Source organism: Thunnus thynnus, chromosome 21, assembly GCF_963924715.1.
Source record: "Thunnus thynnus chromosome 21, fThuThy2.1, whole genome shotgun sequence".
NCBI lineage: Eukaryota > Metazoa > Chordata > Actinopteri > Scombriformes > Scombridae > Thunnus > Thunnus thynnus.
Genome location: NC_089537.1, coordinates 26,311,541 through 26,414,703, shown reverse-complemented (window position 1 = coordinate 26,414,703; position 103,163 = coordinate 26,311,541). Strand labels below are relative to the sequence as shown.

At 38.4% G+C, this 103,163-nt stretch overlaps 2 protein-coding genes across 4 annotated transcripts; both read right to left on the bottom strand.

Moving 5' to 3' along the window:
* Positions 1 to 3,757: 3,757 nt before the first annotated feature.
* palmdb (palmdelphin b) lies at positions 3,758 to 24,365 on the bottom strand. Its single transcript, XM_067578907.1, has 5 exons — positions 24,182 to 24,365; positions 23,966 to 24,090; positions 4,274 to 6,539; positions 4,105 to 4,196; positions 3,758 to 3,862 (listed from the first exon to the last, which is right to left on the bottom strand). Exons 1-5 carry the CDS (start codon positions 24,363 to 24,365, stop codon positions 3,758 to 3,760), a joined length of 2,772 nt encoding a protein of 923 aa, XP_067435008.1.
* Positions 24,366 to 27,531: 3,166 nt separating this feature from the next.
* Positions 27,532 to 60,979, bottom strand: LOC137173270 (palmdelphin-like). 3 transcript variants are annotated; one of them, XM_067578004.1, is made up of 8 exons: positions 60,816 to 60,979; positions 44,798 to 44,848; positions 40,956 to 41,036; positions 39,508 to 39,638; positions 34,287 to 34,401; positions 32,590 to 32,614; positions 30,979 to 31,089; positions 27,532 to 30,044 (listed from the first exon to the last, which is right to left on the bottom strand). In XM_067578004.1, exons 2-8 carry the CDS (start codon positions 44,840 to 44,842, stop codon positions 28,789 to 28,791), a joined length of 1,764 nt encoding a protein of 587 aa, XP_067434105.1. In that variant the 5' UTR covers positions 44,843 to 44,848; positions 60,816 to 60,979; the 3' UTR covers positions 27,532 to 28,788. The 3 variants fall into 3 exon arrangements, with proteins under 3 accessions (XP_067434105.1, XP_067434106.1, XP_067434107.1); XM_067578005.1 differs by lacking the exon at positions 60,816 to 60,979 and adding an exon at positions 48,717 to 48,837; XM_067578006.1 differs by lacking the exons at positions 44,798 to 44,848; positions 60,816 to 60,979 and adding an exon at positions 43,654 to 43,908.
* Positions 60,980 to 103,163: the final 42,184 nt, after the last annotated feature.

Here is a 103,163-nt window from a genome sequence, read left to right as displayed (position 1 = left end):
AACGGTTTTGGAAAACACAGACAGATGATGTTGTCATGCTGATGACTGCTGATAGAGGTGCCTGGTTAGAAAACGTTCTGAAAATGCTTCTGTGTGTCGCTCTGGAGTGCAGGTCAAACAACCTGTTTGGTCATTTAATTTGGAGGACTTGTTGGATGTATGTGTGTGCATGTGAAGTATGCGTTGTGCAAAAACTCTACTGACACTCCTATTACATTAATATGTGTTTTTGTGTCGTTCATGTTGTTTATAGGCATATGTTTTTATGTAACTTAATAATGCTTGCTGCAAAGTGTAATTTATTGTTAGTTTAAGGGCTCTGCTACTGATGCACTTTACTTTGTATCCTAAATGTGTTCTTTCATTTAATAGTTCTATCATCTAACATCATCATCATATATAACACTTTTTCTTCACCTCCCTTTAAAAATGTAAGGCAGCACCTGAGCTACATTTTACTTTTATCTAACATTTTTACATAAGTAATCCCTTTACCAAAAGAAATAAAACTAGCCAACATTCTTCATATACATCTTTTATTGTTGCACTTATCTCTTTAGTACTTGCATGAGTAATACAAAGTGAAAAGTCCCTGCATATTTAGTCATAAAGAGCTCAATAAGCCCAAAACGCCATGGCAAGGTCATTTCACAGGATGTTTAAACATCAGCAAGCAATTCTTGAGATTTGTAAGCTATACTTTAACAATGAAGCATACAAACATGAAATGTAAAACAATGCTGTTTAAGATCAGCCGAATCTAACATCAAGAAAGTACCAAGCTCTTTATAAGCTGCTTTTCAGAGTAGCTGGAATTATCAAGGCTGTAAATAAACATTTCTTCTTTACCAAAATCAGCATACACCAGTGTTTATACTTAAGAAAATTCCCTTTGGAAATTACTTGTATGGGGGCATGAAACTCATAATAAGGGGAAACACAAAGAAAATTGTTCCAAAATGAATACTGGGCTACAAATGCCACGTTACATAAAAATGGAAATAATTGCTGAATTTTGGAAAACAAAGTCAGAATTTGAACATTTACAAGAAGTATATCAGATTTTCAAATATGTATTATACTGTAGCTTCACTCTATATAGTGTAACTGAACTGCCATTCATAATGCTATTGTATAGAGAATTAAATATATCAATTTGTAAAAACTATTTCATCATTTGGAGTTTCCACAGCACTGATGTGAGAATTCAGACAATGTAAGTCCACATTCCCCATAGTCTCATTGGTCCACTAGTTTTGAGCACTGTGACAGCATTGTTCACAAATACCTTTACTTGGTATGGATTGTCCTACGGTCATAGAAAATAATTTGGAGCTAGTTCAGGCAGACAACTCAAATGTTTCTATGTATCAGTCAGGGAGAGATAAAACAGAGAAAAGAAATCAGTGTTTATCTTTATTCTCAATAAAATCTTGACATTCATCATACGAGTTGCCTGACGGACTTTTTTTTTTTTTTTTACAGTAATGAGGTATGAGTATAATTTATTTTTTTTATAATGTGCTGATTAATGCCCATCCAGCTCACCCTGAAATATCATTTGCAGCAAAAAAGCATAGTACGAAAATACAATTAATATACACTGAGCAATGTAGCATTTGCTTCATAAAGACATACAGTAACATCAAAATATGTTTTCAAATCTGATTTACATTTATAATGTCAAGAAAGGTTTAGCAAAGAGTTGACTCAACAATACATTTGTCTAACATTCAGGCATCAGCAAAAAACCTGTCTCACAAATACTTTCAGTTTACTGTCAGAATACTGTCGGCTTTTATGTAAAGGATAAGTTTGGATTTCATACAACAGCCACATGCCATATCTATTTTGAAAGAGTTATTGGTCATTGTAATCATTCCTCCTGTCTGTACTGTTTGTGAAGTGATCCTCTTAAGAACTGTAAAGGACAAAATCTACAGTCATTATTCTGTGCGAAAATGCAGTCTAAAGTTCAGCCAAACACAAATAGTGAACGGGATATTTTCACCGACTTTTTTGGTGCAAAATTCCTGCTTTATATTTCCCAGTCTGTTCCTTGGTAAGCCAGAGTCGAGAGATACTTCTGTAGTGTGCAGTTGCAGATAGATTTGTTGCTGGTGTTGTTCCAAAGTCGGTTACCTAAGGCTTGATTAATCAATCATTATTTTTATATTAGCAAAGGATCAAATGACTATGAATAATATGAAAGGTGTCACTCATAGTTATAAACCCACAGACAGGCCTGCCAAGTTTTGACTACTGCTTGGAGTGAAATTTGTTCCGGTCCGGAGGGGTCTTATCTGAAAGTCTATTTATCATTGTGTATTGGGCTCAGAGCGCCTGAGCACCTGAACACCGGAGCACTCGCTGCTGCTGCTGCTGCTCTGCTAAATGCGCCGCTCACACTATGCTTGTGGTCTAGGCACAGGGTAAAAATCACAAATTTTACATTGGAGGAAAAAAAAGATGAAAAGGCATGTGTGGTGAGAAAAAAGCAATTTTACTTATTTTGGGATTCTCAGTGTGAGTGTGTGAACTGGTTGATATGCATGAGTCTCATGGTCAAAGTGTGAGACTTGGCAGCTCTGCACACAGAGAACTTGCAGGGAACTTCTGCACAAGACCAGGACACACTGTAAAATCTTAGTTCATCATAAAATTAATTAGACTGCCTAGGTTGAAGATACCCACTTAATTTGTCAATCTCAGACTACGAAAGCCACATATTAGCTTCCGCTGAACTTCTTGATCCCTACTTCTTACAGTGTAGTCATTCTATGAAGGAATCATTTCACAGCCAGTATAGAGAGAAGAATGATATGTTCCAATAACACTTTCAACATACAGTATGCATGGCTAGTAAATATGGTAATAAAATAGACCTGAAAAAATCAAAACCTATCCTTTGATACTAACCTTGTACCCTACTTAAGGCCCAATCAGAAATAAAGAGACTCTATAAAATCTTTTTATTCTACTGGCAGTTTTTTGTTTTTATTTTGTTTTCTGTGCTTCAGGATTGGACCTTTTTAAAATGTTATATGCATATGAAAAGCATAATCCATAATTATACATGCAGTTATTAAAGATTATTGCATGACAAATTAGCTGATAACTTGAGTTTGCCACAGTGGAGTGCGTTATTTTTTTATAACTGCACTGATCAGGATGGATTATCTCATTTAAGCCATGGTGACTTGCCACAGATCCAAATTCCAAATTGTTAGTTCATTATTTGGTGGAATATGCTTTTTAAATGGAAAGAGTGTGTTGGCACTGTATTACTTTGCTACTCCAACGAGTAGAAGAAGCTGTAGCCAGAGCTGAAACCAGCAGCCTTCCAGCTATCGATGTTGATTTAAAACGCTGATGTGGACATGTGAGAGCTGTGTGGGAAAATAATACCACCCTCCCACCAGAATCAAGTGTTATCCATCTGCATGGTATAATAATGTGAGTATTTCAGTGGGGTTACAAACATTCTCATTGTCTTGCTATTTTTGCCCAAAGCATCACAGAAGCAGAGAGTTTAGATTATGTCACAACATGAAACAAACAATTGCAACATTGCATCTAACTTGAATGGTATAACACTCACAATCAATGCCTTTTTATGGCATACTGTTGACTTGTTCCTTTTCAGTCATTTTTTGTAAACTCGCCCGCTTCCCAGCGCAGAGCCATGGCACTCTTGCGTCTTCCTCCAGTGTAGACCTCTGGAAACTGAAAAAGACAGCTGATTGTTTACCTGCTTTCAAAGCACTTCCTCCACCGCCTTCTCCTCCTCCTCCTCCTCCTCCTCCTCCTCCTCCACCTCCACCTCCACCTCCACATCCACCTCCTCTCTCAGGTTATTAGACTGAGGGTGGAATGAGCAAATCTCTTTAGCATGGTAAGCTCAGAGTTATCAAGCTACATTGTGCCACAATGCCTCATTTTTTGTATATTAAGACAAGATACACACAACTGAAAGATACCAATTTAAATGATAAATACTTATTATGGAAATATTTTTCATAAAGTATCATGCAAAACATACCGCAGTTCTTTAGACTGAAATAAGAAAGTGAAGTTCGAAAAGAAAAATGAGCTAGAACGTACTCTGTGATCGCAGGACAAAGCAGAACGATCCATCCTGTAGGCTGTCTTCATTGGTGATGATGGAGAGGACTTGCACTTCACTGGTACATCAACTAATAACAAAGACAAATATGTCAATAATGTATTCTGTGGTCAGTATTTTATATACTGACTATATACAAAGATATACCTGAATTGTCAAATGCTAAAGTGTCCATGTGGTTTGACAACATCCTGTCAGTGTTGAACCTGTCTTTGCCGTACAGGTTTGCCCTCTCTTTCCTCAGCTCCTCTTCCCTCTGCTTCACCATCTTAATCTCCTCATCCACCAGTGATATTTGGCTTCTTGAACGCAGCTTGAAAAAGGGGTTGTTCAGGAACATTTTCTCCTGGGGCTGATCACAGGCTTTGTTGAGAGAGAACTCAGAGGCACTGCGAATAATCAGATTGGATGTCTCTAGGATGATGAGGTTGGAGCTGCTCTCCTCAGAACGCCACTCGTCGGACCGAGCTGCCATGTTGTCTTTGCCATGTCTGGGGCTGGAGGTGAAATCATTGCTAGGGTCGAGAATGATAACATTGTTTGCTGACACTTCATGTTTCAGTGGTTCCTTTGTGGGTGAGGAGGTGATGATGAATGATGGCGTCAGTGGAGTGCTGATGGATCTGGGGATACTTCGTGATGGAGCACAATCAGTGGACTTGCCCATCCTGGAGAGACCTCTCTCTTTCTTTAAGTTCTCCTCTCTCTCCATTGATATGCGAATCTCCCGTTCAACTGGTGTTTCTGGGTCATCATAAGGGGACCTGTAACTGGAATCATCCAGGCCAGAATCTTCTGAACAAGGGCTGAATTGTGTGTGAGCATAATCTCCAACCAGATTCAAGCTCTCCAGTTCATGTGCTTTCTTGTTTGTTCTTTCAATGTTGCGGACCGGCGTGTACATGAAGCTGTGGCTGCCATGGAAGCTAGGCTGCTTGGTTGTAGGTAAGATAATCTTGTTTTTGGTTTGCTCCTCCATTTCCCGCCACTGTTTACGAGCCAGCTGGAAGTCCACATGCTCTGTGCTAACATTCTCACTCTTTGTCTCCTGTATTACACAGAAGTCTTTAGGTAGCTTTTTGTTTGGATCTGAGATGAGGTGCTGGGAATGCTGTTGGTGGGTGGTGTCATTATGATTGGCATCTTTCCCATTTTCACTCTCATCTTCCGAGATTTTGGACAAGCCTTGAAGGCCTAAAAGGTTATATTTAACATCCTGTGGTGGGGTGGAGAAAGAAACTATATCATCAGGCTGTTCCAGCACTTCTTCAACTTGTGGAATCTCAAGTTGGACCTCTTCGTAGTGATTGTTGTCTTGTTCCTCAAAGTCTGTCACCTCAACTTTCTGGACAAAGAGCTCCTGGGCACTCAACTGAAGACTGTCAAGATATGAGTCATCATCTTCTCTATTTATAGAAGAGGAAAATATTGTTCTCCATTTTTCGTCTGTCTCACTATCTGACGAAGCTGCTGCAATCTCAACTCTCAGGCATTCGTCCATTTCATCAGGGTCAAGGTCATGGTGGGATTCATTGGACACATCTGACATAGCCTCTTCTCTAATGCACTGTTCTAATATTGACTCCTCTGTAATAGGTGGTTCAGGGACCTCTGGGTCTTCCTCTGTGTCTATTGCCAGATTTTGATAGCCAACATCTTCGGGACTGGGCTCATTATCCTCAGCCTCAGGCTCTAGCTCCGGGTATATCTCTAGCTCAGGGTCTTGCTCTGGCTCAGGGAATTGCTCTGGCTCAGGGTACTGCTCCAGTTCAGGGTACTGCTCTAGTTCAGGGTCTTGTTCTTGCTCAGGGTACTGCTCTAGTTTAGGGTCTTGTTCTGGCTCAGGGTATTGCTCTAGTTCAGGGTCATGTTCTGGCACAGGGTACTGCTCTGGTTCTGGCTCAGGGTCTTGTTCTTGCTCAGGGTCTTGTTCTGGCGTGTCCTGTTTCTTATGATGAGCCTCATTTTCATAAACACTGTCAGCACTGGAGAGTGTGTCAGACACAGATGAGTTGATTGACTCATTTCTGTTTAGCTCTTCATGCCCTGGCTCTAATATCAAAGCTTCCTTTTGATCCTGACAAGGCATCTCAGTGAAAACACTGGTCTCAGAGCAGTCAGGTTTGTCAGTCTCAGTTGTGTTGGTTGGCAGGTCAGTTAATAATGTGCCAAGCTTTCCCTTTTCCCCCAGGGAATCTGATGAATCTGTCTCAAAACAACCTTGTTCATCATATGCACTGAAAACCTTCCCCTGCTCAGGTGAATCAGCCACAGCGACCTCCACTTCACAGTCCATCGCCAGCTCTGATTGTTCAGTTTCCATGGTGACAGTGAAGGAGTTGTGATTCTCAGTTGTGGTGCAACCTTCGTTCAGTTCTTTTCCATCTGCCTCTCTCTCCAAGGAGGTAGCTCTCTGAGAAGAGAGAAAAAGGAAAATTCATAAAAGACATTTTTGTGGGAGGAAGAAGGGGAACTGTTAGTGTGTGCCTTTGCTAAATGCATAGCTGAGTTGGTCACTTTTGTGCATAGGAATCAGTATAAGCTTTATCACAGTATCCTTACTTCAACCTGCATTATTTGCAGGCTCCTTAACCTTGCCTTCCTCAGATGTCTCCCACTGTTTACATTGTCTTTTTATTTCCCTTATGACAAATCCATATTTTGTTTGTGTGACACCCCTCTAAATAAACAGCAAAGACATAATCATGTTAACAGATAGAAGCAGATGAAGTGCACTCAGCCACTGAAAGACAAGCCAAGCCTATTATTTCTAAGTGTGCAATATTGCACTCTATATAACACAGCACATTAGAGGAATCAATACATTATAGCTTGATTATATGTACATTTAATGCAAAAAGAATATAGCAGAAACATACAAATAAGACCCTGAATTGTCAGATTGTTTTGGGGTTTTTTTGTTAGCAGAGAACTTGTCACAATGCTAATCATCCTTGCTATTTCATAATCAACACTGCAGACAAGAACACTGGACTGGTTCAATAACACTCCAGGATGTTATTGTGAACGTAATCACACCAATGTGACTTTGGCAAATCTTCCTAAGCAACCCTTGAAGTGCAAGAAGCACTTTGAAGTTGTCCATGGGCAACACTTAAATACTCTGTGCCAGGCGGAGAAACACTTCAGATGTATCTGTGGAAGGATGGGGTGAGTGTGTGTGTGTGTGTGTGTGTGGGGGGGGGGGGGGGGGGGGTTGGTCTCTATGTTGTTTGTGCTTGCCGTTGCTGTGCTGAGTGAATGTTTCCCCAAGTGGGTTATATGCAGAAAGAGAGGACGCACATCAAAAGCTGAATTAGATGGCATTATATCTGTTCTTATATAAGATTGCAGGAGTGGGTCTGCCTCCCACATGCTGTCGGAGTGTCCCTGCAGATGATTAGCTGAGTCCCACGATCCACACACACACACAGATATATAAATTACTATTACTACTCATCATAAAAACCATCATCGACTACATACCTTGAAGTTTAATTTTCACCCAGCAGAACATGCTACTAATGCATCACTAATATGTTATAGCTCTAACATGACAGCATCACAGTTGCACCACAGTTACAGTGACACCTCTTGCAAAAGTCATTGTCTTCATTCCACAGTGACTCCTGGAGGAGGTACTGTACATCAACATACCAACAGATACTAACTAATGTAAGAAAATAAAAAGAAACTCAAATAAATTAAGTGGTTAGTGACCCATGCCCAGTAATTGAAATCAAACTCTGGACAAATCCAACACAATAAACAAGAAAATGGTAAGGAAATAATATTATTGAATAAATAAATATGATTAATATCTAAAAGTATCCATTATTTTAACAAACTTAGCAAGATTGGAACTCTTTGATGTTTTTGGTATTAAATTATTTTCCAAATTTAACAGTATGTAAAACGGGTTTTCTAAGGTCATGAAAAGTGTTTTTTTTGGAGATACATGGTTTTCACAGGACACTGACAAAATAATCCACATATATACAGGCAAATTCAAATGAACAATATTTATGCCCTAACTGATAAGCTCTCTCCACCATAACTCAATGATTATTTATGCAATCAACAAAGACATTGTAAAGACTGAAATGGTATTTTGACAGCAATCAGTCAGAAGCTCCACAAAGGCTGCTGAACAGTACCTTCATTCAAGCTAAATGCTGTGATTGCAGCATGAAATCTGGTCTATCTTGTAGGGTCAAGTAGTGAAAACACTTTAAGAACGGTGGAAGGAGCTGTATCTCTAACATAAAGCACTACATGGATAGTAAGTGATATGCGTTTCTTGATTTGCAGTATGTGTATGTGTACATTGGACATGGTCTTTGTTTTCATCAGCACATACTGTGATTTAGTATTTTGGTAGCTGCTTGCATCAGCATTCCAAAACCGTTCTTAGTTGAAACAGTTATATAACAAACTTCTCCTCATTCATGCCTTTACTTTTGAGAACAGCAGATGTGTTTGGTACTGTGGAACACATACACAAGCTTGCAGATTATGATGAGTTTACAACAGCTCAATTAAACATGACAGCTTTATCTAAAAATGTTCTCCTAATTATCTGCTGGGAGCCAAAGTAGATCTGTGAGGAGATAGTTGACTTGGTTCAGGAGGAGATGTGTTGACTGTTTAACCAAAACCACCAATGTTACTTAACACTAAGTTAAATGCTCTAGTAGTCTAAACCCAATCAAATGCAAGGCGTGAACCATGGTCTCAGTGAAAGGTCTGTGCTTTGTAAACCCAACCATCCACTCTGACCTCTGACCTACAACATGCACTATAAGAATGACTGGACTGAAAATAATGTTGCCAGTCGATATAATCCAGACAGGAATTATGTTCAACTCAACAATGCACCTTGGGCTGGTTATACAGTTATAAGTTATACAGCTACCAGTGCCTGATGGAGTTCAAGGCAGTTTGAGGCAGCCTTTAGTTGCCTAAAGGTTAGAGAAGTGAGCTTGTGAATGGAGGGTCGCCAGTTCATTCTCCGGGACCGGCAGGATAAATCTGGGTCAGGAAAGTGAAGAAGAAGCGCTTGCCCCTCCCTCATTACCACCACTGAGGTGCTCTTGAGCAAGACCTTAACTCCAGCAGAGGTTACTCCAGTGGCCAGCAGATCAGACTGTGGTTGCACTGGGCACCCTCAAGGTATGAATGTGTGAATCTGATCAGGGCTGTCCTAAAAAAGAGAGCATTGCTCTCAGTGAAATTCCCCTGAATGAATAAAAGTTTAAAAAAAAAATGCTACCAGTGCCTAATGAAACTTTGGCGAAAGTTCAAGAAGGAAGATCTCCTCCCTCGTACCACCTTTATTTCACTATGGGTTAATGTCTGTTTCCCCCTGTTCTATTTCTCTCCATCACTTCCACTTTCCCACGCTGTCAGAATCCCTTCATTCACGATTCTGACATCATCATACCTGACCAATGATATTTCTGCCTGCGTTCTTCAAACCAATCAGTCCCCAGATGTCATTCTTTAAATATTGCTGTAATTCTGCCATTCTGTCTTTCAGACATACAGAGGGATCCTGTCCTATTTCCTATACTCATTTGGGCCTTCGCTTTATGAAGATTCTTCACATTAATGGAGTCTAACCGCCAAAACTCTTTCTATTGCTAACATCAATAAATACTGTTATACACTCCAATTGATCTCTCCTTTTTGAACTGAGAGAGAGCACCTGTGAGCCATTAAACATATACACTACTGGAGTTATGACTATATAGACCCTGTTACATCTATAAGAGGCAAACAAATGGAGCAAAGCTGCGGAGTGAAACTAACAGAGCTTGTCATCATTAGGGCTGACCAGGCTCACCTTGGATCAGCCCTTATTTATGCTGCTATAGGCCTAGACTGCTGGGGGACTTCCCATGATGCACTGAGCTCCTCCTCCTCCTCCTCTCCATCTGTATGCATTCATGTAACATCAATGCATGTCACTAACTTTGCTTCTTCCTTGGAGTTTTTTGTGCTTTCTCATCTCACAGGAAACCCTGGGTTCCGAGCCGAGCCTTCGCGGTCCTTCACAGTCCTGTTGGCATCCTTTCCTGGCTGTTGCTGTTGCTGCTGTTGTTGTTATTGTTATGATTGTTGTTATTCTGTGCCCCCCCTCCCCCTTTCCCTCTTTCTTTCTCTCTCTCAACCCAACCGGTCAAAGCAGATGGCCGCCCACCAAGAGCCGGGTTCTGCTTGAGGTTTTAAAGAGTATGGTCTTGACCTGCTCTATGTGAAAAGTACTCTGAGATGACTTTTGTTGTGATTTGACGCTATCTAAATAAAAATTGATTGATTGATTGACTGATCACTGATGTTTTTTTTTTGTTTTTGTGATCTCAACGTTAACAATATATTAACTTCCTTAAGTGATACAACATATAGTTTACAGTATGCAAAGTTAGATATTCTCTTGGATGAAATACTGGTGTTGTTTATCTTTTCAATGTTTATTTTCATATAGGGGCAAATGCAAAGCATAGACCACACACAGCTTAGCTGCTATGCAGCACCCATCAGTAGATGGGCCTTTATACTGTACATATACACACAACTCAATAGGAATACACATACAGAACAAAACAAAACAGAATTTGCTATTTAATCCTACCAGTATACAAAGTATGCAGGAAACTGTTAACAATGGCGCTTATATTGCTGGCCCTTGTTTACCTGTACACATTGTTAAAATGGAGTATATAAGTGCTCTAATGCAGAGGGAATTGGGAGCTCTGGTGATTTGCACCCTTGGTACTGCATTGAAGCAGTGATGCAAATTGTATGACAGTTTCTTTGTGATTTACTGTTGGGTCAACTAAATGATGACTGTGAAATTCTGAGGTAGATACTTAATATTCTTTGATCAACACAAACATTGGATTGGGTATTGATATTTTGTGCCACTCCATGGAGGACGTGGCTGAATCCACATCACCCTGCAGCTGAGGTCATGTGCTGCTGCCTGCCAAGTGTCAGCCAGCAGCTCCCTAGGCCTGTCGGCTCTTTTCACTCCAAAGCTGGGAGTATTTAACAGGATACCCGTAGCTGCTGACTCCAAACATCAAATACTGCCAGCACCCATCCACTCTCCACCAAGTTTCTAATCCTTTTGCTTTCCTCTTTCTCCACATCTCTCTTTGGAACAGTCACAGTAGGCACATTCCTTTCATCAAGCCTGCTTCTGCATAATGTGACCAAGCAGAGTCTAACCAGAGACTGGCAGCAGTATTTGAGCTGCAGTGGCTGTTGTGACAATTTGAATTGCCCACAAATCAATATAATCATCTTAGTGTGTGAATTACTCCATCGGGATGAAACAGTACAGAATGTACTGCTGTCTGTGACTTGGCAGCTTTACAGCAGCATTCAGCAAGATCAGAATGTTGAAAACACCATTCCTACCAGTTTTACACCGTGTGTCTGCAACATCTCATTCTGTATTAAGATTACCATAGATTCATTTTATTTGCCCTCACATCTTTCTGAAGTCAGTAAAGTCAACTGTGGGGAATCTCCACTGTTACAATATATAGAGCAAATGCATAGAATGTTCATATTCCGACCTAATCTCCAGGAAATTTCATTTATGTACAACCAAATGCAACGTTTTGTCAGCTATGTTTGGAAGAAGACGTTTTAGCTGCCTGGATTATATTAACTGGCAACACACAGGAGGTGTCTTTTTCAGTTGTCCGATTCACGCACCTCTGAAAGACACGCTTCTATTTTGATCATTACAGCTGTCTACACAGACCATGTATGAGCTCAGTTTTCACTTGCGCAATACAGAAGTGTATTGCGTATCTTCACGTTTCAAGTCTATTTTCTTCCATTTTATGCGTGCATCTATAGTGATTGTGTGTTGATCTACCTCAATACTGTGCCTGAACACATCCCATGTAGACACAGATTGGACTGTGGCAGCCATTTTGCAACATGTGCAGACATTGTGTAACATTGTTTTTCCACACATGTGTTGCAGAGAGATGGTCAGGGAGGATGGTGGGCTCGCAATGCCCAACTGTTGTTCACATCCTGCATCCTGTGTCTTCTTAGGTTTAGGATAACACTTTGGTTAAAGGGGACATATTATGCTTTTTTGATTTTCTGTTATTTATATCCCGTTATGATGTTGGATGTTAAACATGGTCAAAGTTACAAAACTTGAGCTGAACTTATGTAGAAATGCTCCCTGCAAGTAAAAAGCCAGCGCTTCAACCTGCTCTGTATGATTCGTTTGCAAGGTTTTTTCAATCTATCTTTTTTTTTCTACCTTATTGAGGAGTGGGGCTCACTGGGAGCCCACTCTGCTCTGATTAAAGAGACAGGAGCATAAAGAGACAGAATCTAAAACTGACTGTTTCAGACAGAGGCTGAACTGAGGGGCTGCATAAAGGGCCAGTATGAGTTAAATAGGAAGTTTTAAACTGTAAATCATGCAAACATATTCTAGTAGAGCCCCAGATTAAAAATATAGACCTGGAAATATGCAGAATATGTCATCTTTAAAGTTAGGGAGATAGTGGTCTTGGTGAAATATTTAAAAAGTCAGTTACTCACAAAATCAGACGTACTGACATCCCAACTATCACCATCTATTATCACCATTTAAATCTCTTGCAGCTTATCTCACCATGAAAAAAAGAATTCCTTTTTATCCAAATAAAATGTTGATATTTAGCCTCACGCTGCCCAGATTTCAATCCACCATGTGTAGAATGATTGTAAATATAAAACATTCTTAAAATTACTTTGATGGCAAACATACTTTTGTTGTTACACATATCCACTTGAGGATTTAGTCAGTGAATACTCTGACGACAGCATGTCTCTGAACTCCCAGACCTCATAAAGAAATAATAAAACTAGGTATCATGGATATAAAATTAAACCTTACTCAGGATTTTGATTACCATTTGCTCACCTAAAATGTATTGAGAAACTGATTTTGGATAATAAAAAAACAACAAAACATGACATTTACTCTGTAAAAATTGTCAGCTTTCTCCCAGTTTCAAAGTTGTAATCAAAGCCCAGTGACAACCCGGTACGCAGTGTACTTGTCCAGTTTGATGACTATAAATAATAAAATAAAACTATTGTCAGCCTTTTTCATCCACAACTGGCCAGTCACACTCTCAGGTCTGCCAGTGGAAGTTTTTAATAACACACACACACACACACACACACACCTACAAGGACACGTGCATGCGACAGACTGAACGCCATGGTAACCATCAACAGGCCTGACACTTAGTGCACTGCTCAGCTGTTGCCTCCTCCACCTCCCCCTCACCACCTCATCAGCAGACTGTTAACTGTGATGGGAAGCAATGCTGCATTCAAGTCGCGTGGGGAAAATGATAAATACATTTGCCATTAAAAAGAAGAATGAGCTTTCAGAGGCTGTTCATTGTTGAGTTTGAATGTTGGTCATGTGTTAACCTTACTTGAATGACCACATTTTGGATCTTTCTCCCAGTTAGCCATTCATTAAGTTTGGATGCTAACAAATCTTATCAAACATTTTATCTCCCCTCATGTGTTTTTATTAGCAAAGAGCAATAGAAGCTTATAGATATCTGATCAGTGTCACACTTGTGAATCAGGAGCTTCAGTATTGGAGTCAGTAGCTGGAGAAGTACAACAGGCTACAACTGAATGTGTTGGATACATTTAATGAACATTATATTATACCGCTTATTTCATTTTCAGGTTGTAGCTACAGGTTGTGAACATAAATTAGGCTGCCAAAAAACTGTAATATTTCTGCCAACAAAAGCTGATTAGACGTCTTTCTGTTGTGGTCAATCCAACCGGTCAAGGCAGATGGCCGCCCACCTACAGCCGGGTTCTGCTTGAGGTTTCTTCCTGTTAAAGGGAAGTTTTTCCTTATGGCTATTGCCAAATGCTGCTCATGGGGGAATTGTTGGGTCTTTGTAAATTAAAGAGTACGGTTTAGACCTGCTCTATGTCAAAAGTGCCCTGAGATAAATGTAGAGATTTGGTGCTACATAAATAACACTGAATTGAGTTGAATAGTTATTTTAGACTTTAGTTACTTGCAAATGTTGAAAGGTAAGCATAATAAGAATAAATAAGCGGATTCAATACTGGATTTGAATTGGCTAAAATGATTTTGAACTCCCTACCACATATAATTGAAAATTAATTTTTATGTATAAATATAAAAAGAAAGGCACTGCAGCCCATACTTTTTGCAAGCAGATGTGACTCTATTGTGTTGAATAAAAGATCACATCAATGAATGCTGGAGGCAGAAAAACATGTCCTCTTTCTTATTGCCACACACCACTATTTTTTCGACTGTTGGCTTATGGTTATGGCAAGTCTGTAATGAACTGTATGTGGCATCAGCATTTAGCTAATAATGGAATATTTGCACTAACAAGCTAGTCACCATTACAGCCAAAAGTCACCTGGGATTTGTTGACAGCCAGGACAGTGTGCACTCCTGACAACTCTTTTACAGAGAGTCAAGTCAGTCTGTGAGGGCTCTGTTACTCAAGTAAGGAAATTTCATTCAAAGCAATTATTAATAATGCAATGAGTATGAAATGCATGAGTGAAAATCCAGCCCTACAACATAACCTTATTTCTCCTTACCAGTATGTCATGGGTTCCCTCTGTTTGGCTAAACAGGGGTGGCATTATTGATATATGATATCAAAACAATATTGGTTCTCCTCAGCCTTGAGCTAACACCCTTTCCCACAAGCCCAAGACTTTTACAGGTGAAGGGGAAACCTGCTTGACACACTGAGGGCAGTGGAGTTGATGACTCCAGGGAGGAGATTGGTGGAGACGTTTCTGTAGACAGCAGAGAAAAAAGTTGAACAGTTTAAGTGATGACTTTGTAACTGAGAGGTGGTGGATATTATGCATATGGAGGAAACTGTTATGATGACTTATAACACACACACTGCCTGCCTAAGGCGTGGCCAGCAGGCTCCATGGTGCCCCAAATGCAGGGCCATGTTGGAATAAAGTTACTTTGATGTTCATGAAATTCAGTGGGATCATTGCTATCACCATTCTGGACATAATATATATTTTTCAATTTTTTTCTCTGGACAGGAAGGCAGCCATTTTGGACTTCATGTGTCAATTTTCATTTTATGAACATGTTTGAGGCCTTTAGGATGCGCAAAAACTCACGAAAATTTGCACCTATGTTCAAACTTTTTTTTTAAACTAATAAACTAACAGATCATGAAGGGCTGTGATTCAAATATGAATGTCTGCTGTTGATACTCATGTCTCTCACTTTTTCAAAGAAGCTGATGAAAGAAACCTACAATAGAATAAGATATTGCACCGAGTTGCAGAAGCTGATGGAACAAAGGCTAGTGACAGCAGGACTTTTTAATACTGCATACAGGTAAGCAAGCAGTTTCCTCCAGTTTCCTCTCTTTCTGCTAAGCTAGGCTAACATCCTGGACCTACAGTATGTCTGTAGTGACACAGAGATGGTTATTAATGATATGTTGCATTTCTGATCATACCGACAAGACTTAACTATGTTCCTTTCATTTGTAGTTATCTCTTTTGCTGTAAAATATGAACTCAAATGCCCGAGTACCAAGTTGATCAACAGCAACGTCAATCTACAGCTTCAGATGAGTACAAGTTGATAAGACAGAATGCAGAATGATGCAACAACAAATCCATCAGTATCATGTTCTCCTTTTATCCTTGTTATTGTTGTTAATGATTTATATCTGCAGTAAGGCTTGACTGTTTTTGTATACTGACAGCAGAGCCATGATTTTTATACTTAAACTGCACCAACTGAACCAAGCCAGAGAAATGTTTTATACTTCTAGAACAAGATCCCCATCTCCCTCAAAAATTAATAAAACATGGAAAAGCTACTGTGGTACATTTCATCCAAATCCCTACAGCCACATCCTCAACATTGACTGAACAGTCTGTGTAAAACCAATACACATTGCAGTGTTGAGTCATGGACTATTTAAGTTTAACGTTCAATCATTAGAACATAATGTTTCATGTGAGTGAATGTCCATGTGTGGTATTGTTTATTAGCCATTTATCATCTTTTTTCAGATTGTTTGACTTCATGCTTTTGTTGTGGGTTTGTGAAAAAAAAGTAGTTTGCTTTGAATGCGTCATAGTGAGCATTCTCTACAGACTGCAGGCTACAGCTTCTTTTCTTCAGAATATAAATGCATTCAAATCCATATCAGTATTCTGATAGCACCGTACAATCTGGAATTACAGCTTCACACATGAATTGGACATGTCTGTGTGCATCTTAGTAATACACTCTGACTTGTTATAGCACCAAACAGCACCCCAATTCATAGATTTTCTCCAAAACTCAACAAATTTTATGCAATAGTTAAAGTTTTAAAATCTTCTGAATCCACTTATTAGATAACCATGGTTCCACATTCATGGTGCAATGACAAGATTTTTTGTATATCCACTAATCTCTTAGTGCCATTTTTCCTAGTCTGTACATCTGCAGTTTAAAAAAGCTTTTTGGTAATGTTTAGCTAGAAATTTGTGATTTTCAAGGATATGTCTGGTGATATTCTATGTTTTTTTTACATCAACAAATCTCATGTGCAGAGCCAAACCAACAATAAACTGATCTGCTAACAAGTATTGTGTGTGTATCATCTGTGCCATAGAGATCCATTGTACAAACACAGCATGAGCAACTGTTGCACTGGATGACATGTTCCTTCATTGACATGAACACACATACTGTAGTTTATTTTGACTCATTCCCACACACAGAATCCTGCTGCCAGAAATAATCACTAGAACACCAAATGTGTATTAATCCACCGCTGAAAGTAGTCCCCAACAAATGCACTATTTCCTCCTGTTGGAGTAACTTTTTTTTTTTTTTGAAAAACTACAGTGATCAGCTGTCTTAGGAAATAACTGAGCTTTTCTTTCTTTCTTTTTTTTTTTTTTTTTTTAAATTAAACTATATATTTGTGAGCCATTTTTAACAATTTGTATCAGGGTAGGGACTAACACATTGTTGGTGTTGGTCTTTTCATGGGATTTGGTGACAATTAGAAAAATAAAGAATAATCACACTCTTAAAAAAATCTTAAAATGATTGAATTTTCCTTTTTAAAACTGTGGATACCCAGTTTTTACTGTTTGTATAAATTGTGTAGTTACCTAAAATTGCATAAGGTTGTAGAATGCAGGTCTCATAAAGAACCTTTAGTAGGTCAATAATGGAGTTAGAACAGCATCAGAAATTAACCAGTGCATTCCCCAGCACATACAGTAACAGATCCATTAAGACAAATCTATCCATTGCACTGCTACCCAGCATGCCATAAAGCAAAACTATACCTACTGTCGACATATAGTAGATCATCCAAACAGAAATCATATTCAGCAACCAGCTTCCAACAGAACAGGTAGAAACACAAACACTGCTACAGTTTAGGGTCCATCTGGAGACACTGGTTGATGCTGGTGTGGAAACTGAGTGAAACCAAACTTTATTGGCCTCGTGTATGTGGAGCTGCGTTAATCCGACAACACACGCAGTATTGAGTATTGACTGAACTGTCATTAATATAAGGCTGAGAGTGGAGATGAGGTTCCCTGAGGCTGTGTCCCTAATGACAGTCACACTCGCTGTGTGTCAGTCCCAGTCAAAAGTGTGAGCCCTGTCTGTGTAGTAGAAGCCGTAACTAAGCCAAAGAATTCACCAATTCACAAACCAATGGCGCTGCTGCTGTTTCAAACTGAATTAGCAAACCAGTTGTTTACATAAAATAAGTGTTTATATAAAAGTAGAAAATACAATAAGTAGGAAACATGATGCCACCTGTCTTACGGTGTTTGTTTTTATTTTATCTAATTAATGAGAAAACATTTACAGTGAACATATACATGTCTCTGCAAATTCTTTACTGACAATGTATGTCATTAGTTTTACTTTAGGCAATTAAAACATGATTAACAATTTTATGGCAATGTTTAAACAACTCAAATAACTTGGTTTAGGTAAGCAGGGTAGGGAAAGATGATGGTCTCCATTAAATGTTGGAAAAGTCAACAGTGACTTGAAGCATGAGACAGTATGTGTTGACTTATTCAATATTGAATCAGAACCACCATCTTTGCCAACCTTAACCAAGTGCTTAAGTAACTTAAATCTAAATGATAAGCAGTCTCTGGTGTTGTGAGCTTTGTGTACTCGCCATCCTCCTCAACTTCCACCTTGTGATCTGTGCAGTATCAAGCTGGGCAGACACTGCACATGTTAATCGTTTACTTTACTTAATCACCTTTCTGTGTGGCCAAAACAACTTTCACACTCATACTATATGGTTTGATTGACTGGTCAAGATGTAGACTCATACTGAGCACAAACTGGGCTTTGTCCATTGTCAGTTTCAGTAAAGCTTTGTTCAAACAGGATGTCTGTGTCCTCCAAAATGCTGAAAAGAGGAAGATGGAAGTTGGAGGGAAAAATCTTGTGAACACATCAACTTGTGTCCTTGGAGGCTCTTTGGTTGTACCTAAAGGCAAAAGTAAAAACGGACAATCCCCTTACGAAATGGAAGAAAGTATAAGAAAGACAGAATGATACCATTGAACAAATTGAAAGGACTGTTTAAGTTTTAAAAGACACCGGATTCTTACATTTTTTATAATTGAAATCTATTCACAAGACATTTTCCTCCCAAGGTATTGAGGTGGAATCTGAAATCTGTCTGGACAATAAACTGAGAGGAACGGCCACTGACAGAGGTATGATCTCAGCACTTTATAAATTGTTATGTAATGCCTGTTCAGATTGTACTATAACTACTAAAGCTCAGAGGGAGAGACATGAGGGTACAATTTACCAAAGAGCAATGGAATGCAATCATAAAAGGTACAACAGGTATTTCTAATTATGTTAGTTACAAAATTATACAAATGAGGATCCTGCATAGAGCATATATTACTACTCATAGGCCCTCTATTAAGTGTGCTGGGGGTCATTTTGGAAATGATTGCTCTGTTAATAAGATTTGAAGACTTATAGTAGCTTTGATATCTGCCGTGTGGGCGTTGATTGATAGCTGTGATTGACAGTTGGCTCACCTGCTTTTAATGTTACTTGATTACTATACCTGCCTTATTAGCACAATTTTGCTAAAGTAGCTAACATTAGCCCATGTGTGCAGCACTTGGTGTTCCCAGTGAGCTAGCACCTGCCATTTGGCCTCCTGGAGAGAAAGTGCCCATTTTATAAGTTATAAAGTTGTGAAAAAGGTTTGCATCTTTTTCCCCCACAAGCTACAATATAACAACAATATGATGCACTTAAGAAATACAACGACTTTTCCTCCCTTCAGTTACAAGCAGCCAGTGAGGTGCATTCAGTGTTAGCTAGGATAATCTGAGGTTCTGGCGTCAAATTGATCTGTATCAACTAGAGTCAGCAGTGTGTTATAAATGTCAGACATTAAAGTAATGCCTAATGTACGATTAAATGTACAATAAGCATACATATTTCCTTGCTTTGTATTTTACGTGTTATGTTTGCTCAACAGGTGAATATGTGTATAAGGACAGTGAATGCAGCTCTATTTATATGAATGTTGAATGATAACTGTTTACTAAATGTCATTATATATTCAGTCAAATAGTTAAGTTCAAGCACTTTTTTCAGTATTTTTTCGGTATTTTTTGGAGGGAAGGAGGGAGGGGATGAAGGCATGTTAATTTATCTTTACCTTAAATCAATAAAAAAATAAACCAGTGTGTAATACACCTTATTTGCTTTTTAGAACTGTGGCTTAAATGCATGATGTCTTCCAAGTCTCAGTGTTATGATATGATATGTGAATTGTAGCAGTGTTAGAACCAACCTCAGTCATGGGTTTTGTTTTTAATACATATATTTTAATATCTCTTTAACAATGTATATTGATACACCAGTATATCAATCGTTGAATCAATCATTGAACAGTCAGATCATTGATCATTCAAACAATTAATCAGGCATCAATCTTTTCCTCAAAATCTCCAAATGAACATCAAATAACTATCAATCAGGTGTAAATTCAAAAGTTGGTTGCAGTGAACAATTATGGGTTAAAATCAGGCATTATATGTACGGTGTCTGCCCAGTGTAAGAATACTTTTCCTCCATAATATATTTTACAACATGCAGGAGACGGGGTCAACTCTGACTGTGCTGAATTTCCAAAAATCAACAATACGATGGGAGAAATTTATATGGTAGCATTGACTACCAACAGTAGCAAATAAATCTGTAAATTATGATATTTTGGTTTATAGAAGGAAAATGTAACATGTTGAAGAGACAGTAAATGTACTGTAGGGCCAGTACTTACACACCAATAAAAGGATGATCTGTGTAAGGATGTCACCAAAATCAAATAAAACAAGAACCTTGCTGAGTAGAGAGCAGGAGAGACATTTAGTGCTAAAATGTCACATTGAAGCTGTGAGGTTGGACACATGCCGGTGTTATCAGGAGGTTTTTATCCTCCAATCTCAAGGCCTTGTATCTTTGTGAAATAGTAATTGGTTTCAGTCCTGGAGAAAAAAGACTTGAAAAGAAGTGCCTGTGTGATGAGCGGTATGGACTTTATATAACAGCAGTAGAAGCTTGAAATGTGCAACATGTTGCATTACATGTGAGAAATATTTCAGTCCTTTCTCTATGATATAGTGGACAAATACAAAGACTGTCCAATTTGTAATCATCTTCAGGAAGAAGCAACATTCATTTCTGCTCTGAATGTATTCCTTCAGGATGAAAGTGAGCCCAAACAAAGGTGGCAAATTGTATTTCACCATTAAAATAATGTATTCACTGAGTGTTTTTACCCTCCATTATAACTGCCTGATTTCTTCTGAATATATTTCAACCTGTCAACACTAAGTGAAAAGATGAGGGCTTTCAGGGCTTTCTTTGTCCTCAAAGCAGCAGAAAGTGAGAAAGAAACATTCTTTCATTAAAACACGCTCTCCCACCCACACTCACACATACTCTCACACACACAGACATAAGCATGAGTTAAAAGCCCACAGCAGAATTATTCTCCATCGGTTTGACAGGATCTTCATCCATTACAGCTCTTGACATTGAGGACTGAAGTACGGGGAGGGAACAGAGTCAGGCCATCATCTGCATCCCACAGTGGTTAATGCATGAATGCTAGTGTGTGTGTTGGTGAGTTTGACTGCATTCACTTGCATGTGAAAAGCTTCAGTCTAACAGATGACATGGATATGACAGAGACATCAGTGAAAGTCCACTCAGAGGAATACAAATCTGTGTAAGGAACTAAGGGATACAGATACTTTGTGTGTGTGTGTGTCTGTGTGTGTGTGTGTGTGTGTGTGTGTGTGTGTGTGTGTGTGTGTGTGTGTGTCACAACTACACACACATCTGAACTTACATATGTAAGAGTTTTCATTTTTCTCATTGTGAAAGCCGTAAAACACTGCACTGAGAATTCACATGCAATCATTGCAGTGGACTGTGCAAGACAGCTGGAGGCTGTTCTGAACATATAATGCAGTGATTTAAAAGGAAACATGCTGTCTGTTAAGAAATAACCAAATTGAAATTAGAGTCAATCATTTATTATGTGTTACAGGATAAGACTGGTGATATTCTATATATATTTGTTATAGACAACAAATCTCAAACCATGAATGGATTTACTTACAAGTATTGTGTGTGTATCCACAGCCTGATACTTATCTGCTGCTGGAAATACTTGCTAACATATGAACATAGTCCTCAACAAATGCACTATGTCCTCCTGTCTGATTCAAAGAATGATGGAGTGAAGGAATAATTTCAGGAAAAGCTTCACTGTAAGATAATGATAAAATGGACAGTAGAATATAAAATGCATTTCATTTTCAACCTCATCCGAATCACACAGGTGACACTTTCTCTTTGATTAACATGACATAACTTGCTTTAGAATAGTACTGAGCCTTTTTTTAAAAATGAAACTATATATTTGTGAGTTAAAACCACACATTAAACAAATGGGCTACAAACATGTTAATTGGCGAGCTTTACAGATGTTGGTAGGTGTATTTTTGAACTCTGGACTCCGTGTTGTTATACTAGACTAAACTCATCACCTCCTTGCTCTACTGTAGCTTTATACGTAATGCACGAAAATGAGATTGATATTTATCTCCTCATCTAACTCTCAGAAAGAAAACAAATAAGCGAAAAGAGATTGAAACAAATTGAACTGGAAGTAGCAAACAATGGAGCTGAGCGTTACAGACATGGTAGGGAAATAAGAAAGTATTGAGAGACAGATAAACACATTGTTGGTTGGAGTCTTCTCATGGGCGTTATTGACAATAGACCATTTTAACAGCTGACATTTTGACTTGTCAAAGCAGGAAAAGCACAGGTGGAATTGAATGATGGCTGCATTCCATTTAGGTGAGCCAGCCTGGGCTTTTCCTGCACAGGTGTAAATAATCAAAATGTCTGTGGTGAAAAGGGTCTATAAGAAGGAAACAGAATAATGACAGCCTTTTCTGTAGTGCAACTGCATAAATTTGACTGGGTGATTGGTAGATTGATTGACATTCTTGCACTACAAGACTCTAAATTTCAACAACCAATATGATCACTAAACAGATCATGATGTACAGTTCCACAAATTATATGACAGAAAGAACCACAATATCTTAGCAGCCATTCCTTCTTCAAGAAATCTAAACACAGACCACCTCATCAAAGAGGCCACTTAAACTTATTTGCAACACTAATGTGGAACATAACTGACATTGACCCATATACACATTTGGTACATTTGGAAACATAGCAGAACCCAATGATGTGATGAAATGACGAAAAGTATAAGATATGCAGTTAGATGGAAAAAAAAAAAACTTGATTGTATCAAATGTAGAAAATAATTATGTCCATGTCCTTTGATGGATGTTTGCATTCATTTGCAGTGACTTAATTATTTTAGGATATGTATAGTATGTGTATGTATGTATAAGAGTATTTAGAAAAGGAAACCATTATATCTAACATGGTTATTGTAATAAAGAGAAGATATTAGAAAGAAATTTTTCCACCAATGAGTGGTATAGGCATGAAAAACAAAGCAAAATGGTAAATAAGATAGCGATAAGATAGTGAATGGAGTGTTTAGATGCAGAGATACTGTCTACCTGCAAAACAAACCTTAAACACAGTTCACAAATGATGAAAAAAAAAAAAATTCTCTGCCTCTGCAGTCAGAAATCACACAGACACATTTTATCTCAAAACCTACACAAATACAACCCAAATTATCTGACTACTGGTAAGTGACACACTATTTTTTGTGTGATTTGGGTGAACTGACCCTTTAAAGGTATTCATTCAGTCAGCCAATATCAGCATCTCGGGTAATGACATCTTGCCAAACACATAATTCACTCCATACAAGGACAGTGTAACCTCCCGGCTTATTCATACTCCCCAAACACACAAGTTTGCGCAGCTATGCTTGTTAGGACTTTGCATTGACTTCCATTCATTATGGACAGCCTAACCTTAACCCTAACCCTAACCTAACCTTAATTCACACCTTACCCCTTACTTTAACCAGGACCTCAGAAATTATGTTTTGCCTCACTAGGACTGGGATTTGATCCCCATGAGGACTATTGGTACTGACAAGGTTGGTGTTTATGCCAGAAAAGGTCCCGGTGAGGTATACACACACACACACACACACACACACACACACACAGAGTACTGCAGCTAGTTGATACACAGCATACTATCAAGCCAATATCTCTGGTCTGCTGGGAGGCATGCAGCATCCCCCCGTCCACATCAATATCAAACACATGACGCCATTTCCATTTTAGCAGCCACAGCAGATCACGCAGAGTGGATCTATACTCTGACACAAAGGAAAATCTTTGCAAACTTTGGATTGCGTGTGTGTGTGTGTGTGTGTGTGTGTGTGTGTGTGTGTGTGTTAATGGACCTACCTGAGACAGTGTGGCAGGCTAATGCAGAGGGCTCTGCTCTGTTTCTGAGTGCAGCCTCACACTGGCAGCTCTGCCTGGCTGCTGCTGCTTCTGATTGGATGGCTGGTGGAAGGGAGGTGTACTGGAGGCAGCCAATACTTGAGCTTTCTCTGATGAACACATATTGAGGCAGAGACGAGCTCATCTTGTGCTCATACACACAGTGGCATTGTTTTGAACCACCTGCTTATTTTTCTCTGCTTGAAAGAAGAACTTTAAAAGCCTGATGAATCTGTATATTCACTTATTTAATTGTGAACTGTGTGTAAATAGTTTAAGTTATAGCTGGAAACCATCATTATGTGTTTCTTTAGGCCTTTTTCAAGCTGCTTAAATCAACAAACAAATTTAGGTTTAGTTGCTGTCTCACATAAGTATTTGTATTAAACACTTTGGCAGTGATAGTGGCTTTGTAATACTGTGTTGTGAATTTTAGTGATGTGTATGGCCACATTTTGGTTTGGATCACAAAATTGTGATTTTAAATTAAAAAAAACAACGTTTTAGACTGTGCTATTTTTAATTTAATAATGGGTAAAATATGCTATTATGTTACTGTATGTAATTTGAAAGGTACAAACCAACAGAGGTTTTTATTGTGCATTTTAGCCTCTTTTAGCTCATTGTTTTGGTTTTCCAATCTCATCATCCCTGTCTCCAGCAGCAGCAGGCAGCTGTTTTCAGTGAAAAGCCCTGATAAACCCTCTGTACACTACCTGCTAAGCATCCCACAGAGTTAAATTAGTAAAATCAGACATGTGATGTAAGAAAATAATCCCTGTACAATAATCCTCTAATACCAAAACAGTTATGGACCAGTATACCTGTCACCTTTTATTATGAGAAGTCCTCCATTTTAATATATTAATCATTTTAATAGCATTTTCTAATCTGGTGTCTCTATTGGCAGTAATCAGCACATCAACATTATTTGTCTGTGCTTTCCAAAACCATTACACATCACTGTTAAAAAATAATGATGTTTTATGATGTGACAATGCTGTGGTTAATGTCTGGTAGGCATAAAAAACACTTAGGTTAGGTTTAGTGAAAGATCATGGTTTGGGTTAAAATGATCATTTTGTTAAGATTAGAGAAATGTGGTGTGGTTTAAAGTTACTATTTCCTTAAAGTTAGGCCACCTTCATCGTCATGGCTACTACTTAGGGGATTATCACAGTTACGATTAAAAAAACTATGCTTCACTGTGCCACTGCTACTGTGACTAGATGGCATCTGTCACTCAAACGTAACTATTGTTGCTTTTGGGCGATTGACATTACGACCTATTGTGTCATTTTTCTTTGCAGGACAGCCTCTTTTATTAATGGTACAATTATCTTTTTCTGCCCTTAACCACACCATAGTTGCCCTGTGCCAATATTGTAGAAAGTGAGAATTTAAAATCACTGTCATTGAGCAAATCCAGGGTCTTGAAGAATCAATGTTCTTGTCTGGTGACTGGGTTTCACACATTATATCTATTACAGTTTAATAAACAAATTGTTCAATAACATCCCAATATTATCCATTTTTGTCTCATGCAAATCTAAGCAGGCTGTATATGCATATTTATGTTTATGTGAAGCACTGTGAAGTCTTGTCATGTGTCTTCTGGATGTATAAATAGGCAACTGTTAGCTAACATATTTGTCATAATAAATTTATGGTGTGATAATATGTACATGTTTATTGTCAATATAGTAAAAATCAATGTATGCAGCTTTAAAATACAAAGGTTTTCTCTGATTTGTAATCATTTTCTACAAGCCTAAGTGGCATTACCTTTTTAGCTAATGCAAAATTATTGTTCAAAATATCTTCAATAATTTAGATATTATACAAGTTCACATTGCACCTACATGGTATGAAGTAAGAGATAAAAGTAATAGTACATACATCTGATTTCACATATTTAAAAAGCAAATACTGCTAATCCAAAAAGTGCTAGTTTTCCCAGAAACAGTGTTCCAGTTACTCAGTTACCACATAATCTACAGGTTTCAGTCAAACTATTTTATGGAGAAGAAATAGTCCCTCTGAAAACTGTCACCTTGTGCTCAGATTGCCACTGTTTCCAAGGCCCGCAAAAAATTGAGAGTCAAAAATCTATAAAAATCCAAAACAACTGGAGAACGCCATCTGCTCATGAAGATTATGTGATATGACTGAAAACTCCTGAGCAGCTACTAAATGTATCTTGGGGTTTTGTCAACTGTTGACATAGTGCTCTGTGGATGACCCATAGTAACACTCTCTGATATGACACATGCTGTTGAATTGTTAAAACGTCACTGCTGTGAGCAGCCTAAATGAAATGCCATGCACCTGCTTTGTATTGGTGTGGAAGCCGAAATCTCATAGACAGATGACTCAAAACTTAGTGAACTGACTCTTGTGTGAGTGTAGAGGCCAAAAGAAACTGAAAATCCACCTGGTCTTCATTAGTAATAACAATGATAATAATGTCTCAAAGTACATGTGATAGCGATTTACGATTTGATTTGATCCTGTACACTTCAGTAAAGAAGTGTACAGCACATCCACAATGTGTTACTGACTCTTACCAACCATGATGGGTGAAATATGAGTAATCTTATCAACCAAAATATTAGTCTTGTTTACTTGTCTAGTTTTGAAGGCATGTGCATTCTTGTTAGAGGTGGACTATATTCACACAGTGGTGAAGTACTTTCTTCCAGCAAATGGAAGACAGAATCACACTGAATATTGAATTTTAATGAAAATAAGAACAATGGACGGCCCTGGGTTTCTCACTTTTCTGGTTTTGGTCTTACATAAGAAATTGCGGTTATATAACCGTATCCTTTAAGCATGATAAAGTGCCACCTCGTTTTTTTCCACCCTCCTCCATGTTTTTCATTATGCCACGGAGAAACGTAGAGAGGAAGAGAAGGCCACCAAGGACAAGTGTTTCACATGAGGGACAGAAAAACAACATTCAATTCACTCAGCTGTCAGTCCTTGTGTCTATGCAGGCTGGATTGAGAGCACACATGCTGTCCTGTCTTTGTACAAAACAGCTCAGACACGCATACACACACACACACACTTCTTTATGAACATATTCATATTTGTATTCAGTTCTGTCTTTGTGTTTGTCCCAGCTTTAGGTTGCTGCACTGACTGGGGATGAACACAGGTGACTTATCTCCAATAAACTCCGTTCAAATAATCAGTTTGTTGTAGCGTTTATCTATATAGCATTTATTTAGCATTATAGCATTTATTTACTTGGGTTGTTAAAAAAAAAGGTGAATGTACCAGTTCCAAAAACAATACTGTCACCATCAGTTGAGAAGGAACTCTTTTTAATTACAGTTAAAGTAGCAGCACACAGATCAGTTAGTTGACACTGTTACGGTAGAAATGCAAACAAAAGTGTTCACTGTGGCAGGATATACACCTCCATCTGAAAAAAGCACCTCTTTTAAATGAGGCATACTTTGAGAATGATTACAAATTGTAACTTAAGCCCTTTTAATGGTTTAGAAATAATGTATTCATGCTTTATATGGACACCTGAACATTCAGTGTGCATGCCAGTCAAGTTTTTCCATAGCAAGCTTTTAAAAGCATTTCTTTATGGAGCTGGCATTGTGCACGGGCCATTATCATATTGAAATAGGAAAGGGACAAACACAAAGTTGGAAACAAACTATTATATTATTGTATGCTGCAGCATTAAGATTTCCCTTAATAGGAATTAAAGAGCCCAAACCAAACCAGGAAACACAGAGCCAAACCATTTATTAACATTTACGACTGCAGATTTGATAACTGATGAGAAAATTAGAAGGTCCTTAATCGTCATGAGTAAGGTTTGGAGCTCCAAATTTTAGTAAATCATCAGCCAAGTCAAGTCACTGACTCATTGATAAAGGGTTCTCACACCACAATAATCCATTAATGTAAGTGGTCTAGCTGTACTTTGAAGGGGTCTTAAAGAAGCTAAATAAAAAAACACAGCAATTTATGCTGGGGAGGATATACAGCAGCAGAAAGTGACTTGATGTGGCAACTTTAAAGTTGTTAAATTGACTTAATACTGGTTTATGGAGGCATTATTAAAGATAAAAATACAATTAATAATGATATTTGGTACAATTAATGAAGTGTACTATTTTAGCCACATAAAACTGTACTGTTCAGGCTGTACTGTGTTCATGTTAATGTGTAATGAAACCAATTTGCCAGAAGGTGGCAATAAAGCTTTCAGAATCATCCAGACATCCAGAGTCTGTGGCTGTCAGGTGTTTCTTTCAGTCAGAATAAGATAGAGTTGTGTCAAGATAAGCATTTTGCAACAAATGACATGAGAGGAAAGGTTGTTGCTTTCCTATTGCATAAGAAAGGCTGAGCACCATATGTTGGATTGGCAGCAGGTTATACATTTACAGACAACATAGACACTACCTATGAAACATGATGAACATGGTGCAGGACTAGAAAGAAAGAGAATGAAATCAGCTATTAAATCACCATAATTTCATTCCTATACTGCTTCTTCAGTGACCCAGTTTCTCAGCAATAGGTGAAGTTTCGTCTTATCTTCCTGTTGAGCAGAGCTTCATCTTCTCCATATTGATGCTGCCTGTGTTTGTGGACTCATCCATCCCCCGTCCCTGCAGGTAGGGACTATGCTTTCCAGGCTTGTGGATGAATGTTGGCTTGTGGAGCCCTGAATCATCCCAGTTTGTGTAGGTGTCTTCAATAATGTCTCTGCAGCCTGTGACTTTGGCTATACCCACTTTGGGTTGGAACACCTTGCTCCTGTATCCCTCTGGGTGGTATGAGAGACACTCCTCGTTGTTCTCTTTTTCAACACATTTGGCCTGGTCTTCATCATCATCGCTGTTGCCTATGATCACCAACTCAGCATGGATGTCTTCATCCTCCTCGTCTTCTGCGTTCTCGTAGCCCATGAAGATCATGGTGACAGGCTGTGACTCCAGCTGCTCTGGCAGGGTGTTTGCAAGGTTTGGCGATGAGAAACTCTCTGCACTGTTGGAATTGACTGAGCTCTCTATCAAAGCATCAGGGTCTGCTTCAGATATGTGGCTGGACGGTGAAGGCCTATGGCCATCTACAGCTCTGTAGACGGGCTGTATGGGTGCTGGCATTCCTTCAGACCTGGCTTTGACTGAGACAAGAGCTGCCTGGTTTGGACTGCTTGCATCTGTGTTTTTGTTGGTTAGCCCTTGAGGAGTTTTGGCACCAAAGTGAGGGGAGCAAGGCTGTGGAAGTGGATCCTTGTCACTCTTGGACTGGCCTGGAATGTGGAAGTAGGACTGCTTTGTTTCTTCACCACATCTTTGGACTCTTGACGGGGAGTCTGTTTGGATGAGGTTAGGGCTCGGTGTTTTGCATAGGGTTTTCTGTCCCTCTAACTCGTGGCTGAGCTGGCTTTGAACTGCGTTTCTGGGTGAGATGGCTATCTGGAAAGGGCTGGGGCTGGGTGTTGGGGTTTGCCTTGGTGTTTTATTTGGCGTCCGGGGTGTTGAAGGCCTACTGGTTCCAGTATAGGGTGCAGAGAAGACAGGCTGATGGTACTGCACCTCACTGGGCACATCTGTTGCTTGACGCAGCAGCTCATCTACTTCTGTGGGCGTCATCTCACCAACTGCTCCACTTTGCATTTTGCCTCCATCTTGGTTCATGGCATAAACAGACTTGTGCCCATCGTCATACACTTTTAACCCCTTTTCCTGAATGGTTTCTGGGGTGATAGTTGCTGTAGAGACCACCTGACTTTTTCCTGTTCTTCTATCATGCTCCACACTGATCTCCATTGCAAATGTAGCTGGAATGGAGAAAAGAGATTGAGATGATGTTAGAGTCTTTGAACAAAATAATACAATGTAAATATAGGTCAGTGAATTTTCTTGTCACTGAATATTTCTTGAAGTTATATTATCAATCTTAAAAAGATTGTCCTCCATCACTTACATTGAAAACACATTAAGACTTAATGTAGAGTAATGCAGAGTATTGAATGCAGTACTTTCATTTTTGTACTAATTTGAATGTAACATTGAGGTATATCTGTATTGACTGTGTTGTGATTATAATGAGTGAGATGTGGCACTTGGATATGGGCAGTGGATCAGTTATCCAGTAGGTTTGAAATCCTATCCAACCTAATCTCCTGTGACAAATGTACACCTTGTGTCACTTGTCTATATGTGTATCTGCCTCCTGTCTTTTTTCCATTTTGGCTCTGATAAAGACGTGGTAATGGAGGAACATATGTTGCACTATTTAAGGCTAGAGTGTGCTCCAGTCCTTTTTTCCCTCTCATGAAAACTTAGCTTTCTCTGATGTATGACTTCAGCAAAGTTCCAAAATGGTAGGCATGAAATTGTTCTGTTCTCCTCAGAGTGAAAACTAATTGCTTGATAATTTGCATCCTGGTGAAATGTAAAATTACAGCTTTTAAAATAGCATAATGGAGCCAGGAGGCGGTTTTCAGTCAGAGCAGCCAATCTTAAGCTGCAGACAGCTATGCCTCAACAGCACAAAATGAATATCTGCATGGCCACTGAGCTGAGAGACCGAGCTGTGATCAGAGGAACTGCTGGGCAATGAAAATCTCTCCTGTTTAAATTACACTGCATTTCTACCCATTTCCCTGTCACTTGTCTCTTATATTTTCAACTTATTGTGACAGCTGTATGATCAACCAGCAAGACAAACAATGTTTTTCAGCATGTCCAACAGTTATATCATGTCTGTACCTTTCTTTGGTTCTTCACTACCAGGGTGACATGTAGGAGAGCTTTTTGCTGGTGTCAGCTGGATATATGATGGGATATCTGGGAGTGGTGAGGGAGCATGATGTGTCACATCTGAGAAGAATAATATGACCAGTTAAATACAAGAAAACACCATTGAACCCAAGAACAGCAATGTTTGGTCCATTTTAAATCGTTCACCACTTAATGATCTTGTTATACAGAGGAATATAACCATCATCTTGTGATTATGACCCAGGTATGTCTTTCTCTTATGATAACACATGATTCTCATGTTATGTTTTTTTTTAGCACATTATCCCAAGATAATACGTTAAAGGGATAATTCAAGACTTTGGGGAAAAATGTGTGAGATCCCATATCCCTGTATTTAGTACAGAGCTGGAGTCAGGACGTGGTTAGCCTAGTTTAGCATAAAGACAGGAAGCAGGGGGACATAACTAGCCTGGCTCTGTCCAAAGTTCAAAATACACTTTGAAGTTTACTAACAGTATGTTGCATCTAAAACAAGTTGTATTTCATTTGTTTGAGATTTTGTCAGATTTGGGTTGGCAGGAGGCCACCAACCATGTCTGGCAACCTGAAGACGCTGCACAGAAGTATTGGGCAGATGGATAAACGGTTCATCAAGAAATGGTTCCAGCACTTGACTCCCCCAAAAACCACAAACTGTTTTACATTTCTGTTTGTGTACATATCAATCAAACAAGATACAACATGTTAATAATTAGTGAGCTTCAGAGATGTTGGTGCGTATTTTTTAACTTTGGACAGAGTCAGGCTAACTGTTTCCCCCTGCTTCCAGTCTTTATGCTAAGCTAGGCTAATCATCTCCTGACTCCAGCTCTGTACCGAACACACTGACATGACAGTGATATCCACCTTCTCATCTCTTTCTCAGAAAGAAAGCACACATGATTTTTTTCCATTAAATTGCCATCTAGTTATAAAGATCAGAGGAATAACAGTCTCAAAGGAGATGAGAGCAAAAATGACACCTGTGTTGTGCCCAACGATGAGATAATGAAGTTGTAATCACAAAATATTGGTTGTGAGTTATTTCATGACAACTAAATATTAACATCATTATCTTGTAATTTAAAAGATTCCAACTGCAAAATTGTAATTTGTTATTTTAAGAGATACAAGAAAATAAGATACTGGATTTCAGTGGTGATTATACATTGCTACTCTGAAAGAAGCTAATTAATGCATGATCTTAAAATAACAGGCGTAAAAAATGAGAAACCATGATTGTCTGTGTGGGTATGATGAACAATCAAGGTTAAAATATTTAAAAAAAAGGTTAGTATATCAACAATACATTCAATGTTATCATAACTGTGATGATAGCAACTAAGATTATTTTAGTTTTATTATTGTTTATTTGAGAATATACTGTATATCAAAATGTCAGATCTATCGGTACGTTAATACAGCCTGGTCTGACACATTATGGTAGTTTTCACTAATTAAAAAAAAAGTTAAGATTCAAGATTAAAGAAACTTTATTTACATTACAGACACTATATACAGATAAGAAGCAACTAATCAACCAATCACAACACACCAAAATGCCATAAAAGTGTTTACCTGCGTGGAACTCTGCATTTAGCTCCTACAGGTGAAGACAGAGTAGTTGAGGGTCAAAGTGGAGAGAGTAACAGGAAGCCAACATCACAGCAGCGCTACAGATTAATAAGGCACTTTGGTGTTTAGCATCAGCAGTTATTTCACTGTGTTTAAGTCTAAATACTGACAACAACCAGAAAGCAAATCATGCATATTAGTCCCGGCACGCTGTACACCCATCATGTGAGCATTTACCTGCCACCTTATTCACTCAAAGCAGCCTCTTGTGAACCACAGCACACAGTCCTCAGCAAGTGCATCTTGTTAGAAATGAGCAGAGATTAGAGGAAGAGCCACAGGCAGCATGGAGTAAGTAGAAAACAATGATATTTGAAATCAGTGTGGTATATTCCTCGACAGATCTAGTATCTGTTTGGTAAGTTGGCAAACAAAATTCTACTGTTATATTCTACTCTATAACCAAAATATGTGACACTCTCCTTTTGGTGTAAATGACACTATCTCTGACCTTAAAGAACATTTGTGAGCTCAGTTGTGGCCGTAAATGAAGTAGCAACGTTTATCAAAGATAAATTTATTTTTACAAATTGTAAACAAAATGACAATTTATTGTATAAAAGAACAAACGCACATTTGGACAAATGATTTATAAATTAAGACGTTTATATTTGGTGTAACTGTTCCATACCACAAAGTAATTTATAATATACACAGTACATTTTATATAGTAATCTTTATAGTTAATTCTTTCTGCAGTTAGTATACAAGAAATCAACACACCTTCACAGACAAACAGGAAATTATACTTGCACCATTCAACTTCAATAATACATGCAAATTAAGCTTCACAATGAGGCTTTTTCATCTCCAAGTTATTATGATTTGTTGCAGCTGTGCGCAGCTCTTCCAGCTCCTTTGTGCATTGCATTGCAGGGCAATAATGAGAATCCACAGCAATATTTTTTTGTTTTGCATATTGATCTCACATTAAAATCGACACTTCCAGCGTGACCACTACATTTATCGAAACCTGCTTAGAATTCATATGTAGTATGAACACATGTTAAGGGTGTACATATTAATAAATAATAAAACACTGACAGATGCAGACTCATATTTATTGAACTTTAATCTGAGACTTGTACTTATAATGTGGCATCACCCAGCAAAGCACTGTCTTTGCCAGTTGAATATATGCAAACAAACATTCCTCAGTACTTTGTAATGTAAGTGCCATCATTTGGAGATGGAGGATAAACTGCATGTGATAAACTCTCAGACTCATGGAGCTGTGACTCAAACTGACTGTCCTGGATCATATTTCATCTCAGCTGTACCTTTGGCAAAACACCCACAATAACACAGCCCCTTGCATTTTTTTTTTTTAAATGCAGTGCTGTTTTTCTGCCTGACTTGCCAGTAACACCTCCAGAAAGACAACCTCTCACTCTCACATGCACACCTACAGGCAATTTAGAGCTGCCAGTTCACCTAACCTGCAAATCATAATTAAGTCAGGAGACATCAGCAAATGATGGTTTGTTAAAGGCTGACGGTTTATTAGATCTCACCATATTTCATTGCATTGCTCAGAAGTTGTAAACAGTAGCAGAATTAATCAGTAAGCAACACACAGCAGTATAAGAGCCAATAAAGCAACCAGAGTGTTAACTTGCAGCCAGTTTATTTCTGCCTACCTTGATAATGTCCTCAGCCGTCTTCTCCACTTCTTTTAACCGCTTCAGAACAACTTCTTCATTGGCAGAGATGTTGAGTTCCTGTGCTTCCAAGTCCTCAATCTCCTTCTCTATTCTGTACAAGAGAGCAGTGAGCAGTGTTGATTATTGGATCAATATCTCAGCTGAACTGCATTTTCACTTATTCTTAACTAACAGCACCACTTAGGGAGCACACTGTATGAACGGCTTTTAATCAAGCAAGCACACAGCACATTTGCTTCAGTTCTCTATTTTCAAACATTATGGGCAGTATTGCTGTCCAACACTTGTTATTTCCAACACTTGTTATTTTAAAATATGACTTTGTACTTATGAATGTTTATTGTTTCTGCCGTGAAGTGAAGATTTGCATATCTGGTTAAATGATGTGTCGGCAGTTAACATATTGGCAGTTACAAATCTAATTACATTTTTATCATCATATTTAGTCATTTCTTTATTCTACATGTTTAGAACCAAATGGGCTTTCAATGAGGAAAACAGACCGTTTAAAATTCTTAAAGCTCTAGAGATCTGCAGTCCATATTCATAAACAACAGTGATCTTCCCATTTCAGCCCACTTTTGGGCCTATTGGGAGGAGTATATTGTCAATCACAGAGAGGTCAGGGTTATTTCAGAGCCCATCCTGTGTGCTGATGGGTTGTTGAGACAGGGATTTGGTCCACAGATTGCCCGTGTCGGCCAGCTTTGTTCCAGCTCAGCATACAGAGCTGTCAGGCTGCTGCACTAAAGGCTCAGTAACAGAGTGAGTGAAGTTCAGTTCTGCTCCAGCATCAACACATATTAGAGGTCCCTCAGAGAGCAGCTTGATTCAAAATGGGGAATAGTGTTGAGCAGATGAGCTCATATGGTTTACTGCCTGTCTGCAAAAGGTTTTGCACCTTAAATATTTATCTGATATACCTGCTCAATATGAGCCAAATTAGATGCATTAGTGTGTTTGCTGGTGGCTTCCCAAGCTTCACAAAGACAGACATCAGCCGAGAGGAGCTTCTTCATGAGCTGTCATTCACTGACCTAAACATGGAACTTCTGTCATGTGATGACAGCTGTTGGTATACAGGTTTACAGGTTATATTTATTCTGTCATTACATGACTGAAGTTCTATACTTTGGTCACGTGATGTAACTGAGTGATCACTATCCACTGAGGAAGACTGTAAGAGGTCCAAACAAACTGGTAAGTGGACCTTGAGTTTTATTGTTTGCAGATCTTTTTTTTTTTTTTTTAAAAAAAGGTATGATGTTTATATACAAATTAATGTATTTGTGTTAGTGTTAGAGCCCCACTCCAATGGAATCCCAATGCAGTGGCACCACATCTTCATTTCAATAACACATGTGAGATTAGTAAAACAGTATATGCATCACATACATATCCATGTATATCTACTGTATATGTTTATATGTATGTATGGTGTATATGGTGTACTGTATGTATTGGGGTAAATACTACTATATTAGCCAAAATTAGAATCATAGATGTATCCAGCTCATCTAAATACTACATTATAACTGGTTGCCATATTGTGTGAATCTGAGATACATCTCCTCTGATCTCTAGTGTCAGGAAATTCATTCATTCTTTAATCCACACGCCAAAAGTCTAGTAGTATAGTTCTCCTAGCATACGGCAGGAAAAAGCAATAATATTATTGTTATTTTGACTAGACAAAGATCCTGCAGTTACTCTAAACATTACTGTAAAAGTAATGTTTGTTTCAAAAGCCCCAAATTAAATATTGAATGCCAGTTTAACTCCAAGCAAGACCAGAACATGCAGTATGTGAAAGCGTAGCTGTCGTTTGCTTACAATGATCATATCTACTATAGAGTCAATAGCCAACAGAGTTTTTCTTTATATATGACTGTTTTAAACAAACATTCAAAGATTCAATCTACATGAAGTATGAAATAAAGTTACTCTTAACCTGCATGGTCTGTTTATCACCAGAGACTGTAGTTAGTTTAGAAAAAGTGAAGTGGAAGTGAAAAATGTCATATAGTTTTTCCACTCTTATATTTGTATTATCATATTACATAAATGTATAGAAAACGTTTTTGTTCTCCGCAGAATGTTCTGCTTTTTCATTTACAAACCTGCACAATGCTATAATGCATATTTTATGATAGTTTTATTTATGCATGCCTGCTTTACACACTCTCCAAATTGAAAAATGTGTTACATTTTGCACCTGTCTTTTCCTCTATTCATATTTTAATGTATCATTTATGTCTTATCATCATATCAATGAGGGAGAACAAGGTGTTATGTTCTTGGTTATGTTGGTGTTATATTCACACTTATAGCTCATGGTGACACATATTTATCTGAAACACATATTAGTTGGGCAAAATAGTTTAACAGCGATGAAGGGTCTGATTTAAAGATGCGCTTACCACTGTTTTATATTACAGAATCACTGGTTTTGGTTTTACTTGTCCAGGTTCTGAGATATGGAACTACTTTATTCACAAATAGACTATGAACACTGACTACAGTTCGGTCTGTGGAATATCAGGGACCTTGATTCTGGAAAGACATGTTGCTAATAGAGGCCTTCACAGGTCTAACATTTCTGAGCAGTGGAAAATCTTCCTGAACCCTGTGTGATTGAATTCATTTTAAAAAAAGAGACCTGAAATACACCAAAGGTATTGGTACCAATGCATTGCATGTATGTAGTTGACCTTAACAGACCCAAATAGAGAGAGAATTGTTCAAGAAGATAAACACTGCATGTCCATCTTCCTGCACTTCACAGCTGACACTCTCACCTGCCTCAAAAAACATTTTTTTCTTCTGAGATGATGATGACACACCACATTATCAAAGATGAGTCTTCTCAGATCTACTCAGGTAGACATAGTGTCACGCAGGCCGACTGAGAATAATTTGACCTAGCCTCGGCTCCAGGGCATTACATTTCTATCACCTCCACTGTGTTTGGGTGGAGACAGAAATCTCAGAGACAAATATCTCAAAACTCAAACAAACAAAAGTGAGAAAATATGTTTCATTTTTTGTGTCTGAGGAAGCACAAAGAGGGAATTTGATGCTAAAAAGACTGTAAATGCTTCACATCAACTTTTAAATGCATTTTTTCTATTATTGCCAAAGCTAAATGACAAACTATTAAATAATTATGTTTAGAAAAGAAAATAGAGAACCACACTCAGCTGTAGCATGGATGTATGCTAGCCGGCTTCGCCAAGGTAGCCTGGTTACCCTGAAGTGTTGCTGCTGTCAGAATGTGAAACGAGAGACCCATAACACTGAAACGATACTGCGTCTCTGTGACGGTTGGCTTTGAGTGAAACTGTTCAGAGCAACTATGAAAACATTTGATTTCTGATGTGGTCAGACAGCATATCGTAAGAACCAGTTCTGAGAGAGAAAAGTGTAGTTAAAAACTATGAAAGTTAAAAGTAGTGGTTTGGTCCCTCTTACTGATATATTATTACATATGACATCATTACATTATTAATAGTGAAGCATCAGTGTTAGAGCAGCATGTTACTGTTGTAGCTGCTGGAGGTGGAGCTAGTTTCAAATAATTTATATACAGTTAGACCATAAATCAGCATGAAACAGCTCTTCACTTGACTCCTTGCAACAAACAAAGGTTGTTTTCCCTTTCCACTGCAGCACAACTAAACTGTTCTCTGCTGTACTGAAAACATACCAAACCATGAATTTTGTGTACCATTACACCCCTATGTGAGTGAACCATGAGTAAGTTGAACTAATTCAAGACTTGAAGAAATAAGAAAAAAGATAGAAATTATCAAATGGATTTTGAAATATGACACATCCTTCCTTCATTCTTCACAACACAACGTTCAGAGGAATTCCTCCTAGCAGTGCACTGATTTGTGTGAATGCAGAGGGTGCAGACCTTGCATTTGTTGTTAGTGTGTATACACACACACTAAGCCATGGCTAAGTACTCCTGTTATGTAATGAAGGAAGGTTTACTGTCTGTGGTTTGACTGACACACATGCTTGACAGAGAGTTCAGGTCTGGTCAGTCTGATCTTAATCCCCCCTCTGCTTCCCACTGTAGACCACATGCACAGAATCAATCCCGAGGTCATAGAAACAAACGTCCCCAGACAGGCAAAGCCCTGTCCAGTGTTCCCAAACACTATGGTTCATAACACTATTATTCACACAGAAATACTAATTGACCCACTGGTTACTGTGTTTGTTTCCGTTCACCTACAAACAGTTGATAAAATAATTTCTAATTAATCTTATTTTCTCATCTTGTACATATTTATTTTAAATTTGTTCTCTTTCCCAGTTTGCCCACAAAACAATTCCCAGTTTCCTTGTTGTTAATATGATGATGAGGAGGCGTGAGGCATGTCTCAGTGTGTCCACAACACAGGCTGATACAGTGTTTGCATACATCTAATTTCAGTGGTGAATACAGAGCCATTACAGGCAGTGTTGGTGTTGTTATTTGGTTTGTCAGCTAGGTTTAAAATGAACAGCAGGTGGTAGTATATCTCTGTTATGCAGGGTATCAACTATTTCATTACAAGAGGAATAGAAAATGGATGCCAGATCAATGTGGAATCCATTCTTTCCACATCCCAATTCCCTTATTTAATCTCTCCTCACTCCTGGTGTGATTGGTATATCAGGTCAGTCATCACTGAGGATGTTCCAAGGCTTCTCTGAGCAAACATAAGAGCATCTAATGTGAAAGTCTTCTAGTGAACTGACATCGCTACATTGAGAATCAGTTAGTGACTCCAGGCTGCTCATATATGTCATATTATATATGTACTATATGAGTAAGGGCATAATTTCCACTGGGGATGGGGGATATGTGCCTGTTAGGTCATCAGGTCTTTAGAGTGAAGGAAATGTGAGATCTTGTCATTATCACTGTCATAATCCAGTTTGTGGCAGAAGACAAAAGCTAAGCTGTATTTCATACTTTGACCTGACTAACTCCAAACTCTGTTATTTATACACTCTGTTGCAAACCATTTCCTCACAGGAATCAGTGAAGTCTCACTTTGTCTTCACGTGTTTCAGTGAACATGAAGCAAATGTAAGAGTCAGTTGTCCCTGCTCTCGACCGCCCATGTCCAGTGTGGGATGTGGGTTATTGAGGTGTCCAGGTGATGTCAGGTTCAGGTGTGTGGAGCAGGGAGGTTACCTGTGGATGTTGCTCTTCAGCTGATCACTCTGCTGCTGTTCGTCCTGAGCCTGAAGCCTCATGGCCTCCTGTTCCTCCTCTGACTGCTGAGTCAGACCATCCATCAGCCACTGTTCCCTCAGGGCCTTCTTCTGTCAGTCAAACACCAATACACAGGAGCCTCAGTTTGAGCTTCCAACAGTATTTACTATTACATATATTTGTATTTTAAAGCTGGTATTTGACAGGTTAATCATACCGCACTGGACTGTAGTGATTACTTTACTGTATTAGACTGATAAAATTTAATTCTGATAATGTGCAACTAGACTGTAAATGAGAGACACTGTTTATTGTTCCAGTGGTATTTCTAAATTCTCTTCTCAGCAGTTTCAGCTCCCTGATTTTCACCGGCAAAGGGAGAACCTTACAAAGTAAATTCATCACACATCCGGTTTAGCTGCAGTTTAGCTGTGTCTCATCTGAACATGTGCTCGGTTTGACGCAGCTATCATGTCCAATTTAATCCCAGCAAGTTCCAGTTTAGCTGAACCTGTTCTAAACCGTACTTACAGATACTAAGAGACACAGCAACAACCTCAGCTTAAGATGTATTTTCATATGACCAACACACCCTATATAAAATTATGGGCATCATCTCATCATCTCTCATTTCACACAAGCTGATTGGGCACCATTGTCCTACAACACCAGCAATAACTACAGCCGAAAGCTGCTGGCAAAATGTACTCGCATGGTGTGGCCAAGAGGAGGGAAGACAGGAGATAGCGTGGGTGGGGTTGTAAACATAAACTGCAGGATGCTAACTACAACAGTCCACAAAGTTGTAAATTATGTTGCATTATGTTTTGTCAAACACTTCACTGTCATTAGCCTATGCACTCTCCTCTACTCACTGCAGCCAAGCAGCATCTCCTCTTCTCTGCTGCTTAGATTACAAACAATATTTCCAGAATGAGTGGCCAGTCCCATCCCTCTCTAAAACAGCCGCATATTATAACACACAATTTCAGGAGTCAAAGTTAACTCTGAAAGATGAAAATGCTAACACTTTCATCTGTGTTGGAGTGAAACAGCTGTAGGTAGAACAGCAATATTACAAGTTATGTAATGGTTCTGCTGCTGTGAAGGGACCCCAGTTAATATCTGTGAAATTAAGGTCTGGCCTTGCTTCTAGTACTCTAGAGGGGAGAGTTTGTGTCCGAGCTCAGAAATGAAACTGAGATTGTTGCTGTGTTATTAGCTTTGAGACAGTACATGAAATCACAACATCTTCATCCTGGAATTCCTCCTGGGAGTCTTTACAGTCTGTGTTCAGTGTCTGCCTACAGATTTCTACTTTTGTGTTCTTCATCCGATGGATTAAGATGTTCAAACCACATGTTGACACATCTGGTGCATGACATATTCTCCTGGATGTTTGTTCCCTCACTGTTATTTAAAATTACCTTTATGTACTGGAGTTTTAATTTCTCTTCCTCGATCTGTCTCCTTTTCTTGGCAATGTCTTCCTGGATTCTTCTTTTGTCCTGTGGGAGAAATTCAAACACATGTTTACATGTGAATACTTTACAGCATGGAAACTATTCCACCTGTTGTCCTCCAGTGCTAACGCTTCAGCCTTGAGCTGACAGCCGGACATCAACAGCCATAAATAACCAGCAACACAACCTTCATGACCTCACCAAGCCTACCTGTTGTTTGTGTGTGTGTGTGTGTGTGTCCACCTGTTCACTATACCTCGTGAACTTTACCTGCTAATAAGAACAAACCTCCAGTCAAAAAGACAATCGTCATAGTGGACACATATTTGTCCTGCCTAGATAATCAAAACAAACTGCTTAATGGCTTTAATCATTAACTCAGCATCAATACACAAGCCCTGTCTTACTAGATGTCATACTTAGGCGGGTAACTGTATAGGCTAAAATTAGCTCCTGGATCCAGGATCAGTGTGGTACTAAGCCCCAGTGAAAGGGGATCTCCCTGATGACGTCTGCTGGTATTTATAGTCCTGTCTCTGTCTGGGTCTGACTCTGTCAAACTCATTGATGTCAGTTTACTGAAATATCTGGACAATGAAAACCATTTCACAGAGACAACTGGCACCAGGATCAGTACTGTAACTGGGAGAATGATGCCAACCTAATGACATTCGCTAGTCATCATGTTTGCTTAGATGGGTGGGTTTTACAGATGTGTATGAAAGTCCACAAAGCACCCTCTCTCACCTGCTTGTGGGCAGCTGACTGAAGTTAAGATGATGCTGTTCTGAATTTATCATCCAGGCAGTGGAGGCAGCAGCAGATTTTTTCATTGCACCAATCATTTTTTGCAGTGCTCTTTTTCGGCATTCCCCCAAAAATATAGTTAACAGTTTACATTGTCCCTTTTATTTTTAGCAATGCGAGTTGCATACGGCTTTAAGGATGCCAATGCTGGTCTGTCCACCACTTTGGTCCAGACTGGAATATTTCTACTTCTAAAAGATGGATTACCATGAACCTTGGTTCAGACATTGATGGTCCCCTGATAATGTCTCCTAAAGATTTTGGTGATCCTCTTGTCTTTCATCTAATGCCATAATGAGGTTGACCTTTTTGGTTTTGAGTGTAATGTTTTGCCAACTTTAAGATGGACGTCCATGAATAGACTAGAATAGAATAGAATTCTTTTATTGTCATTGCACAGAGTACAACGAAATTGAGTAACAATCCAGATAGTGCATTGAAATCTGGTACAGATATCCATGTTCCCCAGAAGATGGGATTCTTCACAAGTTTATCATTAATGGTTGGGGCTCTTCTGAAGCTGATGGTAGGGGCATCGGGAAGAGTTTCTCTAAGAGAACTGTCACTTTTCAATATGTCCCAGTTTCTTTTAATGATTTGTTTAATTCTATTTGCTTCACTGCTATATTGTTTCAAAAAGTACACTTGATCTGAACACTGTTGTTGTTACTGTTTTTGGATCAGTAATTGTTCTCCAGTGAGACATTTTGCTTTACTGTAAGCTGTCTTATATCCTCTTTTCTTAAATATAATTACTTTGTTTTAGTGAAAGTTTCAACAAAACTAATGACATTCCAATCAGCCTCAGCTATACTTTGTCTTTAGTTGTAATTAGAAAATGTAAGCATGCTAACATACAACTAAAATGGTGAACATGGTAAATAGTATGCCTGCTAAACAATGTCAATGTGAGCATGTTAGCATGTTGGCATTAGCTTTTAAGCATTGGTATGCAGTCTCACAGAGATGCTAGCATGGCTGTTACTGTTGTTTATTTAAAGTTGAATGTATTGTTAACATTATTTTATTATTAAAAGGAATAAAAACAGGTCTTTGTAGATACGTGATGAATGCTCCCCTTCCTCCCAAGCCGCTGCGTAAAAACGTTAAATCGATAGCTGAGCAGCAGGAGCACTGAGAGACAATGTAAACAGTTTTTTGTTGCTAACTGCTCACAAGGTTAGAGCAGACAACATTTTGTTAGCAGTGTTGTTGTAGAATAAGCCACACCACTTAGGCTCTAAACTGACTGAAATTACTGCTAACTGCTGTTCAGAGTGCTGCTAATTAGCTAACGTTCCTGGAAACGGACTTTTCCCCAGCTGACAGATTGTACGGTTGTTCATTCAATGAGCCAAGGCCCAACACAAGATCAGCGTTCATATTTGTAGAAACCAACACATAATTAGCAAGAAAGCTAATGTGTGCCATGAACCTATATCTGTGATTCTTTTTATGTTGTAGCTCAGCTGCTGTCTGTGTGACTGTGGGCCAGTAATGGAACACTTGCTTACAAAAGACATCAAAACATACACCCATAAATACATAAAATTACATTAAAAGACAACAATTCCATAAATAAATAAGAGCAGGTGTGCAAAGCTGCATTAAAAAGTAGCAACAGTCTATTTGGCCTTGTTTAAAATGGATATTGCAGTGGGAAACCAAACTAACAGTACAACCAAATTAACCAAACTAACTTGATGCTGTGTAGAAACGTTAGTGTGTTGTAGCAGGATGTGCACCGTTAAAAAAAGGCACCAACAAGTACACCAGAGCTGACATCACGCTATCTTATATTATGACAGAAGTCAGTGGTTAGCAGGCGAGCTAACCACTAAACAGTTGCATTTACCTGCAGCCCAGCTGTCAGTTTAACATGATGTGCAGCACGTGAACTTCCGAGCAGGACACTAAAACTGCTGTAGATTTCACCAGCAGATTGGAGATGTTGCCATAATACAGAAATGTTGATAATCACTTAGCAGCTCCAAAAGTACGTCTTAAATAATTGTCGGTTTGTCTTCATGTTTCTTGAATTGTGTTAATCTCTTGTTACCACAGATAAAAGCTATGCTGCCTCCCTGTACTCTGTCAGGGGAACTGACCTGCATATCCACAGACAGAACTGTGAAGGTTTGCCTCTACAGCTCTGCCATCCTGCAACTACACACCCACACTTTTTTTATTTTTATTCTCCTGTTTCAGTGCTGCATCATGACATCCTGTTCAGACTCTCCACTAAATATCACAGCAGTGAATCACTGGGATGCAGTTAGTTATGTAGCTAGAATCATCTAGAAATAAGAAGTTAGAGGGAAATCAGACAGCATTTGAAAGCTGTCTTTTGCAAAACCAGATTTAGACCACCTTATAGGTGGTTTGAAAGCAGTATGGCTGTTTTTCCTCTGCCACTTATATGGTGGCTCCATCTGTTGTGATGGAGGAGTTCTGCACCACTAGACCTTGCACTGGCTTAAAGACCTGGAGGATGCACTGCTACTCCTCCTCAGACAGTTTGCTGGTTGTTTTCCATATTGGATAAAACAGCTTTATCCCCTGTTAATTATGTTAAGATGTTTTTTGTCACAAAATGTTTGCATGTGAACATAATTTGTAGACTAGAATGAGAAAAACACACCCGTTAAAACATGTAACCAGTGCAGACACTGCAAATAAACACTACCTGAGCAAAGTAATCTGATCACTGACAAATAACTGTATGTATAAACTGGATTTAACAGACAAATCATACCTGCAGCTTGAAAACCGACTGCAAATCTAAGTGTTGATTTGAGAAGGTTTAAGAAGCTTAAGAGTGGGAGAAATATTTCAACTGGTATTAAGTCCCTCGATGGAAATTAAAATATATTCACTTAAAAATAGAAAGAATCCCAAAACAATAAGAATGCCAATTTAGGCAGAACTCATAAAATCTGCAATTACATGGAGCTTAGCTCCCTCCTGATAATACCAGAGGCACAAAGGCTGGTCCTTACCGTGATTGCCTGGAGCCTCTCCTTCAGCAGGTCAGCCTCCTCCATGATGGGCTGCAGAACAGACAGAGCACATGACAGTAAATGGTTTGGAAGAGAAATCTGAAAGAGGCTCATAACTTCAACTTCACTAACAAAAGTTCAGTCTTTTTCTGGCACTACAGCTCAGTTCCTCATTCAGAGTATAAAACACTATGCAGGTCCAAGAGAGAAAATAATCTTCAATCCCTTTTCCCAACTGAATGTTTTTTTTGGTACTTTGCAATGTGTGTGTGTGTTCATGTTTGTGTGTGTGTGCTTAATAAAACATAAGTGTTTGCAATCTTTCTCCATACTTTCTGACTCCACCCTGTCTGTAGACCACTGATTCCTTATTAAGATGTAAATCTTAAAAAAAACTGCTCACAAATATGTACTTTTAGTTTTTAAAAGGCTCAATTATATTCTGAAACAACTGGTCACTGTAGCTTTTACCATTTGTTGGGGATTTTTTTTCAGTGGTGGATCAATCCACATTGAGTATTTGGGCAGCAGGACAGTGTCTGAGTCCAAATAAACCACAGTGTGTGTGTTCATTGTGTAGTGCAACAGTGTGGCTCATTGATGTGTAGTTCTTGCACAACAATGGAGCTCTATGTCACGGAGGAATAATATATATCAGGCTTTGGATACACACACAATACTTAGAGGATCAGTTCATTGTTGGTTTGGCTCAGCACATGAGATGTTGACAAGAGGAAAAATATAAAATTTAGTCAGACTTATTCTCAAAGGAATTTGACAGATTGTTGTAAAAAGGAAAGTTGTTTTATTGTAGTGCACAAAAAGATGAGTTGAGAGTGATGATGTTTTCTGTTGTATCTTTATAAAATGACATGGTGTACTGTATACAGTTACATAAACCTTTAATGTGACTGGAAGCACATGGTAAAAGGTCAGCAGCATACTGTGTGAAAGTTTAACTTAAGAACAGTGTTTGTCCCTGCCATCAGTGATTTACTGCACTACATTATAACACACAATATGGATTTGCGTATATCAGCCGTGACAGGAGCAGAGACAGACAGAGAGATAGAGGTATCATGTCTGTGTCACATGTCAGATGGATGATTGATTTAGCCCTGGAATGGCACAACTGTAGGGAATGTGACATGGCTCTGTTGGAACTGTGTGTAATAAAATACAACAGTGAATCGGTGGAGAACAGAATGATGACTGAAGATTAAGATGCACTCCAACCCTCTGCAGACAGGACAGCGACATTCTATAGTGCTCTTTGAGAGGAGACAACCCAATCTCACATCAAGATGTGTAATAGCTACGTTGGCCCACATTAACTTAATTTCTAACTTTATTTCTCAGAATCAAAGGAGAAATAATTAAAACTGATGGCTTTAACTTTAACCTATCATATTGCTGAGTTATCAAGGACTTTTGTATTGAGAAATGTTAAAGATATCATTAAAAGAAAACCTTAACACAGTGACAGTGAGGAAATACTTCTGGGGTGCTCTACAATCTATGTTTTCTATTTAAAGAACATCATCAAACAGTTACATAAAATAACACACATAACAGCTCAGATACCTATGCAATGCAAAGACAATGATTCAAACAGCATGCAACTATGTGGTTTCAGTGATTCAGCTGCATCCACGGCAACCACCATAGCAACGATAGAAAGCCTAAAAAAATATTTGAGACTGACAAACTAAACATCATAAACATTCACTGAACAAAGATTGTGACAATAAAATGCAAATTTCTCGCTAGAAATTTCATCAAAATGCATTGAAATGCCGAAACTCTTTTAAACTACTGCATTTTCTACCGAGAATAAAAAAGAATGATTTTTTTGTTTTGTTTTCGCAGACATCTGTTAATTGGCCGATGATTGTGAGGCATATTAGAAACAGCTGAAGTCAGTCAGCCAATATAAGCACAACTTCAGTCCTCCGCCTGAACATTTGTCATTTGATTGCAACAGGTGATATTTACGGTTAAGTCAGTGTCCACCACATCAACCCTCTAATCACCAGAGACCCCAAACTAGATCCATCTGTTCCTGAGAGCATTTGTTTTCCAGTGTGACATTTCCATTCAGTATCAGTGCAGGAAGTAGTGTATCCAAAAAGTAAGGCTGTGGAGGTCAGGGTGGTGGATGAGTATGTAATTTGGCCCACCTTTATGCAGGACACTAGAGTTTGTGCCTTGTCTTAATCTAATAGTTAATGTTAATGTTTTCTATCTACACTAACAGTGAGGCTCTGTGGATGGCAAGATCTGTTGGTCCAAACAGAAATACCTCAACACCTATTTGATGGATTGTCATTAAATTGTGTACAGACATTCATGGTCCTCAGATGATGAATCGCACTGACTTTGATTCCCCGACTTTTCTGCCAGCACCAAAATGAGTTTGACATTTCTGGGTTTTGGTGAAACAGAATGAACTGCCATGCGATTTGGTTCATACATTCATGATTCCCTCAGGATCAATTTTAATCACTGTGGTGATTCTCTGACTTTTCATCTAGTGCCATCATTAGGTCAAAATGTCAGTTTCTACAATACTTATGACCACATACCTGCAAAACTCACAACATTCCCATTAGCCTCAGCTGTACTTTTTGTTTAGTACACTATTTTGCCTCTTCCCTATCCCCACTGCCCAGTTTTTATTACTAGAGAAATACATTTTTATTATGTGTAGTTTTATTTTATGGGTATTTATATCTTATTTCATAAAGAGTACGGTCTAGACCTGCCCTATGTGAAAAGTGCCCCGAGATGACTTGTTGTGATTTGGCGCTATATAAATAAAAAATAAGAGCACTGAAATTTCCATGATTTTAATGATGAACATGAGTATACCTTGAACTCTGAGCTATATTTTCTCAGAGGAAGCTCAGCAACATGTCTGTAACATCATTTAAGCATCTTTGAGTAGCAATTCCAAATGCCAACAATCCCAAATGCCAACATCAGCTGTTTGTGAGCTTGTTTATTAAGATGTGAATTTTTTGGAGTTATAAATAAACCACAGAGGGCTGACTCTTTTCATTGCCTTGTAAACACATCAGCAGCAAACACACAGTTTAGCCCTAGCAGGCCTGGCCAAGCAAGTGAGCACACACCTCTGATGTCAAGGCTGTTCAAATAAGAGACCATGGAGTCCCTCTGACCACTTGTCAGAATAAAAGCAGCAACCCATGATATATATATATATGTGTGTGTGTGTGAGTGTGTGTGTGTGTGTGTGTGTGTGTGTATGTATGTATGTATGTATATATGTATGTATATTATTTGTTGTTTACAGTCCTGTATATTGTTCCACTTGAAGATTAGAGATGCACCAAAGCTGATACTAATATCAGATATAGGTCCGTCGGTCGGTTTACTTACTGTGTCTTTTGGTGATGATGAATAATTACATTTTAAAACGAAAATATTTTACTATACTTTATTTATCCTTTTATATTTTACTGTGTTATTCCTATTAGAGTTAATTTATTTCCTGCTTGAACAATATATAGTTTCCATTTCATGAGTGCTAATTTAGAGACACTTGACTTTAATTTATTGGTGGATGTGTATAGTTCTATATGTTTACTGTAATTAATATTTATATTCACCATCTTTTGACATTTGTTATGTTGTGTATATATTTGTTGTTTTATTCTTTTTTTCACATCTGGCCAGGGACACCTGATGGAAATGACCCTTCTAGGTTTACTTTTTGTTCATCAGTGAACATTGTCCCTGCCACATAAATGAATAATATAATATAAAGTAAGCAATGTTCCACCAAAATATTGAATTAGATCCAACACATAGAGAAGCAAAAGTTCAGTCACTGGGCTATAGCCTATATCTAGTTCACCACTGGAATGTTTTATACTTACTTGTTGGTTTTACTTACCAACTTAGCTATGTTTGCAGAATGTTTTCACGATGAGCATATGTCCTTTACAGTCTACTCATCCATTGATTCCTCCATTGATCTATACTGTAATCTGTTTTACACACACACACACACACACACACACACACACACACACTCTGATGTATTCTGCTATTATAAAGGTCAGCACTTATGGGGGATTTAGCTCAGCACACGTTGAATACTGGCTTAGTTGACTGGCAGGGAAATGGCAAGCTGCTGGAAATACATACTGTAGGAGGTAACGTGATCCTCAGTGACAAATAAGCAGGGACATGTTTATGTGGCACTAGTGTTCACACTACTAGTAGCACCTGAGCCGGGTAAATGTCATCCTGTCCGTGTTCACCACTACTTGCTTCCTCATTATATCAGAGGGGATACATGGGTGCAGTACAATGAAAAGGTGGCAGAGTTCACTTTGACTCCATCAAAGGTGGTATGTGTGGCATTTTCAGCATCTCCTTGTCAAGATAATTGAAATACATGAATCTATGGTGTAAAAAAGGCCTCTGTCTCATACTTTTGTATTTGTCATTAAATTAAACAAGAGGTGGGAATCATTGTTCTATAGAAACATGAATTTTTATATTTTTGGGACATTTCATGCTTTTACTATAGCAATAGTAGAGAGATAACAGGAAACTAGGGGATGGAAAGAGACGGGGAACAACATGCAACAAATATCTGCTTCCAGAATCAAACTGCACGTGGCACTTATGTGGCATGCATGTTAACCACTAGGCTACCGGGACGCGCAGGAATCATGAAATTTAACATAATGACAAGAGATACTGATAAACTGATAAACAGCAGTATTTTCAATATCAGCTATCAAACTGCCATGGTCCATGCTTATTATGTGTCTTTCCAGGATTACCTGGGAAGAGGGTCAAATAGGCCTATTCTCTAGCGACTCGTTCTATCCAATAAACCATACTGTGGAACTCTATGCTCCAGTGAGTGCCACAAATTAATATTAAAATACAGAAGAATTGATATTAGTCACATTATATAAGACCTATAACTAATGCTGTTCCTAATAATATTTAAGATATTAGAACTTGTAATTAGAAAATTTGGCTGAAAAATGGGGTTATCAAGAAAGAACACACTTCTATTTCAACTGGGCTTTACTGTGTAACTGACCTGCTCTAATTATTTGTAAGAACTTTGTATTTTACTTCAACACAACTTTTAAGGACTTCAAAGTTCATCTGTTTGTAGAAGATCACATTTACTGAGATAATCTATTTACAATTCTCAAAAGTTTTATCTATTCTCAATTAGAATTGATTCAGAACTCTGCTGCCCAACTGCACACTAGGATCAGAAGAAGACAGTATGCCCATTTTGAAATTTTAACATTTGTTGCCTGTCAGTTTTCATTTTAAAGGGGACCAATCATGCGTTTCCTTATTTTCAGTCACATATAATGTTACAATGTGGGATGTTTGTATTAAAAGTATCAAATAATGAGGTAAACGTCTGTAGAAGTAATCCCTGTGAGCAAAAAGCTCCGGCTTCAGACTGCTCTGTACATTCGGTTTCCAACGTTTTTTTCTACTCTCAGCTGATGTCAGCCCATGATGGATTTCTTTATGTGGTCATCTGCTCCATGCACAACGCGCAAATTACGTGCACCACTCCACTAACATTATGGCATGTTTCCATTGTTCTGGGGGTAGTCACGCTGAGCCATGACTCAAGTCGGGCTGGCACTCTGTGAGTGTTTTTCCATTACACAGCAGGGCAAAGTAAAATAAGTTGTTTAGTTGTTTGAGGTATACTGGTCTTCTGTAGCTCTTCATCGAGCATCATCATCTCTATGGCTGTGTCTGCTTGGATTATTCCTCCTTGCATTGTTTCTAATTTATCTGCTGGACAAAGAGCTCCAAATATCTCCATATATTGTTGTGTCAACTGTTTTTCAGCGCCACCTACAAAGTTCTGCTAATTCGGTGAGGAACATGTTTCATTTCCTGTAAATTCTGCACTTCCAATATTTAGTCATTTAAAAGCTTTTAATTTGAAGCAGTAAAGCAAGAAATGTTGGGTTTGCATCGGCAGTAACTTAACACGACTCTGATTTGGATGCCCTTTGGAAGGCTTCTGGAAAGCTGACCAATCAGAACAGAGTGGGCTCACAAGGAGGGGGGCCTTAAAGAGACAGGAGCTAAGATTGCCTGTTAGAGACAGAGGCTGAGCTGAGGGGCTGCTTAAAGGGACAGTATATAAGGAAGTTTTTGAACTGTGAATCATGCAAAGCTACTCTACTGGAATCTTAAATAAACAATTACCTATGTAGCTAGCAGTATTTGGCCAGGATTAATTTGCATATGATATAATGTATATTACGGTTTGTCCTGGGCCATCATATGAATGTTTGTCCTGGGCCATCATATAAGAAGTATAATTTCACTCCTATAATAAAAACAGATATAGAGATGAAGATATGTCTTCTTATTTACTCCTAAAAATAGTACAATGTTATCAAACCAAAATTTTACCCTGATAGAATAAATACAAACAAACTGAACAGAAAAGGACAAGTATTTTGTTTTACTTTCTTTTCTTACAGGTGAGGCTGTAGGACTGAACTCCATATGTGGCTGGATCAGTGTTGTGCAACCACTGTCTTGCTCTCCTGTTCCAGTCAGCACATTACTCCCAGCTCAAAATCCCAGTAGTTCCCCCAGTACTAGAGCAGCAGCGGCAAAAACCAAGAACTTTGGCAAGTCTGAGAATAATGTAACTGTAATTCAAATACTACAACTAGATACACACCATGTCACATATTGTACTCTTATAAGCTCATCATTTCTATATCTTGCTTAAATTCCAGGACGAGCTGATACTTAGCTCTGAATACTCCAGACATCCTGATTAAAATGATGACCTTAAAATCCTGATTGGATGTGCTTAAAGGTATAACTGAGGGATTCAAGCTATTGTTTATAGTCCCCTGCTATTAGCCTTTAGTCTGTCACCATTCAACTGCTGTCTAGCTAGAGCTTACAGGGCTGGAAAATGGAGTGTGCCGTCAGCTGATGGTGGATTGTTTAGATATCGACAGACTCGCCACTGGTTGGTTGAGCCTACAGGCAGTGGCTTGCTGTGTATATTCGCCATATAGCATCCAACAGTTTCATATTTTATTTTGAAGTTTTGCCAAAAGAAGTTAACCTTAACTGACTCCAGATGATAAAATCTAAAAATGTGATGCCTACTACTAGCATTAATCCTGCCCTTGTTTTTCCTAGATAATGTGACAGGACATTTTCCATTTTATGTGTAATATGGTCATTGTCGCTGACCCTCTGGGTCAAACCTGTTATTGTAATTGTTCAGAAGGCAACACATAGATTACAGATTCTAGAGATTTCAGAACCCACACATGAACATAATCAGATGAGTCAACACATTGACATGTATTACCACACCAGGACAAGGTCAAACAGTAAAACTACTATGAATATGGTCCCAACACAAAATCAAAAACTATACTATGCACAGTGTGTAGGGAGGATTGATGCAAATGTCCTTGAAAGAGTCCACAATGTTGTTAGGGGAGTGGGGGAGGAACACTGATGGAGGGATCAGATGAACTGTAGTCAAGCCTGTTCTAAATACCATATTGAATGCAAGTAGGCGCTTATATTTTTACACATTAATGCTCAGCCCCCACACACACCCACACACATACCGACTAAAATCAGCCTTTCACCCACACGTGGCTAACCCAGGCACAGCATTCATGTCACACAGAGAGGTTGGAAGATATGCATTTCCCACTAGAATATACCATTCACCCCAGAGAGTTGTCAATATGACTGTTGGGAATTATGTAGTTAGAAACACTTTAAAATGTGTCATCAAAGAATAAAACCAAGACTTTTTTGGTCACAGCTCCTAAATGGCAGTAATAGAAAATGAAGAATAGATTATTGTAACGCCCTTTTCACTGTACCGTACCTTGACTAGGACCAAAGAGTTGAATCATATCACCACAATTCTCAAACATCCCTAGTTACTTGTTCATTACAGGATGGACAGGTTTGGCTCCTGGTCTACAAAGCACAGAATGGTCTGGCTCCACATTAAATATCTAACATGCTCCCAGTTTATCAGCTTGGCAAATTTTTCAGGTAACAGGCCAGCCATTTACTCCAAATCCCCAGAATGCAATCAAAAAGCTTTCAGTCTTAAAGCACATACAACTCAGAACATCCTACCTGCTAATTGAGGTTTGCACAAACGCTATCTTCTCTATCTTCTAAGCCATTTAGTTTAGCTTTAATTAGTTTTGTGAGTGTGTGTATTGGTGTTCATGTATTCATGCTGTCTTATTTATGTTATAACCTATTTTCTACTGTTATCACTCTGTAAAGCACTTTAAATTGCTTTTATATGATAATGTGCTTTACAGATAAACTTGAAACTTAGCCTATGATTGTTTTTATCTGACAAGGACCTCCAGCAAACAGGTGAATTTTGATTGATGTTGGTCAGACACGAAGACATGAGTAGCATGACATGGGAGCCCATTGTTACTTTCCTGATTTCTACAGTCATTGTTGTTTTCTTGTAACCATGTTCTTTCCTTAACAAGAATTTAAGGTTGGGGAAATGACTGAGGTCAAGTGGACCTCAGTCATTCCCTCACTGTAACCAAGTAGTTCTTTTAATCATGACCAAGTTCTTTCTCTAACCTTTCCCCTAAGTAGTTTTTGTGATTTAACAGTTATTGGATCTTCTCAAATAAAAATATCAGTAACCATGTCAAAAATCTAGTATTGGTCACACTCCTTAAAGGTTGGTGTCATATGACCTTTGTATTATTAACAATTCCCCTAAGAAAATTAACCAAAATACAAATTTAACAAATAAATCAAGTATTGTCTGTGTAGCATCACCCTAATATTGCTCATGCCTGATGTCTTGAACTTAACTCTTATTAAGTAAAATATTAAAACCACATGAATGAGTGATACTGCTGCAGTGGGTGACATGCAGCTTCATTCCAATCAACATGGTGAGTGGTGCAGTTTAATTTTTATGTATAAGTTTGAGGTTCAACAGCACATTCAATAAGGAAGAAAATCATGCATTGGGGAATCCCCTTCAAGTGAAGGAAGAAGAAGAGGCTACTGAAGGTCATGCTGCTGGTTAGCTTGTCCACCTGTTGACACCATGGCAGTCTGATCCCGCACTGCTGAAAATAGAGAAGCCGCTTGGCTCACAGCTGGAGCAGCCTGACACTGTGAGCAGGACATGTGTGTTTGCAGCAGGTGACGTAGTGATCTTGAAAGAGAGCTGATGGTGGGAAGAAAACCCTTCACACCTGTCAATCACATGACCACGTGGTCAAACGTGCACAACTGCAGCCTACGATGCCAAGTGAGAGGTGCGGTCCAAAACAACTATATTTTGACACAATCTGGATATATCTGGACATAGGGACTGAACTGGGACAGTCTGAAGGCGCAGTGCAGTCTAGTTTAGCTTATATCATTGTGGAAGGGAAGGTAACAGGCATTCTAGCACTAGGACCCACTCATAGTATTAAATTAAACATTTGTACTTTCTTAGATTCTTCATGGTTTGGTGAGGAACTAAGACTTGGAGTGAGTGGTAGAGTAGCCATATTGCATGTATGCTTTATTGTGTAGTTTAAGTCTCCTTAGCTTGCTGTGAGTAGGTAAATTTGCAGTGTTGTAGAGCATTTTTTATTCAAATTGGTTCGTGTGTAGTGATATTCATAATTTGCCTACAATTTCCGTAAACTAACCTCCCTGACAGTTCAGTCTAGCCCCACATTGTTTATTTTCTTTGCTGGTTTATTTAATATTTATTTGATTTATGTACTTAATGTAAGAGTTGATTCCATCTGTCCTTTATTATGACCTGCATCTAGGCCTTCTATTGAAAATGCCTTGCTGCTATCTAAGAAAAGTCTTTTATTTAAAAGGGACCTATTTTGCTTTTCCTTATTTTCAGTCACATATATAATGTTACAATGACGGATGTTCATAGTGGCCAATGTGTCAAATATTGCAGTAAATGTACATAGAAGTAATCCCTGTGAGCAAAAAGTATAGATTGCTCTGAGCACTCGGTTTCCATCGTTTTTTTCTACTTTAAAACAAATGTCGGCTTGTCATGGATTTCTTTATATGGTCATCTGCTCCATGCCAACTCTATGGCATTTTTCCATGGTTTTGGGGGTAGTCATGCCAAGCCATGATTCCATAACTGCAAAGTAAAATAAGTAGTTTACCTGTTGGAGGTATGTTGGTCATCTGCAGCTCTTCATCAAACGTCATCATCACTGTGGCTGTTTCTACTTGTATTATTCCTCCATGCATTATTTCTAACTGATCCATTGCACAAATAGCTCTGAATTTCTCCATATGTTGTTATGTCGACCTGTTTTTAGTGTTGCTAATGAAGCGCTGCTAATTCGGTGAGGGATACATTTCATTTCCTTTAAATTCTTCACAATAAAAGTCCCCGGCTATTTAGTCATTGAAAAGCTTTTAATATGAAGCAGTAAAGCAGGAAATGTTGGGTTTGCATCAGCAGTAACTTAACACAATTCTGATACAGCTGCCCCTCAGCTGGCTTCTGGAAAGTTGGCCAATCAGAACAGAGTGGGGTCATCATGAGGGGAGCCTTAAAGAGACAGGAGCTAAGACTGTCTGTTAGAGACAGACTGAACTGAGGGGCTGCAGAGGGCTAGTATAAGATAAATAAGTAGTTTTTTGAACTGTGACTCATGCAAAGCTACTCTAGTGAAGTAGAATAAAAATATAGAGCTGGAAATGAGCACAGTAGGTCTCCTTTAATGTTTTGTAAATAAAATCTTTATTTTTAGTATAGCAGTCTCTCTCAATTTATTCTTGGTCTTGTGTATTGAGAATCATCTGGTCACATCAATAAACCCAGGAAGTTTCACTAGAAGTGATGTAATGACCTTACTGAACAGAAACACCATGGGGAAATGAGAGTTGGTGATGAATGCAATGGGCACAGGCTACTGAGGGACAAAGCCAAGGAAGCCAACATGGTTCTGTAGGTGCCATTTCAGCACTGGTAGTTAAAGTAATTACAGTCCCTAATTAGCCAAAAGTACAGTCACTGGCCTGCACAAGCTGTTTGGGCATTTTCCAAAGCTTGTCGCCTTGTAGTCTATCACTTCTCACCCCTCCTCCTGAAAAGCTACTTCTCAGTATATTCCAAACAAAGTGGAGAGAGCTGCTGAAATGTTTTGGACAACCAGTTGGCTACATTTAGAAGCATGATTTTGATGTAAAACTAGTGTACATGTTAGATGAAATGTACGATAATTTATAGTAATCAGAATAACTCAATATGGGTTGAAAGAAAGATATAGAAACTAACTCCTAACTAAGACATATTGTCTGACATCCTACGGGCTGTATCCCACTGAATCATAAAAATAATGGGCACCCACTTCAGGACAGTCTCTCCTCAGAGGCATTCATGGTTTTGCACTCATGAAAAGTGACAGAAGTAGTTGTGTGAAGAAAAAAAAAAACTACTTGCATGGCGGTGCCATTTAAGTTCTGTCAGTTCTCACCATGTCAAATGACAATGATCATGAGTTCTAATAAACACTCTTGACATGACTAGTTTGAATATATACCCATACTTCTGTAGGTTCTGCACTTTTACATTCAAAGTCTTCCTCATTCACAACACCTCTGTAACACATTGCTCTGCCTATAGAGTTTAGGAAAAATCCCTCAGGTCTTTCTCTCCCTCTGTCCATGATCTTTGCCAGCCTCCAGTCCCAGTGACATGACCTCAATACCTCCCTGTCTGTCTGGCCATTCAGCCAAGGTCCTCTTGACTTCTAATCCCTGCCTCCCCTTCCTTAATCTGATCTCTGATGGATTAACAGCACACAGGCTGACAGCCGAGGCCTCCACTAGTCTGCATGGTCTGCTAAAGTTAAAGTGGCCTTTCAGTGAAACTCAGATGTAGTCCTCAGAGTCAGATTGTTCCATCCTACCAAGAATGTAATTTTTACCAGCACTACCAGCCAAATAATCACAAATGACAATGATTTTGGGTACCTAATTCATTGGCACTCAGAAATATTGCAGAGAAGCTCAGCTAATTTGCAAAAAAAATAAAAAATAAATAAATTTGATTTAAAAGATATATAAAATAAGTACACATACTTGTGTTAAGGAGGAAAATCCAAACACAAATAGGGTTACAAATTGGCATAGTGCTGATTTATTCATTTACTTTTATATTTATTGTGACTACAACCCGTGACCTTCCAGCCATGACAGGCTTACTGCACAAGAACACACCTGTTTCCCACTGATTCAGTTGTAACACCTTAACACCAAGTGTTGCAGTTGAGAGTGCAGGAAAACTAGTCAGTAATTTTGCAGAAAAATCTAAACGAATGTGCTGGACAAATGGTTGAAAGCTTCCTCCACCCCATGTGGAGGCAGTACAAATTCAAAGCTGTCCGAACTTACTGAAAACAATAAACTATGCCTGAACATTGATAACAGTAGGATTGTATAGATTCACATGTGCAGCCATGAATCCACCACAGTCAATGTTTTGTCTCATGAAATAGAATCAGAAAACTACACGGATATATCCGATTTATCAAATGGGTGCTATTAAGGGGAACTTGTGGCCATCTGATAGGGCTGTACATCAGGAAAAAAAAGGGGCATGAACCATAGCCATAAGAAGTATTTCTGGCAGCAGGATGTGTAATCAATAAACCATAATACATGTTAGTAAAATTTATTAGTTGTTGGTTTGGGTTTGGATTTGATGACAATAATAAAAAATATGGAATATGACCAGATATTACCAAAATGCTATTTACTCAAGAAGTTAAAAAAAAAATTGTTAAACGTTTTGGAAGATACACTTACTCACTTACTTTCGGACAGTGAGATGAGAAGATTGATATCAATGTCTGATTGTTTAAAGTGTGGAGCTGGAGTCAGGATGTGGTTAGCCTAACCTAGCATAAAGACTGGAAGCAGGGGGAATCAAATAGTTGGCTTTGTCTAAACCTACCAAGACATCCGAAGCGCTCAAATTAACATTGTTTATTTAATCTGCATGTAAAAATGACAGTATGTAGTTATATGTTGGAGCTATCTCTTGATGAAAGTCAGTGTATCTATCCACCCACTACACACTTCTGTGTAGTGTCTTAGGCTATGGTGCAGGTTGCCAGATACAATGTGTGCAGAGGTTTTAGTATACTGTAGGTCTCTGTGCAGGCACGGTTGAACCAAAGCTGACAACCTCACTGTAATAACAAGAATGTGCATGGCAGTAGTTCAACAAGCAATAGTTCCAGACAGAGCCAGGCTAATTGTTTCCCCCTGCTCTCAGTTTTTATGCTAAGCTAGGCTAATTCCCACCCAGCTCAACCTCTGTACTTAAAACACATACATGATAATGGCATAAATCCTCACTGTGCATGCGTTGCGTCCTGTGTGTTTGTCACAAGCTCTGTCATAAATTGACATTTTTATGTAGTTTTAAGCCACATTTTATGCTCCACTTTTTAGATCTTGGTTGTTTTATCAATATGTTTTAACAGGGTAAAAGATTTTAGTTATTGGATGCTTGGATTTGAAATTATAAGCTTCCAGGTCAGGATAGCCTACTGCAAGTGGATTTGCTACTAGCACCGGATTGTTTTTAGCATAGGAACTAACTAACTAACTAGTCAACAAGGACTGCAGATATCAGGTGTCAAGATGCTACCAACTACCAACTGAAGCCTAATTTCCGCAGCGGGTCCACTTGTTGGGCTTGTGCCGGTAAGTCTCGTTGCTTGATGTCCTTTTCTGTGGGTCACCTCTACTAAAACCATATCAATGCTCCCAGTTGGAGCCCTGACGTGCAAATGCCCGAGCCCTACTGCTGGTGGCTGCTACCCTCCATAACTGGTTGCTAACATATAATTTTCCACTTTTAAGCCTTGTACTGGCCTCCTTTCTATTTCTGTTCCCCAGCCATCTCATCTATAATCCATGGCTCTGCTCACCTCAGCATCAGGCTATATCAGCTGCGCCCCTCTTGCCAATAAGTATTGGCTGTAAGCGTTTGTGTTAGTGTTAAAATACTACTGGAAAGGTACTAGTTATTGGGTTTTATCAGTGGTAGAACTCAAGCTGTTGTGTCTTATGGCTATGTGTCAAGCTTTAGAAGTGTTAAAAAAGGTGTGCCACAGGGTCCCATTTTAGGTCCACTTTTATACACTATTTTCATACATGAATTAGGTGAAAAAAGTGAAAAACAGCACAATTCATCTATACGCAGACGACGCTATAAACTATTTAATAGTGCCTTCAGTTGCCCAGGTGGTTCAGACCTTGCATATTGATTCTGTGCGGTACAACTCTTAATGGTACACCAATTGAAAGAGTATCCTCTTATATATACCTTGGTTTCTGGGTAGATAACAAGTTGTACTTCAAAAAACATATTGATGAAATGACTAAGTCTTTGAAAACAAAACTGGCATTCTTTTATAGAAATAAGGCATGTATTATCCAGAATCATAGAAAGCAAATTGTTCAGTCAGTCTTTTTATCTGTGATGGACTATGGTTGTGTAATTTATATGCACTCTCCTGCTTCTACTCTTAAACTTCTCGATGCAGTCTATCATTCCGCCCTAAGGTTCACAACTGGGGATGGTTTTAGAACTCATTGCATTCTATATCGGAAAGTTGGGTGGCAGTCATTGGCAGGGAGAATAGAATGGCCATGCGTTCTATTTATATACGAAGCTCTCCTTGGCAAAATTCCTGGGTACCTGACATGTCTTATTAACTATTGTTCAATTTCACACTGCTCTAGGTCCCAAGACTGTTTGGTTCATGAAAATCAATGCGTTAGCACTGAGACTGGGAAACTGGCTTTTAAATATTACACTCCACACAAGTGGAACAAGTTACAGAAGATAATACAATTGGATGAGCTAATCCATTTAATCATTTTAAATATCTTTTAGCTGACATAGGGCTTTTAATTTTCATAATGTTTTCATATTTGTTTTATTGCTTTTATATAATGCTTTTATTGTTAATTATATTTTATATTGCTTATCTATCCTGATTGCTTTTTATATTTGCTGATTATGTATATTGTTTCTCATATTTTATATTTGTATTGTAATTAGGGCATCCTTGTGAAGAGAGCCTACTCTCAATGGCCTACCCTGTCCAAATAAAGGTTTGAATGACTGAATGAATGAATTTTCTAATAACTCTCCGAAACAAAGTGATATGAACATTTTCCTAAATGTTGAATTATTTTTTTTATCTGGAGGGAAATTATGGATTATGCAGCTAAATCTCTGAAGCTGAACTGTGATTTCAGATTCTGCTAAAGGTGTGAAAACAAGCTCTCTACTTCGTTAGTGTCTTCCCCCCCCAAGTGCTGCCTCATGTGATGAAATGTTGATCAGACTGAGATGAGTGGTAAGGGAAGGGTGCAGGGTGACTGGTTCTCTGCAGGCAGCCATGCACAACATGTACTGTATGCAGGAGTGCATGTGTGTGTCTGTATATACATTAATTACACCCACATATATGCATTTTTCCTGCAAGCCTAGCAGTTTTTTAAAATGTTAATTTTTGTGTTTTAAATGTGATGAAGAGCATGGAAATATGATGAGATGCCTTTGTGACTCCTCAGTCACTCTTCACCTGTGTGTGTGTGTCCATCTGTGAGTAAAAGTACTTGTTAGTTAAAGCCAGACCCCCGCTGGGACGTTGCAAACAGCCGACAGCTTAAAGGAATTAAAAGATTATAGAATCAAGAGACCCTCGTGGCTCATTTTAGCTCCTTACCAACAACAAGAAGTTAGCTCTGGATAACTGACTTATGGTAGAAACTATGCACAGTGTGTAGTGATATCTGTGCACAGTAATCTGTGATCTGACAAGAGTATCTACCCTGTGAAAGCCTCTCAGCTTCAAACAGATGCTCTTCAGTAGTTTGGAAGAGGCAAATGCAAACAGTAATGGTGATACTGAGATCTACTCACCGAGTGTGTGTTGTGCGTGTCCTCGAGCAGGTGATAGCAGAGCGTGTGTGGAAGGCAGAGCTCACTCTCGCAGTGTATCCAACATTACTGAGCCCAGGGTTGTGTCAGGAGAGTGTGTAGGTTGAGAGAGATTCAGACTTACTGGGAAGACTCCCTCCCCTTCTCTCCCTCTCTCTCTCTCTCTCTGTCTTTATCTGCTCCCTGCGAGTCTGTCACTGAGCCCAACCATGTGCCTGGAATACCTCTGCCAAACAATTGCTCCACAAATGTGTGCACACACACACACACACCTCAATACCAGTATATATTGATGCATAAATATACCACAATATACAAAAGTACAAACCTACAAATATGTTATTTGATATCCTTACACGCCTGTGTCCACATTTATTCATCTCTCATACAGAGACACTGAATCTTATATGATGAGGCTGGTAATTTTTTGTTTTTCCTATTGGCAACAAAAAAACATTCATGTGATCTGGGATGAATGGTAGATATGTGAAAGACTCCTATGTTGTTTAAAACTCTAGAACAGTACATCATCGGGTGACTCAGGACAGTTGTATGATGAGTTGGCAGTGTAGGTCTTAAATACACTGTTTAGCATTATCTATTAGATTCAGGTTTAATTACCTTGAACAATGGACTATGGCTGACGTGAGGCATTCATTTTTGTTTGGTATCTGACTTGGATGTTGTGTGATGTATTTGTGTGAAACAAACAGGATGTGCCTAAAATCACTCCCTTATTCACTATCACCTAGTAACATTCAATACTGCTCTAAAGAGTTGCAAAGTGGGAGGAGCTGTTTCAGATGCCTCTGGTTCCGGAGGTAAAAACTCCATTCATTCTTCCCACAGACAATGTTACATAACTCACAGTTTGAGCACTTCTACAGCTTAGATCAGCATGAAACTCTCCCAGTTAAACCATCAGTACAAAAGATGAACAACTGTGTTGGAAAATATCTGTTTCTTTGATAAAAAGTCAAAGGTACAAGACTGTGTAAATGAAAATTTTGGGGTAGAAGTGAACTACGACTCCCAGTGTGCATTTCAGCAAGAAACAGCCAATCACAGAACTTAAAATACATGAACGCCACTAACAGTGGGCAGAAGTTACAGAGTACAATGTTGAAAAAACAGATTTTACAATCTACAGAGTGAATCAGTTCACTTTCAATTTCTGGCTCACTTTTGAGTGAATTCAGCAAATATAGTGACATATTTTGTTTACAATGTCAGCCATGAAGCGTTTAGTGTTTATGCTCTGTTTCACACCCTTGGCTTCTTCTCCATAGCAACAGCGGCTGAGGCTCATGGCTATTCTTAGGTGCCTGCCAAAATCACACACAATACATGATATCTCAGAAACAAAGTTGAAATAATGTAAACTGGTGGTCATAATATAGGATCATTGCAGTACTCAGAAGCATCTTGGTATCTATGTTCAGTAACATTGAGGATATTGTTCAAAGAAGATTTTGAAATGGGATTACAGAATGAGGAAAAACACTTCGCAACTCCATAGTGAGTAGATTTATGACACTTATTAAGCATAATAAATAAGTGTTATTTTACATCTGCAAACATATGCAATGCATTGCATTGTGACACATTGATTGTTAGTACAAAATAGTGTATATGCTGTGGACACTACTTTTTTATTGTAGAGCAGGGATTTCTGAGGTCACTATATAGAGTATACATACATTTCACATACAGAATTTGGACACTAGATGAATGGCAGACAGTAAATATTGAGTGATTTCAGACACAAGACAAAATCAAAAGTGTGTTAGTCTGTCCTCTCAATACTTTCTGACTTCCCTACCCTGTCTGTGGCTCTCAGCCCTGAGCCAACTGGTTTGTACTGAAGACATAAATCTTCAAAAACAGCTCACAAATATGTAGTTTTATTTAAAAAGAAATAAAAATAATTTCCTAAAGCTTTCCTAAAGCTTTCCTAAAGCAGTGTGTGTTCATGGTAATGAAGGAACATGTCACCCAGACCCTGTTCAACAATGTGGCTCACTGATTTTTAATAGTTTTTGGACAACAATGAAGCTCTGTTAGTATATCAATTCATTGTTGGTTATCATGGCATTTGTTGACAATGGAAAATGTCCCCAGACATAACCTTTACAGGGTACAATCTTTGAATGGTGCTGATGTAATAGCCTGCATTATGCCTATGTCACCATTAACTTTGACTTTGTTTATAATTGTACAGGAAGAATCTTTCCATAGATGCCAAGTTGATCTGATAATAACTAGTTTATGTCTGTTTCCATTCAGCCATAAATTCTCTGAGGACCATAGCTGGGTCTGGTGGTAATAAATCATCAGCACTGATCCCATAGAACTCAATCAAGAAGACCACCTCACCACTCTGCCTGCTTTGTCCTGAACACTGTTGGATTTGTGGCAGTATGATGAGCTGTCAAATTAGCTTCTATTGGACTGTACATGCCTCTGGATTTAACATTTCTTTGGCAAAAAAGTGTTTAATTCTTTTTTAGGATGCAAAATTATGATATTTCCTCTGGCAATGCAGATATTCTCTAAAAATGGACCAACAGGTACCGGTCTTGTATGTAACAATGTTTGTGTTCTTTTCAACCCAAACATACAGTTCGGTATTCAGCACAGGAGTAGTCTGTATCTCTCTCTCTCTCTCTCTCTCTCTCTCTGTGTGTGTGTGTGTGTGTATGTATTCAGCTGTCCATGCTCATGATGGACGTGCACAGACATCAGTGCTGACATACAATTAGTGTACCACTCCTCTCCATATTTAGCTTCAAAGAGTGTGAGCAGGGAAGTGTGGATGTGCATATATCTGTCTGTCTGCATGCCCTTCTCTTTGTGACTCAACTCCAGTTATCCTGGGCCAACAATACTGCTGCAAACAGTTTTCACAGTGTAGGGCACACTCACCATGAGCTATCAGGTTATTAAATGAACATACATATTCCTGCAGAAGCCATCAGTCAATCTGATTTCAACTTCACTGTTAGAAAATTGTCCTCGATTCTTGAGCTGCTTTTGAAATACTGCTCTACCTAAAAGCTTTAATTGTAGAGGTTGCTGTTACCATAGCAACATTACCCACTCCAAATTTGTACATGGTTGGCAGACAGACCAGAGAGGAGGAATGCCTTCCATGGATGTCATTTTCAGGCAGTAAGTCTTCAAGATGGCAGTCACTAATATATGACTGTATAAGTTTAATGTTATTTACTGGTACTGTTTAACACATCACAGCTCACACCACTGCAGCTGGATGTGGTTAATTTATGCTTTTTTCCATATGACTCTGTTTAAAGGGGACATATTATGCTTTTTGTGCTTTTCTGTTATTAATATACTGATATGATGTTGGCTATCCATGCTAAACATGGTCAAAGTTCCAAATCTTGAGGTTAAAATGATCCCCGCGAGTCAAAAGCCAGAGCTTCAACCTGCTCTGAATGCTTCCTTTGCAACACTTTTTGCTACCTTGCCGACGAGCTGACATCAGCTCTTCACGCATGCCCATAAATGGCTGTCCATTCTGTAGCCTTGGTTGCTATGGTTGTTGCTAAGGTTTTTCCATGTGTTGTTTGCATTGTCCACTCTCATATTTCAGATCAGATTTCAGCTCAAACATGTACGAATGTATTTGAGAAGTTGACATAAAGCTGAAGTGCGGGACTTTTGTCTTCCCATTCCGTTGGTACTGTTGTGGCTGTAAAATGGTGGATAAATCGTAAATGGTAAATGGACTGTACTTGTATAGCACCTTTCTAGTCTTCCAACCACTCAAAGCACTTTTACACTACGAATCACATTCACCCATTCACACACATTCATACACTGAATGGGTACAGGGGCTACCATGCAAGGTCCCAACCTGCCCATCAGAGAAAATCTAATCATTCACACACATTCTCACACTGATGGCACAGCCATCAGGAGCAATTAGGGGTTAAGTATCTTGCTCAAGGACACATCGACATGCAGACGGGAGGAGCCAGGAATGGAGCCACCGATCTTCCAATTAGTGGACGACTCACTCTACCTCCTGAGCCACAGCTGCCCCTGATGGTTTTGAGTGTCATACAGCCCCTGCAAAATGACTTGTTTCACTATCAGAATTTGATCCATTCAGTCTGATAACATTTGTAATGTCTAGAAGAGTCATGCAATTAAATTATTTTATCCCCATTCAAGTTTACAGAGGGTTTACAGGAAGTTAGCTGCTCGGCCAGCACATGCTCTATGGGCAGAGCATGCGCTGTATGCACTCATCTGGCAAGTGCAGGAATGTCAAACCTGACACCAGATTAAAAACTCCAGTATACTGCAAAATACAGAGATTTACCTAGCAGTTTAATCAGCATTGTGTGACCTTTTTTGGCAAGGGCTTGAATGTAACGGATGTTAATTTATATGTTAAAGTTCCGCGCTGCAGGTTTAAAGACACAGGAGCTAAAACGGCCTGTTTCAGACAGAGGCTGAACTGGGGGGCTGCATAAAGGGCCAATGTAAGATAAATAAGGAGTTTTTTTGCATTATAGTTTGTCCATTTGGGATTTTTTGGCTCAAGCTTGATTGTTTCATTCCATAAGCGGACAAGGGATCCCACAAATATTTTGGAATCTGAGAATGGACTTTCCATCGTCCAGAAGTTTTTTTTTTTATTCTGAAATAACAGAACATGTCAAGGGAGTAATGCACCCTTATAATCAAATTAAATGCACAATTTACTTACACTGCTGTCCCAGCATGTGCACATGTACACAAGTCACATAGATAAAACAAATCAAAACAACAACGACAAAGAAAAAGAAATTCAGAAATTCACAGTAAAAGAGTATGCTTAATAAGTACAATAATATCAATCTAATGCAATACAGATAATGGCAGGGGGTGACCATTCTTTTACAAAGTCATCTAAGGTTTCTTGCAATACATTGGATAACTTCTTGTATGGAACAATTGATAGTAATTTATCATACCACATTGACAAAGCAAGTGGATGTGCATCAAGCCAAACATGTGGGATTGAGAGGTGTGTAGCATACAACATAATACTAAGTCTGCCTTGTGACCAAACAAGGAGCTAACACCAAGAACACATAGTTTTGGATCCAGTGCTATTTTAATGCCAAAAAATTTCTCAATTTCCATTTGAACATAAGACCAGAATGCTGTGATCAATGGGCATGACCACATTAAATGACAATAAGTGCCATCATGTTTTTGGCACTTTCGACACTCTGCGGAATATGACTCATCATATTTACTTCATATTTCAGGACTCACATGCAGTTTATTACTAATCTTATATTGTGTTTCATTTGATTTGTCAGATCTTGTCATTTTTTTTTGGCATTGTTCAAAACTTTGTGCCTTGTCTGGTCATCTAGACGATGCCCTAAATCCTGTTCCCAACTGTGTTTAATATTCATTGCAGTCTTATCATTCATGAGTAGTTGACTGTATATGTAGGTCATCACTTTTTTAAGTGTTGCTGCTTACATAATAAGATTATCAAGATTATTAAATTTACTGCAATTTTTGGAACTGAGTTCCGATAACTCCGATAAAAATGCATTTTAGGAATATGGAACTCTCTCTGTATTTATTGAAAAGATTTAAATGCATCATCCAGATATATATCATGGATTTTGTTATGCCAGCAGCCTTCCATTCTCTAAATTCCACATCTGTACAAGTATATTCATAGTCAAGATTTGGCAACAGCTGCCAAGAATATTGGCTAATTCCAAATTATTTCATAAGCAGTTCAATGACATTTGTGACTATAAAATTATCTTTCAATTTAGCTTACAACTTTTTGGTTTCCATTCCTCTAAACACTTCAAAGACTTGTATGTTAGCTTCATTGTTGTCATAGAAACCTTTCAATTCTTCATGTGAACATGATCAACAGAACCCCGTGTAAAGACACCATCAGACCACCAAAAAAACAAAAGAGCTGGGTACCCCCCTGAACCATAGTCAGTCAGTCATTCCTTGCACAACAATTTTTATCATTATCCTTATTCTCATCATAACCACATCAACACTACTCTAGTGCCGTTAGGCTGGCACTCCCGTTTCCATGGCAACCACTGAAGTGAAGTGCAGTGTTTTAGCTTCTCCAGTCTAAAGATAGAGCACTTATATACACAGACATTGGGCAGCCCAACCACATGATCATTTTCAACAAAGGGAGAGCTATAGTGGCTACAGGAGAGAATGAATGAGACTGAATATTAAGTGGCACACACTGAGAAACACAGCATTGAAAAACTAAAATACACTTTTTCCCCCACTCCTATATGATTATCACCATGGTCTGTATTGCAGATTCCAGTTATCTAGGGAGGTTCCTCACTGAACTGTCCAAATCAGAATTCAAATATCTAGCCCTAGTCATTAGCTCACTCCTCTAAATTCAAAATAGAGTAAATTAAGTCACAGAGTAACTGTAACTACAAAACCTAGTTACACGCACAACACAAACACCACAGAACGCAGTCTGATAAATAAGTCAGTAATATGTTAGAGGGCCCCTGGTTACAGAAACTGGATGTGGAAGTTGGAAGTTGACATGTTAATTCACTTAATTTTGTAGCCTAAACGTTTCTAATTTAAGAGTTCTAAATGTAAATACTCGTTGCATTTAAAGGAAAGGATTGTATGGCATTGTTTTTTCATCCCTGCAGAAAACACACTACAATTAACTCATTTTAAATCAACTACTTCTTCCTTTTACTTAGGTAAAATTTCTTTAAGGTAGTTTTACTTAGTTTTCTTTTCACATCTGATAATTTAAACAATTCCACTCATCAAGTCTTAAATGTTACAGCTGCTAACAGTTGCCAGTACTGAAGTAAGCTTTCATTATATTGATAGAGCAATGTCTTACTAATTAGAATGCTTATTTATTATTGCGTTGATGGGTTGAATTAGTGCTCAACCACATATGTAGTCGAGTTTCTACATCCTCTCTTGATGAAGCTATGCTAGCAGTTTCCCCCTGCTTCCAGTCTTTTGTGTTAAGCTAGGCTACACAATAACTGATCTACAGTATATATGTACTGGACACACAGAGTTCAAACAAAAATAAATGAGAAAAATGACACAACAGGTTGTCATGTTAGTCACCTAAAAATGACATATTGCTACGTTTGAGAGACAGATGCTATCTAGCGGCCATAGTAATTATGCACCTAGAGTAGTGGCTCAGTTCAGATGACATAAATAAGTTGACAAATTTCCTCATTTGGAGCCGGTGCGTTGGGTGGATGGTATAATCCAAGAATAGACTTTGCTACAGGAGACCACTGTTTGTTTTCTTTTTCAGCCTAAAGTGTCACATTTCCAACTGCGAGTCAGGACAGTGTTTTTAAAAACTGTAACTACTGTGACAACGAGTGTGGCCTAACTTTAAGGAAGTAGTAACTTTAACCCACACCGCATGTTCATCCAACCTAAACAAAGTGATCAATTTAATCCGAACCATGATCTTTCCCTAAACCCAACCAAGAGGTTCTGTGCCTAAACCTAGCCAGACCTTAACCACAGCACTGTTACATCATAAAACATTATTATTTTTTAACAGTGATTTGTAAACGCTTTTGGAAAGCACAGTCCTGTTGATTACTGCTGATAGGGGCTCCAGATTAGAAAATGCTGTTATGTGTCATTCTTGGGTGCACATGGTCAAACCCTGTATTTGGTCATTAATTTAATTTGGAGGACTTGTTGTTATAGTCACATAGAGTTTTAACACACTTATTAAGAAATTATAATTCCAATGCCTGGCTACACAGGTTGCAAAGCAGGGACAAATAAACTCATGCTACAGTCATAGAAAGTAGTTTGGATGCTTCCATTTGATTTTATTCAAATGTAGTGACTATTACTGTAAATATCATAGATGTGTTCTATAAGTGTTTCGTAAAACATAGAAAGCACTATAAAATAGAAACACATTCAAAAATACTATAAAATGACAGCAATAACACAAACATGAAATATAGAGCATATATATAGAAATATACACAAACAGGAAGAAATGACTTCATCAGCGAAGTGCATGCCTCCCCTGCCACATCACCATGCCACATTCTCCACCAGTTCTCTAATGAATGGAAATGTATGGAGCATCTGAGCTGGCATTGGTGGGCCTGATGTAAGACTGCCTGTGTTGCTGAAGAGGCCTTCATAACACATCCACCCACTCACATTCTGTCCTGGAGAGGAATTATGTATACAGTTATGAGCAACAACAAAGCAGCAAAGTTTTCACTAAATGATAGATATTACAGGAGAGAAACATACCAAACATGGCCTGCAGCTGTTTGACATTACAATAAAAGATTATACTTTGAAACAAGGATGTTCAGTAGTTGAATTACGTCGCAGGATTAACATGTATAGTTGATTTGAAGCATTATGCAGTTCACATTTCCTATTCCTTTTCTATTGTGCATGAAGGTACTTTTAGGGGTGACAAAACCTTTTTGGGGCTTTCAATATTATCACTTAAAAGTTGAGCTTGAACTGTCAACTGTTGCTTTGCTTACATTTGTATTCACATCCTTATTCCTTATCCTTATCCTTATTTCACAGTGTTTCCCCATTATTTCTCCTTTTTAATGCAAATATTTCCATCCATCCATCCATCCGTCCATTTTCTGACACTTATCTGGGACATCCTTTTCCCCAACAACATATTCCAGCTCCTCCTGGGGGATCCCAAGGCCTTCCCATGCCAGAAGAAACATGTAATCCCTCCAGTGCATTCTGGGTCTGCCCCAGGGTCTCCTACCAGTTGGATGTGCCCCGACCACCTCTTAAGGGGAGGCATCCTGGAGGTATCCTAACCAAATTCCCAAACCACCTGAGCTGGCTCCTTTCAAAGTGAAGGAGCAGTGGCTCCTTCTGGATGTCCTCGCTCCTCACCCTATCGCTAAGGCTGAGCCTAGACACCCTATGTGTAATAGGAGTAGCAGGAGATGAACCCAAATGCAGGCAGTATGAACTGAGGTGCTTCTTGACTACCTCAAAGACCTCTACCAAGGATATTGGTAAAGCTTACCCTGAGTTGTCCAACTTTGCCATTTTGATTGGGTTTAGGAGTTCCTCATAGTGTTACTTCCACCACCCGACAATCTCCCCAGTCAAGATCAGCAGTTCTCCTCCCCTCCTGAAAACAGCTAAGCCCTGCTTCCCCTTCCTGAGTCATCTGATGGTTTCCCAGAACTTCTTTGAGGCAAAACAAAAGTTCCTCTCCATGGCCTTCCCGAACTACTCCCATATCCATTTTCTTGCTTTGGCAACCACTGAAGCTGCCACCCTTGTGTTCTCTTCAGGAGGTTCCTGCACTCCAAAGATGCCGCTTCATTGAGGTCAATAAACTGCTAGTCTGGATCCTCAGTCTCATAGATAGTGGGAAGAGGGCAGGTGTTTATCATGTGTAAATATCAAACTCATAAAATGTTTAATATCTAGCAGAATGAAATATGGCTGCCATTGTTTTGTCCTGTCTTCTAAAGAGTCAACTGTTTTTCATTCTGGGAGACATTCTGACTGCCACTTTATGCAGCCATAGAAGTCTACTGCCTTCAGACCGTCAGTGTTTACTGCCAGTGTGGCTCCTGGCTTCTTCTCATTCTACTAGATTGTAGGCTACAGCACAGGCTGCTGCCATCCACCACGTATAATTTCATCACATTAAATAAAACTTAGTAGAATGGGTTGTAACTTAAAATAGTGGAAATGATAAGCAATATAACCAATTAATATACTAAGTTTTGCTAACTATGTTAGTGTCATAAGTGTTGTTTATCATCCCAGATCATCAGACCCTGAAACTGGTACTGCTCCAAAGCTGTTTCTCTTCATTGTCTGTGTATAATTCAGGAAACAGATAGCAGTAAAATCAGCTATCACTTCCCAATGTGTTTCCCTCGCTGTGGTCTCTGTGGTTGCCATGGTCAGACAGTGGGCAGCAAAGAGCTGTGCATGTTCATGAGTGTAGCCACCCTCCCTCTCCTTGCCGCTGCCACTGTCCTAGACCTCAGTGGCACAGCTACCGTTGTGTTTACGCTGAAAACAATAGAGGTAAGACAAGAACAGAGATTGATAAAGGCCTCTAATCTTAGTACCTCTAAAATCCTGGTTATGGTCATGATATAAAGACATTGCCAGAGATTTTCCATGACATAAAACACCTGGTATCTTTTCTGTCTTGTCAGAAGAGATACAAGGTCAGTCTGACCTAAAGTCAGACTGTCTGTCACACTGCAGTCCATGATGCAGATTACCTTCAATGTGACCATTAATTTTACCATTATGGTTACATGTATTGTTGCTGGTTCTACAAGAAAACCAAAAAAAGATTAAGAACCTGGACAGCTGCGTTGGCATAGAGAGCATATCTAAACCACCACAGCCTGATATGCAACAAGAACATATGTACAGCTCTGCTCTTCAGTCCCTTTGCTGAAAATAAATTACTGCACTGTATTTTGACTGTGATGCATTGAAGAAAAGAATGTCTCCAATAATGTCTGTTGTGCAGGTGTGTTTGATGGATGGTGTAACTGGTGTCAGGCCTGCCTGTCACAGTTATTAGCTACAGCATATCTCGCCTCACTGTCAGTTTTGGCTTCTTATTTCCATAGCCTCGTGCCACTGACTGCAGTCACATTGCGAGCCAGTTAGTATCAGCTGACAGAAATAACTCTGATGTCACGTGTCCTGTGAACACACATGTCCTGCTGGTAAGATGGTGGTATGATGGAGATCACAGCTTCAAAATGAAGCAGAAATTCTGTTTTTACATAGACTTCCCTGCTGGTGTCTGGTTTCAGCAATGATCAAGCACTCGTCAGAGTGGAAATTTGTGTAGGTGCAGATGTCACCTGGGTCATATCTCAGCTCACAGTTTGTACTTTTTAGCCATACTAGTGGCCTGTCTCTATTAGTCCATCACTCTGGACCAGACTGAAATATCTCTAAAACTATTGGATGGATTTCTATGAAATGTTGGTTGTGGAGATTTTCCAACTCCAGTGCAGATTCAGTGGTAAGAGTTGATGGAGTTGTAGTGGAGGCCTGCTGTATATCCAATCAACTTCTGCTAAACTTGTGACAGAAATTGTGTTCAGTTGCCTCAGTGTGAGACTATGTTCATGCCTGATTTTAATGCATGAAAAAACACACACTGTTTTTAACAACTTACTTCCATATACTGTATACACACACACACACACACACACACACACACACACACACACACACACATATATATATATATATATATATATATATATATATATATATATATATGTATAGATCATTGTTATAAACTTGGACTAATATGTCTTGGCAAACAGTGGGTTAATATAACGGAATATAACGGAATGGGAAATGGACCAAATTCCGGGCTTTCGTGAATACTTGGTGGATAAGCGACTCATGAAAGTAGTCAGTGACTGAGCAAGGGAAAAAAGAGAATGACAACGAACTCAAACTCACTAACCCAGTAACTCCCAGTTCCATTTTTCTGTTGAATGAGAAACATGAATTTATTTGTTGCCTTATTCTGGGCAAAATTAGACAAGAACACTGTAATATATTTGGTTGAAGATGTTTCTGAAAATATATGCATATGATGGCTTCATTTGCCATAAGGAAACAGTAAGTTGTTGCTGATTGCTTCATGGGCACAAGTTGCTGGTTGTTGGTCTCATTGTGAGCATTGTCTGTCTGTAGGCATTTGTGTAGTTAAAACTGTAACTCTGATTTTAGGTTGACTTTTGTTCTATTTTGTGTCTTAAATTTTTGTTGTTGTTGTTGGGCGGCTGTGGCTCAGGAGGTGGAGCGGGTTGTCCACTAATCAGAAAATCAGCAGTTCAATTCCCAGCTCCTCCAGTCCACGTGTCGATGTGTCCTTGGGCAAGATATTTAACGGCTGTGCCATCAGTGTGTGAATCATTAAATTTCCTCTGATGGGCAGGTTGGGATCTTCCATGGTAGCCCCTGTACCCATTCAGCGTATGAATATGGGTGAATGTGATTCCTAGTGTAAAAAGCGCTTTGAGTGGTCAGAAGACTAGAAAGGCACTATACAAGCACAGTCCATTTACCGTTTGAATTTATGTTAAGTACTGCAGTGTCCAGACACAGAAATCAGTATGAATGAATACATTTGCATCTTATTACCATGGACATGAAATGACAATAAATGGCTTAATTAAGGCCAGTGAAAAATGGCGGAGCATAGCTTACAAAGAACTTGTGCCTTTTCCCTTTTCAACCTCCAGAGTTGGTGGTTGGTCAGTCAGACATCTGATATCTACATTTAGCTTGTTTACATGGTATTGCTGCCTTTACTTCTGGCAGAGAGATATTAAGTCGTCATTGAAATTCAAGTATGTCTGAGCTAAAACACAAAACATTAGTATTGGATCCATCTTTAGTTGTTGAACAGTAGCGAATGATTATCCTAAATATTTTAATTTCATTCCATCTAACCAAATACATGAAATAAGTTAGTGTGATTAGCTTGTTTTATTTATTTTTTTACAAAATAATATAGGCCTAGTCATTTACATGTCATATTTAAACTTCATTTTGTCTAGATAGCCAGCTTTCTGTGATTGGTTTTCCAGAATCACCTTTGTGTGTTGTGAAGCCAGTTTGGGCAAAGAAACATTTAATATACTAAACTTCCATGTGACAGGGCTCTGGCTATTTATTTTATTGTTATGCTTGATTTTTTTATTGCCACATGTGGTCCTATTGAAGGCCCAGGGTCCAGGGCCACAGTTCGCCACTGATATATATGTACAGATTACAGTTTTCTGTCACTTGAACGGAAATATATATGTTATTTTGGAGCGCTTGCATAAACAGCTGATCCAGACAACCTTGTCAGATGTAACTTTTTTTGAAGTGGCTGGATTCCCAGATGTGGAGGAATGCATTGCTGGCATTCACTTCAAAATCAAAGCCACCAGCAGACACAAGAATGCATATGTAAACAGAAAGGCATGCCTCTCAGTAATGCCCAGCTTGTGTTTGATCAAGATCTACACCTACCAAATGTGTGATTAGATGGCCTGGCTTGAAACAAGATAGCCTTATTCTCCAATCTCTGGGCTGACTCTGAAGAGGGAAGACTATTGGGTGTTGGTAATGCCTCTTGGGAGAGTCAAGTTACCCTCTCATGGCTGATGACACCTCTTCAGCATCCGATCGGTGATGCTGAGGAGCCATACAACACTGCACACACCAAAACTCGGAATGCCACTGAGCACTGTATTGGGAACCTGAAGAGGAGATGGGCTTGTCTGCAATAAAGGTTAGCCATACTGATCTCACTTGTCAAAAGGGACAGGACTATAGTAATACTGTGATAATACAGAACTGTTATAGTATTAATACCACCTTAATACTGTTGGTGGCCTGGCCCGGTTGTACAAGGGTGCAAAAGCATGCATTGCACCCTCAGTTTAATATTTTGCACCCTCAGTTGAAATTTGAATAATAAATGCCAAGTCTTAGGCACACGGACTGTGTGCCATTCACACCTTCTATTTTGGTTCATGTATGTGCAGCAGCGCAACGTACAAAAGGGCTGAGTAAAGGTGATTATAAATCAGCGGGTGTGGTGATTATTAAATCCTCTCTCAGACAGTCACATCACTGCTCTCATAGCTCTGAAACAGTTGAGCTAGTCACAGTTAAACGTGAAAATGACAGCTCAACAAACAGGAAGCTTTTCTTCAGGAAATGTCTGGATGGTTCAGAGCATCATGACATGAACACACATCACCACAAATTTGCAGCCAAAGACAGATGGAGGTTGTTTTGTTTTTTTTCATCAGTTAGTTAATATAATAACAGTAGAAATAAAATATAAAGAAATTGATTGGGTGAAGCTATTTATATGATTATATTGGACCAATGCTATTTCAGCAATAATTCTAATGTATCTCACCTCCTAAATGGTCACATAGTTTAGTAATTAATGTTACACGACAGTTTCAAGGCAATGTGTTTCAAGGATAAAACACGAGATGCTACTTTTGCTAAAAGTAAGTTTAAAAAAAGTAAGTTAACTTTTGCTAAGAAAGTTGGAAATAGGCTGTGATGAGCCCTGCTAACCTGACGTCTCCTTCATATAAAGCAAAATATCGAGTGATAACCAACCTGATGTGTGTAGAGGTGTATGTAATTATTCTGTAGCAACCTGGCTTCATTTTATCAGCGGATTTATCAAGGTATCAGTCCTGCCGCCTTCAGATGATGGAGAGATTTAATGAACTGAAGCTTTTCATACAGTATAAACAGCTGTAGACAACAGATGTTGTAAGAATCACCCACAGTCATTTATAGATCAGTGCTGGCTGATTTACTGACTCTCCTGTTTTAAGCACTTTAAATGTTATTTTATGTGCCAGTTTTGGTTAGAGAGTGTTAAGTTGAAATAAATTATTTACATTTAAGCATTAATCCGTTATTGCAGCACATCTGCAGCAAGTGTTTAGTTTAAAACACAGGCGCCTGATGTCAGTGGCCTATGTGACACTCACAAAAACAATGGGATCTTATGAGTTAAATAGTTCATATATAAATAATTTATTTTCTGTATGTCTTAAAAGCAGAACAAAAACGAATTTGTGACCAGCACAGTAGTATTATTCAGGTTGTCCATTTCATGTCCTGTTGCTCTTTTACATCAGTAGGTGGTCGTATCTAGCCGTGATTCCTCTGGAGACTGGAGTTTGAGGGTACGGGTGCTGTACTGACTCATAAAGCAAACTGTTGCTGATTATAACTTTTTCCAGCTGTGTTCCAGCATAATCTGCAACCTGCAATTTCAAATGCACCCAAGTCATTTTGTTCTGGAACCAGCCTGTTGGTGGAAATTGCGCTCAAAATTATAAACATTATTTGCCTTGCATAAATGACCTTTGGGGTCATTTGAACCAGGAGAAAGGACCGATAACTCAACACACATGGACAGAAAACCCCTCTCTTTATCTACACAGACCAGAGTCATAAACTCTAACTCACATTCCTGAAGGACATTCATTAAGTATCTCTGTAAATCTGAGCCAAATCTGAATTTGTGTGAATTAAATATCTAATCATTATGTAAATCATGTAATACTGTTTGGTCTAAAAAAAAATCATGAAGAACGGTATAACTTGGAGAACTATGCTACAATCTTTTGAAAATATATTATTTTTTTATTTTATTATATTTTAAAATATCTGACAATACTGCCCTCTATTGGTAAGGTTAGAACTTCAAATTGATTTTTTTTGATAAATGAATGTTTATGCAACAGTATTTTAAAATCACCTAAGTGTTTAACTTTTGATCTATTAACCTTATAGACAATCATAATTTAATAGTTAAATTACAGAAGTAGTTGTATTGAAAGAATGAAGTTTTCTGAAGTAATAAGAATGTTAGAGACAATATGTGAAGATTTCGGGTTGAACATTTTCTTTCATCATTAAATAATGGTCATATTGAAGGTTCCTTTAAATGAAGTTAGAGTTGTTGAATTTATATTTGAAATGATGTTTCTGAAAGTTTAATGTAGTCACATAATTGTTGCTTTAAACTTTTAATTCACTACTAGATGTGTAGCTTCAATTCAATTCAATTCAGTTTTATTTATATAGCGCCAAATCACAACAAAAGCAGGGCACTTTTCACATGGAGCAGGTCTAGACTGTACTCTTTAATTTACAGAGAGAGAGACCCAACAATTCCCCCATGAGCAAGTACTTTGCGACAGCAGTAAGGAAAAACTCCCCTTTACCGGGAAGAAACCTCAAACAAAACCCGGCTCTAGGTGGGCAGCCATCTGCTTTGACCGGTTGGGTTGAGAGTCCCCCCCCCCCAACCGGGGGGGGGGGCAGAGAGGCAGAACAGCAACAGCAACAACAACAACAATGATAGATACATGACTAGCAGCAACAAACGGCAACAACAGGAGGAACAGCTGGTGAAGGACAGAAGAAGCACATCAACATGTCAGCATGGTTTATGGGGTTTCCTGCGGATGAGAAAGCACAAAGAACTCCGGGGAAGAAGTCAAGTTAGTAACATGCATTAATGGTAAAAGAATACATACAGATGGAGAAGAGGAGAGAGGAGCTCAGTGCATCATGGGAAGTCCCCCGCCAGTTTAGGCCTATAGCAGTATAACCAAGGCGAGCTTGGTCAGCCCTAACTATAAGCTTTATCAAAAATGAAAGTTTTAAGCCGACTCTTAAACATAGAGAGGGTGTCTGCCTCCCGGACCAAATCTGGAAGATGGTTCCACAGGAGAGGAGCCTGATAGCTGAAGGCTCTGCCTCCCATTCTACTTTTGGCGACTGTAGGAACCACCAGTAAGCCTGCGTTCTGGGAGTGCAGTGTTCTAGTGGGGTAATAGGGTACTATGTGCTCTTTAAGATATGATGGTGCCTGACCATTAAGAGCTTTGTATGTGAGGAGAAGGATTCTTGAGAATTCTTGATTTTGCTGGAAGCCAATGCAGCAAAGCAAAGATGGGGGAAATATTATCTCTTTTTCTAGTTTTAGTCAGTACACGTGCAGCTGCATTCTGGACCAGCTGGAGTCTTCAGAGACTTGTTTGGGCAGCCTGATAATAATGAGTTGCAATAATCCAGCCTAGAAGATACAAGTGTTCCTCACTGGCTTAGCGGTGCTTCGTTAGCGGTGCTAAAAACTGGTCGAAAACAACAACATATGGAGCTATTTGGAGCTATTTGTTCAGCGGATCAGTCAGAAATGATACAGGGAGGATTAGTACAAGCAGAAACAGCCACAGTGAGATGTTTTATGAAGAGCTGCAGACAACCAACACACCTCCAACAGGTAAACTACTTATTTTACTCTGCTGTGCTGTGTAATGGCATCGTGGCTTGGCGTAACTACTCTTGGAGCAGAGCAGCGAACTCGCACGCTGTGCACGTAGCAGATGTCCCTATAAAGAAGTCAGTCATGAACTGACGTCAGCTCAGGCCAAAAGTAGAAAAAACCGTTGGAAACTTTGCGTTCAGAGCAGTCTGAAGCTGCTGCTTTTTGCTCACAGGGATTACTGCTACATATATTTACCTCGTTAATCGACATGTCACCCGCTTTTAACAATGAATATCCGACATTGTGACATTATATATATGTTTGAAAATAAGGAAAAGCATAATACGTCCCCTTTAATATGAATTTAAATGTTTGATATGTTGATGGAAAGTTTGACTTATTATGAAATGAATGTACAATGCTGAACTGTTTTTCTGAATGGTTTTACAATAGACAGTTTATAATGTGAAATGAAGTATTCAGACAATAGTGACTCTGGAATGTGAATTTTGTGTTTAAAACTCAAAACTTAATTCCCCAGTGTAGAAATTTACCATCTCAAGTTAAAGTCAGACAAACCTTAAAGTCCCCAAACAAAGGAAATTAATATTTCCCAATATATCCCAAAACCTTTCCTGTGTTGACCAAAATTATAAATAGAAAGTTTGCCTGAGCTCACGTGAGCTGAACTCTCTTTTCTTTCTTTTTCGCCCAAGTGTGCGTGTATTTTAATCTTTTTTTGAAACAAGTTTGTTTTTGTTTCATTAAGTCTCGTGCTTCCAGTAGTATTTTGCTTTTGAAGTTACGTCAACTCACATGGAGTTTATCATCTACTGAATAAAGATTTGAGTGTAGTCAGGTTAAATTTTATCCGGCATTAAACTAAGATTACATGAAGCCAGCGAAAGCCTGAATCCTCAACTAAACTGAAGCGTCGCTTTAAGCGTCGCGACACTTAAAACTGGATCTCGGCCTGCTTGCTGACAGCAGTATGGCCAACTGGGAGTTAAGCTAACAGAGACTCTTTCACTACAGCCTGAAACAAGGCTTAACTCCTCTTCACTGGTAGTTCAACACCGCTGCATCCACAAATACTTGCCCACAGCCCACGGCTTGATTTAGGCTGTGAAACTACCACACATCAATGGTGACTCCACAGCCAACTACAGCTTAACCACCACAAACCCGGACCTGCTGAGACAACATCAACTACCACAAATATTCATCAACAGTAAGGCATAATATGATGTTGTGATCAAGGGTTGATGTCAAATAACATTAAAATTAAAAAAATAATTTATTTAGAGAAGTTGAGTTAGCGTTCCCTTAGCATTTCCCCGTTGCAATATGTTTGCCTCGAGTCACACACTTGGAGCCACTATTTTAAAAAAAATCTTTATTTTTATTATCACTGAAAGGCCTTATTATGCTTTTTGTTTTTTTTATCGTATGCTGTATCATATATCCTCAAGATATTAAGCTATTAATAAATGTCTTCATTTATCCTAAGAAGTCATGGTTGTGATTTCTTTGAGCACAGCAAACAGAAGTTACTGCTTTGAAAAGAACTTACGGTTTTGAGACTGATTAATTGACCAAATTAAGAATTGAGTTCAGGATTTAATGTTTCCTCCAGACATTAAAGAAAGAAACGAGGTATATATTAATTAAAATAGATTAGTTCCTACACATGTTCCTGTTTGTAAGTTTGATCAGACGAATGGGGAAGTTACTTTCAAAAAGTAATAAATTACACATTACTAGTTACTTTCATTTGAAAGTAATAAGGTACTTAACAATATTGTCTGTAGAGAGTAACCTGTTACTTATTACACTACTTTTGTGTTACTTTCACCAAAATAACCACAGAAGAAGTGGAAATAACGAGGGGCTTGAGAACAAGGTTGTTCCCATTTATGGTATGGTATTTAAAGGGCTGAGACTGAAAACAATAAATGAAGTGTTTCCTTCATAACACTCAGAAGTGGCTTGACAAACTCTGTTTATAATTCTTGATATTTTAAAAGTTTCCTCACTGAATATTGGAGATGAATGTTGGTTTTTAATAACTTTTAAGTCTTTTTCACTGGTGTACATTTTGGCATTAGTCTTGGCCTAGCCAGGCCTGATTCTGGCAGTTTGAGCCACTGACAGCTGTGGACACCACAACACATCTAGCAAAGCTAATGGCTAACATCCCCTCTAGAAAAGACTGTGTGGGCTGTATGGGCTGTCTTTCCAGAGCTTACACATGCCCTGTTGAAACTATCTTCCCGGATGACATACCTCAGAGGGTAATGGCCATGATTGAGAGGTTTATCATCCTGCTCTATGACCGAACCAGCACATGCTGCCCTAGAGGAGCATGTTAAGAGAGCAGTGTATCAAGGAGGCCATGTGTGGGTTCAGATGCTGGTGTCCACACCAGAACTACCTTCACTGTGTAGATGGGGCTGGTCAAAGACATCTGAGGGGTACTATGCACCCTTCTGGACAGGTCCACCACAGACAGGCCAGTCTATCTATGAACTTGTCTCCTGCAAATGTAAGAAGGGTTGTGTTAAGCAATGCAAGTGCAAGAAAGCTGCCTTAGACCTCACAGCCCTGTGTTACTGTGAAGGGGAGTGCTGAACAGACTTTCCTGTGATAGATGCTAAGTTTTGGGCAGTTATTGTTGTCACTTATTTTGAGTCTTGAATTGTGAGATAGAAGGAAGCTTCGCTGATAAGAAAATTGATCTGAAAACAGTTAGTCACTGATGGCCATTTTGAAAACTGGCTGCCATGGGTGACATATTAAAAATTCATGATGGCCCAATATCCATATTCTTTCAAAATGCCTTTGGCAGTGAACCAAATTATTTGCTTTTATCACAAAATGCACAATTGTTATGGTCATCTGCATCACAACTTGTGTTGTGTAGCAGGCTGCTGTCTGGTTCTGCTCTGCCTATGATAAAACACTGAGCATGAAACCGTAGAATCAAATATTAATTTCCCCCTTTTGGTTTCTGTTTTTTTTTCCGAAGAACACAGGTCAAGACAGACCAGATAATAAAGCAAATCAATTTCCCTACATATTTAAATGTTGAAACTATTTAAACTGATTCACCATCAGTCTCAGTTGAAGGCTCATCAGGCATGTTGTATTTCAAATCAGTCACCATAAAGACATGTTGTATTTAAAATCAATCCCCATGACCTTTTGGAAAACATTGACCTAAAGAGGGTTATCCTCACACTATGTAATAAAATATTCTCTCTTCCTCATTACATACGCATCATCATATTTTTTTAAATACACCAATGCTGTCTTATTTGCATGTTAAAAAATGTATGATTTGTCTGAGAGGACTTGCATTCATTTGTATACAAAGTGTATAAAACAGGTGATAAGATGCAGCCTTGTGGTGCTCTGTGGTAATTGTAACAGTTAAGTTGTTTAATGTTATTATATATATATAACTGTATTATTTGATTATCTAACAAGCATCCAGACTGATATTTACTCTAGACAGTTAAGAAAAATGTTCTGTCTTCTCTCTCCCAGTTCACAAACAATACTTTTATGTCATGAAAACAGGTACAACATAGTACATAGCAGCACACCGGGCCAGGTTGTCGAAGCCATCTGAATAGGCATGATGGTGTTATTAGATGAATCAGTAAGGTAGTGACTCTTTAAAACAAAAATTACTACCCTCAAGGAATCCTGTCAAATCCAAATATAATGTGAATAACTGTGATGGATCAAACAGAATATGTTAAGCCATTTGCCACATTGTGGAAAAGCTAAAAGGTTTGTTCAGCCAGGAGCATAGTTGAGGGAAACACTGATGAACAAATAGATGGAGAGATGGACAAAGAAGGAGGGATGAATAGAAGAGCAGATGGGTGATCTGTTCTTCAGTAACACATAGCAACAGGACAGCTGAACACAGCTGAATATCAGGCTGCTGCTGGCACGTCGCAAGCTCAATACTGCAGATGTACATTTTACATTTACATTTTGTTATTTGCCGCTTTTATCCAAAGCAACTTACAAGCAAGGCAAGACAATCAAGTGTACAAGAAGAGTGACTCAAAAAGAACTGTGGTTCCCGTTTTTTTTTTTTTTTTTTAAATGTTTTTATTCATTTTAAAAAAACAAATTTTTATTATTATGAAATTAAGAAATGACTGGAAGAGGAAGAGCTGAGTTTTCCACCCATTTTGAATGTTATTAGCCCATTAAATGGCTGTTATCAGTTGTCATCGTGAGCATAGATTTGAGGTAGTATGGCCCTACTCAACCTCCTAATTGGCTCAGTAGGCTGTTATCATCTGCTGGTAGACTGTATCACCATGGTTGTTCAAAATGTATCCAGATCCACTACAGACACAGTCCAGCTCACCACACACTGGGAGGAAGAGCAGTACACAGCTGGTGACAGTATTCAAGTTATGTTTAAATAGTTAAATACCGTGATGTAGTTAAACTTGCCATTAATTTGTCATTACAAACACATGTAATAAACATGTACACATGTTTATTACTGTTAAAATTATTAACATTAGTACTAGTTGTTACATTAGCTTTTATGATGGATATTCTAAACTGTTAACAGTAACGTTACTAATGTTAAGGTACGCTTTACCAGGTTACCACCATGTATCAGATTAGTCATCGGTTTGCGAAGTTTAGCCTCTGTTTTATGCAGTGATGTCATCACAGATCACCCTCACTATCTGCACGAGCTGCTAGCTCTCTTTATTGTGTTCTAAGTTGTCTATGGTTGTTATGGTTGTGTCACCCAGTTGATATCCAGACATCCAAGCATGACGTACAACAGTATTTCTTTCATTTCAAACAGAGACATGGAGAATACCTCACTGCTGGACCCTGAACTGCCAAGTAGGTGTCTATTAGCAGGACATTACCCAAATCGTAAACACTTAGACAAAATGGAGATTGAACAGACTTCCTGAGAAACCATTTCTGATCAGTAATTTGAATTATGGCCTGAACTAAAAGCATGAACTGAACCTAACGCCACTTGGACTGGATTGGTTTGTTGAAATTCAAACTGTGACAGGAAGGTGGTCATCTGTGGTGGCCACTGAAGACTGTTGTACTCTGTTATGGTCTTCCTCAGTCTCCTGTTACAGCTGTTTATTTGTTTTGACAGCCTGACAGCAATGTCCTGTCCATCTGGGACATGTTCGTACGTGACATTGTTGCTTATTTGACCGTTTACATGGTTTTATAGGCTACAGTATGCTCTATATAGCATACAATGGGAACATGACAAAGATTTTTGAGTTTCCCAGCTTTCACTCTGGCCCTGAATCAGTAGATCATCAGGATCTTCTGTTTTTATGTTATCCAAGTTCATATCTGAAGGCTTTCTGTTCATGAAGTCCACAGTCAGTCATTCAGTCTCAACAAGTACTCAATAAGTTTATTTTAGCCACAGAAGTCCTGGGATGGAACAAGTCATTTAGTCATCAAAGATCTGGAACAAACTCCCACCACGTATTAGACAAGCATCCTCTGTTGATATTTTCAAGAAGCAGCTCAAAATCTATGGTCTTGTTGTTAATTCACTCAACCTTTTATTTGCCTTTTACTGTTATCAGCTGTTTTTTTACTACCTGTTTTATTTTTCTTATCTCATGATTTTACCTCTTTTTATCTTTTTACCTTTTATCACTGTAGTGATTTTATTGTTTATTGTATTTCTTTCTCTCTTTTCTTTTAATATTTTTAAATATCTGTTTTTTGTTTGTTTGTTTGTTTGTACCTCTTTCTGTAAAGCATTTTGAACTGCATTTTATGTTATGAAAGGTGCTATATAAATAAAGTTTATTATTATTATTATTATTATTATTATTATTATTATTATTATTATTATTATTTAGTACAGGTAATGTATCTAACAGAGACCTACACCTACATTAAAGCTGGAGTTCGGCTTCAGCATATTTTGCATTTTTTGACCGTTTGCTGTTTTATAGGCTACTATATGGCATTTCTCCACTTTGGTGAACACGTTTCACTATTGTTCATGCTGATGTTCAAATACAATAATAATAATAATAATAATAATAATAATAATACTGATATCAGCTTATTATTTTAATTCTACCCCAATGTTTTGTCTAGTATCATGCTGGTTTTTTGTGTTTGTTTTTTATTGTTTACTGAGAAAGCATTATACTAAAACTAACCAAGTTTTCTTTTTTATAGGCAGTATGTAGGCAATATACAGTATGGCCTTTTCTTCATTTTGGTGCATACATTTGACTATTGTTTATGCTGATGTTCAAATAAAAATAATAATTAGATCCTGCCTACCAGAGTATACTGTAGATTGTCATCCTTCCTCAGTGGTCAGTAGCCTTTGATTCGAATGTGTTAGCAAGGGAAACTACAGTAATTGGAACCAAATTATGCAAACGTAATTACAGATATTATTAACTTATATCAGAAAAGCAGAATGGATGTTTGTATATGTGGGCATGTTCAGGGAACATAGCATGAAGTTGAACATAAAGCCCTGGGAAAATGAGTCCCTGATACATAACATAAAACCTTTTGAAAAGTTTACTTAACCCTTGTATTGTGCTAGAAAGGGGAATGTGCCTTTTGCGCTTGCAGGTCAAATTTGATCATTTCTTTTAGATTCACCACAAAATACTCAAAAACAACTTTTTTTTTACCCAATATAGTGTTGTACCTCATAGCTAACTTATTATCCATGCATGACAACAAAATATACATTTACTTTTTTATTTTGTGATCCAAAGGCCACATTACCTTGCTGTTGAAAATCAAACCAAATAATCAAATCATCAAAAATAGGGTAAAAAACCCACAGAGAACATTGATTTTTAATAGGTATGCAGCAATAAGACACTCTAGGTAGTTTTATGGATCAAACTCCACCCAAACTCTTGTTTGGGTCAACTTTGCTATCCACAGAACCACCCAGACTCTTTCATATTCCCTGCCGGATCAGATTTGACCCAGAACACCACAGATGTAACAATCTTCAAAATCAAATAAAATGATAACCATTTGTTTTGTTGTGTTTATATAGCTATTTTGAACCCTTATTACAATAAAAAAAAAATGAAAAAAAGAAAACAAAAGAAAACCAGATAATATTTAAAAAATCTTTCAACTTGAAACTGGTCAAATTTGACCCGAACACAATAGGAGGGTTAGGTCTATTTGGTCAGCTGTTTTCAGTGTGAAATGTCTAACTTAAATATTAGGGTATTCCTCAGAGGATTGAGATAATGATTTAGGCAAGTGAATAACGTTATGCATACTTCATGCTGTACTTAGCTAACGTTACAGAAGACCAAGCTAACATCCAAGGAAAAAATTTCATCAAGCTGTTCTAAACAGGCAAAGATTACACTTGAAAAAGTAAAGAAATACATCAAATAACTGCAGTAATTTAACAAAAGTTAAAGTTAAAGTTTAAACATAACTGTCAATATCACTCTTAAATCCTCTTACCTGACAAGTCCTGCAGTAGAGCATGAGAAAAAAACTGCTTCAGCTGACGTACTTCTGGAACTGGTCATGAATCCAGCAGTGGGTGTGGATCTGAGTTACTTACTGTTTATCAATGATAATAATATGCACCTTCTGGTCTACTGGTAGGTGAAGTTTGCCCCATCTGAATAATTATAATGGTAGTGATAACAAATAATGGTCATTTAATGGGCTGATAACATTCAAAGGTTGAGTTTTCAGGCATCCTCCATGGCGGAACCACAAACGAGAAGATTAGGAATAAAACAAGTAAAATAGCAGGTAATGTTAAGTCAGTATTGTGACAGAATTTCCATTTAGTTTTCATTTCATTATTCAGCCTGACATTGCTTTCTTAGCAGCCAATTTCTGCGTGGGAGGGGGCTATTCTGTCCTAACCACTCAGTCATGAAGTAAAAATTATATTAAAAGAATAGCTTTAACATTTTGGAAATCCTCTTATTTTCTTTTGAAGATTGAGGTGTTCAGTTGGACTGGCTATCAATTGTATGTCTTGTGTGTTAATTACAGAACTGGAGTCAGGACGCTGTTAGCCTGGCTTAGCATGAAAACTGGATGCTGGGATACAGAACACTCCCTACGTTACTCAGCACATCTGCAAAAAGCAGGGCTACAAAAAAGTGGGCTGAAAAAAAAAAAAAAATTAAACCACATCATGACTGACCTATCCTGAAGTCAGTCTTTCCATCAAATTTGGTGAAACATTTTCACTTTGAAGCCAACTAAAGCCACACACTGTGTAATGTTAGTGGACCAATGCCAGAGCTGGACTGTGGGAAAAAAGATCCTAATATTTGAACATCCCGTGTGCAGAGAAAACCTAATTAACCTGCACAGCTGGAGTATATTTCTAGAAGTGGCATTGTGGCATTTATTTGGATTGGTTTGGGCAGCGAGAGCCTGTAAACAGGTGTCTCACACCAAAAAAAGATATTAAATAAAGAACAAGCTCCGAGTTAGACAGCTGTTATTGTAGTTTTTAGCAAATGTTACACAAACAAAAGGGAATGGTGCATTTTTGTTAGACACTATCTCCTCACTATTTGGCAGATTAATACACATTTGGTGCAAGTGAGTGAGTGTTTTGGCAGCAGGACGTGTATGTGGGATTGAGTCCAAATAAACTACAGTGTGTGTGTGTGTGCGTTCATAGTGATGAAAGAGCATATCACTCAGTGCAACACATGCGTGTTGAGCCACATGCTCATTGACATGTTTTTAATGGTTTTTGGGCAACACCGGTGCTCAATTAATGCAAATAGGCATTAACAAAATCATTTGTGTTATTACATTTGCACATCACATATACTGTTACTGTTCATACTAAATATCAATATCTTGTACACTATTTTTTAAACTCCAACAGCACTTGTCACTTATATTTTGTTAATTTTTTATTGTAAAATTGTATTTATATTATTTATAATCACCTGTCTTTTGTGGTAATTCGTATTTTCTCTTACTTTGTATAGGTACATTTTCTCTTACTATCTTTATTATTATTATTATTATTATTATTATTATTATTATGCACCAGAACACTAAGGCAAATTCCTCGGATATGCAAACCTACTTTTCAATAAATCTGTTTTGTTCTGATCTAATTTTGATTCTATGTCACAGAGGAATAAAATATATCAGGCTTATATATACACACAGTACTTGTTTGTACTCATTGTTGGTTTTACTGATGATAGGAAATAATTTAGAATAATCACCAACATGATGCCTCAAGATGGGCTCTCTGGGACTATCTACAGTACATGCATACTAAATTGCATCTGGCTAGTACCTGTTTGGATTGGACCAAAAAATCAGATGCATAAATCAGCTGACTTGAATCTTGAGCCTTGCCACCAGTAGAGCAATAATGCATGTCATTGCTAAGACCTGAAGTGTTGATGGAGGAGCTTTTAACTGCTGTATCCATCAAATACAAATCCCTTCATCCACCCGTGTGCATACATAAGGGCCCTCATTCCATCCCACAGCCCCCTTGCTGTCACACATCCACTTAATCACACACAGATAGGCAGTGTACTGATGTAAGGCAAATACATTCACACATGTGCCTACATGAACATACAGTACATGCAATATACAATATATAGTAGCTGTTCTAAAAACGCCACATATTAACACATGCTGAGACTGGCAGTCCAGTCCATCATTGGTTTTTATAAACATCAAAAGGAAAAATCATGAAGGGTCATTCTGAGGCTACTATGTGTTTCCATGGAAACCTAAAGTAATCATAACCAATGCATAATGAATCTTATAAAAATGCCTCATTGCTTGCTGTTATCAGCTTAAGGGCTTTAAGTAGATAACCAGTGTAGTTTTGATAAATTCCCATATCAATATGGAATTGAACAAATTGCATCCAATTTTGTACTAATAGCCCTCAGTTCTATACAGTATCAGTTTATCTACATCAGGCTCTATGAGTAACACATATAGTACATATTGCAACCTTTATTTATTTTTAATACAGCTGCTACTGCTTTATATCTGTAATGTATTAGTATATTTGAAGACACACATACCCGAACTGTTGGAGACACAAAGCACAGATGAACTTTCACAGGAAAATACACTGAAGGACAAATATTGCCCTCTACTGGCATTAATGGTATCTCACACCAGATTCCCATCTCCCCTTCAACAAATACACAAACACCATGTAGATCGGCCACCTGATGCATTAATCATCATCATCATACTCATCATTCATCACCCTCCTAATCAATCATCAACATTACACAGCAGAGAATGGTAATAATGTTGTTGAGAGATTCTCTATCTTGTTTGTGGACTTTGATGGTGTATAAAAAAATCATGATTGTTGATCTTGAAGAAGGCATGAGGGCCGAAATGCCATCAAAATGAAAAAAAAATCAGTGACAGCTGCATCCAACCAAATGTTCTTCGCTAATTGTCACACTCATAAACCAATGGAATTGTTTACAGCATGCGAGTGAGACAGACCAGCGCATAATATCTAATACAGAGCATCGCTCAACTTTTTAGCTCATAGTTCAAACATTAGAATTCCACATGATGGAATAACAACGGTAAGACTCGTATTATTGTTGTCGAATGTTCAGTCAGTGTAACAAGTCAGTGACAGTGAAAACATTAACAATGGACAGACAAATAACAGTTTTCTACAGACGGTAGCTAGCCAGCTAACATTAGCCTTGAGCTGGGCAAGTTCACGTTTAGCCTACCAATTGACGTTATTAATTAATTAATTATTAAAAGAAAATAACATGCAGATAGATGTTCAATTGTGTCCCGTAGGCTGTAGGACTGTTCTCATTCAATGTTCATATAAATTCATACAAAAAGTATTGCACTATAATTCATATAACCCATGTAATTGTGTGCCAGAAAGTTGTGATCAGGTGACCTACGCGCTGCAGTTTGTTGTTTTTACAGTTGGTGTAAAAACAAAATAATTGGCGGACGTTCTTTTTATTCTCAGTGGAAAATGCAATATTTTAAAATAGTTTAGGCATTCAAATGCATTTTGATAACATTTCTAGCGAGAAATGTGCATTTTATTTTCAAAATCTTTGTTCAGTTAATGTAACGGTAGGGTAAACGTCCCTATTAAGCCCACGTACCATATAAGCAACTTCTGAGTCAAATAAAAAAAAACTACATCATCATTTTTTGCTGTGTGATGTTTCTTCCAGTAAAGCTGCTTGTTATATAAATGCCACTTTTTATTGTAAGCCAATCAGATTTGTTGATATTGAGTTATCGAAGCACATGTCTGACATGTGCCTGCTGATCCCAGAAGAAGTTGCAAAAAAACTTTGGTGATTTTGGTACCCTCAGAAGATAGCATTTTTTTTTATATTTCTACTCCTGTTTTTGGTAAATACTCATTTGTTATCAAAATTTAAGAGATTAGTGTTTTGATTAAGACCTATGTAAGAATATTACTTGAATTAGAAATATTGTTTCTTTTGAAATCAAAATATGAGTTTTAGCATGCTAGCAAACAGACCACATGCTGCATCAATAGAGTAGCTGTATAGTATGGTTCATTGCAATGACATGGTAAGCATGTATAGTTTACATTTTTGCATGCATTATATATTATTTTACTGTTAAATGGACAATAAATGTGTATGTTTATCTTTATTTTTTTTTAATCAACATTTTTACCTGGTGGGCTTAAAGGGGACGCCAGCAAAAAAATCACTGTATCTGGGGTGGATATAAATGAGTACAGATAATTATTTATCTGCATGATCAATTTATACTTTTCATGTTATGATAGTACACCATATATAGATTTATTTCATATAGTTGTTTTTTAATGTCATGTGTGTAGAATATAATATTCCGTCTTTTAACCATAAAGTCACTGATTTTCCCTTTAAACCCACCTGCTCCTATTAAGCCCACTTGACTGTGTTTCAATGGGGATTTTCTCCCTTTTGACCTTTGAATCATTTTTCTGCCTAATTTTGGTCAACTAAGTCTGGATAGACCTATATTCTTTCCTAACATTAGCAATATTTTTAAATCTTTACTTTTCAGATGAGTTTTAGCTTGAGATGACTAGAACACAGAAGAACTACAGTTCATGCCTACGCATGATAGAAGCATGCTGTCTGTACAGGGAGGGAACAGTGTGAAATCTCTCATTTCTGGCAAAAAGTTATAAGGTTGACAGGAAGTCATTCAGGCAGAGTGAAGGAGCAGCTGAGTATTGATGCACAACAGGGACATGCCATCTACCTGGGTCCAGCGGTAGAGCAGGAGATTTCAGAGTGTCTTCAGGTAGGGTTATAGTGACTGATAGGCTAAGAAAAAGATAACATGAAGCAGTGGGTATCCTAATATGAGGTCATGAAAAATGTGATTTTGCCTAATTCAGTGTTTCTCAGTGTGTGGCCTGTGGGTATGTGTGTGCACTTATGTATTGTGTATGTGTTTGTGTGCGATTGCATAAGTAACATTTGAAAATCAATTAAAGTTATTGTTTAATTGTAAATCCTGTAACTGACTCATTTACTATCCTTAGAACCTCAGTATTAAACCTGCAAACTGTTTTTCTTTCAGTCAGTCAGTCATTAGAAATCTTCATAAAAACATCTGCACTTTCAACCATCTGGCTGGACCAGAAATTTTGGACAATTTCGAACACCAACAGCACACCATAGGAGAGAGATACAGACCAAATGTCAACGCATATTGAAAGATTAAGTAAAGAGATAAAGAGATAAAGAGTAATTTACACTATAGCTTTGATTTTGTTCATGAATAGTTTTTTGGCTACATTCCAAAGAAGACGTGTTGTAAGTTTAGCTTTTTCTACATTGACAACACAGCAAAATGGCTGGTCATGCCCATTTCAAATGCCATTTACAGGCCATAGGATAGGAGTGAAGACTCAGTGAAAATATCAATTGAAAGCTAAGAGATTACAGATTTGAATAGAACAATTTGTATTTTCAAGAATTTTTAAATAAATATAATTATTTATCAACAAATCATGAAGTGGGCTTATTTGGAACACCCATGGGCTTAAAGGGTACGTTAGGTACCCATTAAGCCCATGCCTGACTTTTGACATATTTTGACAAATTAAACAATAAAAACATTAGAAATTGGCATAAATAAATTATTGACACTTCAAATGAGAGATTAGACTTTCATTTTAACTAAAATGTTTTCACTTAAATTGGGGCAGTATACACTAAAAATGTCTGAAAAGCGGATTTGGTGGGCTTAATAGGGACGTTTATATGATGTTTACTTTGTTAGTTATTATGAAGATTCTTTCAGGTTTCTATCGTTCCTATGGTGGTTGTTATGGATGCTCCTATCGCTGTCGCTCATGTAGCTTCCACTCGGAAGTATTTTCCTTACTGTCACCGTGGAAATTTTGAGAGGGAAGTGTGGGGTTTTGGATGAGGAGCAGCAGACCTTGAGATGATTACTGCCCATGACATCTGAAAACGTTCACTTCCATGACAAGGGCAGCGCATGCGGATGTAGCAGTGGTTGTGCCATAAATGCCCCCCCCCCGCATTTGCTTTAATATCGCATTCGAATGAAGAAAGGAAAATCTCACATTTTAATTCCTTGTTAAGGTATTAGAAGAGAACATCGGTTATTTACACTCTTTAGAAGAGTGAGGTTCAAAAGTATGTGCTTTTAATGGGGTTAGCCTGTAAATAAGCTACTCATACAGATAAAACAATAGCCTTCTGATCCATAAAATCAGCCGTCCTGAAAATGTAATGCAGTCACTGTGTCAAGTCATATAACCATATAACCTCTATGAATCCTGCGAAGAGGGGTGAATTTCACTGGTCACAGGAAGGTGTAGTGGATAAAATGGGACTCAGGCTAGCTCACTTTATTTCTTAAGCTCAACAAATAGAGTGAAACACTGCAAGGTCTAAGTGTGCGTAAATCCCTTTTGTCATTTTCTCAGTGTTGCAAATGAACAATAATTTTCTTCTACCTGTAATTCGAAAAGATAGGCCAGATTTTGGTTCATCAAAAAGTCACAAGGTGGAGCTGTTAAATTCATGATGTGTGGGTCTATGCTGCTGACTGACCCCTGGGACACACTGGATGCGTGAGCAGCACATGTGCGTCGTGGAACCTTTTGCTTTTCATTTCGGCAGCCATGCAGCCTGCTGCGTTGCTGCTGCATCGCTTCATCTAGAGATGCGAGGTCTCGCCTATTTTCGCCGCGTGACGCATGTGGTTCTCAGCAGAAATAGACAGGGAACACGATAGAAAGATAGGGCTGCCAGTGGCAGAAGCGCCGCAGCAGACACGCTCCCAGTGTGGACGCTACAAGCGTGAGAGACGCAGCAGTTCAGCGACACACATGCACTGCTGAGATTCACGCATCCAGTGTGACCCAGGCATGAGAATGCGCCATTTGCCTGGACATCATACATCTTTGATAGAAAGTACACTATTCATCTTTTAATATAAAGCTAACATTACCATTGATGTTAACTGTGATGCAACACATAAAGTAACTTAAACACATCCCCAAAGTGTGTCTATCTAAGATCAGGTGTTTCTCTCATCAAGAGTCAGTATTTATTAGCACAGTTATATTAGGTAATGTTATATGAGGCCTGATACCTTCCTCTTTTAAACATGGTAGTGAATGAAACTTCATCACAACTTCATGATAACTTACAAATATGAACACACGTCTTGTCCTGCAGCATAGCTTGTTGACGAGCCACTAAACAAACATTCACCGCTAATGTCAGTAAGCAGCTAGATAGCTAATCAGCTGCTCAAGTGCAGCACATTAAACAGCGTGTAAACATACCTGCAGATGTCACTACGTACCTGTAAGATGCTGGTTTGGTCATTGCGCTTCAAAATCCCTGTTAGCAACACGCTGTCTGTCCATGACTTGTATTTGGAGCAGTTTGTTACTTGGTCTCCAATGAGACATTAAATTTTACAGTTAATCTGCGGTTTACATTTGTGCGGAACCTTGGGGGGCGATCTCTACAGATCACGGATCAACTACGTTCCGTTACACCACTAGTCTATATGTCTGTGTGTCTTTATGTATGTATGTCCTTCACGTATCTCTTGAACCGTTCATCAGATCGACTCCACATTTGGATGCATTGCTGGGGAACAAAGGGTGTGCAATGTCAAATTTGGTGCAATATGGACATGCGATACATTTAATATTAATAAACTTTGAATAAACCATTGCTCAATGAGCCGCACCAGTCCGTGCAGGGGCAGGGTGGAGCTTCAGGGCTCTGCCGACTGACTCCAGCATGTCAGGGACAGAGGAGGCGTGACACAAGTCAGAGAACAGTGGTCTTAAGAGAGAAAAGTATACAGCGAAAACAGCTTTTAATCAAGAATGGGAACTCTGACCCCATGATTAGACAGAAAGTGGGTATATCATATATATACAGTGGGTATAAAGGGTATAAAGTGGGTATATCATATATATATAGGTATATCAAACAACTTCATTTTTCATACTAATACACATGAAATTCGGGCCACTTATATGTCAAACACTCACGCTGAAGTTGATGAAATGGTGAATTTGTCAAAACTTCAAAACAAAAAAAAAAGTTCATCACTTTTTTCCCTTCCCTTCCAAGGCTGTGCACCTGAGTTTTAAATTTACTGTGTGGCAAATAGGGACCAACGTCTTCAAATATCTCAGTTTGATAGTTCATTGGCCAAACTGTATGACCACCAGATCCATCCCAATCGAATTTCGGAAAAACACATGCTAAACAGGAAGTACTTTGTTACTTGTGAAATCTTTGTCCAATTTGCACCAAACTAGACATGTTTCTACTACAATAGCAAGGAGGTATGTGAAGTTTTAAGACAGTTGGTAGGCCAAACTGTTCGACTAGATCAGGGGCATTGTCAAAAGGATTTAGGGCATTTCAGGGATATACGCTATTGTTGGCACCAACAGCATAAGTTGTTTTGTTTTTAGTGGATCACCCATTTTGATAATGTTCCTAATTTGTCTGCAGATTCACAAGTTCAAGATGGCGGGTTTACAACTCTCTACTCTTATTTGGATATTCCAAAAAGAACACCACCCCCCCCCCCTCCGGAACTCCTCAGCACTCCTCATCACCACAGCCACCGCAACACTCTGCACCACTAGGGCCATCGCAACACTCTGCACCTGATGAGACAGCATTATCTTGAGAGGTACCATCTTCATCTTCCACCCCTTCACATGGAAGCAAGAAAAATAGCTCCCGTCAGAAATCAGAAAATCGTTTTAGGAAATTGAGAGAAGAAATTGGGCAGTTAAAAAAGGACATTTTGAGAGAAAAAAGAAGAGCTGACAGGTTCCACAAGAGCATAAAGAAACTGAAGAATACAAACTTCAAGGCAGCTAGAAAAAAGAAAATGGAAAAAGTTTTCAGGAAAGGTACACAAAGACGACGCAGTGTGGTCAAATTTCTAACGCATGATGAAAATAGTCGTCTCTTGCAGGGAAAAAAGGACACTGTAACTAAAACCAAGGTCAAGCAACAGCATCGTGTGCTGACCAAGTCTCTTAAAGAGCTTCATAAAGAATACAATACAGAGGTAGGAGGAGCACCCATATCATACCAGCATTTTGCCCGCCTTCATCCATTTTATGTCACAGAGCCTGACTAGTGACCGCAACACGTGCCTGTATTGATCCTGAAAATGTGAGGTTGATGATAGAGAAACTACATCAAGGAGGCTTTTTAGGAAGTAAAAGCATTACTGATGCACTCACCCACATTGTGTGTGACATGAAAAACAAAAAATGCATGCAGGCAGTGTGCAAAGTGCTGCTATTCAGAGATGGAGCCAGCCATTCCAAATGACACTGGGCTGGTTTCATGGCATCAATGGCAGAGGGAGATAGTCAGCTCAGAAGGGTAAATCTATTCACATTTTGTGAAGAGAGAAGTGACCAGAAAATGGGAAGATCTCCTGAAGAGCTTTAATGAAAAGCTTGAAAGACTGGCAAAGCATCATTATAAATGGATCCATCAGGTGAAGCAATGTAGAGCTCTCAGGAACAGCCTTCAAGACCATGAGGCTGTAGTCCACATGGACTTTTCTGAGAATTATTCATGCAAGCTGAATGTTGAGGTTCAGTCCTATCATTGGGGGGGAAGTCGAAGACAAGCAACAGTCCACACATGCATGGTCTACACTGCAGAAAAATCAACAGCTTATGCTACCATTTCCACTTCTCTCAGACATGATGACCCATGGTCTTCGATTTTAACTCTGAAAAAGCATCCTGCACCACCAATTAAGAACAGGAAGACAAGGGCTAGGGCTATTAGAACCGGGGCTAACGTTAGCTGGGAGGCTAGCAAAGGCTAGCTGGCTGTGCTTCCCTCCGACCATGCTGTGGCTAACGCTCTGCTAGCCTCTCAGCTAATTCAGGTTAAAGTGGGAAGAAGCAGTGGGTCTGATGGGCAGCTTGAGTGAAGTGGAGCCTGCGGAGGAAGCACCGGGACCGTCAGGGAGAAACAGTCCGTCGAGGAGCTGCTAAATTCGGCTGCACAGATAGGAAACACCTCAGCTGACAGGATGTACCACTCTATTTGGAAAATAAAATCTTTTTGGTTTATAACACCAGTTGGCAACCAGCGTATTAGGTGCATTACCACCACCTTCTGATATGGAGTGTGGATCAGAGATTAAATCCTACACGTTAATCCTGTCTGTCTAATGAACTCAATTAAAACTCTACTGCTCCACCTACTTGGCAGGTTCATTAAAGTCTTAAGGCCTCCTAAATGCTTCCTTCATATATTATCTTTCTTGATCATACTTAGTACAATCTATGCTTGCATGCATAATAGTCTCCTCAGCCATCTGGAAAAAAATATGTGCATATATCGGTATCGGCACACATATCAGTATCGGCATCAGCAATCAGCCACAGTGAGTTGGAAATATCAGCATATCGGATATCGGCAAATAAATCCAATATTGTGCATCCCTAGAACTCAGTTAAATATGCAGGTAGTTGAAGCTGCAGATTACTGTGCCATATTCTCTCAATATTCAGATCTGACAAACAATAATGTCAACCCAACACTAAAGTCCTTCCTACACACTTTACAAAATGCATGGTTGTTTCCTGATATGCTTTTTGTCAGGAATGGGAAAATAGTCTCCCAAGTGTTTACATATTTACAATATTGTCTGGGTTTTTTTTGCTGGCTCTTCACCTATCCATTTTTTGTGCTGTTTGCTGACTGACTGACTGTCGTGACTTGTCAAAAAGAAGAAAACAGGAACAAGGATGCTGCTTGCTGAATGCTGCCACCTGCTGCACGGGTGTGGGTATAGCAGGGCTTTACTGGTAACTATATTCAAGTCTATGGATCTAACCGAAACCACTTAGGGCCAATTAGGATCCTGTATAACTGTAAAAAATAGTATTGTGAAAATACCTTTGGATTTACAGGGAAAATTACAAAACAGGAGCACATTGGGAAAGAGGGTGAAATTACAGGAGACACCTTGGAAATTGACAGGTCTGGTCTTATTCACTGTAGTTCATTAATGTTTTCTGTGGGACAAGGGCAGAGGCAGATAGAGGCGTATATAAATTGTATAGTTTGCTGCTACCACCAAAAATCGTTTCTGAAACTTCTAAAATCAACTTTATGTCCCACCCTCTCCTCTTCCAATCACAAAGAGCATGTATCCCAACTCAAGTGTAGTCTTAGTATTCTTTGGTTTTGACGCATGTTAACGTGAGTTGTCTTCTGCATCGTCAACTTTGTCTTTTCTGTCATTTGGAAACCTTTGAGTAAATATCACTAAGAATGAAACACCCACAAACAACTTACCAAACTTTTTACCGTTTATTGGCCTTGAAATAATAATTTTTTTCCCACGCTGACCAACTGTTAACCGAAAACTTAACTCCAAAATGAACCTTAGTGGATATTGCACTCAGTATTTTCAGTTTTCAGTTAACACAAGTGAAAGCTGAAAATGTAGGGAGGTAGACTGCCGATATAATGATTATTATTTAACCCTTTTTGCTGGGCACAGATTTCACAGACTGATCTGATGTGAGTAAAATCTCCTCAGCAACTTAAAATGGGCATATTCACAATGTTTTCTTTTTGATTAAACTTATTTTCTATGTGCATAAGAGATTTCTAATAAGACTGAGTGATAAATGTATTACAGCACTCTGAATAATGCAGAATGCTGATGCTACAATGCTACAAGATGCTGCTGAATCTGAATGAATCTGACGGCATTCAGTCCAGACGTGCCATGTTGAAAGTGTTACAAATCCAATTAGGTCTATGCAAAAGTGAGTTGGCTGCTTATTCAGAGAGACCAACATTCAGATTTACATAATGAGGTCCATGTTTGAAAATGGTTCATCTTTCACTATGAACTGTGACATCTGTGAACTGTCTAATACTGAATCAAGACTATAGAAAGTTCTTGGGTTGGCAAACACCGGCCTGTCAGGTACTTCCACATTCAGCTGTGTTGTTGATGGGGGATGCTGAAAATCAGGCTAAGTAGGTATAAAAATGAACCTTTAGCACGTACTTTTGATACGTACTGAAGTAAAAATCAGTCTAAAATCTAAAACAATCTACTCAAACCTTGTTACCAAACCGAGCAGTATCTCAGTATAATATGGGCTTATACTCTTTATTATATAACTTTAACTGAGTTAATTTACAAAAATCCCACTGGGTGTCATCATGAGGTTTTCCCTTATTTCATTCCATACTAATGCAATACCATGGCTTGGCAAGAAGATGTCACCATTTGTCTGCAGACCTTTTGCCTCACAATGGTTTTATGCTTTGAGAACTCTTCATTATTAGGAACAGCAGGATTTGTAGAGAAGGGACTCAAATGACTATAAAACATTGACCTGAGTGATATTTACAAAAACATAAGCTCTGAAATTTCTCATTACAATATATTACCTAATAATTAATTGTTTAAAATGTCTGAATGTATTTTTAGGATGTCTTGAAATGATGAAATTTGTCAGGGCTTATATCACATGAAGTGTAGTTCTGTCAATATCTCAAACATTGATATTTGGTCTAATTGGACGTGTAAGGTATGCTGTATCCTCTTTCTCTTTAATCTTGATGATTTAGAATTGTCTACCCATTTTTCTTCTCACATGAGTGGGGATAATTTGATATTTAAGCCATCTGAATTGGATCAGGGAAGAGGTGTTCAGTTTAATGATTAAGTAGACTAAATAAATCATATTTCCTTTCCTCAACGCCTTCTTGTAATTAAAATGTAGTAATCAGTTTCATAATCGTATCAACAGTTTTGCTGTTGATGATCAGTATCATAATCGTATCAACAGTTTTGCTGTTGATACGATTATGAAACTGTTTTCAGTTTCATAATCGTTACCAGCTGTTTTCCAATAACCATACAGATGTTTAGTCCATATGCATAGATGCATAGTGGTAAAACGAGTTTTGTGGTCTGCATATATTGGCCACCTTGGTAATGTGCTGTATAAATTATTTGATGGACTGAATTTCCCCTTGGGATACTTCAACATAGATCTTTTAAAATCATGGCCTCACTGAAGATTTCCTTAATTTATATCATCCATCTTATCCTGATATTTATAAACCAACCAACTATTAAAGCTGACATGATATTGACAACATATTTATGAATTCTGTCAGTAAAATATCTTATTTAGGGGTTTTGTTACCGATATTTGACCATTTCAGATAGCTAAGCTTGACAACAGTAAAAACATTAAGAAGATAAACCTATTTAAAGGAAATTCAATGCAAATATATCAGTTTTTACAAAGAACTAGACTGTACTGAAGTTCTTTAAGAAATTTACAATGCAGTACAAAGTGGAGAGGTTGTGATGTAGCAATGAAGCTCTGTAAACAGAACTGCCTCGTCATGCACTTGCAGCAGTGTCTGCCATCTTGCAATGTATTATAGTCTAATCTATCCTTATTTAAATGACTGCAGTACATATTCCTCACATTTTAACAAACTGTTTATAGTTCAAATGAAATCTGTTACATCTTCAAATTTAATATCACTTCATTTAATTGCCAGAAAACAAATTCCACAGACTCTTGTGACCAGCATGGGAAAAAATGCCCAGTACATAGTGTCAACAGCACAACATATAGGAAGACATAACATATTACACAATAAATAATAATTCACACTCCTCAGTGCAAAAAGAAAGAGCTGTTCTTAAACCTGGTTGTCTTGGGGGACCTGTAGCGCCTCCCAGTGGCTGCTTGAAACAGGTAACAAGCAGGGTGAGATAGGTCAGATATCATTTTACCTTCCATATTCTATTTGTTGCACAGTGATTCAGTTGATTGGAGGGGGGAGAGCCTATGTGGATGTGTTGACAATTAGCTGCAGTTTTCTGCGTGTTTTAGTCTTTAGGCTGCTGTACGAAACTGTTACACATGAAGTGAGGATGCTTTCAATGATGGCTGTATAAAACTGTGAGCTGCTTAAGTTCTCTGAGGAACAACAGTCTCTGCTGGGCTTTTTTAGTGCTCTGGTCCTAGTTAACATTCCACATGAGTGTGTTGCTTATGTGTGCGCCAGGAAATTTAATGACGTCAATCAATAAACTAGAAGACCTGTGAGTTTATTTATTTATTGTTATTTACATTTCTCATTTGTATGTTCTAGTAATGTTGTCAATTTAGATACAGAATGTATCTAAGAAAATGGTAGTGTCTTTCATGTTTTATAAAACCAAAAGAGGTAGAAATGAGAAGTGCATCCTCAAAAAAACAAAAACAAAAAAAAGTTTGCAGTTGTTTGCAGTTTGAAGTTGAACGTTTCAACCATTTAACCATTATTTTAACTGTTTAGATGTCTCTACTAGCCTGCTAACTGGTTTCATGCACTCTTTAGTGTTCAGTTTATAGCTGACTAAATATGTGGATATATTTTGTTAATCAAATTGTTATTTATTTATTCATTTTTTACAAATTAGTTGAGCTACTCCACAATCTTTCCATGTTTCCCCTGGCAACTGCAGAGGTACTACCTGCTGTACAAGTGACCCTGTTCGGGATCACCGCTCTATACTGTACCTGTTTATGCAGCACTGAATACAATATGTTGCAGACTACATTTTAACTTTGGATGATTAATGTGACTCAGGTCACAGCCAATGAAGGCTAGTGGTAGGCACGTTTACTGAAAATGAAACCGGCTAATACCTGTTGTATTGTGTGAAATGATACTGATTTCTGGCAAGGTATCCCCCACTCGACCTGCACACACGCAGACACACACAAGTCAACATGCTTTAGAATGTGTATGATGTGCTACTAGCCTTAATGCTACCACACTGAATCAACTGAAATGAGGGCAACATACCCCCTCCCGTCCTCCTGAACATTCATCACATACACATTCATATGCTCTGACCTATAGTGTTGATTAAAGAACACACTCAAACAAGCAGCGTGACAAGGGGAGGACTGACATCCCTATGGAGTTACAGTAACATTACAGTGTGTGGTCTGTCAGATCAGATCTGTCTCATGTTGAGGCTGAGAGCAGCACAAAGAGCAGCCAGGCGTAAAAGGCCATCACCGCACACCATTAATACTGTCATTTACAGTAGTACACAGCTGCAATGACAGGGAAATGTGTGTACTTGTATCTTCTTATTCAGGGTCGTGAGAGATGGCTGCGCCTATCACAGCATGCATTGGGCAAGAAGGCAAGGAAACAGCCAGGAACATTGCTGTCAATCACGGCACAAACACAGATAAACATCAGTCAGGCTCACACCTCATTCAAATCTAACCAATGAGCACCATGCAGAATGAATGTTGTCCCAGAAGAAGAAACATCATATAATTAGAAATCAAAGTATTATATGTGATTTATTTATTTTATGTTTGCAGTTTGTATCTTTAAAGATCCACTAATCAATATTTTATGTTAATGAATTAAATGTGTTTGTGGAAGGATTTGCTGAGTGACAAACTCACACAGAACTGTCACTAAGTTCCACTCAGAGATTTTTAGCCTTTTTTTGCTCTATTTTTGGTTTTCTGCTGTCATTGTTCAGCATAGTTTCCAGCAGCAGCACCAGCAGGAAGCTGTTTTCAGTGAAAAGGCTCAAATAAACCCATTGTCCATTACCTGCCCAACACCAAACAGCAGACAGAGCTAGCGACAGACTGGTGAACATAGTGAAGCATTTAGCAGCTAAAGAGACACATATTTTTGTCAGTGTTGTTGGTGGATACCAACCCAGAACTAAAAGAGCGTGAATATTGGACTTATGGATATTTAATTACTTTGTGTCTGCTGGATGTGTAACTGTTAAATGGCTACCGTGTTGACCACAACAACTTTGTTTGGTGATAATATGTCAGATGTATTTCAGCTTGTTGAGTTCCTCAAAAAAAAAGTTAAAGTGGCTTATTTGTAAAAGTCAGTTTACCTGCCATGAAGAGCGCAGTTCAGCCTATAAACAGCTAATGTGTTCTGTGCCTCTGAGGAGCTTTTCAAGTCTCAGAGAATTACCCTAATGATGTCATCAGGGTTGTCATCAGGGTTGTCTCAGTTTTGGGTTTGTAACAGAAAGCCTAACTGAAGTTGTGGAGTTAGACGGAGGTTATTTAATGATCAGGGAGGGTACAACAATGTGTAACAATATGCTTTTGGTTGCATTTTGAGAAATGTAGGCTGCAGTGTTTTTGGAGTTTGACCCATACTAGTCATTAAATGTCAGGATATCTGTGTCTCTGCTTTAACAAAAAATGACCATTCTTTTTATAATCTGTCTTTTGCTATCGATTGTAATCTTGAATTGTTGAAATAGTCCTTTAAGACCGGCATGTACAGACCATGCTGTGAATGGTGTTCTGCCAAAGAAGACACACAGAGGTATTAAAATACATGTGTTTTTAAAAAGGTCAACTGTGTTTCACTCATCACAGGTGTGAACTGTGTGTGTTGTGAGGTGATTGTGTATGACTGTGTGTGAGAAGGCCAGTGCTGTCAGATCTAATGTGATGACTTCACCCACCAGTGACATGCTCAGCCTGTCACAGTGCTAAGAAAACTATCCCAGCTCAGCTGTTGTCCCCATGAGGGTCCCTCATGGGGACAACAACTACGGTGGCCAGAAAATTTGACATTGTAACAGGTTGAGTGCATTGTAGGAAAGCAAGAAAATAAACGGCAAAGATATGTTGATTTGAAATGTAGAAAATACAAGAGAAGAGAAGAAGAGAAAATACCTTTCCTTTGAAATGTAATTGAGAATGCACTTTAGTCATATGGGAACGTAATCGTTAGGAGACAGGTCTGCAAGTATCACCTTCCTTTAGAGGAAGACTACCAGACTTTGTTTGCCAGAAGAACTACATTATCGAAAACACGTGTCAATGTACAGCCCAAGATAGTACTAAAACACACTACTGCTGATTTACTAATTCTGCATGTTTAAAACCAGTGTGTTTTAAGTGATTGTATTGAGTTCCTGTTAAGGACCTCAGGCAAATTGTCAATAAAAGCTAGCGTGACTAGACATGTGAAGGGTTTTGATTCATGTATTGCGTAACATTGGAGCACAGTTCGTTACATGAAACATTGATTATTATTATGATTTTATCATTTTAAATGTGTTTTGCATGTTTGTTATATGGAGATGCATTTCAGTATTGGAAAAATGTCCATTTTAATATCGTGATTGATTTAAAACATATCGTTCAGTGCTAGTATGCATTTGTTCTGCTGTAGAAAGGGTATTAAATCTTCTTTGTTGAGGTCTTAAGCATTAAATTCGATCTCAAAAAGTGCAGATGGTGATAGATGGACCAAAGATCATTTTCCAGCCTGGTGGACAGTAAAGTTGTGTAACCCTGATTTCTTTTCTTTTTTTTTTTGGATTGTATTTATTTATTGGGACAGCGTACAGTTTTTAACATAAAAGATGCACTGCACCAGAGTTAGCTCAAAGCTAATTTACACAACAACAAACACCACAAAGCAAAAAACACACAGAACACACCATACAAAATACAAAATACAAAGCTACACACAACAGCACATCACATACACCCACAATATCAATTAGAAATGAATAATGTAAACTTGTCAAATTAAAAGCAAGACTACCTGTGCTAATGAGGAGTCCATAGATGAAGTTTAGACTCAGTGGTCACAAAGTTGATTGGTTTTTTGTAGATTTTTTAATTTGGTGGGTAGCATTGTCTCGTCATTCTGGGCTGTGGGTAATAAGCAGGCTACAGTTTCTCTTTAGAAAGCTTCTTTAATCAACACCAACACGGCAGGACAGTACACCCAACTTTAGGATTCACAGCAGACTTCTCACTCTATCAG

Bases quoted from the DNA above. Each gene is read 5' to 3' on its own strand.
- palmdb (XM_067578907.1), bottom strand. From the start codon at position 24,365: ATGAGCTCGTCTCTGCCTCAATATGTGTTCATCAGAGAAAGCTCAAGT. The intron at 6,540-23,965 runs GTATGCTGTGTA...CTCTCTTCTCAG, and splicing joins CCAGAGATATTGGCTTGATA to AGAGCTACCTCCTTGGAGAG. The intron at 3,863-4,104 runs GTACGTTCTAGC...TTCCACCCTCAG, and splicing joins CTTTGTCCTGCGATCACAGA to TCTAATAACCTGAGAGAGGA.
- LOC137173270 (XM_067578004.1), bottom strand. From the start codon at position 44,842: ATGGAGGAGGCTGACCTGCTGAAGGAGAGGCTCCAGGCAATCACG. The intron at 39,639-40,955 runs GTAATTTTAAAT...TTTGACTGACAG, and splicing joins TAAAACTCCAGTACATAAAG to AAGAAGGCCCTGAGGGAACA. The intron at 32,615-34,286 runs GTAGGCAGAAAT...CTTCACCTGTAG, and splicing joins CGGCTGAGGACATTATCAAG to GAGCTAAATGCAGAGTTCCA.